This window comes from Talpa occidentalis, unplaced genomic scaffold, assembly GCF_014898055.3.
Source record: "Talpa occidentalis isolate TD23 unplaced genomic scaffold, MPIMG_talOcc4v2.1 talOcc4.7, whole genome shotgun sequence".
Classification (NCBI taxonomy): domain Eukaryota; kingdom Metazoa; phylum Chordata; class Mammalia; order Eulipotyphla; family Talpidae; genus Talpa; species Talpa occidentalis.
The window spans coordinates 115,136,115-115,272,728 of record NW_023605083.1 but is presented as its reverse complement, the minus strand read 5'-3'; the positions used below and the strand labels follow the sequence as shown (position 1 = coordinate 115,272,728).

At 50.9% G+C, this 136,614-nt stretch overlaps 8 protein-coding genes and 1 pseudogene across 20 annotated transcripts; 6 read left to right on the top strand and 3 right to left on the bottom strand.

Moving 5' to 3' along the window:
* Positions 1–9,305: 9,305 nt before the first annotated feature.
* MRPL27 (mitochondrial ribosomal protein L27) lies at positions 9,306–19,410 on the bottom strand. The gene is made up of 4 exons (XM_037495145.2): positions 19,211–19,410; positions 16,646–16,771; positions 16,180–16,247; positions 9,306–14,471 (listed from the first exon to the last, which is right to left on the bottom strand). Exons 1-4 carry the CDS (start codon positions 19,248–19,250, stop codon positions 14,265–14,267), a joined length of 441 nt encoding a protein of 146 aa, XP_037351042.1. The 5' UTR covers positions 19,251–19,410; the 3' UTR covers positions 9,306–14,264.
* Positions 19,290–33,706, top strand: EME1 (essential meiotic structure-specific endonuclease 1). Of its 2 annotated transcripts, none has more exons than XM_054689812.1 (9): positions 19,290–19,356; positions 20,598–21,387; positions 21,473–21,600; positions 23,369–23,458; positions 23,556–23,677; positions 23,858–23,984; positions 24,159–24,274; positions 24,617–24,806; positions 26,728–33,706. In XM_054689812.1, exons 2-9 carry the CDS (start codon positions 20,610–20,612, stop codon positions 26,806–26,808), a joined length of 1,632 nt encoding a protein of 543 aa, XP_054545787.1. In that variant the 5' UTR covers positions 19,290–19,356; positions 20,598–20,609; the 3' UTR covers positions 26,809–33,706. The 2 variants fall into 2 exon arrangements, with proteins under 2 accessions (XP_054545787.1, XP_037351040.1); XM_037495143.2 differs by having other exon boundaries at positions 25,034–26,770.
* LRRC59 (leucine rich repeat containing 59) lies at positions 26,604–37,970 on the bottom strand. Its single transcript, XM_037495144.2, has 7 exons — positions 37,652–37,970; positions 35,895–35,954; positions 34,016–34,174; positions 33,684–33,788; positions 30,475–30,547; positions 28,515–28,688; positions 26,604–27,148 (listed from the first exon to the last, which is right to left on the bottom strand). The coding sequence occupies exons 1-7, from the start codon at positions 37,754–37,756 to the stop codon at positions 26,904–26,906; spliced, it is 921 nt and encodes a 306-aa protein (XP_037351041.1). The 5' UTR covers positions 37,757–37,970; the 3' UTR covers positions 26,604–26,903.
* Positions 37,971–44,933: 6,963 nt separating this feature from the next.
* LOC119233228 (U2 spliceosomal RNA) lies at positions 44,934–45,057 on the top strand (annotated as a pseudogene).
* Positions 45,058–48,021: 2,964 nt separating this feature from the next.
* On the top strand, positions 48,022–80,854 carry ACSF2 (acyl-CoA synthetase family member 2). 2 transcript variants are annotated; one of them, XM_037492560.2, is made up of 16 exons: positions 48,022–48,185; positions 68,468–68,663; positions 69,034–69,162; positions 69,416–69,469; positions 69,873–69,991; positions 70,135–70,300; positions 70,769–70,864; positions 71,007–71,164; positions 71,383–71,474; positions 71,748–71,824; positions 78,032–78,139; positions 79,257–79,408; positions 79,606–79,747; positions 79,841–79,951; positions 80,080–80,148; positions 80,701–80,854. In XM_037492560.2, the coding sequence occupies exons 1-16, from the start codon at positions 48,058–48,060 to the stop codon at positions 80,749–80,751; spliced, it is 1,848 nt and encodes a 615-aa protein (XP_037348457.1). In that variant the 5' UTR covers positions 48,022–48,057; the 3' UTR covers positions 80,752–80,854. The 2 variants fall into 2 exon arrangements, with proteins under 2 accessions (XP_037348457.1, XP_037348458.1); XM_037492561.2 differs by lacking the exon at positions 79,841–79,951.
* On the bottom strand, positions 72,038–75,972 carry CHAD (chondroadherin). The gene is made up of 4 exons (XM_037492562.2): positions 75,120–75,972; positions 73,142–73,305; positions 72,722–72,867; positions 72,038–72,546 (listed from the first exon to the last, which is right to left on the bottom strand). The coding sequence occupies exons 1-3, from the start codon at positions 75,891–75,893 to the stop codon at positions 72,726–72,728; spliced, it is 1,080 nt and encodes a 359-aa protein (XP_037348459.1). The 5' UTR covers positions 75,894–75,972; the 3' UTR covers positions 72,038–72,546; positions 72,722–72,725.
* A 1,797-nt stretch (positions 80,855–82,651) lies between the features above and the next one.
* On the top strand, positions 82,652–99,047 carry RSAD1 (radical S-adenosyl methionine domain containing 1). 7 transcript variants are annotated; one of them, XR_008549630.1, is made up of 11 exons: positions 82,652–82,786; positions 83,166–83,299; positions 83,397–83,601; positions 84,605–84,970; positions 85,144–85,207; positions 85,622–85,769; positions 85,986–86,040; positions 86,646–86,749; positions 86,918–87,067; positions 92,084–92,318; positions 92,971–93,115. XR_008549630.1 is itself a non-coding variant. In XM_037493896.1 (10 exons), the coding sequence occupies exons 1-9, from the start codon at positions 82,652–82,654 to the stop codon at positions 87,033–87,035; spliced, it is 1,329 nt and encodes a 442-aa protein (XP_037349793.1). In that variant the 3' UTR covers positions 87,036–87,067; positions 98,755–99,047. The 7 variants fall into 7 exon arrangements, 6 of the variants coding, with proteins under 6 accessions (XP_037349793.1, XP_037349791.1, XP_037349794.1 ...); XM_037493896.1 differs by lacking the exons at positions 92,084–92,318; positions 92,971–93,115 and adding an exon at positions 98,755–99,047; XM_037493894.2 differs by lacking the exons at positions 92,084–92,318; positions 92,971–93,115 and adding an exon at positions 91,225–91,630.
* Positions 99,048–105,324: 6,277 nt separating this feature from the next.
* MYCBPAP (MYCBP associated protein) lies at positions 105,325–123,963 on the top strand. The gene is made up of 19 exons (XM_037493765.2): positions 105,325–105,456; positions 111,605–111,732; positions 112,271–112,424; positions 112,586–112,689; positions 113,506–113,689; positions 113,913–114,028; positions 114,494–114,644; positions 115,748–115,863; positions 115,954–116,069; positions 116,547–116,658; positions 117,159–117,348; positions 118,066–118,253; positions 119,250–119,396; positions 119,876–120,301; positions 120,664–120,785; positions 121,466–121,581; positions 122,021–122,166; positions 122,336–122,506; positions 123,798–123,963. The coding sequence occupies exons 1-19, from the start codon at positions 105,381–105,383 to the stop codon at positions 123,897–123,899; spliced, it is 2,865 nt and encodes a 954-aa protein (XP_037349662.1). The 5' UTR covers positions 105,325–105,380; the 3' UTR covers positions 123,900–123,963.
* A 1,409-nt stretch (positions 123,964–125,372) lies between these two features.
* On the top strand, positions 125,373–135,031 carry EPN3 (epsin 3). 5 transcript variants are annotated; one of them, XM_037493638.2, is made up of 10 exons: positions 125,373–125,417; positions 129,010–129,710; positions 130,745–130,863; positions 131,518–131,598; positions 131,803–131,928; positions 133,046–133,133; positions 133,579–133,845; positions 134,031–134,147; positions 134,278–134,508; positions 134,697–135,031. In XM_037493638.2, the coding sequence occupies exons 2-10, from the start codon at positions 129,149–129,151 to the stop codon at positions 135,029–135,031; spliced, it is 1,926 nt and encodes a 641-aa protein (XP_037349535.1). In that variant the 5' UTR covers positions 125,373–125,417; positions 129,010–129,148. The 5 variants fall into 5 exon arrangements, with proteins under 5 accessions (XP_037349535.1, XP_037349532.1, XP_037349531.1 ...); XM_037493635.2 differs by lacking the exon at positions 125,373–125,417 and adding an exon at positions 125,575–125,924; XM_037493634.2 differs by lacking the exon at positions 125,373–125,417 and adding an exon at positions 127,111–127,460.
* The last annotated feature ends 1,583 nt before the right edge of the window (positions 135,032–136,614 follow it).

Genomic DNA, 136,614 nt, shown 5'->3' with positions numbered 1-136,614 from the left:
GAGGGGAGAGGGTGAGCGTGGCTGGGAGGCTGTCCTGCCAGGGAGGCCAAGGGGCAGGCGGGGCTGGGCCTGGAGAGAGGCCCCTTCCCAGCCTTCTGCTTCTACGTGGCTGTGGCTTCTGGGCCCAGGGTGGACGTCCTGGGAGCCTGAGGTGGAGGGGCTGGGCTGGAAGGAGGCGAACAGTGGGTTTGGGTTAGCCTCAGGCCGCCAGCACCCTCTCTCCAGGTTGTCCCCAGAACAGTCTGCAGAGGGTGGGGCGTCTAAAGTTCCTTGGGGTCTTAGCAGGAGCCGCGGGAAAGCCGCAGCAGGTGGTCGGAGTCAGGCAGGAGCCCCTGTCCCCACACAGGGCTATTTCCTAGGGGGAGGCAAGCCCCGTGCTTGGGTTCCGCAGCACCCCAGGACAGTGCCCTGTGTCCTCCATGTCACCTCCAGGAGGTAAGCTCTGCACTGGCCGCCCATCTGTCAGGTGAGGGCCTGGGCTCCAGGGACCAGCACCCACTCAGCGCTGCAGTCTCCAAGTGGCAGGGCCAGGATTTGAACCCCGAGGTCTGGCTCTCTCCCCAACACCAGAATCACCCGATAGCCTCCCTCCAGGGTCTGGAGCCCACACAGCAGCTTCCGGGTGGGCTGCCCATCAGGGGGCAAGCCTTGCCAGAACCCAGGAGCGGCTGGGCTGCCCTGCCCTGAGGGCTCGCCCTCTGTCCGCAGTTCCTCATTGAGCAGTGGGGTCTTCGGGAGATCTCCCCTCCACGCACCTCTTCTTGTGGACCTCACGCCACCCCCACTGCAACTTTCCAGCCACCCCCAGTCCCTCGCGCTGGCCCCCACTCAGCCTGATGGAAAGAGGAGCCCAGAGAGGAGCCCAACCACTTTCCTTCTGGAATCTGCTGCCTCGGCTTTCGGATGGAGAAACCATCTGGAGCGTATTATGGGCAATGGAGAAAGCGGAGCGCAGGAAAATGTGAGTTGGCCCTGGTGGCTCCCCTCCGCAGGAAGAGGGGGCGCAGTGCTCTTTCGGGGATGGGCTGTAACTGTCCCGGCCACCCCAGTCCCTGGCTAGGCAGAGAAGGGGCGTGCCCAAGAGACAGCGGCCTTGGGAAGGCAGGGCCCAGGCCCAGACACCTGCAGAGCCCAGTCTGAAATGCTCACCTTACCACCCCTCCCGTTTCACAGATGGCCCCGAGGCCCAGAGAGGGAAAGGGGCTTCTCCAGGGTCACACAGCAAGTCATGAGGTACGAGAGCAGGGTGGGTGGGAATGCTTCCAGATACATGCTCTTGCCATCGGACAGTGGAGGTCTCCAGAGACGACCAGAACAAAGAAAGGGGGAGCTGGAGGTGGATGTTTTGAGACCATGGACTTAGGCCAGGCACTGCCCTGCACAAAGCCACCTTCCACTCTGGGAACCTGGCTCCAGACAGTGCATTTGTTCCCCTCAACAAAAAAATATAGGGGGGACAGTGAAAGACGAGAGTGAGGAAGGTGGGAGACAGATACGCACAGAAACAGACGGACACACAGACAAAACAGACCCAATGCAGGGGGCACTTCGGGAGCCCCAGGCCTGGGGCAAGCCTGTCCCTACCTCATGGCCCTGAGGCTCTGGACGCCTGGCCTCTGGCAGGAGGTGCTGCCCCAGGACAGGGACGCTCAGCTTCAGCCTCCTCCTTCCAGAACCTCCTCCACTCCCCAAGGTCCAGACAGCCCCAAAGAGGTGTCTTGGGGCCAAGATGCCCCCCACCTCATGAGTCCAGAGGGAGGGCAGAGAATTAGACTCAGCCCCAGGGGAGGGGAGGGGGCAGGCGCTGAGAAAAGGGGGAGAAGTGGAGGCTGCAAAAGCCTGAGGAGGCGCTGGACACCGGGACCTGGAGCCTGACAAGGGGGACAGGACAGTGCGAGCCAAGACAAGAAGATGGGGGCCAGCCTCCCTCCATTGAGGGGAGCAGCCTGGTGTGTGTGCACGTGTGCATGTGTGTGTGTGTGTGTGTGTGAGAGAGAGAGAGAGAGAGAGAGAGAGAGAGAGAGAGAGATTCCCCAGCACTGCCTGAGGGGCAGGGACCCCTCAGCACTGGGGAGGGACACGAGCCCCCACAGCCCCCACGGCCCCGCAGGTGGTGTCTCCCAGTGGCCCTGATTATCCGTCTGCTCACCAGGTCTCTGCGGCCCCCACCTGCCCAGAAAACACTGTTTATGGGCCTGGGCCATCAGACCTGTCATTTAGCGGGAGCAGGAGGCCCCGCCTCATGCAGAAAACTGCCCAGCTCCAGGCAGCCTCCAGCCCAGACACTTAGTGCCTGTTTACCCTGGCACAGGCGGCTGGCACAGGTGGGGCTCTCCCGGGAGCGGCCAGAAGGCGGCCAGCACACCCACCTGCGGGCAGAGGTGGCCAGGACGGTGGCTCGGGGAGCTGGGCAGGGCGGGGACATCTGGCCCAGCTGCCCACCTGTGCTCCGCTGCGGGGCGCGGGGACTAGCCCCCCAGAGCCCCGCACTCTCAGCCGCCCCGCGAGAGGCGATCACACGGGACCGAGGGAGAAACTGCCACGGAGGGTGCTGGATGCCCCCTTAGGAACGGGGGTGGCTGGAGGAGGTGGAGGACCCCCGAGTCTTTGGAGCCCTGCTTTGGTGTGCCGGATGCCGCTGCTCCCCAGGTCGAGGGACTCGCTCTCAGCACCCACAGGCACCTGGACTTGGAGTCCACGTCACCATCACGCCCCACTGTGAGACAGTTGCTGCTCAGATGTGCCCCCACCTCTTATCCCACAGACACAGAGACCCCCCCACAGCACATGACCTGCTAATACTGGCTCCCAAACACAGTCTGTATGGGTAGGACACCCCACGATACCCTCACTTCCCCATGTATAATCTGGACTCCAGCAGTGAGGTCACACACACACACACACACACACACGTCCTTGGCACCCGTACACGCCCCTCCCAGGAACACACCCCCACAGGAGCCCAAGGGGGTCGATGTTTCAGTCCTGAGCTTCTCCTGTCCCTCCCCCCCCACCCCCGGCTGCTGCTCTCCCTCTCTGCACCCCCACCTCTGCTTCTCTCTAGTCTCTGGGGGAATCCAAGCCGCGCCCTTGCCCTGGGACCTCGTTGTCTCCTCTCTGCGCACCCCGGGGAAACTCCAGGGCTTCAGGGCTGCACAGGTCCGGCAGCCGCCCCTCCACCAGGCCCGCGCCAGGGGCTGGGGGCCACAGAGGAAGGGGAACAGCAGCTGGCAGTAGTTCAGGCCTCACTTTCCCCTGCTCGCCGCCTCTTCCCATGGACCCACCACCCTTCCTCATTCCAGGCTGAGTCATTCCCACATCTGGAGCCTCTGCACATCTGGAAGAGCTGAATGAAGCCTGTGCAGGGAGCTCCACGTGGACACCCGCCCCCACCTCCATCTCACCCCACTCCTGACTAGCCAGGGTTCGGCTCCTCAGCCCCCGCCAGGATCGGCCCCCTGTCACCTAGCAGCAGGTGGGCGTCCCAGGACACCCGTCACCCCTGGGGCTCTCCCGGGCAGTGGCTGCCACTCAGTGCCCACCTAGAGGGTGGCAGGACAGCACGGGCCATGGGGGAGGCCGGGCCAGGCCGGGGAGGTAGGAGAGCCAGGCGGGAGGAGGCCGTGGTTTGGCCCGCAGGCACAGAGAGTTTATGCTGGCGCCAGGCCCTGAAGCCAAACATCCTCCACTAACCTGCAGACATCAAAGCCGCAAGGGAAGGGGCCCTTCCGCAGAGCAAACCTGCGTCCTGGCTCTGGGCACAGGACCACCCTGGCCCACTCGGCGGCCCAGGCTCAGGCAGGCACAGCAGCTCTGGAGGGGCCACTTCCCGCCCCTCAGGCTGCAGAGAGGGTGGACATTACCCCCACGAGGGTGGCACAGTTGGCACAGGACTAAGCTTTGACCCCTACTCAGGGCTCCATCCCACCCTTGCCCCTGCCACCCTCCAGCAGGAGACACTGATGGGGGTTCAGGACACTGACTCCATCCCAGGACCCCTTGTTCAGCACAGGAGCTCTCCAAGTGGGCGAGGGGTGGGGAGGGAGGGGCTTAGGGGGAGGAGAAGAAAGATTCAGGAACTAGAACCTGCAGTCCAGTGGGAAGATGAGATCTGGGCTGCCAGCCATGGGCGTCCCGCGGGACAGCAGGGGCTGGGGCAGGAAGAGGGCCTGTGAGGTGCTAACAGGGAGGGAGGAGGTGCTAACAGGGCCCCTGGGGTGAGGGGGTACTGGAGCCAGCCCTCCAAAGCTCAGCCTGGAGACAAAGAAGCCAGGGATTGGGGCGAGGGGGCTCTGCCACCTTAGCCCGGGAGGCTGGGAGTTGCGCACACACAGGCATCCATGTATGACACACATGCAGACACCCATGGCACACCCCACACGTGTGTGCGTGCACAGCACCGCAGCCAAGTCTGTCCTGGGCCGGCGGCCAGATGATGTGGCTGCTTGGAGAAGCTGCGATTTGCCGAAGAATGTGCTCTCTGCCCGCCTGGCTTCCCCAGCACCGTGGCCCAGCCCCGCCCTCCGCGGGCTCCTTCTCTGCCTCATCCCGGGTCCCTAGGAGCTGGTCAGCCTGGAGAGGCCCCCGCTGTGAAATGCTTGCAACTCAAGTCTGCAGCCCAGCCCCCCAGAGGCCCTCCCGCCACAGTGCCCAGCCCACAGAGGGCTTCCACTGGCTGCCCTCAGCTTCTCTGGGTGGGAAGTGCCTCTGAAGTCTAACCTCAGTCCCTTAGCATTGGGATGTGAGCAGAGGAGCCCACAAGCAGCGGGCAGTGGAGCCCATTTGCAGCAGAAGTGGAGCTGGAAAGTGAGGGCTTGGGGGATCCCGGACCCCACCCTTGTTTTTCCTCTCTGGCTGCAGCGTCCTGTCTCAGAGAGAACTCGAGGATAGGGTGGGAGTGGGCTGCAGAGAGGGCGAGGAAGTCTTGGGGACAGGAGCTCCAGAGGCAGGGGACAGGTGGCAGGGGGACTGTCAAGACCCTTGACCTGGGCTTAGCTCAGCCCTGGCGAGTCAGTGACTCAGCTCCATCTGCTCCCACTGCCCCCTCCCCTCTCCCACAACCTTCCCCCTGACTCTCCCCACCCCTCCTCTTGGAGGTGTCTCCCTCTCTACCTCTGGCTGCACCCCGGAAACCTACACTTTGGAAGGATAATGGCTCCCAAGGGCCGTTTTTGTCTCTGCTAAGCCTTGGAGAAGGGGAGAATTAGCCGACCTGCTCATTAGGATAATAAGCTCGGCCTCCCCCGTGGTGGTGCAGCGGGTTGAGCGCAGTGCTGTGAAGCTGTCCGCAGCCTCTGCAGCGCGGGTTCGATTCCCAGCTGGCCAGGGAGAGACCCACATGGCGCAGGAGAGACCCCTCTCCTGCCTCGCCAGCTGCTACCCTCAGCAGTGTCTTCGGTCCTTCTGCCTGTTCTGCTCTTCACTGTGTCTCTGGTGAATCCTCTCACCCTCCCACGCCTCTGGCCTGTACCCCAGTTCTTGTATAAATAAAAATAAATCTTAAAAAAAAAAGATAAGCTCCCTGCATGGTTAACTGGCAACTTCCCACCTCCTTTTACCCTGGACCACGAGAAATGGCAGCTTAGATCTGGGGTTAACTCCAGAAGCCATCTCCCCCAACCCCTACACCCATCAATCAAGAATAAGTGAGGGGCTTGTGGGCTGGGAAGAAGATTCAGACCCTGGTTCTATGGCCAGGAATTCCTTTTGGGAACCGACCTGCATCCTCCTCCTCTTGGAAGGTGAACTGTAAGCCAAGCACTCCTTGCTGCATGCCTGTAGGAGCTCCCCCATCCCTAGGGAGTCATTTACTCAATGTGTGTGTGTGTGCATGCTTTTGTGGGGCTGAAAGCATAACAGGTGTATTCCCCAAACCACACAGCCAGTGCAGAGGGGGAGCTCAGACAGCTTGCAACAAACCCTCCTGGAATTGTTATAGAGCAGCCCCGATATTAGGGACATCCTTTTCCCCCCTAACAGAATGACCAAGGATTATGAAAATTCACTCCCAACGTCTGGAGAGAAATCTGGCCCCCGACTCCAGGAGGCCCCTGACCAGCTCTGTTCAGTGACAACAGAAGCAGTGTTTAGTTGGATCAGAGCACCCTGGGGGAATGAATGCTGAATCAGAACTAAGGCAGCGCCCCTGTGGCCCGCTGGAACATGAAGACATGTACACATTTCTTCAAGGGACCATGGCCAAGGGCCACTGAGAGGCCCAGAGAAAAGGTCTGATGGGGATGAGCAGCTCAGTTTCCATTCAGTCAAAGTGAAGATGGGGTCAGGTCTGTGTGTGCTTCCACAGATCCTCAGTGCCCGATCCACGAGGGTGTAAAACACACAAACACACACACACCACGATATGGAAGTCTATTCTGAGAAGCTCCTGAGTCTGGAGAGGCACACTTCCTTGCACACACGCACCCCATTAACTTTGGAAACAGCCCACTTACTCCAGCTCTGGGCATGGGATGGTCAGTGGCTCAAAAGTCCTCCCTAGGAGCTTGCTGGTCATCTGGATTACTCCACTCCTGGTGTTTTGCAAGGAGTAAGAATCAGCCTTGGGGAGGTGAATCAAGCTCCCCCACTTTTTTGCTTTTCAAAGGACAGTTTTTTCTGGCCTAGCTGCCATCAAGGTTTTAAAAGGCCTCCAGGCCTCCAGAACACCCCATTACAGCAATGCTCGGGCCTTCCTGTCTGGGAAGTGCTTTTCACCTGCATTATCTCCACACTCACAAACACCCAGGGAGCTTGATTAGCTGGGAATGGCTTTTTTAGGCTCTCTGCTATGATTTTTAAAATGTTAAAAGCACTGAAGATGACTCAAGGTGTTTCCATAATCAGAAATCAAAGCGGAGGAAAAGTCTTTTAAAATCAGAATAGAGTGAGAATGGAACAAAGCCCAACATACTCACACACACTGGAAGGTGGGTAAGTCCAGGGGAGGGTGGGGGCACACGAGGTGGCTTCTGTGTGGAAAGAGGGGAGCAGCCAGCAGTGGGAGAATGGAGAGGGACGTCAAGCTGCATTCAAGGATGAGGTAGTGCTCACCAGCCAACAACTGGCCAGACATTCAGAGGTGATCCAGGCCTGCGTGTCTCCTCCAACAGACACCATTATCAGTACCTTTAATCATCAGAAAATCTTATGACAGTTATTGGGAGCAAAAGGATCCCAAATGCCTAGAATGTAGAATGTTAAGAACAAGGCAAAATGTGTTCACATAGAAATAAGAATGGTTGATTGACTATTCAGAAGACATGAGCACCATTTTCTCAATATCGCCAGTGTTCTTGTCATTGCTTCAAATAAAAGAACCTGTTTTTTTGCTCCCCCACAAGGACATTACAAATAAAATACAGTTTAGAAAGAGAAAAAAAAAAGAACTAAGAATTGTGAATAAGTGAGTCATTCTTGGCTGGGAATGACTGGCAGGAGGGAGGCATAGACAATGCTCCCTGATGGCCTTCCTGGCACCCCCCCATCCTTTCCTAACAGAACACCCTTAAAGTGTAAAGGGGGAAGTAAAGGAGGAAGACTTGGGGCCTCCCTGATGGCTTAAGGATTAAGTCTCAGAGTTACCACCTGAGTTTGATCCCTGGCCAAGGAGCTAACCCATATATGGCAGACCTCCCGTCTTGCCTGCTGCTCCCCTGAACAGTGTATTTTAGTAAAGCCATCTCTCCTGCTCCCCACTCTGTCTCTGGTGAATCTTCTCACCTCTTCCCTCCCCCCCTGCACCTCTGTCCTACACCCCAGCTCTTTTATGCATAAATAAATAAATCTTTGAAAAAAAAGAAAAGGGGGGAAGACTTGCATCAGGAGTGGAAATGAATCATCCCCACCCTGGAAACTGCAGGGCTTTATGCAAGGCTGCCCCTGAGGGGCAAAACAGGAGCCTTGAGAGAAGGTGGGCTGCCACGCCAAGGACAGGGGTCCCCAGTCGGGATAAAGCAGAGAAGGCTCCTGTAAGGTTGGTGCAGGGGGCCTGGTGAGGGCCCCAGGCCACAGGCACAAGGAGGGGCCTTGAAACTGCAGAGAGAATCCCACCTTCGCCTCAGCTCCTGGAACGGGAGGCCTCCACCTGACACAAACAGGACCTGATAGCAATCAACCAGAAAGTGCCAAAAAACAACAACTTCGGTCTGCAACCCAGTTTCCCGCCTAACCATTCCTCACCCTAGAAAAGAAAAGGACATCTCTCCCTGACAATGGGCGAGACTTCTCCCACCCCTGTGGGGGTCACAAACCTCGCCCGAGGGCGCAATAAATTTCCTGCCTGTGAGAAACATAGCCTGGCTCTCCTTTCTTTTCTTTACTGAGCCAATCCTTTCAGCTCCTTAACAGGTCGCTCAGGGGACCCCCAGGAATGTTGGGGCAAGGGTGCACCCTGAAGCTTCCCTGCCTCAGCACACCTGCAACTCCCAGACCACCCACGTGCACTCCTGATCAGCTACCCTGGAACCCTGAGCAGTCCCTGTTCCACGAAGCAGAAAAGCAGGCCTCCCTCCTGCCCGGGAGCCCCCAAACCTGTTATGAACTTTTTCTGCCAAGGTGATGTCTTCCTGAGAATTGAAAAATAATAGATCTTGGGCCTCCCCGGTGGCGCAGCGGTTGAGTGCTGGGTTGCGAAGCCGCCTGCGGCCTCAGCGGCGCCGGTTCGATCCCCGGCTGCTCCCCGGCCACCAGAGGAGGGTCCCACATGGCGCGCAGACCTCTCCTGCCGCCCGCTGCTCCCCTCAGCAGTGTACTTCGGTCCTTCTGCCTGCTCTGCTCCCAGCTCTGGCTCTGGTGAATTCTCTCACCCTCCCGCGCTTCTGACTGTACCCAGTGCATGTATGAACAAAAAAACAAACAAACAAACAAATAAATAAATAAAACATGCCTCTATAAAATTAAAAAAAAAAAAAACACAATAAAAAAAAAAAAAAGAAAAATAATAGATCTCCTTTTCTTTTTTTTTTTTTATTTATTTATTTATTTTTTTTATAGAGGCATGCTTTATTTATTTGTTTGCTGGTTGGTTTGTTTGTTTGTTTTTTTTGTTTATACATGCACTGGGCACAGTCAGAAGCGCGGGAGGGTGAGAGAATTCACCAGAGCCAGAGCGGGGAGCAGAGCAGGCAGAAGGACCGAAGTACACTGCTGAGGGGAGCAGCGGGCGGCAGGAGAGGTCTGCACGCCATGTGGGACCCTCCTCCGGTGGCCAGGGAGCAGCCGGGGATCGAACCGGCGCCGCAGAGGCCGCGCAGTTTCGCAACCCAGCGCTCAACCGCTGCGCCACCAGGGAGGCCCTAGATCTCCTTTTCTAAAAATTCACCACGGAGGTGGCACTGAGTGTCCCAGCCGTGGCTGCTCGGCTCCCGCTGTCTCCCCTGGGCCGTGACTTCTGAGGAGATCATCCCCTGCCGCGGGCTCTGCCAATTTTCTTCAGTCCTTTGGTTAGAACCTGAATGACTTAGTGTTGTGAAATGGGCCAAAAATCACAGCTACAAAGTGGTGGCAGCAGGCTCCAGGCCACTAGGTCACTGCAGTGACCATCCCCGGGAAATAGTGTTTGGGTTCCAGGATGAAGATAATCCTTTTTCTGGCTTCTATTGTGGGGAATACCTGAAATTCATTCTGCTTCTTTAGAATTTTTTCTCTAACAACTCTTAGGTTAAAAAAAAAAAAAAAATATTAGTTAACAGTGTCGGAGAGATTAAGCACAATCAGTATCCGAGCAAGGTCTGCTGGTGAACAGCTCACCCCAGCAGTGCTGCGCCATGGAGAGGCTGGCAGCTCTCCATACAGTCCTACGGGAACTTTGTTGTTGTTTTTAATATTTTATTTATTTTTGCAAAGACCTGAGGTGTAGACCAGAGGTTCGGGGGTTGCTGGTGGCGGTGAGAAGATTCACCAGAGACAGAGTGGGGAGCAACAGGCAGATCTACTGAAATACACTGCTGAGAGGAGCAGTGGGTGAGACAGAAGAGGTCTGTTGTGCCACCTGTGGGTCAGCTCCCTGGTGGGGATCTAACTCAGTTGGTAGGGTTGCGGTGTGAGGTCCCGGCAGTAGCTCTGAGACTTAAGCCCTGGGTCACCAGGGAGGGCCTGGAACTTGTTTTGAAGTTAGGGAGGACATTGGCTCAGTTTCAGCCCTGCCTCCTCTGTCACACCTGGACCTAGTTACTGGTTTGTTACACACTGCCCAGTGAGAAGGGGTCTGGGCTGAAGGTTCTGAGCTCACTGGTGTGAGGTGCAGCCTAGCACTGGCTTATGTTCAAAGATCCCAGAAGCTCTCTAATTTATAGAGCCCAGCCCACCCCACTGCTCTGGGGGAACTGTCTTGGCCCCAGAGTTAACAGCACTGCAAGACAGCCAGTGGCAGGCTCCTGGGCTTCTGACATGTTCAAAGGGCAGGCTTGGGGGTACAGGCCCTTCTCTCCCAACTGCTCTCCTGTCCAGCTTATAAGGCGAACATGAGTGCAGCTTTTCTGCCTGGCCACCTTGTTCCTCAACCCCGTTTTCAGCTGGGAAGCTTAGCCCGGAGGTTTGGGGTTCTTGAGCCTTCTTTGAAATCCTCCAGGGGTGGGGAACTGGCCAGGCCTTTAGAGCCCAATAATTACTTTAGAGAGAGGGAGAGCCTGGGCAAAGACCTATTTTTTTTTTTAAATGGCCCTCATGCCCAGTTTCCAGGGAAGCTTGGACACCTCAGTTCCTTTAGAAGTGGTGGCGCAGGCGGTTGACCGCTGCGCTGTGAAGCTGTTCACAGCCTCTGCAGTGCTGGCTCGATCCCAGCCGGCCGGCGAGAATCCCACATGGTGCAGCAGACCTCTCCTGCCTCGCCCGCTGCTCCCCTCAACAGTGTATTTCAGTCAGTCTGCCTATTCTGTTCCCCACTCTGTCTCTGGTGAATCCTCTCACCCTCCCGCACATCTGGCCTGTACCCCGGTTCTTGTATAAATAAATCTTTAAAAAAAAAAAAACAGTGGGAGCCCAGACCAGGAGCAGCTGGTTGACATCTGGAGCCCAGTGAGATGGGGCAGTGGGGGTAAGGGAGCAGAGTCTGCTGGGAGGGGACCAGGGACTGAGAAGTGCAGGGCTCTGGACAAGTGGAGTTCCCCTGGCTGTAGGGCTTAGCAGAAGCTGAGCCTGTTGCACCCCTTCTCCTGAGGTTGAGGGGGATTCTGGAGGATGGAGGAGCGCCATCTATGGGTGGTGGCAAGGCATTAACCAGAAAACCTGAGAATTGACAGCTGCTCAGTTCCCCTGGCTATGAATGAAGGTGCTCCCTTGGAGCAGGGGTCCTGGGTGAGTGTGTAGCATGGGAGAGGGGTGTTCTGTGACCTGCAGGCTGTCCTCAATGGAGACAGTACCCTTTCCTGGCACCCCTCTGCCTCTGCCGCGTCATGTGCACAGCTTACCAGCCGCTGCCTCCTGGCTGTGGCCATTAGTGAGTACTGGTGCTCTCCCAAGGTGAGGGTTGAAGGCAGTGCTGTCCTGGTCCCTCTTCACCTATGGGGTCATTAGAGCAAGCCACGGTGCAGACTGCAGATGGACATGGGGTCATCTGTGCTGCCTGAGGTCACTTCCCCGCGGTGCTGAGCTCTAGGACGCCATGCCTGCAACAGAGGGCTGGCACCAGGAGTCTGAGTTCAGTTCATGGGCCCTTCCCAACCCAGTTTCTAGGGTGTCTGTCATCCACAATCTCCCTGCATCTGTCCCTCTGTAAACTCCCCTTCCCCACATCACTCCTTCCTTCGGCAGGAGACACGTGGTAAAGCTATTCTGCTCTCCCTCACCTTATCTGCCACATGCATGTGATGCAGTAGCGAAAAGGGGGCCGCCTACACCTCTGTTTCCCCAGTATGCCCAGCTGACCCTATCCCAGCCAAGTGGGAGCCAACCTCTGGACTGAAATTCCGATCTGGGGAGGTAACATGGGCTGGGGGCGCTGGGGGCAGTTTCATCACTGGTGTTCACCACGGCCACTCTGCTGCTGCTGCACCAGCACCAAGGCTGCCAGGACCTCTGCTCCTGCCACCTGTGCCAGAGTCCCAGCTAATTAAAGCATCTCTGCCCAACAGCCCTTACCCTCATGTGCTCTCACTTCATCCCAGCAAAAGGGAACCTGAGTGCTGGCCAAGCAGAAGCAGCTATCTAGCGTGAAGGGGCCTTGGGAGTCTGCTCCATGGATGCAGCCTGGGTGTGCTTGGGGCCAGGACAGCACGTGCAAAGGGCCAATAACATCCTGGCCAGCCTCACCCCTGGCCACTGCTAACAGGACCCAGAGCAGGAAGCTGCTCAGTGAAGATGGTGGTCTTTTCCCAGTTCTCCAAGCATCTGGAGGCCCACCCTCTCCCCAGCTCCCCAGGGAAGCCCAAAGCCCTGGCAGTTGGGGGGTGAAGGCCATAAGCAGCAACCACAGCACTGTCAGTCTCCTCCCCGGGGACAGGGTGCCATATGGGATCCTGGGCACAGAAGGCATAACACATCTCTGACCTCAGCCTCTCCAGGCTCTGCCGCCCCATCTCTGGGTCCTGGACAGCATAAAGAGAGGACAGGAGGTTTTCCCTGACTTCCCAGGACATCAGAGCTGGCTGCCAGACTTGAGAAATGAGCCAGTGGCCAAAAGGAGGGGAAGCTCTTCATACCTGAGCACATTTCAGAAGTGTGGAGGGTCTAAGCTTCGTGCCCTGGGCTTGGGGGAGAAAACTAGAGGGCCGAGCAGAGGGTTGTGGGCAACTGAAAAGGGATGGAGTCTTTTGTCCGGTTCCCTGAACTTCATCCTGAGCCTCACTTTGAGTCCTCATCCCTCAGGACCCCCAGGATTGCCCACTCCCTGTCAGCACCAGGGGATGCCCAGCTGAGGCCCAGGTAGCAGAGAGGTTAATGGTGTCCAGGAAGGACCACCAGTGGGGAGAGGAGCAGCAGAAGGGCAGCCCAAAGGCAGGGAGTACATGTATGGGTGGCTGGGCCCCAGGGAATTACTAATGCCTCCAGCCACCACCAAGCTGAGGAGGCTCTGAGGCCACAGCGGGGACCACCTGGGCTCTGCCCACCCATCCAAGGACAGTCACCTGTCCTGGCCCGGGAAGCACCACCCTGCAGCGGGGAGTAACCTCCTCCAGCCTGCCCCTTCCTGATTTTGCAGGGCACAGGAGGCCACAGCACTGACCCTGTGAGACACCCCCACCCACCAACCAGCTTGGGACACGAGACCCTGTGAGAAGCTCGCCAAGGTGAACCTTGACAAGCCCAGTACCTCTACCAAGGAGGTGGAGCCTGGGGTCATAGCCCCAGTTAACAAGGTGAGGGGTTCACAGCAGACTCCTGGAATGGGAAGCTTCTCTGCCCTGGTCTCTGAGCTCCTGCCCTCAGGCGAGGAGTCCATGGAGGAAGCCACTGGATCCTACACGACCCTCCTTGGGGCTGTGCTGACACCACCTACCTCCAGCCCCAACCTCGGAGCCAGCTGACATTTTCTTCCTCGCTCTTCTACCTGAAGTCAAGCCTCAGGTTGGGTGGCGATGAAGGCCTGATGCCAGCCCACTCTAGGCTTCCACCGAGTATTCCTGAACCCAGACTCTTTGCTGCTGCTTATGATTTGAGATAAATCAGAAAGAATATAAGCTTGGTCTCACTTGGCGGGGATGGATACCCATTTGTTCATATTCTGCCTTGGCACTGGAGGGACCTATGTCTTTCCAGGATAGATGCGGTCTCTCTGTCCTGGCCCAATAGAGGTAGGCAGGGAGGGGGCTGCCATGTGGTCATTTCCAGGGCTCCTGACCAGCTCCATGTGACTATGCCTCCAGGAAAGGAGTATGACATACTGTTTCCTCTCCCAATCTCAAGGAAGCAACTTTCCCAGGGCCTGACTATGTGGGATTCAAGAGAAGCAGCAATGCCTCCCTGACTCAATATGCTCCTCCTCCTTCCCCAATCCCCCCCCAAAACAAAGTTCCCTCTTCTTATTTTCTCGCTAAGAGTCCTGCCTGCTGTGAGGTTCCCCTGGGTGTGCACTAGGGAACAAGGATAAGGACCAACGAATTAGGTAGCAGCTCCCTCTAGGTCTGACCCCCAAGTACCACAGACTGATGAGCCCAGCTAACTTTATTTTTGGCCCCAAGTCAGGTCTCCCAAAGGGTTCATAGCCAGTCACATCAGTCTTCCCATCAGATTTCTTCTGTGGGAGAAGCTGGCACCCCAGTACTTGACTTCTAGTGCCACCGTCTCTTGTCAACTGGGTTCCAATCTGTCCAATGGCCTCAGCCAAGAGCTCAAAGCATAGCCACCAGCTTGAAGACGCCCTCAGGCTTGGCAGGAACCACGTGGACAAAGGTCTTGTAGAGCACTGCACCCTTCGGCAGTCTGGTAACCAGATCCACAGCCTCCACGTTGCTGGGACTGGGCACATAGACCTCCTTGGTGTAGCGGACTACCCCCTCCTCCAAGGCGTACAGGCACTTCCTCTTCCCCAGCCCGACCTGCAACACACAAACCTCGTCAGCTTGAGGATAGCTGTCTCACAAAGATCCAGGTCTGTGGCTGAAGGACAGGGTTCAAAAGCATCAACTGGGGTTCCCCTCCCCACTTACTGGCACTTCCTTGGCTGTACTTCCAGGCTGACTTTGACAGAAGGTGGGAAGTACTCTAACAGCCAAACCTGGTAGAGGTTCAGCCCCTCAGGACTGACAAGGTGGCCTAGTCTGTGGAGCAGGCCAGAAGCGCCACCAGACAAATCCTCTCATCACTAAGCAAAATGCCCTCATCAATGCCCTGGCAACTTGTTTTCATTTAGAATTAAAAAACCCTGAAATTCACAGATTTAGCTCTAGTTTAATTTTCATTTTCATCTACAAAGCGGTCTATGAAGTTTAGGCTCCATGGAAAGCACATAACAATGCTGTATGGATGATGTGTCATAAGAAAGTAACAATACCAGCTAGTACTTATTGAATATAGTGTGCCTTGCATATCTAGTAACTTATTTAATTCTTACCATGCAAAGCAGGTACCATTTCTAAACCTCTGTTTTTCAGACAAGAAATATGAGCAATGTGATTAAATAAACTATGCATTGTATAGACAGTCTTTTAACTGTATTATAGCAATTCTTATTTAGAATTTGAGATTGCATGTGTAATAATTTTCATCCAGGCAGTCCAGCATTATTCAACATTTTCCTGATTAAAAAAGTGGGCTCTGGTGACAGGATGTCTGGCTCAAGTCCCAGCACTACTACTTACTATTATATGATAGGGAGAAAATAATGAACTTTGAAGCATCTCAGTTTTTTCATCTGCAAAAGGAACAATATTAACTACTTTAATAGGTCATCCTGAGGATCATACAAGTAATGATCACAAAGAGCCTAGATTATTGCCTAAGTCCAAACAAATTAGCTTTTATTCATACTATTTTAGCAAGTCCAGACTGTTGACATAGCCGCTAAAAGATAAAGTTATTACATATGCAATCAACTCACATACGATGAGTATTCTGAAAGAATCATAGTCACTATCAGTCGTTCTGTACCTATTAAGGTTTCCAAAACCAGAGTGGAGGGGGAACTGATTACAAAACAAACTAAACCAACATTTAAATAGTGTGAGCACAGTATAGATCAATGTTAACAGAGAACTTCCCTACCTCAGAGAGTAATTCCAACCAGCTGAAACTGAAATCCCCGCCTGGTATGGACTTCATTTTGGGGAATTCCATTTTATAAGGATTTAAGCTTTCTTTCACCCATCTAATACTTGATGCAAAGGACTTTTTAGAAACAAGGAAAATGGAATAAACTGAAATTTGTTTCCAAGACTGAGAAAATATCTTGAATCACTAGTCATCTCCTCCTCCAGACACTGAGGGTTGTAAAGAACCAAGAGATCAGGTTAATGCCTTTCCAGGCTAACCAGGAATCAGGCAGGACTGGTTCAAATCCCAGCACCGGCACACAGACTGCTCTGCTCTCCAAGGCTCAGGCATCTTATCTGTAAAACGGAGATGGTACCTGCCCACCTACATGGATGGGTGCAGGAGGAAATGGGAGGGAGGCCCGGGAACCAGCACGATGCCTGGCACGTGGCAAGCACCCAATAAAGGCAACCGGTACTGTTGTTACTGTGCTTAGGTGTGTGGAGAGGAGGTCCTAGAAAAGGAAAACTGGGGGAGGGTCCCAAAACAACTCACATGGGCTCCTGGGTGCCAGCGGAAGTGGCGCTGAGTCGCAAGGATGTTACCAGCATGAACATAGTGACCTAGAAGAGAGTCCACAGGAGTGCGGGCGCTGAGTCCCAAGGGGTGGCACAGCAAACGGCTGAGAAAACACCACGGCCTGCATGATCCTGGCCCAGAGGCTGCACACCAGCCCCTAAGCCTGCCCCTGATAAAACCAAGCCCCAGAGGGTCTTCCCAGCACCCTCACCCCACCCCGCACCCCTTCTCTTCAGTCCCATGGAGAGAAGATTCACATCTATCTGATCTTCTCCAGGCCCCCCACCAGCCTCTGTCCCTTTAAGCCAGAGCCAGATTTTCTGGGGATCTAAGCAGAGAGGCCAGGATCAGGCACTGGCGTGATTTTCCTGCTTCTCAAAGGGACACAGGGGTCAGCAGAGCAGCATGCAGCTGGGAGCCGGAAATCAAGGCACAGCCTCACCCTCCATTTTCTTGATGCCATAGCGTTTGCCTCGTGACTTTCCACCAAGGTTTTTGGAGCTGCCCCCTGTCTTCTTGGATGCATATCTGACAGCCAGAGCTGCGGCCTGAGGGGGGTTCAGCAGGGCTGCAACAGCAGAAACAACAAAAATGTTCAGGCAGAGATGCTCCCAATCCCAAGCATCTGCCCCACTGAGAGTGACAGGGGAGGGGAGGAAAATGTAGGCACAGAAATGCCACTGACTGTGTTCGTCATCAGGGGTGTCTGGAAGTCACTGGCCTTTTCCAGGGCAGTGGACAAGTCATTCGTTGTATTGCCCGTGGTGTAAGCACAGCATGAAGTGCGTGTGTGGCCCTGAGGTGGGGGTAGGGTGAGGGAAGTGAATACTAATGGAAAAATGATAGACACCATGTACCCCAGGCCCTGACACAGTCAGTGTTGTCAAGAAACACACACCACAGACACAGAAGCCAGCAGAGGACACCACACACTGGCTGTGTGAGCCTCACTCACAACCATGCCCGCAAGGCTCCATGGCCGTGCAGGGCCCAGACCACAGCAGCCAGCAACAGAACACCCAGAGAAGCCTTGCTTCAGCCACACCCACCACTTTCTCAGCTTCCCACCCCTCCACTGCACCCCAGATACTTGTAAACAAAGGCGACAGCTTCTCTGGGGGTGGCTCCCACAGGCTCCTGGCCATTTCAGAAGGTTGGGCCTTTTCCAGCAAACAGAGGTGCAGCCAAGGAGACCTACACCCTGCGCTTGTCAAGCTGTTCTGCATGCTCGGCCCAAAGTGCTCAGTGGTGATCAGGTTATAAAGAAAAGTGAATTAAACGCACAGGAAACAAGAGAAAAGCCCACTGCTACAGGACAAGCCCAGGGCTGGGCAGCTCCCCTCTTTGGCTCATCAGGGCCTTAGAAAGCCCGTAGGTCTCTGGACACTATAACCCCAGAGAGCCCAAAGCCTAGCTTCCTGAATTTCTAATGTGAACAGAGACTGGATGGGGAAAGGACCAGCGATAATGACTCACAGAGAAATATAAAGCCCAGGACTAGGATCTTCCTACCTTTAAACACCCATTCACTTACCCAGGCTCTCACTCCCTCTGCGCAGGAACTGCACTTTAGCTTTACCAAAATTATTTGCAAATCTTTGTCCTTCACCTTACTTCCCCTCCTCTTCCTCCAAGGAGACAGTGCTACCCCCCAGGCAGTTGCTCAAGCAGAAACCAGGGAGTCACTGCAGATCCCTGCCCTTTGCTTACCTCACGGACCCAGCTCACCAGCAAACTCTGGAGTCAGCCTCCAGAACAGCTCTCAGATGCATCCATTTTCCTCCCAAGTTCACGGTCACTGCTAACCTGCTGGCTAAATCTCTCCTCAGGGCTATCACAGCTTCCCCTCGGGTTTCCTCATTTTCACGCCTGCCCTCTTTCAATTCACATAAGACCAACAGTCACTTTCTCAGAATGTGAAATTGGGTGAAGTCACACCTTGCTGTCTCCTCCTGGGCAGGAGAGGCCTCCTGTCAGCCCTTGGGTCTCAACTTCCACGTGGCCTCCTCAGAGGCCTCTCCTAACCACCCAACATTAAAAAAGACACATCACATTTTTTTACTATTATGTATGTGCTTATTTATGGCCTTATCCAATAGAAAGAATCATCCAGCTGGTAGAAACCGTCTTTTGGGATCCCCATCCCCCACCACTGTCTGGCACAAAGACAGAGGTCAATTTGTGGAACCAAAGGGTGAACTTTTGCTCCAATGTGCCAATATCAGTAACCCATTTTTAGATGTAAAGGGATCTAAACACACCCAGAGGGGGAGAAGTGGGAGCTTATTCTGAAAACACAGAACAGTGCCTGAGCCAGCCACTGCTTTAACCTTCGTGGAGAACAGTTACAGTTCTCAACTGCTAACCTGTTAGCTCCCTAAAACCGCCTCGACGAAACTCCCAGCACTGACCTCACTCCTTCCCAGTTGCTTCTGTCGACAGATGAACTGATAAAGTATGAACCGTCACAGAACCACCACGACTCTGGTCACGCCGTCTCTGGACAGGCTGACACAACGGCCACCAGCCTCACAGGTGACGGAAAAGCAACTTTGAAAGGTCCATGCAGGAGGGACTTCCCGCAACAGGAGCAGCTGAGATCGAAAACCCATCTATCTCCTCCTGCCCCGCGCTCCGCTACAAAAACCCGAGCACACTGCCCAGAAAACTGAGTCGGTGTCTTGAGGACCTAAGTCCCCGTCTCTCCAGCTTCCCTGTTTCGGGACAAACCTCGCTTTCCCACCCCGCCAAGAGTGGCAGAGCTTCCCAGCCATCAATTTCACCAATTCTAGGGCAACCTCCTGGCCTTCAAGCAGGGGAGGGGCACGTGCTCCCCGAACTACCACGCTCAGGCCGCCTAGACGGGTCACGTGATCCGCTCCAGCTGTCCCACCAACCCCAGCAGGTCTTCGAAGAGAACATCCCCATCCCCCGCGTTCCCACGGGCCTCCACGCGCCTTCACGCGCCTCCACCCCTCCCCCCGCAATGGCCCGGGCGTCTGCTTACCAGCTGTGCTCGTCCTCAGGGCCAGTAGCGCCGCCGCCATGTTTGCCGTGCGCCTGCTTCCGGCGTCGGCAAACGTCACTTCCGTTTCCTGAGATTCACTTCCGGGTCCTGCGTAGCGGTTGAAGGCGCGGCGGGAGAAGCTGCAGGTGAGTCTCGGGGTGCCGGCGCGGCGCGGCGGGCTGTCGGGCTTTCCTTCTGGGGTGGCGTTCGGCCGGGGCTCGGTGCCGGGGAGCCGGGGTCTGGCGCCGAGGGTGGACGAGCCGCCCCGCCCTGGTGCGGCCTTGGCAGGCGCGGAGCCGGCCGCGGGGCTGGGTAGTCCCGCTGCCTCGTTTTGCACTGAAGCAACCGAGGCCCTGGCGGGGACAAGGATGGGCTCCCTCCCTGGCCGCCCATTATATATTATTACTCAGCGTTTGTGATGTGCCAGAGACTCCGCTCAGCGCTGTAAAAGACGCGTCGTTTCTTTTATTTCTCACAACAGTAACTGTCCTGTTTTTACTGAAAAAGAAACCGAAGCCCAGAAATGTTACCCGGCTTATGCCGGGACACACCAACAGTGTTTGGTTAAAGAATGACTCTTGCACACGACCCAGCAACAGCACCCCTTGGTATATATGCAAAAGAAATGAAGACGTGTCCACACAAAATCTTGTGCATGAATGTTCAAAGCAGAACTATTATTCAGAATAGCCCCACAATGTAAACAAATTCTCATCAAGTGATAATGTGGTATATTTATACAGTGGAATATTTTTCAGCCATAAAACCCAAATAGTGAAACATGCTACGACATAAATGAAACTTGTAAGCATGTTACTGTGTATTCCATTAATGTGGCATATCCAGAAGGGAAATCCATATTAGACAAGTAGATTCGAGGTTGAAGTGGGTTGGCGGGAGAGGGGGATGGGTAGTGACTGCTTGATAGCTACGGGATTTCCTTTCAGGGTCATCAAATATTATGAAATTAGGTAGTAGTGATGGTTGCACAACCGTGTGAACAAACTAAAAACCACTATTTAAAGTGAATTTTGTGGTATTCAGGTTGCTTCTCACTTAAGGATGACTTTTGGCATCTCCATTTCAAATTCAGAGATCAACAAATGAGTAGTGTTGAGTGTTGTTACTACCCATTGAAAAGTTTGCAGTGGTAACCTCCACTTTGTTTATAGCTCATCTTTACCTAGAAAGGACTTGAGGAGGGCTTCTGTTAGAATACAGGGCATGACTGTTCTAAGTTCTAGATCGAATATGCTGGAACCTTGCCCTTTTCCTGTTTTTCTGTTTCTCTTTATCGCAATTTTTTCTCTGTAAAGCTTGTCTCTAGAACATGTCCAGGGGACTGAATTCAATGTTACAGTCTTTGTATCATCTCTTTTTCTTTTAGGAAATTAATTTGATGGCTCTGAAGAAGTCACCACTCTCGCTGGAATCCAGTGATAGTGACTCTGAGGAGTTGCCAGTATTTACCTTTCTAAAGAAGGAACCAGCTTCAACAAAGAGAAGCCAACCTCAGAAGGAAGAGAAGATTGTAGTAGTAGATACCTCAGATTCTGAGGCCTCTTGTCCTCTATCACCAAGGTTGAAAAACCCACCATCTGTCCTAGACGTATCTCAAACTGTCACACAAAGAGAGCCAGTCAGGGTGCTAAGCAGTGGAAGTGAGAGTGAGGAGGAATTTATTCCCCTGGCTGAGAGGCTTACTTGTAAGTTTTTGACCCATAAGCAACTGAGTCCTGATGATTCTGACTCCCCGGTTAAAAGTGTCTGGGGTCATCAAAATAATGAAGGAGCAGCATGTGACTGGAAAAAACAGCCTTTTCCAAAGAGCCCTGATGTTCCCCTCCATGCCACCTCAGAGAGACTTGCATTCAATAACAAGCTCTCTTTAGTAGCTGATCCATGCCACCAGCTTCCAGCCTGCCAAACCACCTGCCCTGTCCAGTGCCAAAGCTTGACAGTGACCAACACAAATGCCCCAACTCAGAAAAGAACCAAGCCCCGTCAGAAGGCGCAGAGGAGAATCACACAGGGAAACCAGCCCCAGGAACAAGCAAGCCTGAAGAAAGGCGCCCTGAGACGAGAGGAAGGGAAGAAGGAGGCAGCACTGGTTCACAGGCTAAAAGCCCAGAGGCCAGAGGAGTGCTTAAAGCACATCGTTGTGGTGCTTGATCCAGGTTCTACCGGCATCTCTCTTTACCTGGGGCTGTGTTACCTGCTTTCTGGGCCACCCACTGACAGCCCCTTCCCCATCTGTTGCAGTGCTTTTGCAGATGGAAGGTGGGGGCCAGCTCCTGGGAGCGCTGCAGTCCATGGGGTGCTGCTGTGCCATTGAGGCGCAGGAAGTGCCTCGCAGTGTCACCTGGAGGAGAAGGGCCGGGCCGGCTGAGGTAGGAGCTGGCCTTTCTCCTCCTCCCTCTTAGAGTTACAGAAGAAATACGCTTTTACTCAAAAGGATGTGTATCAGTCATGGCCCCAGCAGGAAAACAGATGGCACACTCAGGATATTTGGAGGAGGATTTAATAAGGGGACTGCTTTCCAAGGTGTGGGCAGGGTACAGAAAACTGTAAGGGTCAGCTCAATACTTGAGGGTAATAACAGCATAACTCCAGTTCGCCTCTGGTACTGTTGCTGTTTTGTATCAGATAGTTCTTTGTCATGGGGACTGTCTGCTGATGGTAGAGTGTTTATCCCTGGCATCTGCTCACTAAATGCCAGTAGCACCCTTCCCAGTCGTGACAATTAAAGATGTCTCCAGATATTGCCAGTCATCCCTCGTGGGAAAAATCATCCCTGGTTGAGAACCACGGCTTAGCTGTAGCCATGTGTAGGCCTGAAGGGATGATGGGAGGAAGTAGTTGCAAAACGCAGGAGAAAGAAGCCAATGTGGAGAGGACCACCTTGAAAGGGGCTTAATCTCCAGCAGTGGAGTGTGGCAACCATAGGGGGCCCCATTGGGAGGGAGCCAGGGAAGGCAATACCCTGCCTTTACTCCCGTTCCTTCTCCCTCCAGTCTCTTGCTGGGCTCCCCACAGGCCACGCCCAGCCAGAGGGAAGACAGTGCCCAGGATCCTAGCCCTCGCTCACCGAGCTTTGGGAATGAGCGGGCTGTGTTTGAATCCCACCTGGCCTCCCAGTTGCTGCGGCCTCCCGTGCCTGCTACTCCTCTTGCCTGAGAGTCCAAACACTCCACCCGTCATCTGCAGGAACCCAGAGATGAAACGTGAAGGCTTTTCCCCTCTCTTGTTAGGTCTCCTTATTTTCAGGGCAATTAAACACCTTCCTAATCTGGAGTATTGGCAGACCTTTGTATCCACATGGCAGGTTAGCCTTTTAGGGCACTTTTACATTCTCTTTCATGTTTCAGTAGCAGTTATCCTATAAGGAGGGAATTGTGAGCCACATGTTATAGGTGGGGAAACCGAGGCTCAGAGAAGTGGAAAGCCTAGTTAAGGATCGTGGCTAGTCAGTACTGGGCCGGAAGTAGAACCCAGAGCTCCTCCCACTCCCTCTTCATTGTGTCATGCGCCTGGGATTTTTTTCTGTGTCTGCTGTGTGCTCTGTGGCTGCTCATCTTATTCAGTCCCCACAACCAACAACTTCCTGTAAAAGTTCAGTTCCCCAGTCACTCCATGATACTCTCCTGCTGCGAGATAATTGACCTTGAGGCAGCCTTGGCTGTGTTTACATCCCAGCTGTGGTGAAGAGGGGGTGCCCGCATAGACTGAAGTTTCCCTTAGGATTCTTACCCTTAGCTCACAAATGCTTGTTCGTAAGGGCCCCCTAGCTCATAGTGAGCATCTGCTCTCACAACCGGAGTGAGTGTTTGTGCCAGTCCTTTGGAGGAACTGCCTTTCCTTCCAGTCCCCCCCTTTTTTGTTTTTTTCCCATTCCCTGTTTCAAACTGTGGGGAAATTGGCAGTTATTTCTCAGCCCATTTCAGCTTGCTGTGTTCCTTTCCTACTGCCTCTGAGCTGTGATGTGGTTTCTTGCCACCATGATTTCATTCTGAAGAAAAAGGAGACCATTAAATGGGCCAGGCTGACTGTTGGTGGGGGTTATGGGGGGTTCATTCACCCAGAAGGCCTGGGTCTCTCTCACAGGTGCTGAGCACCTGCTGACCTGCCTCCCTCTGCTGGTTTCGGGTTCTTTGGCAGGATGGAGAGGAGGCCTGGGTGGAAGAGCCGGCGGTCCTGGTGCTGCTCCTGGTAGAGGCATTTGTGTCCATGATCTACTACTTCAAGCAGGTGGGCAGAGCCTGAGGGGTGAGTGCCGAGACCCAGGACAGAGACCAGCTCTGGCTAGGGAGCAAAGCATTAATGCAAATTCTGCTCCTTCATGCAGGGAAGTCTGAGCAGCACCGAGAAAGGGAAGGAAACACTTCGGAGCTTTGTAGCTGACATCACAGCAAGGACAGCAGGGAAAGCGCTGTCATTGGTGATTGTGGACCAGGAGAAGTACTTCAGGTTTGCATGTGTCATGGAGACTTTAGCATTAAAGGAGGCAGCTCTTGGATCAATAGGGGTGGATTAATTAAGATCTGGGTCCCTGACAAACCCCGTGGGATGCTCTGGGCCTGTCTTCTTTCTCTTCTGCCTCAGCTCAGCCTGGAGCTGCTGCTCTTGACTCTCTCTCCCCTGCTTCAGTGCTCCACAGCTTCCAAAGAGAAGGAAACAGGGAATGGCAGATAGAGAACAGGCCAAGGAGAAGAAGCAGCAGCGTCGGCCAGAGGCCAACACAGGGCCCGTGGTGTCCAGGGTGGATATGGAAGAGGTAAGAACTGTTGCCAGAGTTGGATCTCCTACTGAGAAAGTAAAATGCCTGCTGGATTGGGGAGAGAAGGGCCTAAACAGGGAGCCCAGGGGCTGGGGTGCAGCTCAATGAACAGTGAGAGGAGACCCTCAGACTGGTTTCTCCACCCAGTCCATCCTGCTTCGGGGTCTCTAGGCATTGGTGGATCTGCAGCTATACACAGAAACCCAGGCTCGAATTGTGCAGAGTTGGAAAGAGATGGCCGACTTGGTATGTGCATTCACGAAGGCTGTGGCTGAGACACCCTTCAAGTGAGTACCCCCAGCGAGTCCCAGCTCCACTGCCTAACCCTGTCTGTATGGTGGCTCTGGTACCCAGAGATGTCCTTTCCCCCTGTACCCTGCTGCCAGTCCTTTTGTCTCATGCTTGCGGCAGAAGGCACTGACCTCACACTGGGAATGGCACACCAGTCCCTTTGAGATACTCTGCCTTAGCAACAAGCACTGCTTGGGAACGAAGCGAGCACTCAAATAGGTTAGAAACAGTGCCCCCATACCCAAGGTCAGTGTTGGGGAGCGTTTTTAAGTTCCCAGTTAGGGACAGGTGCAGGAGAGTAACGAGTATCTGCAGTTTTTCAACTGTGCTATTTGCAGGAAGCTCCGAGACCAGACCAGCTTCTCCTTCTGCCTGGAGAGTGACTGGGCTGGAGGGGCAAAAGTGGACCGCGCCGGCAGGGGACTTGCAGTAGTATGGAAGAGACAGATTCAGCAGTTGAACCGTGTCAGCCTGGAGATGGCCAGTGCAGTTGTGGATGCCTATCCCTCCCCACAGCTCCTGCTCCAGGTATGCGGCCCCAAAGGTCACAGCCCTGTGTCTTGTGGCCTGACTCCAGGTTTCCATGGATGGCTCTGGGAGGGCTCCGGGCAGGTCTGCTGAGATCAGTGGTTAACACTGACCCAGGGAAGGAGGACAGGTTCTCATCCCCCAACCCAAGCTTATGGCCCCCTGCTGTCCTCGTTCATGGACAAGGGGTGACTGGATGGTGTTAACAGGTCATTTGCCACTTTCAGGCTTATAGGCGGTGTTTTTCGGAGCAAGAGCGCCAGAATCTGCTTGCAGACATAAAGGTGCGTCGCGGGGAAGGTGTGACATCCACCTCCCGCCGCATTGGACCAGAGCTGTCCAGGCGTATCTACCTTCAGCTGACCACTCTGCAGCCAGATCTCTCTTTAGACAGTGCGGACTGACGCTAGCCCCCAGGGCCAAGATTGAAGTTACTTCCGAATTGGCCCCGCGAGGCTTTCTTGGGCATCATTATTTATGCAAGTCTCCTTAATGTCAACATGAGGCAGAACTTCCTTACCTTCACAGCATTTAATGTTCCTCCTCTAGTAGCAAAAATCAGCTGCCATGTAGGAGCCACCCTTCCCCAGTCAGCCCCCCAAACACAAAGGAACAAAGCCAGACCACTCAGACACATATTTAATAATGTAGAAATGCTAAAGAACCTCAGCATCCAATCTGGAGAGCACAAGTGAACGGCCTTCGGCATGTCGGCAGGAACCGGACCTGATCACTGCCGGCTTCTGTGTTCTCTCAATCTCATCTCATGTACTGTCTGTTTAGTTTCAATAAAGCATTTGTACCAATGGCTCTGGAGTTTAGAGGAAGACTAAAGGGATGTGTAGTGACTCTGAGAAAGGTGTGGGCCTATGCAGCAGAGCTATCTTCAGGGAGAGGAGAACATATTTCTTCTAGGATCAGGACAGTCACGCGTGGCAGTCCTGTCCAGGTGGGCCACTCAGGAGATGCTGGACCCACCCTCTCTGCCTCTGAACAGGTTCATCTAGCTGTTGTGAAAAGATGAGGCAAAGGAGGCCACAAAGCAGGAAAATGCTGAAGCTGGCAGATACGAGAACAGCCACCTGCCCCTCCCTGCTAGTCATGAGAGTTAGTGCACCACTTATAAACTGCATGGTGCCACTGGCTTGCCTTGAGCAGATGTAGTTAGAGGTCTAGAAAATGATTTGAATCTTAATCTCTATGACGCTTGAGTTTTTAGGCTGCCTTTGAGGTATGTATTCACACCAGCTACTAAGCGCTGTCACCCAGTGTGGCCTGGCCAGGTGGAAGTGCCTCCTTATTTATTGGCAATCGGAGTGAATGCTCTAAGACAGGCAGAACTCCACAGAAGCTGCCCAAGACTCATGACTGAGAGATTCAATCTGGTCTGAGTTCTGTTCTCTCAGGATGTGGTAAAAGAAAAAATGATGTTACGAGGATTCCACAGTGGGTGTCCAGTTGTGCCTCAAACTAACTGGGAGACCACAGGCAAGTCCTGGAAGGCCTTAGTTTCCTTGTCTCAAGTGTCAGATTGGAATGAATGGTTCTGGAGTCCCTTTGATGGGCTGAGATTTTGTATAGTCATTAATAGCTTTGAATGTCTGAGGTCCTTAAGAAAATAGATATGCCCCTCCCTCCCAAATTATGCCAGATTTGCTGAGTGTGGAAATCCCCTGGTCCCCAATAACACGCTGCCTCCTGATCTGCCCTGGCCGCCCAGGGAGGAATGAAAGGAAGGGTTGGTGACATACAAAAGTATAAATGTAGTGACAGCTGACCGTTTAGTAGAAACGAGCCTTGCCTTTACACAGCTTTGTAGAACAACTAGAAAAGGCTGTTTTTTCCTCTCCCCACCCCCAAGCCTATTCCTTTAGGCATGCAGGTAACTGTCCCCACCTCCCATTTCACCTTATTCCACCAGGGAACCCTGACTAAGGAACAAAGAAGTCCTACAGAGGAGGTCTCAAGTACCAATCAGCAGCCATTTGATGATGGCAGGTAGGTCTGACGCTAAAAAGAGGTTGTGTCCAGCAGAACCCAATTCCATAGGAATCCAAGCTCCAAGGCTGGGAGGCAGCAGGTGTGTTGAGGACGAGCTCACTGCTGAGAATCGGTCTGCAGGACCCACCGGAGGATGTCGTGGCTGCGCAGGCCCCGGACCGCGTTGTCGTAGATGGTGTTCACGCTGGTGCAGAGGGGCTGCCGCTGCAGCTCTGTCACCCGACAAGCCACCAGCCCACCAGCCACACACAGCAGCAGCAGCAGCAGCAGCTTCAGCACAGCCCATGACCGGGTGTGTTTCCGGGGTGGCGGCTTGCGGGGGCGAGAGCCAGATTTAGATTCTGGAGGGACAGATTCGCAGTAGACAAAAAAGTTCAGTCAGGTTGGGGAGACCCATAGCATTCTACCAATCAGTGCTGGTCTCAACATAGAGCCACTTGTACCCCTCTTCTCAAATGCAAACTCCCAGGCTCTAAAGAGAAAACTTTTAAGAACACCCAAACTCTTAAAAATACCTCACTGTGCAGACTGAAACATAAACCTCCCTTGGATCTTAAGGGGGTACATTCAAGACGGGGACTCATTCTGGGTGTCTCAGGTAGCTCCCACAGGCCCTAACACTTAAATTCTCCGTTGCGTGGTAATAATCCAGGCCCCTTGGGATCAAGGGGAGGAGTTTATCAGGAGGCACCACGCATGGTACACATGGCTAGAATGCTCCCCATTTGGGGGGAAACAGGTTTGAGATTTATTAATAGTATTGTTGATATTATGGTAAGATTTATCTTGTTAACAGGAATTAACCTGGGGTGGGGGTTACAGATGACTGCCATATTCTGATACATAGAACTTTTCTAAATCTCTACAGTGATAATATTACATCTATAATAAGGGGGGAAAACTGGCTTTGAGATTTTTAGGCACTTCACTGAGCACCCACAAGCCAAGAACTGCATGATCCTGTCACTGAGACTTTCTTACTCAGCTCAATCTCATCGCTACCCTGGGTAATGGGGTGTGAGCCTCATTTTACACAAGAAAACAAAAAGGAGAGGTTAAGCAACTTGCTCACAGCAACCGAGGGTAAGCGGGGACAGGCAAGCTGACCTCCAGCCTCCCTACAGAATCCTGCCCTCTCGGGCCCTTCTGGCCAGAGGGAACGCAACCCTCCTGTGCCCATGCAGCCGCATCAACACAGAAATTCAACTGGACAGAGTCAGGCAAAACGCTAACGTGTCTTTATAACATGGCTCCTGGAACACAGGCCATGTGATTCCTTTGGTACTTAAGCAAAAACAGTGACGTGTTCCAACTTGGAAAGAAAACCACAGGCAGGGCCGGCCTTGTTGAAACTGCCATGCGCTCAACACGTGCAGTGCCCTTCATGGATGACGCAAGGGGCCTTTAAGGGGAACCTGACCATACGCAGTCTTTGTCCCTCTCAGGCCAGCACTCTAACCCTTACAAGAGTGCAACTCCCTGCTCCGGGTATGCGCTCACCTGAAAACACCTGCACATAAACGTGTGGTGCTGGGGCCCTCAGTCCCTAGGGGAGCCCCCATTATCTGTCACCCTCCAAGAGCTACTACCACTCCCTAGAGGATACCGTACTACCTAAGGTTTGCCAGCTCGTTCACCCTCGTCTGCGCCTGCAGACGTGACTCTCCCACAACAGCCCCTCTGGAACCTGCAAAGGAGAAAACATACTCGGAGCCTGATTTGTTTCCTTCTTAGGTTTCTTCTCCTGTTCCCGCTTGGCTGCTTTGAGGGCATCATACTCCTTTCTGCGGCGCTCCTTCTCTTCTGCCTTCTCCCGCTTCCGCAGTTCCCGCTCCTGCGCCTCCTTAGCTCGCTGCTTGGCTTCCCGCTTCTTCTCAGCTTCTACAAAAAATAGATCCCCAAATGACTTACCTTCCATAGACCCACCAGTGTGCTCCCCCAGGTGATTAGAAATAGGGCTCCCGCCTTCTCTTTCTATGCCACGAGGCACATGAGAGACTTTCTTTCTGCTTTCCAGGAAGTGAAGCTGCTCTCAGGGTTTGCTGAGTTGATGCTTAGTAAGGAGCCTCTAGCCACAGCAGCAGAGACATGAGAGTAACATAGCAAGGGGGAATGAGAAAGGTGCAGGTGATAAGTCCGGTGCTGCTCTAGAATTAGGTACAAATTCACAAGGCACAGCAATTGACAGCCCTGTACAACCCATCATGAAGAGAAGGAACAACAGGTGTTGATTCTATGGGATTCCTATCTTCCCAAGCTTTAGAAAGGAATGTGATGTGGGGAGGCAAGCAAGACAGTGAACACTCAAGTTCAGGGTTAGAGATGATAGAAATTTCTGGAAAACAACAGTTTATCAGAGGGCTAATCTCTATAGATATCAATTTGGGAATCTATGTGACACATTCAGACTGACTTCAGAGCTCAAGTATGTTTACGTGGAGTACCCAACTTACAAATTATTTGCTCTAAATTGCATTTCCAAATTAGTTATTGGAAGCTTGAAGTATATTTTTCCAAAGCCAGAATGCCACAAATGGTGGTTAAATGGCCTCTTGCGGCTTAAAAGCCTCTTTAGCTCCTTATGTAGCTGAATAGTAGAGCTAAAAGCACTGTAGCTTTCCACTGCTTCTCTGTGGACAAACTCCATGTTCCAGCTGGGTGCTAAGAATGCCAAGAACATGCCACACCCAGCCTCCAGAGAGCGCGTGCCACCGAGAAGCGACAGCAGCAGTGGCCAGAGTCAGCAGGGAACCGGGTAGCTATGCGTGTGGCGAGGGACAGTCCAAAGGCAGGAGCTCTGATTTGGGACTGCAATCAGCACGTCGGTCCCGCCCCTCCACTCGCCCCCCGCCCCCCAGGCATCCCCAGCAAGGGGGCTCCAAAGTCAGCCAGGCAATCCAGTCTACTGTGTGCCAGGTCTTATGCTAATTCCTAGATAGAGCAGTGAGAACCATTCAGGTTCTAGGGCCCAAGTCACCTACTTTCCAGAGAAGACAGACAATAAAAAAGTGAGCAAACAGTAAAAACAACAGTGGTATGTGCCAGGGGGAAAACAGAGGCTTGGCCCGTGGCAGGCCACGCTAGCCATGTTATGGAGTTTGAATTTCATTCTAAGTACAATTAGAACCCACAAGAAGCTTCTAGTAGACAGTGACATAATTGTTGTAGTTTAAGAAGATCTCCCTGGCTGCTGTGTGGAGAAGGCACATGCATGGAGATGGGACATCATGTCAGAAGGTCTGTGGAGGCTTGATATGGGGGTGGCGCTGGAGATGGAGAAATAGTCACATGCTCAACTTGCTGGCAGACTGGATATGGGAGTAGCAGAAGAAAGGAATGTGGACATCTTTCCAGTGCCAGGCTTGAATAACTGCAGGGATGGTGACGACCACTGGGAAACACTGGGATGTGCAAAGGGGCTGTTTCAACTAGGTGTCATTCGAGATGCCTGGTAACCCTCCCGGCAGACAAAAAATAAGAGGCCGAATCCGACATGGTAGCCTGGTAGAAAAGCCAGGACTGGAAGGAGATTTGTCAGGGAAAGATGATACCAGCAGACTGCTCCCCACGCTCTTCACGACTCCTCTCAATTCTAACTCCTGAAACATGAGGATTACCGGCAGGGACGAGTACCTGGAAGACGTCTGGAGGAGGGACAGCCACCCACCTCGTTCTACTTCCAGCCGCCGCTGCTTCTCTCTCTCCTGATCCGCCTGCACTGCCTTCATGTGCTGTAACACCTGCAAAGAGAGGGGACACTGGTAAGTCTGACAGCGCACAGGTTTACTCAGGGGAATCTCAAGAGACAGCGCTCTTTGGGATTCCTGATCACCGCCCAGAGGCCTGCAAAGCTAATGCAGTTAATGTGACCTTTGGATCTTAACTTACTACACCAACCTCAGTTGCAGAAAAGTTCTGAACCCAGCTCACTACAGTTGTTTGGAAGTCTGTGAAACACAACGCCAACTGCAGTCTGTAAAAAGTCCTGCTGTGTACATTCTCTCCTGCATGATGTCATAGAACTCTCCCAGTACCTTTTTTTTTTTTTTTAAAGATTTATGCATACAAGTGGGGTACAGGCCAGAGGTGCAAGGGGTGAGAGGATTCACCAGAGACAGAGTAGGTAGCAGAACAGGCAGACTGACTGAAATACACTGCTGAGGGGAACAGTGGGCAAGCCAGGAGAGGTCTGCTGCGCCATGTGGGTAGCTCCCTAGCCAGGGATCTAACTCGTGCTGCAGTGGCTGCAGATAGCTTCATAGAGCTACGACTTAACCCCTTGTGCCACCTGGGAGGCCCTCCCAGTACCTTTTTCTAATGAGCAGGGACAGCATCTCCAAGATGCTTTGCTGACCTCCTTGATTTCCCTCGGGTCCCCCAGCTTCCCCTGTCCCCAGTCCTCAGACTCCTAAGTTTCCGAAGGGTATGGACTATTGTCCTGTCTGCAGGTAAGCTCAGAGCTTCACTAATTATAAGCACTCAGTACTTATAGTGATGGATTGATTCCCATTTCAAAAGGAAGAAAACCAAGATTCTGATAAGGTGACCTGTCCACTTCACAAGGTTAGAGAGCAGCACAGCTGGGAGGGCAAGTTTTCTGAGTTCCCAGACCAGAGCTGGCTCCACTCGCTTTCAGTGCAGAGGAAGGAGAGCTCTAAGAGAATGGGAAAGAGCCAGCTGGCCCAAATACCACAATTTGGCACCAAGCTCCTCAAATCTTTGTCCAACTATGATGACCTCTGTACCATTCACACAGATTCTTGCCATAAGCATGGTTAGGGGAGGAGGTAAAAGACTTGTGACCTTAGCAGGTGACCTAGCCTAAGCCAATTTTCTCATGTGGAAAACAGAGATAAGGTTTTCTCCGGCCTGTTGTGAAAAGTAACATAATCCCTGCCATTATATGGGCTCAGTAATACTGTTGCTTTTTAACTTTATCTTCTTTTCTGCATTAGTGTAAGAGAAGAAACCCAAACTGTTCTAAATTAATAGTTCAAACTGTGCTCACTACCATCCTAGATGACCTGCAGGACAGATGTGTATTCAGATGTAATGAATTTATTGGGTGGAAACTTCAGACATGCCTTCAGACATCATAAGAGCAGCAAAAGCATATCCCTCTAAGAACCTGGTTTAAAGTCACTAGAAACCCTGTCCTAACTAAGCCAGGCCTTAAATCTATGGGCACCTCTCTGGAAGGAGCTGGCCTTGCTCAAACAGATGGCTGCTCAATGAGCCGTGGCAGGATCGGGAAAGTCATGTACAATGGAGAGAGGTAGCTCAAGATCGAAGTCTCTTTCTCTCTCTGAACTCTGAATTCTAAATAAGCACCATTGGTTGGTGGTAGGGGGCACATAGCTGCCCAAATAAAGAGCTGGGAGGTATGAGAGCCGCCCCTTTTACCTTGGTTAGCACACCAGTGTTAGTTACTGAAAACCCAGCAAGTTCAGAAATGGGAGAGACTCCCATCTAATTTAGACCATGAGTCCCTGGAGGGGAGATTTTTTCTGCCTATCCCTATCTACCACATATAATAAGTATTTGATGAATACTGTGGACTAAAAAGCGACTTTTAATAGGTGCTTTTACTATGTGCCATGCTGACTGGGTACTCTGACTAACCCAGGCCTGCACAAAGTCAGAATGGTGAGATCTCAACTAACTCCCAGAGACAAGTGACCGCATTCTGGATGGCCAGGGCTCTCTGCTTCAACACCTTAAGCATGCTGGGGGCCAGCTGAAGTCGGCAGGGCACAGTGCCCCCTGAGGCTTTGGAATATACTTGTGATCACTAAAGACCTTTACACTCAATAAAAATTATTTTTGTGGGTAAAAACTGGGATATCAGCAATTTCATATGGTTCAACATATTTGTTGGGTGAATAAATGCCAGATGTCTGAGAAACGGAAGTGAAGCCTGCTTCCCAGGGTTATGAGGACGATGAGGCGAAACACACAGAGCGTGCAGGACAGAAGAAGAGTGCGTGGTGCTACTGTCCGTCTTCAGAACAGACGTCACTCCTAAAGCACCGAGTTTACAAAACAAGATTTCACCGGTCACTTGCACAGTTCCCAGATAAGGGGAAACTGCTGCCCTGGTGATGTGCCCTCACTGACTTTGTGCTTGGTTCCATCTAACAATGGGTGGCATGGATGGTAAGGCCATGTGAGAAGCTCTGGGATAATGACAGGAAAAGGCCATTACTCTCGAGGTTTACATGGAGACCCGTTGCACGCACATTTCATTCACACTCATTTTAGTATTCAGAGGGAAGTCTTTTTTTTTTTGTTTGTCATGTCCCCTAGACATAGTCATCTGGTGCCCTGCAGAAAAAGTAGCAACATGTTCTAAAGCTGGAGGGGAAAATGACTACAGTGGAGTTTTTGAGGGATGGATGCAGTGCTGTTTTCAAGAAGGAACCTGAGGTGTCTCAAGGATTTAGCAACGTTTGCAAGGTGTGCCTTCCACACTGGACTGAAACCAAAAGCTACATCTGCCCAGAGGAGGTGACTAGTGCTATAAACCTACAAATACTGACACCTTTCTCATCAAATTCCTACAATAACTCTGACTCAGGCCACAGCCCCTGACTTTCCTGTCCCACTGAAACAGGTGTTGGCAGCGTGCCTGATGGATCACGTGGCTGTGGTTTAAGACTGGAGGTACCTCAGCAGAGCAGGGACCGGATTGTTTTACAACTTGCCAGGTAAACATAGAAACAAAGGTCTCTTTGCTTGACAGGTTCATCAAAGACAGATCACTGGGACCTTAGTGCTTTCATAAACACAAAGCTACAGGTGCCCTGGGGGTGGGGAAAACAAGAGGAGGCTGAGACAAGTCCCAGGGGGTGTGCAAAGGAAACATTTCATGCTTACCTTGTTGGCGCACTGCTTACACTGCTTCTCGTCTAAGCAGTCACCTGCCACCTTGGCCAGGATTGGATCCAGGGGGTTGTCCTTCAGGTCCAGCCACTTCAGGTTCTAGAGATGGGCAGAGACTGGCTAAGACTCTAGTGGACAGAGAAGTCCCTCCAGGGGGACAAATGAGCAGGAAGCAACAAAGGCCCTCTGTGTGACAGCTGCAAGAAAAGTCATCTGAGGCAGTGCCAACGATGTGGCATTTCTGTCAGCCTTTCCCACAAACATGTCCCATCAGCCCCTGAGTGCTTGCCACAATGACCACGATACGCTGGTTTGTGAGTTGTTACCTTGAGTTGAGCAAAGCTGACAGGCAGGGTGACCAGCCTGTTGTTGAGGAGATCCAAGTGCTGGAGGTTGACCAGACGGCCAAAGTCAGCTGGCAGCTGCTGCAGCTTGTTCTTGCTCAGGTCCAGCTTTACCAGGTGTGTGAGGCCACAGAAATCCGACTAGGACCCAAAGGGAGAACACCTGAGCCTCGGGCTCACACACTTTGGTTAACAGACCAAGGAGCCCCACTCCTATGTGTAAATCTGGACTTGACCTTTTATACCAGCTATTCCAAGAGGAGTTCCAAGAACGAAGATGGAGCAAATGCTCACTGCTCCTAGTGTTAAGTAGTGAGGTGTGCATGTAAAGGAGCTGAATGCAAAAGGGGCACAACAGAAGAGTCTTCCTTCATCCTCAGATCTCCAACCAATCCATCCTCCACATTGCTACTGAGTGGTTAAGGACCTGCCTACCCCCCTCAAGTACCCTATGTTTACTTTTCATAGCAGCTGTCAAAACACAGCATGAGCACCCGTTCCCGTTAATCTCCACTCCCCTCCACGCCAGCACATGTTCACCGTCAGGCCTGTTGGTTGTCTTGCTGCCTTTCCCGCCCACTGTTCTGGCCACCTCATGCCTTGCCGTATCTATTGGACTCTTATGCTTTGTTCTTTGTGACCCCGGCACAGTGCTTAGCACAGGTGCTCATAAGTGTTCTCTGAGTGACTAACTGGCTGGCTAAGCGGGGTCTGTCCCACCCATGTCCTGGCTCTTCAGCACAGTTCAAAACATCCTTCTTGTCAATAAGTTTCTGCTCAGCACCATCTGAAGGGATGCTCAGCCTTAGCTAATGAGGCACTGCTGGTGCTATCAGGGGACTCTTTGGGGACTCCCTGGGGGACTTGCAAACACCAGTGGAGCTGCACTGCGGGGATAACAAACTGAGATTGGAAAGTGCACTTGGGGGTGCTGAGAAAGTGGACAGCAGGTGTCAGGTGCAAAGAAGTGCTACCCTTCTGTAATTAGACACAAAATACTCCCTGGAAGAAATGGGCTCTCAGATGCATTTTCAATGTTAGAAACTGTTCTTGATGAGCTGCAGGAAGAGGCTATAAACAATGAGTAAGGCCCAGGAGAATATTGAGAGGGGAAAGGACTAATGATCCAGAGAAGAAACTGTCAACTTCTGAGACTCAATCCCTGAGCTAGAGTCCAACAGAGTATGGCAAGGCATGAGGGCGACCAGACCAGAGGGTGGAAAAGGCAGAGATGACAACAAATTTAGGTCTGATACTGCTGTGGAGGAGAGACTAGCTATTACCCACAAGAAGTTAAAGGGCTAAATGACTTTAATGTCTAAGGTGGAGCAAAGGGAGAACTGGGGAGAAGCAGTGCAAGAAAAAAATCAAAAGAATTTAAACAGACTGGATGTGATGAGCAAAAAAAGCATCTCAAGTAATTCAAAGATTGGGAGGCTAATGATATGGTAATTCCATAAAGCCCTATTTTTTTCTTTTCCCCATCAAAAGATGCACAAACAGCTTTTACCTTGGAATGCAGAGCAACTTACAAAATGGTCCTTACTCTCTTTTATGCAAGAGGGAGGGAAACTATTTTTCAAAAGAACAAAATAGAGCAAGAAAAAACAGATGAACCCAGTAAATAACTCAGTCCGAATCCTGTTGATTTTGTTTTATGTGACCTGACTCTCCCACTGCTCTAAAGAATGAGGCCTGTACCTTGCTGCCCTTCCCACTGAGAATTGCCCCAACCCCAATACTCAGGTTTAGTTATAATCCATCTACAGCCTATCATGAAATACTGCCTATTACACAACTCTCACAAACAGGAAAAGCATGCAGGGTTCTAGATGGAATCCTACTTGCTTGCCAATCTTACCGGTAGAGTACTCAGTTTATTGCAGGACAAATCCAGCACGGTGGCCTTTGGGAGGGCAGCCTAGGAAAAGAATGAGAACAAAATGTCAAACCAACACATGGAACAGTTCAGTGATATATCCTAATGAAGCATTTTCCAAAGAAAGGTCCCACGATTAGGAAAGGCCTAATAAATAAATAAATAAATAAATAAAGGGACTAACGAATAATATTCCTGGGGAGGAAAAAATAAGCCAGTCAACCAGGAATCCCAGGAGAATACAAAGACAAGGGGTTTGGCTGTGGAACACACAAGAAAGAAAAACTCAGATTCTTAGAAATTCTCCACAGCATTTAACATTTTCCTAGCACCCCTCCTTATTGGGGCAGGGACCATGCCTGACAGAGTTTTCCGATATCCACATTGGCTGAACTGTGGCTCAGTGAATGAGTGAATGAATGAATGAATGAGTGATAGCTTGAGTGCAAATAGGCCCTCACAGTCCATCTCCACTTTCCCTGGTATTCTCCTTGGGGCAGTGCTGCACTGAGCAGATGCCTGGAGTGAACGGCTTTGGGCAGCAGTCCTAGGGTCAGGCTGAAATGAGGCCAGTCACCTTCCTTGGGTCAGGAAGGAGGCAACTCTTTAGTTAAGGAACCTGGGTCAACCTGCACTTTCCAATGGTCAGAAAGTCTGAAGAATGAAATTTGACACCTAAAAAAGTTTTAGATATTACAGTGGAAAGAACGCTACAATAGTAGCTATGCACGCATTAGCATTTGCTAACTACAAAGTATTAAATATTACAGTCTTATTTAATCATCATGACAACCTTATGAGATGGGCACCATCTCATCATTTTACAAGAGAGCAAGTCTAGGGATAAAGGTTAACTAGCCTGCCAAGGGCACTCAGCTGTAAGAGCTGGGATATGAACTGCGAAGGCCGCGCTAGCTTCCACACTGTACCGCCAAGGCTGGGGGAAGACTGGGCCAAGTGCCAAAGGCAAGTGTAATTGGTTAAAGGCAGTGATGAAAGTGCAGGGCATCCAAAAGGAGGCTAGTCTGTGGGTAGGAACCCGATAGGAAAAGAAGGGCTGTAAGATCCATCGCCACTTTGGCAACAAACTAGTTGTGGAATCTTGCCGGGCTCTCAGATCTCGGCTTTCTGGGGTGGGAGGGGGGGGTGGGAGTTGGGCAGAGGGGTTGGCTGCAGCCTCAGGGAGATTCCTACTGGTTTCAGATGACTTGGGAAGAAACCTTGCCAACCAAGCGGACTTCTCCCATTCAGGGAAGGACGCCTCAGGCCAGAGCAACCACTAAAAAGATTGCCGACTTCCTAGAATAGCCGGCTCTGGGCCACACCCAGGTCTACCCGAAGGCCTACTTTTCCACCAAGTCATTCATTCATTCGTTCATTCATTCTCTAAGGACAACTCTCAACCGCTCCAAAGGGTTCGGGCAAGGAGCTGAGCGCTGTGAAAGCTTCCTCAAATTGGGCTGGGGAGTCGGACGGATTCACTCCAGACCAGTAAAAAGCCCCAGGCCGGACAATCAGTTTCTCCCCATCTTCTGGAACCGCGCCAAAGTGACACGTGTACATCCAGGAAGAACACGGGGGCAGGACACCGCCTCCCTGGAGATTAAGCCCCACTCCCTCCCCCACCCGCACCCCCTTGGGATAAGACGTGGAAACTGAGGCATGGGAAAGGGGGCAGCCCCCGCGGGGGCCCGCGCCCGTCGTGGGCGGGCGCCCGGGCCTCGCGGGACAGCACTGACCAGCTCCCTGACGGGGACCTCATTCAGGTCGCTGAGGCTCAGGTCCAGCTCGTTGCCGTCCAGCTTGTCGCGGAGGCTCCCGCCCTTGCTACCGGCCTTGGTCATGGTGACGCCGGCAGAACGGATCCCGGCTCTGAGGCACCGACGGGCAGGGAACGGGCTGAAAACCTGCTCGTCGGTTCAGCTGACTCGCACCCAACCGACGACGCCTGTTTCCTCCGCCGCCGAAGGTGCGAGACCGCGGCTGCCCGTCCTCCTTCCCGCAGCACTCTGAGCCCCGCGCCCTGCTCCCACCGGTGCCGCCGCGACGACGACCACTTCCGTGTCCACGTCACCTTCCGCGACCACTGAGAAGGACTGGGCCAGAGCGGCCCGCACACGTCCGGGCGCGCCCTCTGGCGCCCACAGCGGCACACTGCACCCGCCGCCACAGCCGGAGAGGGCGGCTCAAGACTAGGAGCTCAGCTGTCCACCCAGCAAACCCCGGTGACCACCGCGGCTCGTCTACGGTCATCGGTCATCGGCTCTGGCAGCGCCAGGAGGCGAAAGCGCACGGGCCTAGGGCCAGAAGGCCTCAATTCGCATCCAAAACTGACCTCATCAGAACACTCCCGTTCTCCTGGAATAGGAGCAGAAATTGAGTAAGTTTCGAATTTGTTCCCTGTCCTTCCTTTATTAACAAGTCCCAAATCATCATCATCTGGAAAAATCAGTCTCTGAATCTCTCTTATCTCCTCCGCACTGGCGCAGCCATTGTCCAAGCCGCAGTCAGCGCTTGTCTGGATTACTCTGAGTCCCTCTCCTATCCATCCAACTCCACCCAGCTGCTCTGATGATTTTTGTTTAAATCTAGCAAAGTCTCTTCTCTGCCTAAAACTCTTCAAACCTCCAGCTGCCTCTAGGAAATGAACCATATTTCTTTCTACATTGGGCCCTGCTGAGTCTGTAGCCTCCTCACAAGCTCCAGTCACTCCCCCGCTGCCTAGGATGCTATATAGACTTCAAGCCTCCCTACCTTTCCCTTTTCTGGAGCCGTGCTGACGGATGGATGGATGGATGGATGGATGAATGAAACACTTTATCCACTCCAGACCCCTCAGTTTGTTCATCTTTGAAATGAGTATGTTACAGCTGATTTTAGACAATTGTAAAGACAAATAAAGTCAGTTCAATGGCCTACCCATTTAACAAACCACTGTGCACACCCCTCCCTGCAGCCCCCACATCTAGGCACTGTCTCCCCTTCTGGGAAATAGACAAGGGTAACTTGGTAGTAATACATTAGCGCTTGACAATCTCTAAAGCCCTTGGGCATCCATTTATTTTGATAAAATGCAGCAGGTCCTCAAATAACATTGTTTCCTTCAAAGTAATTTCCTTATCATGTTGATGCGGGGAGGGGGGGAAGGAGGGAGAAGAAAGTCCATTCTCAGCCAGGGCTGCTGTGTGTGGAGTTTACACATTTTTTTGGTGTCTGTGTGGATTTTCTCCTGATACTCTGGTTTACTCCCACAACCCAGAGATGTGCACTTGTACGTTAGGTCATTGGTGAGTCTGAATTGTCCCAGTCAGAGTGGGTGTGGGTGTGAGTGTGCCCTGCAATGAAACACAGGTGTCCTGTCCAAGTTTCCTGAGCTGCCCGCCATCAGCCACCCTGGACTGGAAGAGCTGGGTTGGAAAAATGAATGAATGAATAAACACAAAGGGGTGTTTAATATTAGAAGAGTTTGGGGGGAGTCATTATTTAGTGGTTAATGATGTTTTTGTGTCCAGAACTTAATTCTTGTTTATATCAATTACCTTATGGTAAAACTGGTTTTGCTTAAAGATCTATCAATAACATTAAGCAAGGACATACTATACATAGAGAGACTAGGAGGCACCTTCTATTACTAGCACCCCTTTGGAAAGAAAGAAACTTTAAAAAGGAGAAGTAACTTGTCCTTAGTCACATAGCTGGGGTTGGGGGAGCAGACCTGAATCTTTTGATTCCAGATCCTATTTCTTTTTCACTACATCCTATTTTCTCTACCACCAAGGAGCCTAAAGTCAAGGCTGATATTATATAAGGTACAAAGGATAGTGTCCTAATACATATAGATAAAATTTGTGTGGACGAGCAAAGCTGTGTGGGTGTACATTTGAGTGTGACTAACATGGGGGAGGTCATTCATTTTCTGTGTCTAGGGCTGTGATTTATTATATTATTTCTTTTTACTCACAACAGCCTTATAAGACAGATATTTTTTCAGTTTTATGGAGGAAATAATTAAGGCACAGAGAGGTCGACTGTTAATCTACTTAGCAGCAGCCTGGAAACAAGTGAAAGTATTCCAAACAAGGAGGGTCCTACCCAACAAGGCAGGGAAATGGAGCTTGGGAGGAAGAGAGAAATCAGAGAAGGCTTCACAGAGGAAGTAGCATTTAAATTGGGCTTTGAAGAATGAGTCCTTTTCAGACCGGCAGAGATATAGTCCAGGAGGACTGCAGAAAGAGAAATGAACTATTTAACTATAAACTATTTAACTGGAAACCCATAGCTTTGTGAGAAAGTGAAGTCTATCATCTGTTGAAAACTTTTTCCTTGGGAACAATAGACTGGAACACCCCCTGAACCAAATGCCACCTTGTGCCTTGATGTCTGAGGTTCTGTGAATTGCTGCCAAAGAGAACACAAGTATCAGAAATCCTAATGAAGCCAATGATCAAGACCAGGAGAGGATGGAAAAGCTTCCTGGAAAAACCTTGGCTCTTAGACCAGCATTGTCACTGCCCAATCTCATGCCACCCAGGCGTCTGTTTTTCCTTCTGCAGAATGGGAATCATTAAATGGGAAAGTGTGTCAAGGGCCCAGAGAGACTCTTATGAGAAAGGGCCAAGAAGCACCTTGTGGTCCAGGTTAGCCTTTCTAAGCATAGCAGAGGTTTGTCCCCATAACCGGAGGCAAATTTAAAATGCACTCCTCAGAGGAGCCCTTGAAGACTGGATCTCCCAGCGTAAGTCTCAGTGCAAATGATCTCTGTTAAAATAGTTGATTTATTTACATAGATTTACTTAAATACTTCTCATGAAGACAGATTTGTTCTTGTCAGTCAGTCCATCCCAATACAATCATTGGTATTTATTAACTAGCAATACAAATGTAAAGTGACTACAACTAGAAATCCCAATAGGGTTTTTGTTTTTTAGAGTGCCATGACCAGAAAATGGACCTTTGAGGGAAAAAAGGACCATTGCACAAAAATTGCCAAGAAAACATCATGAAATTAAAAAATAATATCAAAGGCCTGCTGAACCAGATATTAGACTTCATAATAAAGTCCAGAACAACAGGATAGCATCATCATAAGCAGATATCAGTGGAACCACAGAGAGTCTGAAAGCAGATCCAAATGTATATACAAATCCTTAATATATTATTAAGACTGCATTTAAAGACAAATCTATCAAAAGGAGAGTGGTAGAATAAATTAGAATGCATTTATACAATGGCAACTTCTGTGGAACATTATGCAGCCATTAAAAGAATAAGTAGAACTATATGTATTGACCTGGAAAAAATGTTTGTTGTATATGATCAAGTTAAAAGTGCAAGTCACTGAATAAGATGCATAGTGTGATCTCTCTTTCCAATATGAAATTTTTGACATAGGGCCTCCCTGGTCATGCAGGGGTTAAAGTCTCAGCACTATCAAGCTATGGGCAGCCACTGTAGCATGAGTTTGATCCTGGCCAGGATGCTGACCCACATGGCACAGCAGACCTCTCCTAGCTCCACTTCTGCTCCCCTCAGGAATGTATTTCAGTAGATCTGCCTGTTCTGCTCCCCACTCTGTCTCTGGTGAATCCTCTCATTCCCCCAACCCTGGCACCTCTGGCCTACACCCCACTTCTTGTATGCGTAAATAAATAAAATAAATCTTTATTAAAAAAAGAATTTTCATTAAAAAATTTTTGACATATATTCAGACATACAGAAAAAGTGCAAGCATAGAAGTAAGAATTCCCAGATTTTCCAACTACAGAAATCTATACAGATTTCTGAATTATTTTAGAGTATTCTGCAGACACAATGCCCCTTTATCTAAGTACATTGGTGTGTATCTCCCGAGTACATGGAAGTCTTTTATAAACCACAATACAATTATAAAAAAATCAACACAGTAACACTGATCAATGCTATCTAATTTATGGACTTATTCAGATTTCATCAATTGTCCAGCATGATCTCATTTTTTTGGGAAAAAGCATATAAAGGGTGGATGGAGAAACACATTTATTTATTTACATGTTTGTATGAGCCTTGGAGAGGTTTGGAAGCATAGCCACACTTTTAACCTTGCTTACCCTGAATCTTTTTTTTTTTTTTTTAAGATTTATTTATTTATACAAGCACTGGGTACAGTCAGAAACGTGGGAGGGTGAGAGAATTCACCAGAACCAGAGCGGGGAGCAGAGCAGGCAGGAGGACCGAAGTACACTGCTGAGGGGAGCAGCGGGTGGCAGGAGAGGTCTGCGCGCCTCCCCTGGTGGCCGGGGAGCAGCCGGGGATCGAACCGGCGCTGCAGAGGCTGCGGGCAGCTTCGCAACCCAGCGCTCAACCGCTGCGCCACCGGGGAGGCCCTTACCCTGAATCTTTGTTACAAGGTGTATGTATTATTTGTGATTAATTCCAGTCCTATCCATGGTGGGCTGCATACCGGCTCCCAAACATGTCTGTATCTTACTCCCTGGAATCTGCATGTTACCTTATATAGCAAGAGGAAATTTTTAGATGTGATTCAATTAAGGGTCTTGAGGTGGGAATATAGCCCAGGATTATCTGGGTGGACTTAAATATTGTCCCAAGAGCCTTTGTATGAATAGCAGAGTGATTGAGTGCAGAAGGGAAGGAGGCATTGTGCCCACGGAGGTGGAGATAGGGATGTGGCCACAAGCCAAGGAGCAAACATCTGGAGCCAACAGAAGCAAGAGAAGTCCAGCAACAACTCTCCCCAGGAGCCTCTAGAAAGAACCAGCTCTGCCAACACCTTGATATTAGTCCCATAAGACTCACCTCCAATTGCTGGCCTCCTGAACTGTCAAGGAATACATTTCTATTGTTTTTAAATCATTAAATTTGTGTCATTTATTCCAGCAGTAATAAGAAACTAACACACTGAAATAAACACGTAAATAAATACATAAAAATTTAAAGATTTTTAAAAGTAAGAAAGCAAAAAAAAAAAACCCAAAAAACCAACACATAGAGAAATGTCTCAGGACTCAGCACAGAACACCAGGAGAACTTTGGGACATGCCTAGGGTAGGCACCTGCCCCCTGATCCCTCTCTCCCACAGCAGCAGCCACACTGCATGCCAACGTCAGTTTCAGGGACAGCCTTCTCGACTGGACAGTGAGCATCCCGAGGACATGGCCTATGTCATTCATATGGTGGCCACTCAATAAAGGTCTGTTGAATCAAGGAATGAGTAAAACAAGGGCAATGGCATTTGTCCAATTCACCAAGACAATGGTGCTTTATCTGAGACTTGACAGTTTAGCTTTTTTAAAAAAAGATTTATTTATTTATGCATACCAGAGCTGGGGTACAGGCCAGAGATGTGGGGGGTGAGTGGATCCACCAGAAACAGAGTGGGGAACAGAACAGGCAGACTGACTGAAATATACTGCTGAGGGGAGCAGCGGGCAAGTCAGGAGAGGTCTGCTGCGCTATGTGGGTAGCTCCCTGGCCGGCCGGGGATGGAACTCATGCTGCAGAGGCTGCAGATAGCTTCAGAGTGTGGTGCTTAACCACTTGAGCCACCAGGGAGGCCCTCGACAGTTTAGCTTTTGACTTGGACCAAAGAAAAGCTAAAATTTGTTATCATCCAAAGAAAGATTTTTGTTCTAAACTCTATGAAAGCAAGGCTTTCACAACTTTTAGGAGTTGCTAGGATAGTGGCTTACGTAGTTTTTCAATTTTGGGCTGTCAGCCAGAAAATACTGGTTGTTTATAGTATTTCTACATCTGCCTGTGTCTGCCATTAATTATTAGTTGTGATGAAAATAATTTTACTTTATAAAGCAGCTCAGAACAAGTTCCTTATTTTTATTTTCAGTTTGAAAATCAGAAACATCTGTTTTTAAAAACAGTTCTTGTCAGCCTTTTTTTTTTTTTTTTTTTTTTTTTTTGATATTGCTTACTGGCTCTGACTAGCAGAGTATTAAGCATTATGCTCCAAATCACTGTCATCTCTTCTTAACTCCTCCCACTGCCCTCTTCTTGATGTGATTGCAGCCATTTCTCCTATTTCTCTACCCTTCCTCCATGACTCACACTCCTTACTAAATAACTCCCATCTCAGACATAGAAAGCAGGCAATTCTTCAAAAGGAACATCCTCACATACTATTTGGAAACAGTCAATTACGATAGAGAGCTATGAAAATTACAAAAGACCAAAAAAAAAATTTGTACAAGGTCATTGAGAGAAAAAATAACAGAGCTAGAATCTTCCAGCTCTGACTCTGAGGCTGACCAGAGGCTTAAATAACCCCTCTGCACTCATTAACTTACAGTCTCACAAATTTATAATCTTATAAAACATGCTATCTCTGTAAATGATCGATGTACACTGTTTTAGAAAAATAAGATAAGAAAAAGGCTTTTTGACAAAAGGCATCAGTTCTCTGTCCCACCCCTGCCTCCCAGTCCCATGCTCCAAATAGAAATTCTTTTTATTATTGTGATAAAACAAAATAATATTTACCATTTTAACCATTTTTAGGTGTACAGTTCAGTGGTAGAGATACCAGCAGCAGGAGCTGGCAGCAGCAGTGGTTATCTCTCAACCCTGCTGCTCCACCACAAGCCATTTCTGGTTGTGACTCCTTGGAGCCCAGCAACCTCCATTTTATAGGTGGTGCTGGAATCATAGAATGGATCAATCAGATGCAAGCTATGAGCTGATTGGTGATAAATGGTCCAATCAGCCATAGGATTAAAAAAAATAGTCCAATCAGACTTGTAGGTGGGGCACCCCGAAAGACCATAAAAGGCAGGGATGGAGGGAGCTGAAAAAACACTGTTCCAGCTTCCGAAGAGAGAAGGGGACACTGTTGCAGTCTCCAAAGAAAAGAGAAGACTCTGTTCCTGGCCTCTGAAGAAAGAAGAAGGATCAGGTGCTGACTTATAAAGAAGAGAGAAGCATTATCCAGCACTCAACCTCCAAGGAAGGAAGAGAAGCTGAAGACCCTTGCCAGAGACTGGGCCTCCTATCCTGTCTCTGATATTTCCTGAATTGCTTCTTGGCCTTTTGGCTAAGATCAAGTGTAATATCTGATATTTCCTGAAAGGTACACCAAAGGCCCTGGACCTGGTGTTTCAAAGAGCTGTTTGTTGGTGGTGTAGCCCAACAACTTACAAAGAGCTGTTAACACTTGGTGTCTCTGTCATGGCCTCTGGGTGACTAGTAGTGATCATCACTGCTGACCATTGCTGTGCAGCACTCCTGGTGACTAGTGGTGACCACCAGTACTGGCTTTGTCTTGTCCAGTTCTGTTGACAGGTGACTGGCACATTTGTACTTCTGGTGGACACTATTTGGGTGAGACAGCCAGCCACTTGTGGCTATAGTAAGCTCTTTGTTTCCTCTGTTGCCAAATAAACCCCATTGCTGTTGCTCCTTGAGCCTGAGGTATCTTGCAATTGAGTGCACATGAGGGAACCCATAGATGGTGACCTGTCCTCTGTTGGGCACTGACCTTTGAATGGTTATAATTCCCTATTGTATAGGTATTGCTGTAGCCCTTGGTTTGGCTTTTGGGCTTTTGGCTGCCCTCTTGTCTGGCAACCCCACCTTGTTTCAGCATTAAATACATTTACCTCGGGCCTCCCTGGTGGTGCAAGGGGTTAAGACGCAACCTATGAAGCTATCCACAGCCTCTGCAGCATGAGTTTGATTCCCAGCCAGCAAGGGAGCAACCCACATGGTGCAGCAGACCTCTCCTGACTCGCCCGCTGCTTCCCTTGGCAGTGTACTTCAGTCAATCTGCCTGTTCTGTTCCCCACTCTGTCTCTGGTGAATCCTCTCATCCCCCACACCTCTGGCCTGTACCCCAGCTCTTGTATGCATAAATAAATATATCTTTAAAAAAATAAATATATCTACCTCATTGTGAAGCTATCACTTCTATGCATCTACAGAATGTTTGCATTTTCCCAAACTAAAACTCTCGGTCACAATGACTCCCCACACCCCTAGGAAGCAACCTCCTTTCTGCCTCTATGAAGCTGACCACCACACAGTGTCCCATCTCATTCATACCTCCAACCTGAAAGTCCAACATTGGGCCTGGTACCAGCTTCTGGGTCTCCATACCCAAGCCTTTCCACACACCTCTGCATCAGGCTGTTGTTTTATCCCCAATTTAAAGCTGACCACAGAGGTAAGAAAAACCCTGTGACTTGCTCAAAGTCACAAAGTGAGCATGGATAGAACCTTGACCCGTGTTCACTGTGCCTACCTTGACCTTGGGTAAGTAACCAAACCTCTCTAGGTCTCAGTTTCATCCAGAAACACAAAGACAGTCCATGACATGCCTGTTCCTTGCAGGGGAATGCAAGGGCCCAACAGAACACCCTCGGAGCTGGGCTTGTGGGAGAGATGTGACTCCACAGCTGTGGTTCCAGGGTATCTGTGCTGGGAGGTCAGGAAGGAGGAACTTACCCCTCTCTTCCCCCAAGGACTGCCCCTCAGAGCTGTAAATGCCTGTGAGAGCAGTTTCAACTTCTCACTTACTGTGGAGGTTCAGAGAAGAGAACGACTTTCTAGGGTCACACAGCAAGCTGGTGGCAGAGGCTGCCATTCAGGGCTGGCACCTAGGACTGGGACGCTCCACAGCGCCCCACTTCCCTGGACCTGGCTATCAGGGTCAGTGAGTTAGTCTCATTAGGAAAGATATCCTTGCAAATCCAGCTGGTCAGAAGCTTTCTTTTCTCCTTCCTTCCCTCCCTCCCTCCCTCCCTCCCTCCCTCCCTCCCTCCCTCCTCCCTCCCTCCCTCCCTTCCTTCCTTCCTTCCTTCCTTCCTTCCTTCCTTCCTTCCTTCCTTCCTTCTTTCCTTCCTTGAAGCTCTTGCTCCCCCCTCCCTTTTTTTTCTCTCTTATTCTTGCTTCTCTGTCTCCCTGCATTATCCCCACACAATCTGAAGTGTGGAGACCCGCCCCAGGAGCCAGGGTTTCAGGAGGATGCAGAGATCACTCAGAACATAAAGAAGGGCTCCTAGTCTTCTCAAGACCTCAGTGGAGTCAAAGTCCACAGATGAGGGTAAAGGTCTTCTCAGGCCGGGCCCAGCGAGTCTCTGCCTCTTCTGTCTGCCCCAGCTTACATCATGGGCTGTACATCAGGAGACACGCCTTGTCCTGCCAAGGCCTTTCTCCCATTGCTCTCCCCTTCTCTGGAGAAAGGGTCAGGGCCAGACCAGACAGGACCTGGCACATCCGCCACTGGTTCCCAGCACCACCTTTCCCAGCAAGAACCAGAGAGGGCAGTCACCTTCAGTCCTTCAGGCTGCTCTGCTCTGCTCTGCTCTTAGCACCCCACCCACACCTGGCTTGGGGGGACCCAGGAGGAAGGGCAGGAAAGAGTGAGTGATAAGGGCAGTGGGCTGAGCAGGGTCCCATTCTTTCCATACATGCACGGGGGCAGCGTCCAGGTATTGCCCTGGACTCCCTGAACTAGCTGGGCAGACACGGCTTGAGGAACAGGTTCCAGTCCCTGATGCCCTAAACCCTGGATGGCAGGCCGAGGCGAAAGGTCAGAGGGAGGCTGCTGCACGGGACAGGAGTATCAACCGCGTCTCTCCTGCAACTGCAGAGCTGCGGGTCTCAGCCAGCTGCATCTCGGTGGTGTGGCGAAGCGGGTCACCCTCCGCACGCTTTGTCTCCGACCCTTTGTCTCGGCTGTCTCCCCACCCCCACACGCCCTCTGCTCCAGTTGGCACACCTGGGAAGGGGGGCAGGCCCCCCCCAGGCTCCCTGGGCCGCTGACTCGCCGCCGCGGGGGGTGGGGCGCGCGACGCGAGCAGTAAGTGCCGCCCACCGCGGTCAGGGCCGGCGGCTCCTCCTCTAGGAAATCTACGCCCGCTCGCTCAGGCCCTCCTGGGGGGTGGGGGACCTGCCTTGGGCTGCGAGGCCGGGCAAACAGGGCGATTCTTGGAGGGTGAGAGGGAGAGGGCCGGGTCTGAAGGGAAAGTGGCCAGGAGCCGAGTCGCTTCCTTCGCGGCTCGCCCCGCCCCGTGGGTTCGAGTCCTCTGCACCCATAGGCAGAGGCGACCCTCCCCGCCTCTCTGCTAGCTCCGTGCTCGCCCCGCCTCGGCTCTCTTTAAAAGTTGACTCGCGCCGGGAAGCGGGGTGTAGCGAGCCATGGCTGTCTACATGGGGATGCTCCGCCTGGGGAGGCTGTGCGCCGCGAGCCCGGGGGTGCTGGGCGCCCGGGCCAGCCTCACTCGGGGTTGGCAGAAAGCGAGGTTGCAGGGCGTCCGTCTGCTGAGGTACCCGGAGGGGGAAGAAAGGGGGCGGGTCAGCCCCCGAGGGGGGACTTTGGTGACCCTGTAAAGTTTTCTAAGGGGCCCCGATCCCACTCCGACAGGGAGTGAGTGGGGAGCACCTCTGGACGCTCTGGAGAGTAGGTGACCCACACTTAGCACCCAGGCAACAGGAAAAGCTGGCCTGGCGGGCTCAGACCGGGGGCTGCTGCTGCTGGCGGACAGCGACCCTGTGCTCCTTGTGGCCCCGGATTCTTTTCCTTCTTGGGCACACAGAGGGTAGGGACTTTGGGCCTTTAGAGCCTGGCCTGAGGGGAGGTGCGGGGGCCAGGGGAGATAGGGCTCTCTCTCCAGGATGTTGCCTCCCAGCTGGACTCTCTTAAGAGATAAACTTGGGGATTTTCTGCCCGTTGTTCCCCACACGGGGCAACTAAGTGCAACAGCCTTCCCTTCTCCTGCTCACTGCTGACAAATACTAAGCTGCTCCTTGTTACCTACTTACCCTGGTCTGTTCTGATCTCAGGGCCACCACTGGGATGGGGCTGGCAGGAGGACGACATGAGTCCCCATAGCTGCTGCCTCTACAGCAGTATCTTAAATAATGCTGCCTTCCTATGAGACTGTGAATGTGAAAGTGTGTTGCTTAAGCAGAGTTGTGTTCCCATGGACATTATCAGTGTGATTATTTTGGGGTTGGGGGCAGCCTGGGTACCACTGAACCTCCTCTTTTGCCCCCCAGTTTGGGTTTGGTGAGTGGGGTTCCTGGGTTCCCTCTGAGAATGAATAGAGCAGAATCTCTGGTTCAATGGCACAGGACAAATTTATAAAGGATGAGGAGACTTAGAAGAAATGCCTGTGTAGACCCAGGTCGGCAGAGACCTGCAAGGCACATGGTGGTGTGATGGGTGTGTATGCTCTTTGATAGAATTTAGTCCTTTTGGAATTCTTTTGTGGATAATTCCTTTGGGGTTGGGTTGGTTTTCTGTAACCCACCTGATTTTCCTTTCTGTCACCCAACTGATTTTCCTTTCTGTCTCCCCTCTGTCTCCATGAAAATTCCATCCTAAATTTCTCTACTCTAAGCTTCCATCACAGCCAAGTCAGGTACTCAGTCTGTGGTCAGGAGATGATTTGGTACATCAAATGGGGTGTGGGCTTTGGGAGTGGAAAGGGAGACTTCTGAGCTGAATTTTTATCTTAGGAAACTCAGTTGGTTTTTTCAAAAAGTTGGAGAGGGAAGTAAACGCCTCTTTTGGCAGGAACACTAAGAGCACAACATTTTTAATTTGTTGGTTCTCAAAAGCTAGGAAGCCTGCAGTGCTTTCACATCACATGCCTCCTTTTCAAGGAAATCCCAGTGGCTCAGGGTGGATCCGAGGATGGGATTGTGGTGAAGAGAGTTACATCTTTTCTAGCTAGTTCCCTCACTACCTTCCAGTGCCTCTATGAACAAACATCTTCATCCCACTCCCCTGGCCTCCAAGCCCCACCTCTATATTCCTGGGTGCTCCCTTAGACTGAGGGCTCCAAGGCAGTTACCCCCAAATGTACCATGTTTCTTGATGCTACATCAGGTCACAGTCCTGACCTTTGACTTTTTTGTATGTTATCAAAGCAGATTCCTTACCTACTATAGGCCTGTGATCTCTGGGGGGTAGGGCCCCAGTCTCAGAAGAATTCTGTCCCTGTGTCCAATTGTTCAGAGATAAGATTTCCCAAGTATTTGGCCTAATTCTTTTCAACCCTTACTTTCTTTTGTGCTTGTGTTATGGCAGAATTCCATCAGGGAAGCAGGCATCACTCAGAGAGGAGGAGGGAAGTTCCTTATTTATGCCATTGGGCTTTGCAGCTTTATACCAGCAGGCCCAGAGGAGATCTCTCTCCAAATTCTGAGCCCCGAGCAAGTAGGTTACAGAGTATTGACTAAAACTAGGGGTACAGTCATCTGGAAATGCATGACTCAGTGCATGTGGCCTTGAGGGTGCTATCAGTTGTTTCCTAAAACTTTCAATCTACAAGCTATATCCCAACTTCAGCTAATCAACAGGTCAGCCTGACGTTTTCCACTTCACTTGAATCCTTACCTGTTGGCTATGGTGATTTGGCCTGATTCTTTCCTACTTTTCCCTTCAGAAACCCTCAAGAATTTTAAGCATTCAGCAAGCATTCCTGAGAACATATATCAAGTACCTGGTGGGTGCTGTGGATAGAGGAGCCATAGAACCCAGGCCTCCAGGAACTTGCAGTCTGGTGGAGAGGACAGATAAGTCAAAGTGATCACTACTCATTCTAAGTGTCCTAAGAGAAATTTCCTGGATTTCTTTCTTTCTTTTTTTAAAAAAATATTTATTTATGCATACAAGAGCTGGGGTACAGGCCAGAGGTACGGGGGGGTGAGAGGATTCACCAGAGACAGAGTGGGGAACAGAACAGTGTATTTCATCAGTCTGCCTGTTCTGTTCCCTACTCTGTCTCTGGTGAATCCTCTCACCCTCCTGCGCCTTTGGCCTATACCCCGGCTCTTGTATACATAAAATAAAACCTTAAAAAAAAAAAAAAAAGAACAGGCAGACTGACTGAAATACACTGCTGAGGGGAGCAGCGGGTGCGTCAGGAGAGGTCTGCTGCACCATGTGGGTCAGCTCCCTGGCCGGGGATTGAACTTGTGCTGCAGTGGCTGCAGATAGCTTCATAGTGCTGAGACTTACGCCCTTGTGCCACCAGGGAGGCCCAAGTTTCTGAATTTCTATTCCCTTCTTTTTCTAATCTGTGACATATAGCCTGCTTTCTTGCTGTCCAATACCTTAGGCCTATTATTTTTCAGCTCACCAGTTTTGCCTGTTAGGAAAGAACAAGTAATTTAAAGCCAAAGTGTCATGGATTGAAGCCCTGGAGCCTGCACCTAATCAAGGTGGGCATATTGCTGTGAGCGTATTTCATAACCTCTGAGTCTGTTGAGTATTTGTTGATACTGCCACCTGTTCACTGCATGGACAAAGTCTTGCTCTTCTCCTCAGCCATTCTCTTGGAGCCTGCTCACCTCTGAGAACCTTCAAATGGTGTCTGGGCAGGAATTTCAACTGATTTGAAAGTAGGAGAGGATCTTCTCCTCAGTGGCCTCTTTCTTATACCTAGTTTTCTCTCCTGGATAGTTGTCAAGGTGGTAGCCTCTGCCTGGCCACAAGCCAGCCCTTGGTTCTGCTGGACACTCCCCTCCCCATTAGGACTGTCCAGGGCCTTTTTCCCAGAAGGAAAGAAGAATCTGACCATCGCTTTCCAGATCTCCCTAACCACCAACTCCTTTATTTTTGTCCACATACCTCCTTCCCTGAGGAAGGGGGATGGGCTAGTCTGGGGCTTTAGGTAGTCTTTTTTTTTTTTTTTTTTAAAGATTTATTTATTCATTTATACAAGCACTGGGTACAGTCAGAAGCACGGGAGGGTGAGAACATTCACCAGAGCCAGAGCGGGGAACAGAACAGACAGACTGACGAAGTACACTGCTGAGGGGAGCAGCGGGCAGCAGGAGAGGTCTGTGCGCCATGTGGGACCCTCGCCCAGCGGCCGGGGATCAAACTGGCGCTGCAAGGCTACCTACGGGCAGCAGCCCAGCGCTCAACCACTGTGCCACCGGGGAGGCCCACTTTAGATAGTCTTGGAAGGAGGAATTCAATGCAGTTTGCTTGATGAACTTGAGATGGGCAGGCTTTCTCCAGATTGCCTCTAAAGTTGGCCAGGGACTACATTCCAGGCAGCTGTATGTGGGATGTTGGGGGCACTCAGAGATTGGAAAGATGGAGAGCGGCTTAAGTCTCTCAGAATTGGGTCGTGATGCTCAGATCTGGGGTTCTTGTAATTTGATGCAGTTGGTTGGGGTAGAGGAGTGAGCTGGCTTCATGGATCACCATCTAGGGGGATGACTGTAATCAGGTGGGACCAGCATCAGAAACTATTAGATGCTGTCCCTATATGGGGGACAGCATGTATGAAGCCAGGAAATGTTTTTTGTGTTTTTTTTTTAAAGATTTATTTATATATGCATACAAAAATTGGGGTACAGGCCAGAGGTGTAGGGATGAGAGGATTCACCAGAGACAGAGTGGGGAGCAGAACAGGCAGATCAACTGAAATACACTGCTGAGGGGAGCAGCGGGCAAGACAGGAGAGGTCTGCTGCGCCATATGGGTTGCTCCCCAGCCGAAGATCAAACTGGTGCTGCGGCAGCTGCGGACAGCTTTATAGGTTGCGTCTTAACCCCTTGTGCCACCAGGGAGGCCCGCCAGGAAATGTTTTGGGTAGAAGCCATCATAGTTAACAAAAAGCACTTTTCATATTATCCTAAAAAGATGAGTAACAAATGATTTGGTAATGACATCCCTCTGCATTCCACCAGGGAGCCTCCCATCTAAATGTAACAATAGAAAAAAATAGATAAACCGTGACCATAGATAGCTACAGAATTGGACTTTGTAATCAGCAAATGACACATTGATTTTCCTGTCTTGGATACAGTAGGTCTCCCGTATATTGGGGAAATATAAAGATGGTTGAATTTATTTTCACTGTTTCGTCGCCAAAAGGGTCTCCAGCGGAAGCCCATAGGCCCCTTGATTCAAGGCAGAGAGGGTGCTGTGCCATTTAGGGATGTCAGTCAAATCAGGGAAGAGTCTGATGGGTAGGAGTGGAATTTGGGAAGACTTCTTAAGGAGGTTGGGATTTGAACCTGAGTCCTCCAACCATGCAGTTTGAAGTGTGGTCTACACACTTGTATGCGAACTTTCTTGTGCTTAAACTTTATGAGTCCTGGGTATGAAGCCCTCTTCACATCCCCCACATTATTTTATTTATTCAATCCACAGACAGAAACTTTGGAGCCAGACAGAGATGGGTTGGAATGAACCACTTTCTAGCTGGTAGCTTTGGAACTTCTATTGAAATTGACTTTTCTCATGAGAAGATAGTGTGGTGAGGATTAAATGAGGTCACATAAGAAACTGCTTCACCCACAGCTTGAAACCAAGGAGAACTTCAACCCCTCACAGTGATGAGCTCTTCTACAAATAGTGCTTATGCAATACTGGCCTTCTTTGCACATTCCAGAGCTGATCCCAAAACCCACAGTTCACAGTTTAAGGATCCTGTTTGGAGAGTAAAAAGTAGATAGTTTTGTCAGGGGAAACTAAACAGGTCCAGCTTGACAAACTGGCATTGGGATACAGGGCATCTTTAAAAAAAAAAAAAAGATTTATTTATTTATGCATACAAGAACCGGGGTGCAGGCCAAAGGTGTGGGGGGTGAGAGGATTCATCAGAACAGAACAGCCAGAGCTACTGAAATATACTACTGAGGGGAGCAGTGGGTGAGACGGAAGAGGTTTGCTGTGCCATGTGGGTGACCTACCTGGCCAGGGATCAAACTCATGCTGCAGTGGCTACCGATAGGTTCATAGTAAAGAGACTTAACCCCAGGGAGACCCAGCTTTTTTATTTTCTGATCATAGATTGACTAAACCAAAGTAGAGTATGCAGTCTCAGCTCTTGAGTGGTTCTTGCTTGTAGGGGATAAATAATAGGTAGCAACAATTCTGCCAGATACCTGTCACTTCAGCTAGAAACACAAAATGTTTCTAGCTGACAAATCATGCTTTGTCAACCTTGTTGGCATTCCTGTTTTTCAGTTTGAGAATCAGGTGGCAGGGAAGCCTCACCTGACTACTTCTACCTGGGTATGGCTGAGGCAAGTCACTCCACCTTGAGTTCTTGGTCAAAAAGGCCACATGGGCAGGAAGCACTCATGTCTGCTGATGTAATTGCTAAGGAAGCTGATCTTTGAGCCTGCCAGAGGGCTGTCATCAAGTGGGAGCCTTCATGTTTACCCCAAGTCCTGCTTTGCTGGAACCATAATGAACTCCTCCTAACCTCCCGACACTCTGATCCTCTCTAGTCTTCTGTGAGAACAGAGAGAGTATGGACCCTAGAAAGCTAAGAACTGATCCCACCAAGGGGCAAGTGTCCTGAATCAGCCTCTGCCCCTGACTCCCACATGCTTGTACAAATGTCCCAAGGGAAAAACCCTCAGCATGGGTGCCTCCCATCCCATTATTTCAGGTTTTCAGAATTATCCTCATCTTAATGAGAGTTGCTACACACAATTTCCTGTGCACTTTCTGTACCTACCCACAAGCACATATGAAAATGGAAGCTTCCGCCAATACAGAGTACCTGGCTAAATCTTTATGTAGCTCTTACCACTCAGGAATTCCTTGTAAGCTATGTTCTCTATACGCTGTGAATTCCTTCAGGGAGGTTAGGTTGGGTGTGGAAGGGCCATGGAACTTTATGGTATAATTGCATACAGTAAAATGCATAAATCTTCAGTGTACAGTTTCATGGATTTAATAAAGGTATACACCCATTATTAGTCAACAACCCAAGATAAAGAATTTGTTGATCGCTCTATTACAGTGCTATTCATCCGTCTATCTGGAACTGATATCATCTAGTAAATTGACATAATGACCAACACAAAGGCAAAGAGATGGGGTAGACTCTGTGGGTTTTCTAGAAACACAGAGTTGTTTCTTTGCCTACAAACATGGGAATCTACCAAAAATGTAATGTAGACTTCAAGGGAATGGGCACTGTTCAAAAGAAATGCCCCAACATAGCAAAACTGGGCTACGGAGTTAACCAGCATGCAGTTGGCATCATTGTAAATAAAGGGCAAGGTTCTTGCCAAGAGAATGTATTAAGCATATTAAGCACTCTAAGAGCTGAGATAAATTCCTAAACTATTTTAAGGAAAATTATCAGAGAAAAAAAGGAAGCCAAAGAGAAAGAGAATTGGGTTCAGCTGAAGTGCCAGTCTGCCTCACTCAGGGAAGCACACCTTGTGAGAGCCCTGGGAAGGTCCTGAGCCACTAGAACCACTCCCTATGGATTCGTGGCATGATCTATACTGGGGGCAGGGCAGGGGGGCAACCTCTGAACTATCAAGGAAAAAAAGTGCTGATCAATTGAAAAAGAATGTAAGCCAATAAGTAATTTTAAGTTTTCTAGTAGCCATTTTTTAAAAAAGTAACAAGAAATAGCCATCTTGGGCTACCCAAGTCATGTGGCAGAACTCTCCTGTCTCGCCCACTGCTCCCCTCAGCAGTGTATTTCAGTCTGCCTGTTCCCCATTCTGTCTCTGGTGAATCCTCTCACCCCCCCACATACACCTTTGGCCTGTACCCCAGTTCTTGTATGCATAAATAAATAAATCTTTTTTAAAAAAGAAATAATACAAAGACAGATTCCATATACCCTTTCTTCAGTTTCTCCCAGTGATGAGAGTCTGTAAAACTGTAGTTCAGTATCACAAGCAGATGTTGACGTTGAGGCAATGGAGATACAGTATATTTCCATCACAAGGATCCTTCATGTTGCCCTTTGACAGCCCTCTCTGCTTCCCTCCTGCCCCACCTGCTTCTTAATCTCCAGCCATGTGTTATCTATTTACATGATTTTGTGATTTCAAGATGTTATATAAATGGAGTCATGTAGTGTGTAGCTTTTAGGATTTTTTTCACCCAGTATAGTTCACTGGAGATTCATCCAGGTTGTTTGTGTATCAATAGTTCCTTTTTCATTGCTAAATAGTACTCCTCATTTGGAGGGATGGCTGGCTTAACCATTGACCAAAGGAAGGACATTTGGCTTGTGAGTGCTGCAAGTAGGTTTTTGGGTGAACACAAGTCTTAATTTCCTTGGGATACTTGCCCAGATGTGCAACTGCTGGTTATTAGAAAACAAAATTCACAGATCTGGAGCTTTATTGACTTTATTAAACTGTTCATGAATGGGGCAGATTATGTGTAGGTTTACACAGGCTCACACAGAATGGAAGGAATTTTAGGCAGAAAGCAGGCTTAACAAGGTTATTAGCCAAAAAAAAAAAAAAAAAAAAAAAAGTAGCTTTCCTCCAGGGAAGGAGAGAGGCTCTGAGGCGTATTATCTCACTGGTGAGAATTAGAAAACTCCTGATGGAGTGGTTTAGGATTACATTTTGGGGACAGGTCGAAACTGCCATAGGCATTCAGTCTGGGTGGGGGCGGCATGGAGGACTCCGTGTTGAGTCTGTTTTACTCCATTTTTTTTTTAATTTTATATATTTTTACATCAGTTTTCATTTTTGCACAATGTATGTATTTTCATCTTGGTTATAGTCTCCCCATACAATTCCCACCCCCCTTGTTTTGATCCTACTCCCTTCTCCCCCCCTATAGTGTGTCTCTGGTTTAGAGTTGCTTGTTGATTTTGATTTTTATTGTATTGTAGTTAGTCTTTTTCCTGATCCCTTATTTAGGTTTTCTAAATTCCTGCTATGAATGAGGCCATCTGGTATTTTTCAGTTTCTTTCTGGCTTATTTCACTGAGCATTTTTAACCTGATTCATGTTGTAGTTTCAGTTTTTACAGAAATGGACAAACACTTCCAAACTGACTATTCCCTATTTCATTCCCACCAAAAGGTCTGAGTGAACAGCTTTCTTGCCTGCATGTGGCACTGTCCCTATTTTTTATTTTTGCCACCTGATAGGTGTAGAGTGATAACTTCTGCTGATCAGATATGCCTTTCTCAAGCAGCTCGTGGTGTGGACTGGTTCTTTGTGGCGTGTTCATTTACCCTCTGAATATCCTCGTCTGGGTAATGCCAAGTCATAAAGTCTTGCCCATTCTCCACGTGGTTGATTTATCTTTTCACTATTGAGTTTTCAGAGTTTTCTTTCTTTCTTTCTTTCTTTCTTTCTTTCTTTCTTTCTTTCTTTCTTTCTTTCTTTCTTTCTTTCTTTCTTGCTTTCTTGCTTTCTTGCTTTCTTGCTTTCTTGCTTTCTTGCTTTCTTGCTTTCTTGCTTTCTTGCTTTCTTGCTTTCTTGCTTTCTTTTCCTTCTTTTCCTTCTTTCCTTCTTTCTTTCTTTCTTGACCGAGGACTGAGGCTTGCCTGTCAGTATAGCACATGAAATTCAGGGACAGGCTGGGGCTCTTCTTTATTAGAGAAAGTTAGTCTTGGCTCTGATCCTTCACATAACAGGTTGTCTTAGTCTGCCCGTACCAGCAAGTCATGCTATCTTTTGAGGATTTTCGGTTCCTATCTTGGGAGATCATCAAACCATTTGAAATTTTCCTCTTTAAAATTTCATCTGGAAAAAATTTTCAATACAATCCCATGATAAAATAGCAAACCTGTGTACCTACCACTCCAAAATAAAATAGAAATAGAAATCAGAGAAATATAAATCAAAGAAATAAAATGTCATGTTCAAGTCCCCTTGATAACTATCCCCAATCCATCCCTCACCAGAGCCACCATCAGAAATTTAATGCATGTCATATCAGAACAGGCATTTTGCTTTTAATAAATCCATCTAATATATAATATTGTCTCGAATCCATTTAAAGTATTATATTGTATCATTTGTAAAGTGCTTAGGATCATGTTGTACAAGCAATAAGTGCTAGTAGTTTCCCATATTTTATATCCATAAAGAACTCTTAAGATGCTTTTATAATTTTAGCAAAAATTATACCAGCAATATGCTTTTAACATCTGTTTATGTTGACACCTACAGATCTAGGGTTTTTGTTTTACCTACTGTAGAGTAGTCCATGGTATGATTATGCCTCTAGCAGTGCCATTGCTGTGTTAAAAGAGTTTCATTTTCAGCTTTTTCTAGAAGTTTCCCTGAAATGGCTGTGCTACAGTATTGCTGGATTTGCTGAAAGTTAAAATTTTACTACTTTGGTGGGCAAATGGTGTCTTGTGCTTTAAATTTACATTTCCCTGATGACAGTGAAATTGAGCATTTTTTGAAATGTCTTCTGTGACTATCCTGTTCATGTTCTTTGCTTTGTATCATGTTAGATTATTTGTCCTTATTGATTTGTTTTTTTTAAATACAGGCAAAATACTATTCCCTTGTCCATTATATATAAAATCAAATCTATCAATTTCATTTGGCTGCTTGTCTTCTAGCTTTGTTGATGGTTTATGTTTTCCTTAGGGCTTAACAGTCAGCCTGGAATCAAACGCCTGTGGGGGAAGGGCAGAGCCTGTACACCACTTGGAACAAAAAGCAAGCTATTGCTTTCAATTTCTTTTCTAAAGCTGCCTTGCTGGTGCCTGGCATGGCAACTTGCCCAGGGGAGCAGTGGTCAGTTGCAGCATGGGGGTGTTCCTGCACTTCCACTGACCATGGCATCTCGTCATCTCCCTTCCTGGTGGCTTTTGAAAGGAGTAAGAGGACTTGCCCAGGACCTGGGATAATCTCAGCCTCCAGCAAGGGCAGGGTCCACCTATATGATTTTGGCTCAGATCCTGAGTGCCTCTACCCAGGAGGAAAAACAAACAATTTTTCCCAAAGTAGATTCTGCAGACCTGTTTGCTGTGGTGTCTCCATCATCCCTGCCTTCCATGGCTCCTCCAGAGCACAGCTCTGCAATGGTCTCCGCCTGACCCTGTGAGAACAGTGTGATCTTTGGTGCCCATAGCAGCCCCGACTTTTGTTGCTGGTTCTGGAATGTCACAGAATGCCACAGCTGTTGCACTTGGAGTTGCCCAGAGAAGCCAGTCCATACTTTCTGTCCAGGTCCTGCTGACAGGTCAGGCACAAGGCTTTCCAGGTTGGGGTAACCATGGGGCCAGGCAGACTAATGCATGTTGTATTGTGCCAGGAGAAATGAGCAGCAGCCATGAGAACAGGCCGGCAAGGTCAGAGGCAGCAAAGAAATGAATCCAATAACACAAGAAAATCACCAAAAAGGACTAGCATGTTTGCGGGCTGAGAGGTGGGGGCCCAGTAGAGGTGGCTACTGATACGACCCTTCCAGGAGGTACGCTCTGTGGGCCTGTAACACTCAGAGGGCCCCATCACCCTCAGGTTTGCTGCTCCAGACCCCACAGTACATACAGAGAGGGATCCAGGGCTGCCACCCACCAGAGTTGTGATCTTAAGAAGATGAATCTCTCGCTTCCTCATCCATAGAAAGGAATGATCCTTCTTATAGATGATCCAAGGCCAATGTGAGGCTCATAGAAGACGAACATGGAAGCCCATTGCAAACCATAAACTGCTATGTAGATTCATTCTGTATTGGATGGAAGCCTTGGAAGCCAGGCTGTGCAGGGTTTGAATCCCAGCTTGGCCACTGGGCTCACTGAACTTCATTCCTGCATGTGTACAGTGGCTGTGTTTCTTGGACTTGGAGGGTGATGCAAATCACAGATCTTGTGTGTGGATTATTTAGAAGAGAGCTGGCATGGGATTTACCAGAACATATTACTCTGCAGTGTACTTTTTAACCCAATATATATTAGATGTTTTCCATATTATTAAATATATAGTTTTTTTTTTATTTTTTAATGACATAGTGTTCCATTGTATAGATGCCCCATAATTTAATTACTTAGTTCCTTACTAATAGTAATAATTTTTCCCACCAATTCTTTGCTAAGCAGCAATTAATGTTCTTATTTATACCTTTAAGCATTCATTAAGTTTTTTAAATTAAAGAGTCCTAAAAGTAGAATCACCAATCAAAGAATATGTATATTCAAACATTAATAGGTATTAAATCTGAAGGGATCCAGATTTGGAACATCCTCTATAAAAAAGAATATAAAATTACAGATACCAAACCCAATGAGAATTGAATATTGGTATAGGATTAGAAAAGAATTTGCTATAAATTGTTGGTGACTTGAAGATTTAGTTGCTTTTCTCATAAGATTTTTTAGGCAATTTACCAGAATTGCTGACATATAAATGCTTCTTGATCTGCAATCAGCCTCCTTTCTCCCATTTCCAGAACTCCAGCATGAGGGTGAGTTGAGGAATCCTGAAGCATGATATTCATACATTTCATGGCTTATATATATGTATTTTTTAAGATTTATTTTTATTTATGCATACAAGAACTAGGGTACAGGCCAGAGGTGCAGGGGGTGAGAGGATCACCAGAGAAAGAGTGGGGAACAGAGCAGGCAGATCCACTGAAACACACTGCTGAGGGAGCAGCGGGCGAGACAGGAGAGGTCTGCTGCGCCATGTGGATCACCTCCCTGGCCAGGGATCGAACTCATGCTGCAGTGACTGGGGATATCTCAATAGCACTGAGACTTTAACCCCTGCACCACCCCCCCCACACACACACAGGGAGGCCCCAGCTTCTATACTTATTACCTTAAGAAAAAATCCTGGACCCATTCATACTCTGGTTCATTTCTCCACATTCTTGCCAACATTTTTGTTTTTATGTTGAAATTAATAGCCATTTTATTAACAGAGAGCTTTATTTAGGCATATCCAGGGGAGCCTTATAATCCACGTGCTCTCTTCTAAGTATCCCCCTTTTCTCAGGATAAGCTCTCTTACTGAGTGCATGGAGTTAAGAGTACAGCGTGCTGGCTCCAGTGGCAAAGACAATCTCTCATTTAGCTGAAACTAAGTGAGGCATAACCACCATGCCTTTGAGTACTCCTTAGCAAGAGTACGCTTGGAATTTTAATATTGACGGCAGCAATCTTTGGTTTTGGCAGATGATTACTGATTTGCTGTATTTTCCTCTCTTGTGGCTGTTCATTTATGACAGTGTTGGGAAGATTGAATGAATTTTTTGAAATCATAACTTTTTGGACTTGGTGACTTAATAATCTAGATGAATGAGCAAAAAAGACTATTTTAAATACTAGCTACTAACAGGTCAGAGAGTAGGGCTCTTTCTTTGTCCCTGCCCTTTGTCTGCAAATATGCGCATGCACGCACATATACACACATGTACACATTTTTTTTGGCTGCCTTTGAAAATAAGTTATAGACATCATAATATAAATGTTTACATCTTTGTCAATCTCTAGGGGAACAAATACCTTAAGGCAGTTTTGCTTTGGTTTGTGACGTGGACCTCTCCTGTCCTTACTAGCCATTTGTCTTCCTTCTAATGTTACTTTGAGGCAGATTTATTCACTATTAGGTTTTGTGTGTCACTTGGTCTGTTTTAGTGGAAAGCTGTTTGTGATCCAATTGATGAAACTGCTTTAATCAACTTTTATTCCAGCGTCTTGGACAAGGTGCTTAACTTCTCTTTTTTTTTTTTTTTTTTTTTTAAAGATTTATTTATTTATTTATACAAGCACTGGGTACAGTCAGAATCGCGGGAGGGTGAGAGAATTCACCAGAGCCAGAGCGGGGAGCAGAGCAGGCAGAAGGACCGAAGTACACTGCCGAGGGGAGCAGCGGGCGGCAGGAGAGGTCTGCGCGCCATGTGGGACCCTCCTCCGGTGGCCGGGGAGCAGCCGGGGATCGAACCGGCGCCGCAGAGGCCGCGGGCAGCTTCGCAACCCAGTGCTCAACCGCTGCGCAACCGGGGAAGCCCTGCTTAACTTCTCTTATCTCCATTTGCAAAACCTAGATAAAAGCACCCAGGATGATCTGCCTGCAAAACCGGCAAGGCAGCTTTGCATTAGAAGGTGCTCAGTGTTCCCCACTTCAGCCCACACTCGCTGCAGGGGAATGACTCCTGCCTGCCTTCTCCACTGAGAGTGCCCATCTTTTTCACAAAACAGAATCATTACCCTCCAGACTTGTCATTAAGTCTCTATAGACAGATCTGGAAGTTACTTTGTAAAGCAGATCCTTCCTAGGTGGGTTCTAGTTTCCCACTGATGCAGTATCCTCATGGGGGGGGAGGGGGGCGGTGGTGTGTGTTGGGGGGTGCTGCCTTTTAGCCCAAAGCCTCAGGCGCAGTGAACCATATTGTAAAGAATAGGCAAGAGTCATAAGCTGCTGTGTGCTCCCCTCCTGGAGAACATGACTGTATGAAATTGGGTGGCTGGGGCCAATCATCTCAGTTTACTATGGGGTGGTGCACGAGAGTGGGGAGTGGGTGGGAATGGGGGGTGGAGGGGTATGGAGGATGGAAGGGGGGGACAGGAGGGTGGGGGGAGGAGGACAAGTCTCCTCTCCAGCATCTGTCAGCCCTCTCTGAAGGAAACTCCTGTCACATTCAAAACTGACTATTTCTTTTCTTGAGTAATTTCTGAAAGCGAGAACACAAACAGATGTGTCTGCTTGCCTTTCCCAGTGTTATTTATTAATGTGTGTAGGTATTTTGCACCAAAGTGATACAATCACTTTTATTTTTATGACAGAATAGTAACTAAATGTCCCAGTCCACCACTAAATTGAGTTTATGAATTATGACTATATAAACTCTAGCTTAGGCCCTAGGAGCGTTTTCTTTTAAATTCTGTATTAAAGATACCACCAATTTAGAAAAAGTACACAGATTTTAAGTGCTGGCTTGCTGAATTTTTGAGAAACTGAACACCCTATGTAACCATTGGCCACAGGCCACATGTCTATTCTGTACATATAAATGGAATTAGACCATATGCACAACTTTCTTTCTGACTCCCTTTATTTAACACTTAAAAAATTAGTTTCTTTCATATCCTTGGGAGTAGTCATTGCTCATTTGCTCTTATTACCATGCAACATTGCATATAGTAAATTTCCATTCATTATCTTCTCCACTGTTGATGACTATCAGAGTAGTTTCTCTATTGGAGATAATACAAATATTCCTGTCCCTGTCTTTTGGTGAGCACATATATGATTTCTGTTAGATATAGATGAAGGAAAGGAATTATGTATAATTCACTCAAGTTTAGTAAATTAATGGATGTGTGCACCCATTATCACAGTCAAATTTAGAACATTTTGATTACCTTAAAGAGAATACCTAGGCCCTAGTTCTAACCTCCCTATTCCCCATCTGCTCCCCCCAACCCCAGCCCTACACAACTACTTTATTTACTTTCTGTCTCTACAGATTTGCCTGTTTCCAACATTTCATCTATTTGAAATGATACACTGTGTGATTTTCTGTGAGTGGCCTCATTTTTTTTACTTAGCATAATTTTGCAAGGTCCATCCATGGTGTAACCGGTATCAGTACTTCATTCCTTTTTATGGCCAAGTAATATTCCATATTTCATCAAACTATTCATCCATTGCTGACATTTGGTTTTCTGCACCTTTTGGCTGTTGTGAATAGTTCTGCTATGAACATGAAGACATCTTTTGGGTATGTACTTAGGAGTGGAATTGTTGTGCCATATGGCAATTGTTTAACTTTTGGAGACCTGCCAAACCGTTTTCCATAGTAGTTGCACTGTTTTACTTTCCTACTAGCAGTGCACAAGGGTTTCAATTTCTCCCCAAGCTCACTAAACCTTGCTGCTTGGCTTTTTTGATTATAGTCTTCCTAGTGGGTGTGAAGTGGCATCTCATTATAGCTTTAATTTGCATTTCACATGCTTATTGGACTTTCATGTATCTCCTTTGGAAAAATGTCTAATCCAGTCCTTCACCCATCTTTTTTAATTAGGTCGTTATTTGTGTTATGTATAATTCACCCATTTGGTCATTTAGTCAAGCATGTCTAACATTCCAACTATAGTGAACAGAGTAGTTTCCAACAATGAAAAGTGAATTCTTAAAAAAAAATCCTGTTTTCTGACTTCTTTTGTGAAATCAGATTTGCAGCATATCTTGACCTGAATTCTCACCTGCCAAATCTCTGCATGTTCCTCAGATGGGTCTGAGCTGGGTCTCCCACTCCTTCTTGGCTGATTTCCTTAGCTTTGCTCCTACCTGCCTTTCACAATTCTCACTTCAAGTAGCTGAAGGCCTCACTAAATATTTACTTTGGTTCTTTGAATTGGGAGCAACTGAGACTCCAGCTCCTTAAGTTTCCCACCCGCATTAAAAAAACCCAAAAACAACCCCCCCACAACTTTTCCTAAAAATTTTCCTAAAATTTAAAAGGAATGGCTGTCACTTTGTTTAAAAATAGAAAAAGAAATGGTGCCCCTTTTGTCCCAGGCATTTGGAGAATATTCTGGAAAGGAAGAAAGTAGAATCAGTACTCTTTTAATACCTGGGCTTTCAAAATGATGGTGGTCCTTATGTTTATGAGTAAACTGCACTACTATGGGTTCAATTAGTAAAACATTGTAGACAAAGTCAAACTGAGATTATACAATTTTTATGATTTTTATAAGGTATACACCCAAAGCCTAAAGAACAGAATTACCCATCCTACTCAAGGTGGGGTGTCAAGAGATACAACTGTAAATGCCAGAGCATTTACTTTTGTTTTTTTTTTAAGGATTTATTTATTTATTCATACAAAAACTGGGGTATAGGCCAAAGGTGTGTGGGGGTGAAAGGATTCACCGGAGACAGAGTGGGGAGTAGAACAGGTGGATTGACTGAACTACACTGCTGAGGGGAGCAGCAGGTGAGACAGGAGAGGTCTGCTGTGCCATGTGGGTCTCCTCCCTGGCGGGGGAGCAAACTCATGCTTCAGTGGCTGCAGAGAGCTTCATAGGCTGTGTCTTAACCCCTTGTGCCACCAGGGAGGCCCAGAGCATTTACTTTTGATTCTCTGCTTCAGGCTCAGCTGAAGTACCAGCTGAATGGACCTCTTGGCCTCTTTGCACTTTAGCTTCCTTACCTGGAGACTGCAAGTCCAGAATTGCCACCTGTTAGAGATGCCCACTCTTGCCATGGCTTAAAGGAGAGGGGAGTTTCTTTTTCTGGGAGACAGCCAGTTTGTGGCTGGCATGGACGACACTGCTGTGAGGCTCCAGGCCCCTGCCTTGTTACTCAGGCCCACCATGTGGTCCTGGATGCTGCATTCTTTTCCTGCCATCGGCAAAATTCTAACCAGTAGGAAGAAGAAAGAGAAGAATGAGGAGATGCCCCTTTAAGTATTCTTCTCAGAAACCATACACACAACCTTAAATCCCTTGGCTACAACTTCACCTCTGAGCCAGACCATATGCTGGAGGAGTTTGGAAATGTGGTATCTATTCCATGGGGCTGTGGCCAGATAAATATCTGAGGATCTGTTAGGGGCAAGTAGACCATTGAGTGTCTCTATCACTGCACTTATCAGAGAAAACACAGGTGACAATTGAAGTGGATTTTTTCCCCCTCTGTAAATCAGCCTGTTGATTTGCCAGATGGATCCAGAAGGCCACTGTATAGCCCAAGGACCATGATAAATTAGTGTAAAACTAGGTTCCAAAGTCAATAAAAGCCTTGGTCAATATGAGAACAGAAGAGGCCTGTTGGGAGGCTGAACCCCCTGCCTTTTATTGACAGCACAACCATTTTGGGGACTGAGATCTGCACTCTGCTGTCTCCTAATCCAGATGTTGACTTGTAGAAGGTGACCTGCTGGGCCTTCAAGTCTCTTTGTACATAAAATTTTTTTTTAACTTCAAAAATAGGGCCACCCTGGTGGCCTAAGTGTTAAGTCTCAGCACTACCTTCCAGACATGCACCCCCCAACCCCCCTAGCAAAGCAGCCTGAGTTCCATCCCTGGCCAGGGAGCTGACCCATATGGCACAGCAGACCTCTCCTGTCTGTCCCGCTGCTCCCCTCAGCAGTGTATTTCAGTCGATCTGCCTGTTCTGCTCCCCACTCTCTCTGGTGCATCCTCTCTCATCCACACTTCTAGCCTACACCCCAGTTCTTGTATGCATAAATAAATAAAAGAAATAAAAATATTACATTAAATGAATAATTCTTTTAAAAAAAACAAACTTCAAAAATAATAAATAGGTACAGTATGGGATTAACAAGTGGTAGAAAATTCAGCCAGGGATTTCTCTCTTACCTCCTCTGCTCAAGCGGCCTCAGTCTAGCCTGGAAACACAGCCTCAACATGTGCTGCCAGTGTTTTCCATCAGCACGAGAAGGACAGAAACTTCATTAAGTTGCACTGAATGTACTTCCTTGAATCAGTTGTCCAAGACGACTACCTCATAGCAGAAGCAACGTACAAAGTACAAAGTTCTTTGTACATAAAATTTAAAAGAAAAATTCAAAAATAGTAAATAGGCACATGATGAGATTAACAACTAGTAGAATAATTTTAGCAGTATACTATAATGAAAGTTTCGTGAATGTGATCTTTCTCAAACTGGCTTCCTATTCACCATCTTTTTGGACTGCCTTTGGCCACAGTAGCTGAAACTGTGAAACATGAAGTCCTGATTAGGGGAGAGGGTGGAATTCACCATTTATCCCCAGAAACCCAGCTGCAACTGTTTTAAATTTTATTTATCTGTATTTGAGATTCCACAAGTGAGATCAAGCAGTATTTGTTTTCCTGTGCTGGTTTATTTCACTTAGCATAATGTGGTTCAGCTTCTTCCATGTTGTTACAAATGGACTTAGGCTTTCCCCCCCAAGCTGTCTTAAAGTTAAAGAGGAAATGTATTGGCTTCTGAGAGTACAAAGTCTAGAGGTGGGTAGACTTCTCTGGGGGCCGGGCCTAGGGATTCGGCAGCCTCAGGATGAAATCTGTCACCATGTCTCCCTGTTTCTGAATCCATCACCCTCTCTTCGTCTCTCCTGACTTTCTCCTGTGTTGGCTTCTTCTTAAGCAAGTTGTGTCCACAGCCCTGCTCTTTCACTGGAAAATAACCACTGATCCAACCCCCAAATTTTATTTGTGGGAAGCTGAAGCCTAGAGAGAAGAGATCCTGTATTTTAATTTATTTTTTTATTATTTTTTTTAAGATTTATTTATTTATGCATACAAGACCAGGGTATAGGCCAGAGGTGCAGGGGGTGAGAGGATTCACCAGAAACAGAGTGGGGAGCAGAACAGGCAGATCTATTGAAATACACTGCTGAAGGGAGCAGCAGGAGTGTCAGAAGAGGTCTGCTGGGCCATGTGGGTAGCTCCCTGACCAGGGATCTAACTCATGCTGCAGTGGCTGTGTATAGCTTCATAGGTTGCGTCTTAACCCCTTGCACCAGCAGGGAGGACCTATTTTAATTTAGATTCTCCTAAGAACAAGGACTTGAGGAGCAGGACAGGAAGAGAAGCCTATATGGGGTGATTTATTAAAGTCTTCATCCCAGCCCACACGGGATTACCCATCGAGACCTCTGAGAAGGCACAGATGCTCCAAATGCAGAAGGGGAAGCCTGAGAAAGTTCCTGAGCAGACAGCACCCCCAGGGAACATGCATTCTGTTGGGTTCTGAAGCTAGCAGTGCACTGCAGAGATGTGACCTGGGACACTGAGGTGTCTGCCTAGGTGTCCTGACATTTGACAGCCCCCGGGGGTGAGACCTGAGACAGATGCTACCCCAGCCTGTGCTGCAGAGGTGTCCTCACCCCAGGCACTCAGACTCACCTCCCCAGTGCTCGAGCCTCCCTGCCAGTCCACACTGGCACTCACCCTCCTCTTCCATGTATAGAGAAACCCCGTTTTGTTGCCCTGGTCCCCACCACATATCTGTATGTTCTAGAAATTCTCTCCCACAAGCCATATGTGGTCAATTAACAAAAGATAGGCCTGGTCTTTTTAGCACAACTGCAGAATTGAGATATTGGGTTGGCCCTGAAGCTATTTGTGCACTGCAGAGATGGGAACCACCAGGGCACACCCACCCTCTCTGACAGGAACAGACCTGTCGCACTCCCACAGAGGCAGGATGGGAGTCAGCAGCTGAGGGCAAATGAGTACACACAGTCTAAGCTGGCAGGTGATAGTTGGAATTTTTGTTTTTGTTTTTGTTAATCAGTAGACTTTTTTTTAAGTACGGTTTTTGAGCTATAGACTAACTCCGATGATAGTCCATATAATAGATACACCTACCAGAGGCAGGCGATTCTTCCAGTTATTAATATAGTGTGTGGCACTGTTTTAGTGTGGTGCTGTTAGTTAATGGATTGATACCATCTGTTATTATTGACTATTTCCATGGTTTGATGTAAGGTTTAGTCCTTATGTTGGACAATCCCATGCGTTTTGTCAAATACCCAGGGGCCTTTTTATCAGGAGGGAGCAGTGTCTAGCGTGAGTCTCTTCTTGGCCCACAGGTCAACTTTCTGCTTGGTCAAAGCAGCAAGATTTAACTCAGTTTCCTTTCAAGAGGTTTCGGTATCAAGACTTCAGGTGGCTCTTCTAGGTAGAAACTGTTTGGGGAAAAGAATCTTCTCTCTGATAAAGAACAGGAAATCAGCTCAGGGTTTGGCTTTTCCAAGGATGAAGCAGCCTCTAAATATAATGGTGATGGTTCCTGGGGGTGGGGTAAGGTCAGTTTCTGGAGTGGTCCCTAACATGTGAGCAGCCAACCTCCCAGCTGGGTGTGCTAAGCCCTGGTGTCAGAGGTGTCCAGCTTGATACAAGCAAGTCCATACCTCTGTCCCCAACAGTTCCAGGGAGGAGGATCACACTGCAACCCTGCCCATCGGAGGCCTCAGCTACGTCCAGGGCCGAACCAGTTTGCGACTAATCAACAAGACGGTGGGACAGTGCCTCGAGGACACAACACAGAAGTTCCCTGACCAAGAGGCCTTAATCGTCTCCCACGAAAACGTCAGGTTGAACTTCACTCAGCTCTTGGAGGAGGTAGGTCCTGATCTTGAATCCTCAAAACAAACAGGTGCTAACTCTCAGGTAGAATGGCCAGAGCCTCAAGGTGGCACCTGGCTTTGGGGACAGGGTGCTGGAGCTGCCTGAGATGCCCAGGGATGTCAGGAGAAGGGGAAGGGCTGAGGCAGAGGTAGTCAGGATGCCGCCTGTGTCAGTCGCTACTGAGGCACTGCTTATGATATATATTCCCAGGCTCCATTCCAGAGGTGCCAAGGCCTTGGAATTGTCTGTGCCTTCTTCCCAGGCGGTATTGATGCGAACCCCTGGGCCAAAGGCTGGCGTGAGAGGTTGGGTCCCTTGCTACTTTGCTTGCATCTCCCCTGTCCATCCTGTCTGTTTACACCAGGTGAACAAAGCTGCTTCTGGACTCCTAAGTATCGGCCTCCGCAAGGGCGACCGCCTGGGCATGTGGGGCCCCAACTCCTACGCATGGGTGCTCATACAGTTGGCCACTGCCAAGGCGGGCATCATTCTGGTGAGGAGGGGCAGCCTGGCACAGTTGGGGGGTCTTATTCAGGGAGAGCCCGCAGGCTGTTGGCCCCAGAACCAAACCAGTGCCTGGCTGGTTTCAGACCAGATAGTACTTTCTCCTGAAGTCTTCCCAGGAGGCCCTGGGGTGGAGGCAATGCCTCTGTCTACACAGTGCATCTGAACCTCCAGATGTGGAGGCACATCAAGGGGGACAGGGGCTGCAGAGGACACTGGCACTCTTTTGCTATCTCCTCCAGGTGTCTGTGAACCCAGCCTACCAGTCTTTAGAGCTTGAGTATGCTCTCAAGAAGGTAGGTCCCATTGCTGGGAGAGGCGCCTGGCCACTGCCTGGCACAGGGGGCTTCCGATTGTCATAGAGGGCTGAGGGCATGGGGAGGGCATGTACAGGTGGGTGACACCCAGTGCGTCTTTGGGCTGTGTGTGGGAGGATAGGGCACACCAGCTGGTGCATGTGCTTAGGGTGACACACGTCTGTGGGGGTAGTTATGGGCTTTGTCTATACATGTTAAATGGTAGTGCATGCGCATGTGTGTAGGGGGTAGTATGTGTGAGTTGGGGTGTGTGACCAGAAGTGATGTGCATGTATCAGGGTAGTGGTGATATGTATGAGAGACAGCAACTCTTCCTGAGGACCCCCCAAAGACCAGTCTGGGGCTTCCTGCTGACTAGAAGTGGGGGCTTCTGCTTCCACAGGTGGGCTGCAAAGCCCTCGTGTTCCCCAAGCAGTTCAAGACTCAGCAGTACTACGACATCTTGAAGCAGATCTGTCCAGAGCTGGAGACATCCCAGCCCGGGGCCTTGAAGAGTCAGAGGTGGGAGTGTTCCAGTTTGGGAGGAGAGTGTTGTGCAGTATCCCGGCCCCTCATTTCCTATCCAACCCCAGGGATGAAGCTGGGATCTCGCAGAACCCTCTCACCCTCCCTCAGCCTCTACTCTCACCATCTCCCTGCCCCAGGCTCCCAGACCTGACCACCGTCATCTCAGTGGATGCCCCTCTGCCAGGGACCTTGCTCCTGGACGACGTGTTAGCAGCTGGCAGTGCCGAGCAGCATCTGGCCCAGTTCCGGCACGCCCAGAAGTTCCTGTCCTGCCATGACCCCATCAACATCCAGTTCACCTCGGTAGGGCTGAGTGCTCAGGCCCCGAGCCCACGCTGGCATGCTGACCCTTGGCCCCGTGACCCTTCCTCAAGTGTAGGGGGGTAGCGGAGGTGGTCAGGAGTATAGGCACCCTTCCCCATGGTGTAGCCTTAGCTGTCCTCTCTGCCCTGGAAAACATCAGCACTGGGTGCTTGTCACTTGCTGCACCCCCTAGGCCCTTCGTCCCTAGCATCTGCCCTGGGGGGCAGATGTCCTGGGCAAACATGTCAGAGCTGGTCCCGCCTGTCCCCTCATTTGGCAGATGGGGGAACTGAGCCGAGAGGGACTCTGCCGGTGGGCCACAGAGTTCCCTGAGTCGCCTTATGCATGAGGACAGAGACCTTATCTTCCACATTTCTGGATCCTAGCGGCTAGCGTCAGGCAGGCACACGGGAGACCTGTGTGCAGGACAAAGAAGGAGACCAATCTGTCACTTTCTTCTCTTGTCAGGGGACAACAGGCAGACCCAAGGGGGCCACCCTCTCCCACTACAATATTGTCAACAACGCCAGCCTACTAGGGGAGCGAATGAAACTGCACCTGAAGGTAAAGGGGTGCTGACCCAGGCCAAGGCTGACGGGCACCCTGCAGGGGTGGGGACTTGCTGGGCTCCCCCTGCAGAGTGGAAGAAATGGCTTCCTGGGCTTCTGGCTCCAGTATAGACTCAGCCTCCCGTCTTCATCTCCAGCCGCCGGAGGAGTTGCGGGCAGTCCTGCCTGCTCCCCTGTACCACTGCCTGGGTTCTGTGGGCGGCACAATGGTGAGCGTGATCTATGGCCTCACCCTCATCCTGTCCTCTCCAGCCTTTGACGGCAAGAAGGTGCTGGAGGCCATCAGCAAAGAGAGGTGGGCATCAATGGGCAGCTACCCACAGGTTTATGGGAACCTTCTGTTCTCGTTCCTGGGCCCCATCCCTTTCCAAGATGTCTCCTCCCTCTCTGCTCTTTGTCTGCTCCCCAAGGTTGCAGACTTGTCCTTTCTGCAGATTCCGGGTGGTGGGTGAGGAGCTCCCTTCTACTTCCGAGACTGATTTTGAGATGCATTCTCCCCTCCCCCCAATACAGAGGCTCCCACCTCTATGGCACCCCCACAATGTACTTGGACATTCTGAACCAGCCAGACTTCTCCAGTTATGACATCTCAACCATGTGTGGAGGTGGGATGGGGTGGCCAGGCCAGCACTGGCCGGGGTGAGCTTGATTTGGACCCACTCTTATTTAGGGGGCAAGAGGGTTATTGCTGAAAGGTGGGGTGGGTGGGGGAGGAGGCAAATCCCCAGTGTTCCCAGTTCAAGGTCTGCTGCCAAGTGTAGGAACAGATCCAGGGTCAGGGAGAGAAGGGAATTTCTTCCCTAGAAAGAGCTGTAGGTGAAGGGGGTCTCCTGTGCCTGGAGAAGGGGGGAGCTGTGTCAGCCTGCTCTCTGATTCAGGTGTGATTGGTGGGTCTTCGGTACCCCCACAGCTGATCCGAGCCATGAGCAACAAGTTGAACATGAAGGAGCTGGTGGTAAGTGGCCTCTGGGACAGGGGCTGGGCCCAGGTTGGGAGTGGGAGGCAGGCTAGGCCTGGGTGAGGACAGACTGACAAGTGAAGGCTGAGCTATCATCTGCTGTCTCCAAGGAAGACCCTCTCCTCCCCCTCCTTCCAGTAAGCAGATGTAAGAAAATAGTCTGACCTCAGCAGTTGGTGAATCATGGAGGTAGGGGCCGGGGGGGTAAATATACATACATACATTTATATTTATAGAAATCTGGGGAGGAAATGCAGCGCAGGGTATGTAGCAAAGCACCAGTGTCCTGCTGGCGTGTCCTGGCAGGTGGGGCTGGCAGAGTTGGGCTATGGGCTTCAGACCCTTTCTGGAAGGAAAGGGTGGGGCAAGGGGTTGATGTTTGTTTCCAAATGGCAGGGCAAGGGGAGCAGAGGGGAGGATTCTGGAAGGTGGCCATCCTGATGACCACTCTGTTCTGGTTCTGAGGGCCTTGGGGGGTCTCAGTAACAGCTTTTTTCAGAAGAGCCTGGGAGGTGGGGGCAGGTGTGATGGCGCTCTCACTGCTGGGTAGAGCTGGGTTTCTGCTGGAGTGCCTGAGCCCCCTGCCAGGACGCGGCTAGGTGTGGACAGCTCTGTGCATCAGCAGAGGCTGTGGGGAGAAGGCCGGGTCAGAGTGGGAAGGTCAGTAGTCTCTCCGGCGGAAGGCAGAGGCCAGTCACCAGGACCAGCTGGGTCGGGACCTGTGGAGAGGCAAGGAGCCATGTCAGGACATGATGGGAGTCCCAGGCATGTGTCCCCTGGGAGAGGCATCCTAGTCCTCCCCTCTCAAAATGGGGGGTCTCCCCACCCCTCCCCATGGGCCACCCCTCCTCATGTGCCGAGAGAGCATGGGGGACCTGTCCACCCTGCCCCCACCTGTTTAATGGCGGCCGGCTTTCTTGGACCTCTTAGTGGGGGACTTGCAGCTTCGGAAGGCATCTGTGTCACGGATGTGCTGGCCCCTGAACTTGGCGGGAGAGGCACAGGTGGCATCGGGGCGGGAAGTCTTGGCTTCCAGCCACCTGGAGAGACAGAGAGTTGCTGGGGTTGGAGGAGGGATGTGGGAGTACTGGGGAAGGGACGGTGAGCCATGGGGCCAGGATCGGCTTGGCTTCAGGTTAGTGGGGAACTGTCATCTTCATTTCAAAAATGGGGAACCACACCCCCACCCCAAGCAGGGAACCTACTCGGGAGCAGATCTAGCACATATGCTTGGAGGTCTTAGTGCAGGGCCTGATGTGTCTCCACTCCATCACATGAGGGTGGCTTCTGGGGAGCACACGGGGGTGTTCTCACCTCCTGAGGCCCCGGAGTTGGCAAGTACATTTCCAGGGGTTGCTGGTGAGGTTGAGGGTCTCTAGGCTGTCGAAGGGGAAATTGGAAGGCAGCTGGCTCAGGCGGTTGTTCTCCAGATGGATGTGTTTCAGCGTGGTCACACCCAGGAAGGCACCGTCTGAGAACTGGGGGGTAAAGTGGTCATGAGTGTGCACCTCAGAACCAGGGTCCAGACTTTTCCAGCTCCATGGTGCCTAGGGGCAGGGTCCTTCCCTGGACAAAAGCGTTGGCACCTCGAGGCATTTCACGGGGACTGGGGACTGAATTGTCTCAGATGATCTAATCACACCGCCACCTTTTGAGATGCAGGCAGGCAGCGTTATTTCCAGAGAGTGGGTGGGGGAATAGAAACAAAGCCCCTTGCCCAGGGACACATTAGCGAGGCTGCAGCACCACACCAGCCTCCTCTTCCCTGGCTCCACCCTCCCTGCACAAATACTGGGATGGGGAGGCAGCCTGAGTTTGGCCCAAGCTGGCACACAGTGAAGTCAGTCAGTGTTTGGTGGGGTGGGCTGTGGGCCCGGGCTCCCGACACCCCCAGGGTCCTGGGATTTAACCCAGCTCTGTCCTCACTGCTCCCTCACTGCCTGACAAAAGCTATTTGTGGAGCCACCTTGGTGGGGCGTTTGGCCAGATTGGAAGCCTCCAGAGGAAACGTTCTATTGATGCCCACATCTTGGCCTAGGACTGACAGTTCCTGCCTGGACTCCCCTGCCCCAGATCAGCCCCTGATGCCCTGCTCTGCTTCCCATTGAAAGGCCACAGGGTCTCCGATTTCAGCTGGGGAGAAGCTGGGGCTGGAGATGGGCTGGGGCGCGGGGGGGGGGGGGGGGGGGGGGGGGGGGGCAGATTCCATCTGCCCAAACAAAGGCTGGCTGCTGTCTGGGCTGATCCTGCATCTTCAGGCCTGTGACCAGGGACTGCTGTGACATGGTCTTTGTAACCAGACCATGCAGATGGCCATCTTGCCTTTACCTTGCCATGATCCCTGCCCAAACTGCCTGGCCAAAGCCCCTGTACCAGAATGATTTTCCAGTCCCAAGGAGGATTCTGTCCTCAGCCCAACAGCTCCAGCTGGCCAGGCTGGGTACTGTGGGGGAGGCAGGACTAAGCGAGGCTGCAGCCAGGAGAGGGTCTGGTGGCTCTGGTGAGCAAAAGGCAGCTAGTGGTCTGGGCACAGTGATGCACAGCGTGTCTTCCCTGTGGGGAGACCCTCGGTCCAGTGTTGAAGGTTGACAATGGTGCACGGCACTTGCTTTTTCCTTTTCAAGGAGCCCATTGGTGCCATGCCTACAGCCCCGGGGAGCCCCTGGTTCCTGGCCCCCACTCAGTTGAAATGGACCCGAGAATGCAGTGGAGTGTGTGTGGGTGGGGGGTGGAGGAGCATCCGCTAGGGCCTCTGGGGGGCATGGAGGAGGTCTTCCCCAGGTATATGCTCCCCGCTCACTCCCTAGCTCCCCATCAGGAACAGGGTCTCTTTGTGGGCCTGATTCACCCGCTCCTCTAGAAGGCTCCTCAATAAACAAACCTTCCTTTATGGGGTAGTAGGTTTACTGGAGACAGGAAAAAACAGCAGAGGAGGGGCAGAAGGCCCAACAGGAAGAGGTGGCTGCTGCCCACAGCAGGGGTTGGGGTGGGGGTGGGCACGCTGGAGATGCCTTTTAGGGGCCAGGCCATCTGTTGGATCAGGGCAGACCCAGCCCTGTTTATAAGTAGGAATCCTAGGGTGCAGTGGCTGAGACTGGGGACCGGGCAGCAGGGCAGGGTTTAGGGTGTGGATGTGAGAAGACAAGGGACAGAGTTTGGTAATGCCCTCGCTTTGGAGATAGCCAGAGGAAAAACAACTTTAGGGGAGAGGAGATAGTGCCCAGTTGTGGCCCTGCGCCTCTAGGCCTCCAGGCAGAGGAGCCAGGGCACAGGTCTGGAGCTGGGAGCTCACCTTTTCCAGGTTAGTGTTGTCTAGCCAGAGGGTCTCCAGGTATCTGCCAAAAGACTGGAAGGCATTGTCTGGAATGCTTTTCAGGGGGTTGTGGGACAGTTTCAGCTCCTCCACCACCCGCAGCTTGCTCAGAGCAGCCAAGGGATAGCTGGACAACTGGTTCCTGTCCAGGTGGAACTTGGCGAGGTTCTCCACATCATCCAAAGCACCGGGCTGCAGGGAAGTGAGCGCATTTTCCGACAGGTAGAGCCAGCGCAGGTCCTTGGCGCCCTGGAAGGCCCCTGCACGCAGCTCGCGGATCTTGTTGTTGTTGAGCTGCAGGATGAAGAGGTTGACCAACGGGGAGAGCAGCCCCCGGGGCAGCTCAGTCACCTTGTTGTGGTCCAGGTAGAGGTAGGTGAGCTCACTCAGGTCGTCGAAGGCGCCTGGGCGCAGCACGCGGATGTCATTGTGGGACAGGTACAGGTAGATGAGCTGCTTGAGGCCGCGGAAGGCCCCGGCCGCCACCTCGCGGATCTGGCAGTGCTGCAGATGCAGCGACACGAGGTTCGGCATGGCCCGGAACGAGTTGGCAGCCAGCACTGGGAAATTGTTGCGCTGTAGGTTGAGCAGCTTGGTCTTCTCCGACACCTTGGGGATCTTCTGCAGCCCCACCTTGTCGCAGATGACGTGCTGCAGGTCGCCGTGGCAGTGGCAGTTCTGGGGGCAGGCGGTGAGCACCGGCAGGAGGCCGGCCAGGAGGCCGAGGCTGAGCAGTAGGATCGGGCGGGCCATGGCCAGGACGCCTGGGGCCGGGGCTGGGGGCAGCGGCGGCAGCAGCGACGACGGCGGGGTGCGGGCAGCGGCAAGTCCTCGGAGCTCCTCGGGGCTCCTGGCCTATTTATACGGTGGCCCTGACCGCAGCCGGCAGCCGAGCCAGCTCCTACGTGGAGCATCGAGGCACCAGCTTAACTCCCTCGCGCCCAGAGATGCGCCCCCGCCCTCGGTGGGGAGGGGGCCCCCAGACGGCGGCGACTGTGTGGGGCCAGGACGGCGGCCGGACCTCGTCCCCCATCCTTCGCCCCCTTTCTCTGCGCTCTCAGACCCTGCTTCTCCCCCTGCCCCCTACCTTCTTTCCCTCAGACTTTTCGGGGAGGGGAAGGATGGGTGTGTGGAGAGCCCCGAGTTTACACCGAAGAGAGGGAGGCGTTCCCTGAACTTATTTGTTTGCTCAAGCATGAGCCGCCAGCCGCCACCCCCTTCCCCAACCCGCCCCCCCCCCCCAGACGCTCGGCTGGGTGCCTGGACCCGGCGAGAGGAAGCGGAGCAGGACAGCCGGACACGAGTCTCGCCGCGGTCCGCCAGCCGCGGCGCTTTAATGGGGCTCTTGTGCGCCGCCGGCGGAGCGTGCGAGCAGCTCTGGCGTCGGGCTCCCGCTTCCGGCTCGACGCCCCGAGCCAGGCCTGACGAGAAGTGCGCGCCCGCCGGCCCTGCGGGGCTCCTCTCTCCCGGCTCCGGGCTTGGGTTCCTGTCCCCTGCGCCCCAGCCCCCTTTTCCAGGGCCGAACGCTAACCAGAAAATTGGGACCTGGGGCGGCGAGGGGGTGGGGCCACCCACAGGACTCGTAAACACACCTGAAGACCGCAGGCAGGGCCAGGGCAACTGCGCGAGGACAGCGAGGACAGCGGCGACAGCTTCCCTTTCTCCCCCTTACTTAATCTTCCTAAAATAGCCCCATCTCCTCATCCCCACCTCCAGTGGTCAGGGCGCGCCTCCGAGGGGGCTCTCAGGGTGGCGGCCAGAGTGGCGCCAAGGTGTACTTGGCAGAGGCCACACCTGGGCAGTGGCCCCAGGGCTGTGAGGGAGGGGGAGGGGGGCAGGTCTCCTAGCTACACGGAGCTGGCCCCGGACAGCTTGCTAGCCAGGCTCCAGGTCCTGTGGGCAACCCTGCCTCTGTCGACCAGGCCTCTGCGTCTACTTACCAACCAAGGTGTCCCCATTTCTGCGGGAAGTGGAGGGTGGGCAGATAGGATCTCAGCTCTGGGGTGCCTGGTAGGGGTTGTTGTCTGTATTGGGGGGGTGGGGGGGAAAGAACCAGACCCTTCTGTGCTTGACTCACCCCAGCTAACATAGAGAAATGAGGTGGGGGGGCTTAATGAGGGGGGGACCAGAAGGAACCTAGAATAGAGGGTAGCTAGCCCCTCACCCTTCTTCCAGTACCCAGGTATGGGGGCCCCTTTCCTAAGCTCCTTTAGCCCCTTGCCTCTAGATGGAGGTCATGGTTGCCCAGAACATTCCCTGATGGTATTTAGCCTCCTCCAAGGCTGGCTTCTGGTTTTCTGTTGCTCAGGATGTTCCAACCACTGGAAGGGGCGGGGGTGCCACTGGCTTTTTAAATCCTTGCTTTGGCTGTCTCTTTATTTTGATGGAAATAAACTTACAAGAAATTCTCCAGAGCTTGGGGACACCCACCCAAAGATAGACTCTTGTTCTGAGTTTCAGAAGGGTGAGGTGGGGTAGGGCCGGGTGGGTGGGTTGTGTCTGTGCCCCAGCTGGGCCAGGCCAGGCTGGCTTTCTCATCACGTTCATGGGGGAAGGGCTTCGAAGGGAGGGGCAGTGGAGGTTGTGGGGGCTTTGATAACACTGGAGCATGTGGATGGGCCAGAAGCTGGGCGACCCTGTCTGGAAGGGAATGGCTTCCCTGCTTGAATTTTATTTCAGGCCTGGGGTTCCTGCTCATTGAGCTAGTCTGCCAGTCTACTCAAAGTCCCAGCACCTCTGACCCCTGACCTGTCGAGTGCAAGTCTCTTCCCACCATCTAGCTCCCTTCCACTTATCCCCAAGCTCCTTCCCAGGGTGTTCCCTCAGGGTAGCTCACCCCATCTCTACACAGTCCTCGAGCTCCCTCCAAACACCCTTTCTGGACTCCCTAGGTGGCTTATGGAACCACAGAGAACAGTCCTGTGACCTTCATGAACTTTGCTCAGGACACTCTGGAGCATAAGGCAGAAACTGTGGGCAGAATTATGCCTCACACAGAGGTGAGCCCAGCCCAGCCCTCCAGACCCCACCTCCCACCATCACCTGGGGTGCCCCCGCCCCAGAACATTTATTGCTTTCAATGAGAGACCCGAACAGCTCCCTCCAGACACTGCGGGGTCAAGGGCCTGGCCGAGACTCTCTGGGTGGAGGCCTGAGGGGAAGAGCTGGAGCAGTGGCCCTGAGCAGCGGCCAGCTGAACTTCTCCACAGCCTCCCTTCCTGTCTGAGGTCTGTTTTTGCCAAGCCCACTGTCTGTTTCGGGGCAGCCAGGACAGCCTCAAAGAGGAGCCAGGGCACAGAGATTTTTTCCTACACAGCTCTTTTTCTCCTGTATTCTCCTACCCCCCCGCCACCCCCCCTCGTTTTGCAGCGCTCCTCTTTGCTTAAAGCTGTGATTCCTTTCCTGGTGCTTTATGCCACCCCACCCCCCCACCCCCGGATCCTCTGCCTCCTGTATCCTCGCCCCTCTGGAGTTACTGCCAATGCCAATGTGCCCGATAATTCGCTTTCCCTAGGGCTGACGGCCACCATGCTGAGATCTCTTTGGGCCTCCTCCTGGCAGCGAGTGTGCACTGCAGTGTACCCCTTCATGTACCCAACAACCCGCTGCTGCTCACAGGGGTGCCCACTTGTAGGGTAGATGGGGCGAGGGTAGTTCTCCCCATCTCACAGATGCAGTCACTGAGGGACACAAGTAAACTCTTCTTGCATGTGTGCCGTGGCTCATCTTTCTGCTGGGCTTTCATCTCTGCCTCTTCTCTACTCCCATTCACGTGGCCCTGCCACACCACCCTATTTGGCTTCTTTATTTGCTCCTTTATTTCTGCACAGTTTATAATTCTTCAGTTGGCCTGGCCCTCCACAGGCCTCCTCTGCAGCAGCCTCTGCCCGCTCAGTTTCCTTCGCCCCTCCTGGCCTGGGCTTCCTCCATCCTTTCCTGTCCAGGCTGCTGGTGGATCTACTCCAGCCTGTCCCTCTGCCCTGAATTGGGATGGACAGGTCCAAGGGGTCTCATTATTGGGGAGAGGGAAGGCAAAGCTCCCCCCCGCTTCCTGAGGCCCTCCCCATCCTGAAATGAGAGGGTGGGAGGTTGCATCCTGAAGTTGTCTGGTCCCAGGCCCAGATCCTGAACACGCAGAATGGAGCCCTGGTAGAGCTGAACACACCCGGAGAGCTGTTCATCCGAGGATACTGCGTCATGCTGGGCTATTGGGGTGAGCCCCAGAAGACGCAGGAAGCAATTGGACAGGACAAGTGGTATCGGACTGGGTGAGAAGGAAGGGCAGGTTTTGGCTTATTTGTTTTTGTCTGTCTGCTCCACATGACATGTGGATGCTGTGCCTCCCCAAGTCTAGAACAGTGCCAGGCACATTGTAGGTGCTTGATAAATGTTTGATGAGTGAGTGAGTGAGTGAGCTAGCCCGATGAGGTGGAGGTGAGAGGCCATTCCTGGACTTTCCCTATAGAGACATCGCCATGCTGGATCAGCAAGGCTTCTGTAAGATTGTGGGCCGCTCCAATGATATGATCATCCGAGGTGGTGAGAACATCTACCCCGCGGAGCTGGAGGACTTCTTTCACAACCACCCACAGGTGCAGGAAGTACAGGTGAGGCACCAGTCCTGGTGAGCCCCCAGGAGCAGGAAACATGGGGTACGGCTGGGGATGGGGATGTCTGACATCAGCCTTTGACCCTGGAAGGTGGTGGGAGTGAAGGATGACCGGATGGGGGAGGAGATCTGTGCCTGCATTCGATTGAAGCAGGGGGAGAAGACCACAGCGGAGGAGATCAAGGCTTTCTGCAAAGGGAAGGTGGGAAGCTTAATCCACCCCCAGCCGATGTTACTTGGTTCTCCCTGCCAACCTGCAGCCCGCTGTACCCTCCCCTCCCCTTATGACCCCCCACCCATCCACACATGTTATCTCCTTCTGGTCTGCAGATCTCACACTTCAAGATTCCCCGGTACATCGTGTTTGTCACAGACTACCCCCTCACTGGCTCCGGAAAGGTATGCCAGGTGGAGGAGGCCAGGGAGGGCTGAGCGGTCTGGGGCCCCAGGTGCAGAAAGCCAAGATGTCCCAAGCATGCTTTCTTCACAGTGGACCCAAGAGTCTATCCAGGGCCTCCCTGGTTGCACAAGGGGTTGAGATGCAACCTATGAAGCTATCTGCAGCCACTGCAGCACGAGTTCGATCCCCAGCCAGGGAGCTGCCCACATGGCGCAGCAGACCTCTCCTGACTCTCCCGCTGCTCCCCTCAGCAGTGTGTTTCAGTCAACCTGCCTATTCTGTTCCCTACTCTGTCTCTGGTGAATCCCCTCACCCCCCACACCTCTGACCTGTACCCAGCTGTTGTATACATAAATAAATAAATCTTCTATTAAAAAAAAGAAGAGTCTAGCCAGTGGCTGGCAGCTGGGTGACCAACTAGTCAGCTCATCCTGGTTTGCCCTAAGAAAATTAGCCTAAGAAACAGCTCAGTCCCAGCAAACTGAAGGGGTTGGTCACCCTTAATGGCAGAGGCACCAAGCCTGGCTCTCAATCCCTTCTCTTTCCTCTAGATCCAGAAATACAAGCTTCGAGAACAGATGGAACAACACCTAAACCTGTAAATAAAGAGGGGAGGGGTGTCCTCCCGGGTCCTCTCTGCCCTCCCCTGACACTGCCCTGTCTGTACTTGTGATTTGGCATAAAGAGCTTCTTCATGTTTTCTTTGACTGGACTTTTGTTGGGTGCTCTCTTGGCAACTACTGTGGGGTGGAGAAAGGGAAAGACAGAAGGGGAACTAGCACTTTCCGACCTCCTATTCCTTGTCAGTGAGGATGTGGAGCACTTTGGCATGCATTATTTACTTAATGTAACCCTCACTCAAGCACTCTGAGATCCCAACCCAATTTTTCTTAGGCTAGTCTCATTTCTTTTTCTACATTGTTGTCAGATTAGCCCAGCAAGGAGTATTCTTTTAAACAGCTCTAATGATATATAATTCACATACCATTCAATTCACCCATTTAAAGTGCTCATATTCACAGATATGCACAACACTCACTAAATTTAAAATATTTTCATTCTCTTAAAAAGAAACTCCATGCCCTTTAGCTATCTAAAGGGTTGGGGGAGTCACCCCTTCTTTTTTTTTTTTTTTTTAAATCCATGGACCCCTGATGGGCAGGGCCAGATTCAAGCAGGCTATAGCTTGACCCAAGAAATTAAAAAACAAAAACCAAAAAAACAAAAAACCCTGGGTTCCAGAAAGCACACAGATTTCCAGTTCATGGAGACAGAGACCTCCTTCCTGTCCACAGTGTGTCTGCCCCTGGCAGCAGTGCCCTCCTCTTTACTTGTTTAAAAAAAAGGGGGGGGGGCATAAGCTTAGGAAACTCGAGTGCCAAGCACTATGCAACCTTTTCTCTTGAAATCTTCCCCACTATCCTAGCACAAGTGGTGAAGTAAACTCAGAGAGGTTCTGAAGTGGAAAATGTCAGGCTGACCTGTTGATGAGCTGAAGTTGGGGCACAGCCTGTAGACTGAAAGTTTTAGGGAACAACTGATAAATAAGTGCCCTCAAGGCTACAGGCACCCTGAGTCATGCATTTCCAGATGACAGTACCCCTTGCTTTAGTCAATAAATACTCCGTAACTTAGTTGCTCTGGGCTCAGACTTTGGCGAGAGATCTCCTCTGAGGCCACCAGAGTAAATAAAGAGCTACCCTCCTCCTCTCTGAGTGCTGTCTGCTTCCCTAGTGAAAAATCTGCCCAAACAGTTCAGCATCCTGCCCCAAGCCACTCAGCCGGAATAAAGGCAGGCTGCCTGACTCTAAAGCCCCTGCCTTTCCACCTGTGTGACAGGTCCTCACCGGCCTGCCTTCCCAGGCCTTCACCTGCATCTTGCCTCTCCCACAGACACGCTCTCTGACTCTCCTCCCAGAGGGCATCCAGGATGACCTGCCCAGGAGATGGCAGATTGCTCGCTTTCCTGGCCAGCCAGTTACCCCTGGGATTTTATGCTCCTTCACCATCCAGCCCCAGCGCGCTCTCCTCCGTCACTGGCTCCACGCCGTCCTATCAGACCGGCCTCAGGTGCTGACTAATACCTGTGGCCGTCTGTCTCTTCCGGCTCTGCCTCTCCCCTGTCTCGTGCATCTGTACTGGGGTCTGGACTTAAGCATCTAGGTGTCCCCAGCGCCCAGTTCTGAGCCAGGCTGCTTATAAGATGGGAAGGAACTGACAGGATGAAGCCAGTCCTGCAAGGGTGGGGAACTCGCCCCCGGCAGCCCGGGAAGGCACCGAGCCGCGGCTGCGGTGGGCCCAGCGGCGTCCGGCAGGTGGCGCTGCAGACCCGAGGCTCCAGGCCTCCGGGCGCGGAGGACGCGGCACGCGGTCACGCAGCCCCGCTTCCTTCCGCCGGGGTGACCCACCCAGCCGGCCCTGCGCGCGCCGGAGCGTCTCGGGCGCGTCTCGAGTTCGGATCCTGCTCGGCGCCCCAGGCCGCGCGCCGCCGCGTAACGCGCCATGGCGCTTCCCGGGGCCCGGGCTCGCGGCTGCGCGGCTGCGCTCACAGCGGCCCAGACGCGCCGCCGCGTGGAGGGCGCGAGCGAGGCCTGCGGCTCCGAGCCCCCGGGCCGGCGCGCGGCGCTTTACGTGCACGTGAGTGGGTGGGGGGGGGGCGCGCGGCCCGGACCCACGTGGCCGCTGTCAGGCTGCGAACCCGCCTTCCCTGCCCGCAGCCGAGATGGGTGGGTCGCGGTGCCCAGGCAGGGAATGCCTTGGTTCAGAGATCTGAAGTCTCACCGGTTCCGTGATCCTGACCTAGTGATTTCCCTTCTGCACGTCGTTTTCCCAAATTGCAGTGGATTTAGTAATCCCATTCCGACTTGCCCTGGGGGGTGGGGGTTAGATTGCATAGCCTCGGTGGATGGACCTTGGAAGAGCGCCGGGAGGTGTGTGACTGAACTCTGGACGTAGCTAGGGCCACCTGGAGTCACCCCCTGTCCCACTCAGAGACCCCTGCCCCACTCCCCACTAGTGGCCGTACTGTGAGAAGCGCTGCAGTTACTGCAACTTTAACAAGTACATCCTCCGGGGAGTGGATGAGGCAGCCATGCGGAGCTGTCTGGTGACTGAAGCTCAGACACTGCTGCGGCTCAGTGGGGTGCAGCGGTGGGTATGGAGGCTGGAAGCAGGGTCTTGGGAATTATTGGGGGGGCGGTGTGGATGTTGGATAAGCACAAGACTCACCTCCGTCCTCTTTTCCCAGGGTGGAGTCTGTGTTCTTTGGTGGGGGCACTCCCAGCCTGGCCAGTCCTCACACTGTGGCTGCTGTCCTGGAGGCGGTGGCCCAGGCAGTCCACCTGCCTGCAGACACGGAAGTCACATTGGAGGCCAACCCCACTTCAGCCTCAGGCTCCAGGCTGGCAGCTTTTGGGGCAGCAGGGGTCAACAGGTTGTCCATTGGCCTCCAGGTAACCCAACTTACCCACCCACTCCCAGAGCACTGAGCCCTTCAGTGCTGTCTCTCCTCTGATCAGATTCAGTCATTCATTGAACAAACATTTATTGATTCCTTTTGGGTGCCAGATCCTAGGAGGTACTGAAAAATGTGTCTTGACACTTTTGTCACTATGTAGTTGTCTGCTGCTGGGCTAGACCACTTGCTCCATGAGGCAGGGATCCTGTGCCTTTATTCATCACTGCATTCCAAGCACCCACCGTAGTGCCTAGCACATAGTAGGTACTCAAAAAAGATTTGTTATGTGATTGGAGACACAGGAGGAGGCAGACAGGTGATCAACATGGTAAAGGCTGCCTATAAAGGGCTTTCAGAGTACAGACGGAAGGACACCTTCATCTGATGAAATCATGGAAACCCTCCTAAAATGGAGTTATTTAAATTTAATTAACTTAACAGTTAGACAGCTCTGTGTGGCCAGTGCTTACTGTGTTGGGCAGTGCAGACAGAGAATATTCCATTACCAGAAAAAGTTCTTTCAAATAGTTCTTGTCTATAAGTTGCTCTCATATGAGTCAGCATAATATTTGGAAGCAAAAGTGACAAATGTCAGTTGATGAATCCAGATGAAGTGTTTATTGTGACTACCCCCCCCAACTTTTCTGTAGATTTGAAATATTCAAAATTACAAGTAAAATTTTAAGGCTGGTGGCTTTGAAATCCATCCTAAATTCTTAATCTATCTTGGCAATTGTATAACCTTGGGTGAGCTACCTAAGATTTCTAAACCTCGTTTTTCTCATCTATAACATGGAGCTAATACTGGACAGTTTGAAGAATGAATTGGATGTTGCAGGAAAACATTTGGACATGTGACTCTTCAGCCCTTAGATCCGGCTTGATCACCTGCCTTCCAGCTCCCTGCTGTTCACGACTTTTCCCGTGTGTGTGTCCATGACACTAAAGTCAGTTGACTGTGCTGACCTGCGTGCTTACACTTGACCCTCTCTCCTCAGTCCCTGGACGATGCTGAGCTGCAGTTGCTAGGGCGGACGCACTCGGCTGGCGATGCTCTGCGGACGCTGGCAGAGGCCGGGCGCCTCTTCCCCGGCCGTGTGTCTGTGGACCTGATGCTGGGGCTGCCCACACAGCAGGTTGCACCCTGGCTGTGGCAGCTGCGGGAGCTGCTTCGCCACTGTGACGACCACCTCTCCCTCTACCAGCTGACCCTGGAGCGGGGCACCACGCTCTTCACCCAAGTGCAGCAGGGCTCCCTTCCTGCCCCTGCCCCTGACCTGGCTGCCGAGATGTACCAGGAGGGACGGGCAGTTCTGCAGGAGGCCGGCTTCCGCCAGTATGAGGTCTCCAACTTCGCCCGGAATGTGAGTCCTGGGCTGAAGGGTGAAATGGGCAGTGGCAAACCGAGTTGTGACTGGGGAGTTAGGGCCTTTTGGGGAGAAGGGTCTCGCTTGGTGCTTTCAAGGACTGTGTTGGTGGGTCATTCTAACCGGCCCACTCCTTCACTCTGCACTGACTATTCCCTCCCTCTCCACAGGGGGCGCTTAGTACCCACAATTGGAATTACTGGCAGTGTGGTCAGTACCTTGGCATTGGGCCTGGTGAGTACCCCTGGGGTGACTCAGGACAGTGATGTCACTGCTCTCTTGGGTCACTTACTTGGACTCTTATTTTCACGTTTTCTGATAGATAAAGTGAGACAAAAAATAAATACCTACTTCATAGCGCTGTTGGATATGTATTTTGAGGTGTTTAATATAGTGTCTGGCTCTGGCACTGTGGTTCTTGATCTTCAGTGTGCACCAGAATTATGTGGAAGATATGTTAAAACCCCAATTTCTGGGTCACCCGCAGAATTTCCAACTGGACAAGGCTGGAGTAGAGCCCAAGAATTCACATTTCTAGCATATTAGATGTTGGTAGACCAGGGGTCACACTCTGAGAACTGCTGATTTAATACCTGGCAAGCGTACAGTGTTGGCTGCTAGTAAAGTGGGCATGGTTGTTGTTGTCAGGGGCCCATGGGCGATTTATACCCCAGGGGGCCGGGGGCCACACCCGCGAGGCTCGGATCCAGACCCTGGAGCCTGACAACTGGATGAAAGAGGTGAAGCTCTTTGGTCATGGCACCCGGAAGCGTGTCCCTCTGGGCGAGCTGGAGCTGTGAGCATCTAGGGGCACAGGGGTCTTCATCTGGGGTTTCCCTGCATTCCCCAAAATACCTCCACATGCACACCTTTGTTTCTTGCCATACCCTACCTCTACCCTACCTCGTGCTGCATGCTCCTCATGAGCCCCCCAGTGCATATCCCTGTCTCGGAGCTGAGCAGTGGGACAGGCACAGATCTCTCCAAGAGCCCTTGCTGCATTTCCTTTCAGGCTGGAGGAAGTGTTGGCCATGGGGCTACGCACAGACATGGGAATCACTCACCAGGTAAGAGGTCAAGGGCTTCTACACACACACACACACACACACACACACACACACACACACACACACACACACACACACACACACCACCCCTCCTGTTTCTCTGGGGCTTTGCTCCAACTGGAGTCTGATGGGCAGAAGCGCTGGACAATGTGGTGCAATGGTGAGAACCCTGGGCCAGGGCTGCAAACACTGGGGCTCTAGTCTCTTTCTTACTGTATCCTTAGGCACACATCTCTCTGAACCTCAATTTTCCCAGCTATGGGGGAGGACAGACTAGATTAAGGGATTTCAAATGTTTTTAAGCTGCAGGAAATATAATAGATAATGATCAACTAAACTCAGAGCTGTTCTGGGAGTAGTCAGGCCATAAAACCCTGGCTGGGGCTGGCCATACTCTGACCAGAGGATCAGGGGGAGACCTGGCTTGGTTGGGAGCTGGGTTTCTTCCTGATTATGGAGTAGGGAAAGGTGCCTGCCTCCCTGCTGGCCCATTGGCCCTGCAACCTTTATGCTGGGCTGTCCCTCCTGCACCCCTTTGCCTAGAGTAGCCCTACCAACTAACCACCTTGTGGCCCTTGCACCCCTAAGCCTTCTGGTTTCCCCAGCACTGGAAGCAGTTTGAGCCCCAGCTGACCCTTTGGGACATATTTGGAGCAAGCAAGGAGGTGGAGGAGCTGCTGGAGCAGGGCCTATTGCTGCTGGATCATAGGTATATTGGGGTGGTTTAGGGGCCCCAGGGAACCCTGGCCACAGATCCACAAACCCAAGAGAGATGAAACGAAGGGACCTGTGGGTGTGGGGGGCTTGACAATGGTGGAGAGTGGGGACTGAAATTGGTACGATGAGGCCATCACATCCACTCATCTTGGTTTTCCAGGGGTCTTCGATGTTCCTGGGAGGGTCTAGCTGTGCTGGACTCTCTGTTGCTCACCCTCCTGCCTCAACTCCAAGACACCTGGCAGCAGAGATATCCCTCCCCAGTGCCAGGAGGATGACCACCTTTTCCGGTGTCCCAGGACAGTGCCAGGTGGGCTTTGGGGGATGGGCTGACACTGCCGACATCAGCTCTGGTCATTGGCTGGCTCCAGCATGCCCAGGGACCTGGTGGAGTCAGGTGGATAGAGGGCCTTTCTGATTGAGAATTGGCCTTAAGTCTGCCCACCGCTTCCATAGGAGTATGGTTTCTGTGAGTGCCTGTTATTACTGGACTCTAAAGAAGATCCTGGCTGGCAAACAGTTCTGAACAATACATCTGTATTGTCTGAACAATACATCTTCCACTCTCTACAATAAAGGACAGGACATAGAAGGGACTGAGCTATGCTGGTGGACCCGTGTGCATATCCAGCACGGAGACCTGCTCGAACAAGCCTTGTTTACAAACAGGATATGTCTGGGGTGGCAGGAGCCACAGGCCCGCCTGAGTCCCCTCCTGCATCATAGCCTTTCCACTGTGAGAGTGATGGTGGTGGGAACTAAGCAGAGAGAGGGAAAGGAGGGGAACTCAGGAGTGACCGAGAGCCTAGTAATCCTCCCCTGGCATTCTTGCAGAAATGGTTTTAGGGTTGTATTCGAAGAGCCTGACAAGCCTTCTGGAACCTGCCTTGACTGGGGCCCTCTCCATTATCCTGGCTCCTTCCTGGGTGTGGAATCCTGATTTGTGGTTCGGCTTAGTTACCGGCCAGAGATTGCTAACCTCCTCCCTGCATTTCATTTGGAAGATTTTAAATTTTTAACCTTCAGAAAAGTTGAAAGAATAGTTCACTGTGAACCATAGAGCCTTCATTGCAGGGTGTCTGCAAAGTCTGGCAGTAGGCAGGTATTTATAATGTTATCAAGGATACCTGTGACCTGCAATAAAATGAAAGTATGTTTCCCGTGCTCACCAATGGTTGCGTTTTAACTACATTTACTTTATCTTTGATAGCTAGCTGCCTCGATTCTTTCCTTCCTCCCTTTCTCCTTTTGCTGCACCATTTGAAAGAGTTGTAGACATCAAGCATTTTAACTTGTGTCTCCTTGGAAAAAGAACATTCTCCATATAGCCTCAACACCGTGATCAGTGTAAGAACATTGACATCATGCAGTAGGGTGCAGTCTGTTTTCAGATTTCACAGATGTTTCCCAAACACCTGAAAGCTCTTTGGGGGACACAGACCCCAGTGCAACTGTCTGCTTTACTCTTGGCTATTGTGTCTCTTCTGTGTCTTTGTCTAAACCCCCCTTCCTTTTTCATTTGTTTTCTATGCCACTTAATTTCTTGGCCACTTGCCTTGTACGAAGCCTCCCTTTCTGGCTGTGTCTGATTCTTTCCTAATCATTAGATTTAAGTTGAGTGCTCCTATACATATTATGTAGATATTGTGCAGCTCAAGGTATGGAATGTCAGGCCGATCAACTACCAATAACACTAATTCTGAGCACTTGATGAAGGTGGTAAGTGCCCAATTGCTCCATTGTGCTGGTGCAGTTTTCTCCTTGAAGTTACTAGATTAGGGCCTCCCCTGGTGGCAGTTGAGCACTGGGCTACAAAGCTGCCCGCAGCCTCTGCAGCGCTGGTTACATCCCCGGCCGCCAGCAAGGGTCCCACATGGCACGCAGATCTCTCCTGCCACGCCCGCTGCTCTCCTCAGCAGTGTACTTCATTGTCGGTCTGCCTGTTCTGTTCCCCGCTCTGGCTCTGGTGAATTCTCTCACCCTCCTGCACTTCTGACTGTATCCAGTGCTTGTATAAATAAATAAATAAATCCTTAAAAAAAAAAATTACTAGATTATCTAGAGTGAGAACCTCAAGACCAAATCAGTGTCCTGGTCCTTGACAATCATCTTGTGCAATGATTTTTTGTATCCATTGATACTTCTTCCTAAACCAATGATTAGATTGGGGATAGCAGAGTGGTCAGTTATGACTGTCTTTATTCCATTCACTAACAGACATTCACCCATAGAAAAAGAATTTTCCCTTTTTTTTTTTTTTGAAGGGCTGATATAAACCACAATTTCTAGGTTAAGAGTATGTGTGCGAGAGACAGAGAGAGAGAGAAAGACATTTTCCTATGAAGAGGCTCCATAACTTTCATGCCTTATCATATCAAAGTAATTTAGTACTGCTGCAAATCGGGGCATGCGAAGCTTAGTCTCCAGCTGGGTGACTAAGGATGGGGGTCCCCTGCACCCCTCAGAGTGAGCACATGCATCCCAGGTGCCCAGTGGGTGTGAGTATCAGGCCTTTTCTGACCCTGTGGTAACCTGGTAAGTGTTACCACCTCTCCTTTACTCATGAAATATTCAGCAGGCACTAATGGTGTGCCGGAGACTGTGCCAGCACACACAGAGGAATAAGACCTGTCTCAGCCCTCGAGGAACTCACAGTGTTCATAGATTCGTAAAGAGATAAGTTTCCAGGTTATCAGTCAAGAGCTGCAGGCAGGCTGTGGAAGCCTGCACATCTGGTCCTGAGGGCGGGAGCTGGAGGAGGAAGACATTAGTCTTACTCCCTCTTCTGACCCTGGGGCAGCTTGTCCGATGACCTGTGCTACCCCCCAGAATCTCTTCCTGAGCCTTCCTCTGCTCGTGATATTCAAGAAGCGAGCCAAGAAGCGAGCTGTGGAGCCGGCATGCCATCAGATAACCTGAGTCTGCTCGGGTTTCTCCCCGCTCCAGGGCTCTTGCCACTTGAGATGCCTGGGCCCTCCCTGCTAAACTGCCTTATGAGGCCTGTGCAGAGGGGCTGGTTGGGAGCCAGGACCAGGTGGAGGTGGCACAGATCACCTTTTGTGACTCAGCCTGGCCCCACCCTTGCCAGGTGAATCAGAATCCCAGGGAGGTGGAGCCCAGGAATCTAGTTTTTAAATGCTTCCTTAATGACTGTACTTTGGGAAGCCCTGTCATCTCCTGCCTTCTAGCCTGAGAGGCCAGTGCCAGGAGCACATGGCTACTTCCAGACCTGACAAAGTGGAGTGGGGTCCTTCCCTGTGCATCCTGCGCTTTCTGGGGTTAGGCAAAGGGAGGTTTAGTGTCAAGGTTCCACTGACATTGGATGTAGTCCTTTCCCCACCCTACTGTAAAGCACACGGACACCATTAAAAGGGTCAATAAGCTACACTGGTGACAGGAGATAAGAGGAGTTGGGGACATGTAATTCATGTGAGTGTATGGTTACAACTTGTGTGCAAGAGCTCTGACAATTTTAAAGCCCTGTGATTAAATACCCATCCCCCCACCCAATCAGTGTGACGTAGGCCGGCAGTTTTTTATATATATAAAATAGTTTCCATTTTATATATGGGGACATTCAACCATTCTTGACTCAAGTCATCTATGTAGTAAGTTGCAGACTTGACACTCTGGATACCCAGAACATTCTGTTACAGCATTTTATACTTAATTTACCAGGAATCCAGGTCAGGTAACCTGTCTCTTAGATTAGGCCAATTCCTGACCTCTTTCTGTCCTCTCTGGCTCAGGCTTGAAGCCACCATCACCACCTGATGCTGGGTGGCTTGTGTATCTTCCCTCCTGAAGAGACTAACGAGGAGAAGCCACATGTGCTGTCTCCATGAGGCCACCCACTTCCTGGGGCAGGCCTGTGTACTGCAAAGGAAATGGAAGGCTATAGACTAGATGTTGTGGCCCTCCCCTCCAGCCCAGCATTCTTAGGTGAGAAGGTAATCCCCAAGGTGGTGGTATTAGAAGGTGGGTTCCAAGGGTGACTAAGTCATGAGGGCTCCACCCTCATGAATGGGATTAGTGCCCTCATAAAAGAAACCCCAGAAAGCCCCCTGTCCCTTCATCATGGGAGGAGATGGAGAGGAAGCATGTCTCTGGCCCCGAAGTGGATCCTTGTCAGATACCGAATCTACTGGGACCTTGTCAGACTTGTTAGTTCTAGAACTGTGAGAAATAAATCTTTATTGTTTAAGCCATCCAGTCAATGGTATTTTTGTTGTAGCAGCTTGAATGGACTAAAACAAGGAAGAAATAAGTTGTGTGGTGGATTATATATTGTTAAGGATACATTGTTCTATGTATTGTTCAATATATATTATTGTTTTCTAGCCCTCCTGAGTGTCCCTCTCTGAGGGCCTGAGGGGGATTTTGTAGAGAGAGACATATTACCTGGGACGGGCTGTGACTTGCGCAGCCCTGATTGTAAGAGCCAGTGACTTCTCCCTCTGCTTCCAGGACTCACAATGTTCAGATAGAAACCTTCAGCCTGGGTCCCAGAGCAAAGAAGATCTTAGGCAGAGAAACATGTGACCACAACAGATGTGAACACAAGTGAGAAATTCACATGTTGTAAGCTGGTAGATTTGGGGGCTGTTACTGCAAAGTAATTGAGATTAAATTGGCTGAGGGGCCTCCCTGGTGGCGCAAGAAGTTAAGATGCAACCTATGAAGCAATCCGCAGCCTGTGCAGCACGAGTTCGATCCCCAGCCGGCCAGGGAGCAACCCACATGGTGCATCAGACCTCTCCTGACTCGCCCACTGCTCCCCTCAGCAGTGTGCTCCAGTCAGTCTGCCTGTTCTGTTCCCCACTCTGTCTCTGGTGAATCCTCTCACCCCCGCCCCCGCACCTCTGGCCTATACCCCTGGTCTTATATGAATAAATAAATAAATCTTTAAATAAATAAATAAATTGGCTGATACTATTTATAATCCTACCATTCAAAGCTAACTGCTATTAGGATTCTGATATATGTCTTACTAGACATTCTTACATGCAAATGAAGATTGACAGTCTTAAAAAATGGGCTAATATGCATCTTGCTTTGGAGCTTTCTCATTCTACCTCATCTGCTCTCCTAAAGGGAGCATCTTTCCATGTCAAATATGTACCACTACACGGTTATGCCAAAATTTATTTACCAATTCCTTTTTGGTGAATCAGGTTTTAATTTTTTATTTTTATAAACTCTGTGATAAACCTCTTATGTAAATAGTTTCATGCAGTAGCTTGATCGTTTTCTTAGGTTTGGGATAAATTGCAAGAAGTGGGATTGCTGACTGAGAGTCCACATATCCTTTGTTTGGATTCACCAGGCTAAACTAGCTTCCAGGAAGCCCACCTGGGACACACACCTGCCATATATGGAGCGCGTTGCATGTCTTCACAATTGCGTCAATGGCACACTTGATCAGTTTTCCAAATGATTCCAATCTGAAGAGCACTCTGAGCCCCAGCTCTGTTTTCAGCTAAACTTCTGGCTTCCTAATTTTGTCCATCTGATGATGCTCAAGTTAGAGGACAAAGGACGCCCCCTCTGGGGCCACTGAGGTAGGAACTGTTTGTGCATTTTAGATTACATCTGAATGTCTCTCTTCCAGACCCCCCATCTGGAGAATACCTCTTATCTTCCTCTCTCTGCTTGCCTCCTTTCCCAGAGGGGATTTTAAAAAACCAATTCTTTTTTTATTACACAAACAACATTATAGAAACATTAGACTTCTAAATGAAAAAGAAAAAAATCACCCTCCATCAGTGGCCCCAACAAATTCAACTGTTTTTATGTGCCCATTTCTTCCAGTCCTGGCTTGAATGCGCGGGAGATCATGCCGGATGGTGGTCCTGGCAGAGATGTCCTTTTTCTCCTCCTGCCCCTTTGCTTCTCCTTCGTCACTGGCATTTCCCCCTGTTGTTCACGGTCATCGCTCTCATTTTAATTGTTGCACAATATTCCAACGAATGAATAATTTAATAATTTCTGCCCTGACGTAAGTCACTTAGGTGGTTACCTGTTTTCCTCCTTTGTAAGTAATGCTGCAGTACCTGCTTTCACAGCCACAGTCTCTTCCTTCATTGGAATGACTTCCTCAGGTCAGTTTCCAAGAGGGAGACAGCCAGGTCAAAGGGCATGACTAATGATTCTTGGTGCAATTTGTTATATTGTTTTACAAAGGCTTTTTTTTTTTCCTTTTTGTGCTCCCAGGATAATAATGCTCTTTCTCAGCTGTATAGAAGAAAGCAAAAATTCTACTATCCAGAAATTACCACTACTAACATTTGGACCATCCCTTTAGACACCTGGTACATGGATATATACATCTAGATGGAGAAATAAAAATAATTTTTCACAAAAGGGATCATACTAGTGCCAATTTTTTTTTTTTTTTACTCAACAACATGTTCTAGGTTTTTCTAATTGGGTCTGCCACTACCAGTGCCTGTGAGGCAGCATAATATAGGGCAGTGACACCTGTAAGGCAGACACGGGGCCAAGGATTTTATCTGCATTAGCTCATGTAAGCTCCACAATAACCCGCTGAGGTAAGTTTTATTATTATTGTGCCCATTTACAGAAAGAAACAGCCTCAGAAAAATTGACAGCCCAAGGTCACGTAGCTAGGAAGTGGTGGAGCTGTCACTCAAGTTGAGTTCTCTGGGGCTCCAGAAACAGATGTGTATATAAACAAGACATGAATATATTTCTATTATAAAAAACAATCATAACGAATGAAAGCACTATCGTATCACAGCATAGAAGGTAAAGTGTGAAAATGCCCTTTAAGTTCCCACAGAGATTTGAAGTGCCCATGAATTAAATTTAGGTTCAGCTGCATATGACAGAAAACCAAAGTAGCACAAACAAATGCATTTATTTTTCTTTCTCATAAAAGACATCTGGACACAGCATTTTGAGGTTGTAAAGGGGAACCCATGGTCATTGGTCAGGAAGGACCTAGGATGTGGCTGTGTGCTCTGTATTCTCAGTTTATAATGTCAAACCCTACAGTCTCTACATGTTCTCATACATGTCTTTGGAGCTGCAGTCATCCCATCTGCACTCAGGCAAGGGAAAAGGCTGCAGGGGCAGCACCCTGCTTTGCTCAGCTGAATCAGTCTCTCCCAAAGCGTCTCCCCAAAAGTCCCCCTACCCTATGCCTCAGTTTAGTTCTCATGGCCACCCTTAGCCACAAGGGAGGCTGACAAGTGTAGTTAAAAACAATTTAAACTGTAGGCACTGAGTCATGCTTCCCAGGACACCCTCTCCTTTTTTTTTTTTTTTTTTTAAAGGAGAAAACAGACATTAAGAGGCAATCAGGGCCTCTCCTGGTGGCGCAGGTGGTTTTGAGCTCAGATCTGTGAAGCTGTCCTCAGCTTCTGCAGCGCTTGTTTGATCCTGGCGGGCTGGCGAGGGTCCCACATGGCGCGGCAGACCTCTCCTGTCTTGCCCGCTGCTCCCCTCAGCAGTGTATTTCAGTCAATCTGCCTGTTCTGTTCCCCGCTCTGTCTCTGGTGAATCCTCTCCTTCCCTCCACCCCCCACCCCGCACCTCTGGCCTACATCCCAGCTCTTGTATGCATTTTAAAGTTTACCAACCAATTAAGCATTTTCCATTAAATATTTGTTTACTAATTACTGTGTTGTATATAAGCTCTTCGCTTATTTAGCCAAGGAAAGCCTTGATGACTTCCTGATCTATCTGTCTGTCTATCATCTACCACCTAGATGAATGGATGACTAGATGAGATAGATACTCCAAGTATAATTCTGTCTTCTTTGCTGCAAATATTTCTTCCAGTAGGCTATACTTTTTGTCTTTCATGGCTTTTTACTTTTTTGGAAGTTTTCTAGAAATTTCAAATATTTATCAAGTTCCTCTTTGAATTTTTTTCAGTTTTTATTGAAAAATCATTGATATATATCCCTCTAGATGTCAGCATGATGGTTTGATTTACACATATAGTGAAAAGATGATCACAGTGAGTTCTTCTAACATCCATCATCTCACATAGACACAATAAAAAGAAAGAAGAAGAAAAGGACAAGCCTTCTTGTTGTGATGGGAACTCATAAGGCCTATTCTTTTTTTTTTTTTAAGATTTATATATGCATTCAAGAACTGGGGTACAGGCCAGAGGTGTGGGGAGTGAGAGGATTCACCAGAGACAGAGTGAGGAACAGAACAGGCAGATTGACAGAAATACACTGCTGAGGGGAGCAGGGGGCTAATCAGGAGAAGTCTGTTGCAACATGTGGGTCACCTCCCTGACTGGGCTTGAACTCTCCTGCAGTGGCTGATGATAGCTTGACAGCACTGTCTTTAACCCCTGCGCCACCAGGGAGGTTCCTAGGGCTTATTCTTAACAGCTTTTCTATGTGGCAAACAGCAGTGTTGGCTAAGGCCATAATGTTTTGCATTTTTGCCTTGAGACTTTTTCTCTCAGTTCTAGAGAGATGGTTAACTTTCAAGTTGGCTTTCTCCTCCCAGGAGACAGGGTCTAATGCTGGAAGCTAGGCCCATCCAGCTGCGAATCTCCATTCTGTTCTGCTGCTTCCTACTTGCCCACAGGCTGGACACTTCCTCATCTGGGTTCTAGTTTCCTTGACTATTTATTTATTTATTTATTTATTTATTTATTAAGATTTATTTATTTATGCATACAAAAGCTGGGGTACAGGCCAGAGATGCGGGGGATGAGAGGATTCACCAGAGATAGAGTGGGGAACAGAACAGGCAGAATGACTGAAATACACTGCCAAGGGGAGCTGCGGGAGAGACAGGAGAGGTCCACTGCGCCACGTGGGTTGCTTCCTGGCCGGCCAGGGATTGAACTGCGCTTCAGAGGCTGCGGGTTACTTCATAGTGTGTTGTTTAACACCTTGCGCCACCAGGGAAGCCCCTCCTTGATTATTTAGAGAAGGGGTTGGGCCAGCCCCAGGTCCTCAACTTAGCTTTATATTAGAACCATTGAACTATATCAGAACCACCAGAGGCTCCATAAAATGCCATTCCTGTGGGCCTCCTCAGATCTATAGAATCCACAGTTCGGTACCCAGGAATCTGTATTTTAAATGCTCTCCCATGAATCTGATGTTCACACGAGATTCAGAGCCATTATTCCAGCATGTCTGAGTCGTGAGAGGTGGCTGGCAACCCTTGGGCTCTGTGTGTCCCCAAGCCAGGTGGCCTTGCCTCTTCCTCTTAGGAAACAGCCTCCATTTCACAGGTGGCACGAGCAGTGGCTCCCCCACCCTCTCCACTTCCTCAGGGGTGGACATGGGGTGAGGCAATCATCAGTCTCCTGGGGGGTGGCAGTGCCCATGGGAGGGGGCCAGTGTCACTAGGTGGGTGATCTTAATTAAGTCATTGACTCTAAGAATCTCCATTCCCTCACCTCTCAAAGCCGGGACCCTGCCTTGCTCAAGTTTCTTATAAGGTTGGTGATGGTGATGGATGGATAGAGAGGAAAAGTCCAGTTGAGTTTCCGGCATAAAATGCACCTTTGAGGGCCTCCCCGGTGGCGCAGAGGTTGAGCACTGGGTTGCAAAGCTGCCCGCAGCCTCTGCAACGCTGGTTCAATCCCCGGCTGCTCCCCGGCCACCTGAGGAGGGTCCCACATGGCGCGCAGACCTCTCCTGCCGCCCGCTGCTCCCCTCAGCAGTGTACTTCGGTCCTTCTGCCTGCTCTGCTCCCTGCTCTGGCTCTGGTGAATTCTCTCACCCTCCCGCACTTCTGACTGTACCCAGTGCTTGTACAATAAATAAATAAATAAACAAACAAACAAATAAATAAATAAATCTTTTAAAATAAAAAATAAAAAAATAAAATGCACCTTTGACAGATGTGGTGGTTACTACTATTTGTGTTTCCACTGTTATTTAAACTGCCCCGGGCATAACAGCTCCAAGGAAGACAGTACCCAAACAGGAATTCCTGTTGTTGACAAGACAGGAATAGACCTGTCATTTTTCTATGATGCTGAAACTCATCACAGATAGCCTTGGACTTCCAGCAAAAACTCCCTCTGGCCCAGGGTAGAACTTGCCACCTTCCAGATAGCTGGGCGGGTGTTAGCCCAGGGCAGATGACGGCCTCCAGGCAGCAGCACCCACAGTGGAAGGAAGCACCCCTTACTAGGTGACTCCTTACCCCAGGGCTCTTTGCTGTATCCCAGCAGGTCAGACAGGAGTGGCTCCATTCCTCAGGTGGCTGACCTAACAGGCAGAGACCTGCCTCCCAGACCCCTGACACCTGAAACACAGGTGTCCTCTGCCCCCACCTCTGGACTAGGTGTTTCCTGGTACCCACTGTCTCCATCCTTCCCCAGACTTGGGACCTCCTCATCTGCTGCCCCCTGACTCAACCAAGGGCACCCCGCCCCCACCCTTAAACCTAACCAACTTACACAGGCCTCACTTTCTTGTTAACTTTCTTATTGTGATTAGACCCCCAGTGAGAGGTCAGAACCCCTTTCTGAGAGCTCTGAATGGAGAGCAAGGTGGGTAGGGCCTCAGCTCATGGAGGCTGCTTTAGGTCACTGAGGAAATGCCCCTCCTCAGTGCCTGCCCCTCACAGGCCCTGCATTGCTGTCAGAGAACAAAAAAAAAAATGAGCTATGAAAACTGTCAAGCAGGCAGTCCTAATCTTGAACAATTTTGGGACAATTTACAGACCCCACTCAGGCACATAGCATGGGTGCAGGATGCAGGCCCAGTTCTTAATCGGGCGCTGGACTGTGAACGCTTACCTTCAGGCCCTAGGGTCAGCTGCTTAATTTCTGGCGAGGTACTTGACCCTCTGTACCTCAGTTTCCTCATCTGTACAATGGGGATGCTAATGATATTGCCTGCCTCATGTGATGCTGTTCTACCTTCAAGAAGTTAGCATACATGGCTAAACCAACCAAAGAAAAAGGCATAAATTGGATTTCACCAAAATTAAAAGCTTTTGTATGTCAAAGGGCACTGTCAAGAAAGTAAAACATACCAAACAGGAGAAAATATTTGCAAAGCATCTGTTTGCTAAGAGTTTACTTAATATGTAGCATATACAAATAACTCCTTTAAGTCAACAACAAAAAAGACAGGCAACCTAATTGAAAAATGGACAAAGGTTCTGAACAGACATTTCAACAAAAAATATATACAAGCAGACCATTAGTACATGGAAAGATACTTACCATACTTAGAGCCATAGAGAAAATGCAAATCAAAACCACAAAGAGTGAGAACGTCACACCCACTAGGATAGTTATCATTTGTTTTAGAAGGAAAATAACAAGTGTTGGTGAACATGTGGAGCAATTGGAAGGAATCCGTATACACTGTTGGTGAGAATGTGAAATGTGCAGCTGCCTTGGAAAATGATCTGGCAGTTCCTCAAAAAAGTTAAACTCAGAGTTACCATATGACCAAGCAATTCCACTCCTAAGTATATATCGGAAAGAACTGAAAACGTGTTCACACAAAAACTTGAACACAAATGTTCCTGGCAGCACTATCCACAATAATCAGAGTGGAAACAACCCAAATGCCCAACTGTGGAATGGATAAATGTGAGATAGTCATACAGTAAAATATTATTCAGAGATAAAAAGAAGTGAAGTGCTGATAATGTGCTCCATGGGTGAACCTTGAAAGTGTTTATGCTAAGTGAAGGAGAAACCTTGGTTTCTCCTACATGTCAGGTAGCATGTGGCATGATTTTCAATATAGGAAACATCCAGAAAAGGCAAATCCGTAGACAGGAGCTAGGCGAGTGTTGCCAGAGACGGGAGGGCCAGGGTAGTGGGGAGTGACAGCTGGTGAATGCAAGGCCTCTTTGAGGGATGATAGAAATCTTCTGGAGCTAGATAGTGAAAAGGCTTGCATAACCTTGTGAATATAGTAAAAATCACTGAATTGTATACTTAAAAGTGGTGACTTTTATGTTATATAAATTTATGTTTTGTGAGTTATATCTCAATTTTTAAAAAAGACATCTTTTCAGGCTGGAAACATGGAGGGTACAGAAGAGCAGAAAAAGGTTCCTGCTGTGCTAGAAATCCTTGAGAAAACTGAAAGAATTTTGTGGAGCTGAAGATCAAGTGCCTGAGAAAGAAGCCTACCCAAAGGATGCTTCAAAGGGCAAGGAGGCAGCTTGTCTGTGAAAAAGTTAAACCCAGTCAAGTGTATGGCAGATGTCCTGTCCAGAACCAAAATTCAAATGGCAAGAAGACCTGGCAACATCTGTCTACCTGTGGAACCCAAAGTGACATCAGGGTCCTGTCATCAGGACCAGAGGTATCGATGGTATGATCCAATGGTCTGAAAGGCGTTGCCACTTCTTCGCCCTCGCCAGATCCTCAGAGCACCTTTGTTAAGCTCAGCAGGGCTTCAGTTAGAGCACAAGGATGGTGGCACCATCCACCTCATGGGGCTACCCAAACTGGAAGTCAGTACATGAAATGATTGACAGTGTGTTCATGGCAAAATTAAAAGAGGTGATTTCTTTAACAGATAGCACAGTGACTGCTCACTCTCTTGTAAACATGGCGTCATTGGCATAGAGGATCTGATCCATGAGATTTATGCTGTTGGAAAATGCTTCAAAGAAGCCAGCAATTTCTACTAGCCCTTCAGATGATCTTCTCCACAAGGTGGGATGATGACAAGATCTTCCTTTTGTACAGGATGGAGATTCTGGCAACAGGGAAGGCTAACCAGGACATCAGGCTTATTAGAAGGATGAAGTGAGGTTCGTTGCCAGTTTGAACTGTACTGGACCTGTAGATTGGCCCAGATCAGGCAGAAGATTACAAAGTCCTAAAAGGCAATTTTAAGGACTGAATTCAGTATAAGTGAAAACATTTCTTTATACGCAGTTTCTTCTTTCACTCATTTTAATACTTGGCTTTGAAATCAGTTTTGATTTTACATACTTTATATATATGACAATTGATTTTTATTGTTTTAAATGTTTATTTTCATGAATCATTTTAGATGTTATAAATATATGAAATGTGTTTCCAAAGCTCAAATTACATTTGTTTTTGAAGCCTCAGTCGAGTTGTGAGTTCAGGGCTGCCATGTGGCTCTCCTACTTAAGGTCAGGCTTGTGATAGGACAGGATGCTCAGTGACCTTGGGATTGAAAGTTCTGATTGCGGCTTAGCTCTGTTGCTTGCAAGCTATATGACCTCGGGCAACAAATTTCTGTGCAGGAAGAGTTTTTGGTGGAATCATATTTAATTGCCACAATTTCCTACTTTTGCCATAGAAGAGACTGACTCAGAAAGGCAAAGGACTTAGCCCAAGGTCACCCAGGTTGGCAATTATTAAGCTGGAATTTGAACTACCATTGTGTCGAGCTTGGGATGCTCTGTTAAAATGCAATTTGAGACAGATTAGCAGTGATCTGCTGGTTCTAGTAGGCTAACCCGAGAGTGACAGAAGCTTTTATTGACTGAGAAACCATACTGAAAAAGAGAGTTGGAGAATCAGATTTGAAACTGTGTTTGCATGGCCCTGATTTAATTTCTTATTGCTGCCTTAACAAATTATACAAATTCAGTGGCTTATAACAACACAAATTTACCTTACAGATCCAGAGATCAGAAGTCTAAAAGGGCTAAAATCAAGGTGTGGGCAGACTGTGTTCCTCCTGGGGGCGCTGGCAAAGGAGCCATTCCTTGCCTTTTCCAGTTTCTAAAGGCAACGGCATTTCTGGGTTCCTGGCCATAGCACTCTGGCTTTGCTTCCATCATCAAGTCTTCTCTGACTCTGACTGCCTGCTTCCCTTTTATAAGCACCCTGAGATGACATTGAGCCCATATGGGTAATTCAGGATAATCTCCCATCTCAAAATCCTTAATCACATCTGCAAAATCCTCTTCACCACATAACGTAACAAATTCACAGCTTCTGGCAATGCGGATATGGATGTCTTTGGGGAGCCATAGCTCTGCCTCCCACACTCTAAGAGAGAAATTCTCCTCTAGATTGGAGTGTTCCAGGCCTTAACTATAATCCCTTTCATCTTTACAGTTTTCAGAGTGCTTACACTTTATCTTCTTTTTTTTGCTCCTTGCTTTGAACCTGTCGATGTAGGCAGCACTGAGTCCATTCTGTTAGGGAAGAAGCTGAGACTCAGAGGGGAGTGTTGGTGCTGGGGTCACACAGCTGAGATGTAGGCCCATGGTTCTTCATTTAGCATCATCCCACCCCACTCCTGCTTAACAGTTCCAAGCTATGAGTTAACAAGAATTCCAGTGTCCTCACTGGCAGATGGGGGGCAATTCCTCTGGTACCCCATCATCTAGAGGAAGGAGCCCTCAGGGTGAGCCTTAGCCCTAATTCTGTCCTCTGCAAAACAGCCTTCTCTTGACTGGGACAAGAAGAGAGAGAAAGTGAGGTTGGTAAGGGCACAAAACCTTCGTTTTGGTTCCAGGCCCCAAAACTTGTTGTCCATCCACCCCTGACATGTCCTCAACAGCCACTCAGGCAGATGACCCAGGGCCTGTGTTTGAACTCTTGACCTTGGAGCAAGACCTGACTCTTAAAAGAGTCTTATAGCAAACCTCCTAGGAATGTGTCACAGTGCTTTATGGTTTTGCCTTCCAGAGCTGCTGCTCAGGAGGGGCCAGGCTCTTTCTCCACCGGAGAAGGCAGCTACCCTGAGACTACTGAGGCTTCTCGAGGCTCCCTCCACCCCAGTTCACTGTGGATGTGAACATGTGTCAGATACTGTTATAGGAACAGGGGTGCAGCCTGGAATCTAACAGGCAAGTCTCCTGTTCTCCTCTTATGCTTTAAGGGGTCAGACCATAGTACCCTACAAAAAAGTAAGGGGTAAGGATTCTTAGGAGAGCAAAACAGGAGGTGCCAAGAGAGGGTGGATAACTCAGTGAGACAAAGAGGAGGAAGATGGTCTAGGAAGAGGAAACATTGACATGCCATCCCATTGTCTCCCTTGCTCCTAATCCTAGACTATGTGGTCTCTGAAAAATCTCCCCTTGTGTCCTTCTCCAGAAGGGAACAAGAGCAATTTGAGCTTGGGGCTGGTGCCCAGATTCTGCACATCATGCACCAGGCTGAAGTCAGTGCATTCTGGGAACATTGTCCAGCTGTGGCTGGCCTTCGGGGCCAAGAAGGTAAGATTCCTGCTCCATGTTAGCTATCCAAGCTTCTAGAAAGGAGGGCAGTAATAGAATTTGCCATCTAAGGGGGTGGGGTCCAGACTTGAGGGGATGAGAGGTATGTATGTGGAGGTGTAAGTCAAGTGGTGGGCTGAACTAGGAGGAGCGAGCAGGGATGAAGGGCGTGAGCAAGAGTGAGGGGCTTGAGGACAGAGTGCCCAGCCTCGGGCTTTGGGCTTTGGGAGTCTGTCTAGAAAGGAATGATGCAGCCTATGGAGGAAACGCACTTTCTATTTAGGGAGACTATTCCACCTCTGCAGAGTGGCTGACAACATCCCAGCACCTGGTTGGGTGGAAAAAAACGGAGACACCATGTAATAATTGATGCCATGCCCTCTGTCAACCCAGCCATTGCCTCTTCTGTGGGCCAGTGGAGGTTGCTTGAGTGGAAAGGACACTACTAGATCTGTGTGGCTAAGTGATGCAGTGCCCCGAACTTCTCCTGCAGTCCCCACATGGAGTTCCTGCCTCTGAACTGCCTCCTCTGACAATACTCCCTTAACATCTTAACATCCATGCTCCTGGTTAATCACTACCCCTGAGTACATAGATTAGTTGGAAATCCACATCTGGATGACCCAACTCTGTGTCTAAGCCACCCTGACTTCAGCCCACTCCACTCCAAGAGCTTGTGAATAAATGCTCAATCCCTGGAATAGAATGCAAAATCATGGCAAAATCAAATGCACAGACAAATGGATAAGTAGGAGGTGTTGTGTCCATCCTATGGGACATTATTCAGCCATAAAAAAGGTTAAAGTACTGATACATGGTACATGTCTGAACCTTGGAAATATTATGCTAAGTGGAAGAAGGTAGACAAAAAGACCACATGTTGTAGGATTCTGTTTATAGAAGATACCAGAATAGGCAAACCAGTAAAGAAAAAGTAGGGAAAAAAATAAAGTAAAAAAAATATTTTTTTAAATAAAGAGAAAGTAGATTAGTGGTGCCAGGAGCTAAAGGGAAGAGGAGACTGGGATTGCACAGTGCCCACAGGGTTTCTTTGGGGGTAATGAAAAAGTTCTGGAACTAGAAAAGAGTTGATGGGTGCTCAACACTGTCAATATACTAAATGATGCTGAATTGCATGCATTAAAATGGTGAGTTTTAGGTCATGTGTATTATACCGTGATAAAAAAAAAATGAACATTTTTGGGGAGAAGTTTCCCAACTTTGATCAGATTCTCAACAGGTCAAGGCAGCTCTGACCTTGTCTCTGGTCTGATACTTTTGCAAAGCAGATGATGAAACTGAGGCACAGCTGGAATGAGACCTGTCCAGGTTTTGTATCTGCCTGGCCATGTGCCTCTCCCACCCCTTCTCTTGTCCTTTAACCTTCTCTGAACCCTTCCTGAACACCTCCCTCCCCCACATCTGCCTGCTGCCAGCCAAATTACCCACAAGCAGTATAACCTCCCAAAGTTAAAAGACCTTCCGGAAACTGGGTGCACAGATTAGTTTCATGAGTGTTTGTCTTTTCCTCTGGAGTGGACTCTGAGCTCCTAGAGTGCGAGGAAGTGGTTCTTATTTTCCTCCATATATTACAGAGCTCCTGTGGCGCAGTGGAGGTGAACTGTGTCTCACTCCCTACACTGTTTACCTATAAGGAGGACAGTTAGCTGATAGCCTCCAAGGAACAAACTTTGACTCAGAGATCCAGATCAGGTTGGCCAAGATTTTGTCAGATCTGCAACCCAGTCTGAGGCTCTCCCAACCTTGTCCTGGGCCTAACCATTACCACTATTTTCCAACTCCTCCCCACAGTAAACCTCTTGCACTCATATCTTCATCCCAGTGCCTGCTTTCAGACAGCCCAGCTGACACAGTGTCCACTCTGCAGTATCAGAAGTGCTCAGTAAGTGTTCACTGAATGAAAAGAACTGGAGACTCCCTAGAAAGAAGCAGGTTGGTGTCCAGGCCTCAGAGAGCAGGAGAGGAGGGGCTGCCCATGGAGGATGTCTCAAGAAGTGAGAAGGGTCTAGAGGGGCAGAGAGAAGGGGCCATGTCCTTGGGAGAGGCCCCTAGTGGGGAACACACAAGAGAATCCAGGTGTGGACCAGCTCTGCAGGCATCCTCCCTAGCTCCTTCCTTCTGGGGACCACTGCAGCACCTATCAGAAATGGCTCAGGAGGCACTTTCCAAAGCACCTTGGCTTTGGACTTGGGAGAACCAGGTTCAAATTGTGCCCTTTGCTAGTCTGGTGATTTTATATTCAGTTTTCCCATTTGTGAAGTCCAATTGGGTTGTAAAGCCCAGTTTTCCATCTGTACAATGGGTACAGCAGACACTGGCTCTCCCTAGGTCTAGCATGGTTTTGAGAATTGACTGACGAGACACCAGTTTATGGAGGGCACTGTAGAGGACAGCTTAAATGCACACTCTCAGTCTTTACAGTGGCCCTGTATGGGAAGCATTATGACCCCTTATTTCAGAAATAAGAAAGCCATGCCTCAGAGAGATCAAGGGACAGGCCCATGAAACAGTTAGCAAGCAAGGCAGAATTGGGATTGGAACCCAGTTCCCTCTGGCTCTGAAATGTCTTTATTTCTCCACACACAATTTCTGAGTGACCACTATGTATTAAACTTCACGTTGGAGTGGGGACAAAGAACAGGCGCCCCACTTTCGTGGAGTTCACATTCTCCCACTGAGACTGACAACAGGCAACCACAGTCACAAAATCATTCCAGAAAGCTTTAGGGCTCCGGAAAAAACAATAAACCGAACGCATTTATAAGCCTGAGATAACAGAGAGGGGCCACTTTACACTGGGAGGTCCAGACAGCAGCTCCAAGAACCGCAAATGCGGTGTGAGAAGGCCCCAAGTGCCAGGTGGGGGTACAGCCTGGCTTGTTTGGAAACTGACCTAAGGGACCAACGCGCCCGCGGCAAGCCTGTTAGGGGAAGGTCAGCAGCCGCGAGTAGGGAACAGGCAGGGGCCACGGGACAAACGAAACCAGGGACGCCATCCAGGGGCTCCAGCGAGCTGTGAAAGGAACGCTCCTGTGGCGGCCGCGAAGGGGGACAGAGGGACAGCAGAGGGGCCCGGAGGCCGGGCCGGGGTCGCGGGCCGTCGGGGAAGAAGCAGGCGCCCCGGACGAGCCGCCTCCTGGGCTCGCGGCCTCCCGCGCGGCCGTCCGGCCGCTGACGTCACGGCGCTCGCTGGCGTCTCCTGTGACGTCACGGCCCGGGCCCGGGCGTTCTCAGGGTCAGGCGCGTGGGCGCGGCCTGATGAGGAAGCTGGCTTCCAAGCAGTCTCCGCCCAGGTTGCTCTGGGGGTGCGCGCAGGGCGCTGGTTGCTACGGACGCAGCGGCGGCCGCTGGCGGGAGGGCGCGTGCGCGGGGTCGCGGAGGGGAGGGGGCGGGGGGGCGTGTCGCACGGCCTAGTTCCCCCGGGTCCCCGAGGCGCGGGCCACGCTCACAGCCTCGGCGGCACAATGAAGTCCCTAAAGAAGGAATCCCGCTTCAAAATACCTCCAAACAGATTCTTGGAGCCCGCAGATAACTTGAAAGGTTGGCGCTGGCTGCCCTGGGCGCTCAGGAGACCCCTACAGGGCCAGGGGTTTTTGGATGGGAGTCCCCACACAGGGCCTGGAGGATGGGGGTGACATGGAGGATGGGGGTGACACCCAGGATGGAGGTAAAGACACGAGGGAATGGGGTGATGGACAAGGCGGAGACCCCCAAGGGGGTGACACAGTGCACTGGGGCACTGGTGCCTTGGGGGTGGGGATGGGATGTAGGAAGTGAGGGACTGACAGAGGCCTCAGGGGTAAGTTATTGGGGAAATGGCTTTGAGCAGGAAAGCATAGGAGACCTTGGCTTCTAACCATATCTTTGGGATGAAGAAGGCAGGAACCGTGCGTAGCCTGGAAAGGGAGCAAAAGGGCCAGAAAACGGTTTAAGATTAGAAGGGCCAGGAATTGGGGTCCTTCGGAAAAGAAAATAAGAGAGGATGCAAGAAACATGTAGAGGTGGTGAAACCAGCAACCTTGATGGGGTTCACTTAAGAGTTCTGCTGGAAAAGCCCAGAAGAAACGCCTAACTCTTAGGTTGTCGGAAAAGTCATGAAACATCTTTGCTTGAAAAACAGAAAAAAAGCATCATGACTTTTCCAACAACCTGTTAGTTCTGCTTTTTGACTACCTTTCCCATCACACACTCTTTCAGCCAGATGACACCTGTCCAGGTTATTTATTTATTTATTTATTTATTTTTTTAAATCTTTTATTTATTTATTTTTTTTTTAAGATTTATTTATTTATTTATACAAGCACTGGGTACAGTCAGAAGTGCGGGAGGGTGAGAGAATTCACCAGAGCCAGAGCCGGGAGCAGAGCAGGCAGAAGGACCGAAGTACACTGCTGAGGGGAGCAGTGGGCGGCAGGAGAGGTCTGCGCGCCATGTGGGACCCTCCTCCGGTGGCCGGGGAGCAGCCGGGGATCGAACCGGCACTGCAGAGGCTGCGAGCAGCCTTGCAACCCAGCGCTCAACCGCTGCGCCACCGGGGAGGCCCCTGTCCAGGTTATTTAACTTGGAGACATTACTAGACATGATTGCTTCCTGTTCTCTGCAGTTACACTCTGTTCGCAGGTGGGAAAGCCTCAGGGTGTCTGACAGCAGCATGGACATGTTGTCATTTGCAAAATACCCCTTCTTCTATCTTTTCTTGTGTTTTCCATTTATTGAAGATCTGCTGGTGTGTGGGCACATGGTGTCTGTATTAACTCTGCAACCCTAGCCCTTAAGAAACTCAAAAGTCTGATGAAGATATGGAGGAACCAGACAAGTAGAAATTGTGATATAGTGCCGTTAGGCGTTAAGGAGGACTCAGAGCACCTGATCCAAGCCTTAGATGGTAGAATTAGGGAGGAAAGTTTTCTGAAGAAGGTGACTTTCATGACTGATCAAAAAAAAAAAAAAAAAAAAAGAGTTCTAATCTCCAGTTCTGGGGATAGCATAAACTGAAACATGGAACCGTGAGTGTCTGTGGTATTGGTGCCCAGGCCCCAGGTGGAGAATGTGGAGGAACGGGGAGGAACCAGAGGGGGCTGCACAGGTAAAACCACCAAAGGGCTAGGTCAGAAAGTCTGGGTGTATCCTTGCAGACCCTGGGGAGATCTAACTTACCAGTCAGGGACAAAGCTCAGTGTGTGAAGAGGCTGGGCCTAGAGTCGGCAGGGGCTCTGGGAGACGTGGGCTGGGTCACTCTTGAGCATTGCTTCCTTTAATGCTTCTTCACAGTCTAAAAGTCCAATTTAAGCTGCATTGAGATGCTGTTTCATATACCTTTTAATATTTTTAGTAAAAAGAAAGAAATATCGCTGGTCTCCTTTCCCAAGGGCAGTCAAGGGCTTTCCTGGCTACTTCCTCCTGGTCATCTAGTTTCTGGAGATCTTATCAGATTTAAACTTTATGTTGTAAACAAATCAAGGAAAGAGCTTTCATTGAATATTTTTAATAAGGGGAAATTTCATTTGTTAAATAGCGATTGAGTTAAGAACATGTGCCAAGGTAAGGAGGGAAAACAAAGTGTTTAGCATGCAAGATACCTTTCCCCCCCTAAATGTCTAGGGAAAGCCTCTAAAGTAACCCCTTTCCATATAATGCAGCTAATCCACAGATATAATCTTGTATTGTGTTTCAACTCAGCCTCTGAATTGTAAGCAAAAAGGCAAGCAAATATTGTGACTGTAAACCTCTGTAGGGACCTGAGCCCTTTGACCCCCAGGTTTCTCCCTGCTCTTGCTGCTAGGGACCCCAGGATACTCCTGGCAGTACTAGTGTTGTAGAGCAACCCCGATACAAAACGGGGTGCCTGACTGTGGGTCCTCACCTGCGCGCTTAAAAGGACTTATCAATGCTCTACTGCAGGCACACGCGAAAGGTTAGTAAAAGGTTTATTTACAAGGGAAGGGGAAATAAGGAAATGTACAGCTCAGGGAGAAAAGTGGGAGACAAAGTTTTAAACGATGAGTCCTACCCAATCCGCTGATCAGGAATCCCAAAATGGCTCTCTGAGAGCTGGCCGCCAGCCAGGAGCCGTGAAGCCAAGGCCCACGTGTTTGGTTTTTATATCCAACCTGGCTGTCCAACTCCACCCTCAGGTCCCAGCCACCCTCCCTTTGGTGGTGATGGGATTTGTCTTTCCCAATGTCTTGATGGCTTTAGTCTGGAGTGGGGGTGGGGTCCACAAAGCCTGTATGGGATTAGTTTAGGACATCATTTCCCCCTAACACTAGGTCCCCCTCCCCCATCAGTGAAAGCTCAGCCTCAATAGGGACAGCCCTTCCCTTGGCTCCTAGGCACAACCCTGAGATTGGAATTTCCCAAGGAACTTTGTCAATACTAAAAAAAGAACATTTAAGTAAAACAATAAGCAGAAAACTAGAGTCCAAGTTCTTCTCTCTCCATAGCTCCCCCTTCTCCCTCTTCCAAACCCTTCCTTCCACCCTACCTGAAATCCTTTCTTCCAGCTGCCTGGCCTAACTCCATCAGGTGTCACCTGACTGCCCTGGGCAAGGGAGCTGGTTGCTTTGACCTCACAGTTGTCAGGATCAAGGAGAAATGCCAGCTGTGTGGTTACCAGGAGCCACGCTCAGCCTGGGTTTCCAGGCCAAGGAACCGGAAACCTCTGCAGGATCGGTAGTGAGGCAGGAGTGGAGTTTTCCTGAAGGCCCTGCAATGACAACCACAGATTACCCTTCCTCCCTGGTCTCCCCAACTTGCCTCTGTGGCACCCCCTTCCCCAGTCCACCTGGCTCACCCTCGTGGGATGAATCACTCTGTAATACTGCTTTCATCTATTTACTCTTTCTGGACCAAACCTACCCCTGCCGACAGAGGAACATCAGACACCTCAACCTTATTTTACAAAGCCATCACTCTCTGTTTTCTCTTTTGTCCCCAGCATCACTCCCTAGCTCTCCATCAAGCCTCTATCCCATGCTCACACACGCTCAGCCCTGCTGCTGCCTTTGTGGACACCTTTGTTTGGGGCTCCGCCTCTGCAAGGTCTTCCTGTCCTTTCAGGCCTAACAATCTTCAAAGCTGCTCTTCTGAACCTTTCCTTCGAGCCCTAACTCTGATGCCATCATCTGTTCCTCTTTGATCTGTAGCCAAACCTATTGCATGTGCCCCTAACTTAGGCCTTATGTTGTGATGGGTGTGTGTTACTGTCTGCTGCATTTTTAAGTTCCTCAAGAGAAGGAGCCATGTCTTAACTTTTTATACCATCATCTCTAGTTAATAGCACATAGAAGGGGCTTGTAAATATTCTCTGGAGTGAATTGAAGTATAAAACATATAGCTGACCCTTGAACATGGCTCGGACTAGGGGCTCCAGCCCCTTCACAGTTGAAAATCTATATGTGACTTTTGATTTCCCCAAAGCTTAACTACCAGTTGTTCCCAGGTACTTGCATGAGGATTGGTTTGAGGACCTCCCCCACAGATAACAAAACCCTTGGATGCTCAAGTTCCTTAAAGTTGACCCTCTGTATTTGAGGGTTCAGTGTCTTTGGGTTCAACCAGCATTAGAAGTTGGTTGAATTCATGAATGTAGGATCCATGGATGTGAAGGGCCAGTTGTATTTATTGAAATGAACCCACTTATAAGTGGACCTGCACAATTTAAACCCAGGTTGTTTAAAGGGAAACTATCATTTTAATGGATATTGTATTAATTAAAACATACATAAAAGCAGACCTTCAACAGGTTCCAGTTGTCTCTTGTGCTGCTGCCATCTTCAGTGACACTGTAGAAGGGATAGGAGAGCAGAAATGAAAACCTAAAGCCACAACTCTATACATGATGTTGGTGGGACCAGACCCCAGGGTCAAGCTGCCCAAATCCCGTGCTCGTGTGTCTGCAGAGGCTGCGGCTTAACCCACAGATAATCTGAGTTTCTGCTGACTGGGTTGCTGAAGGGATGGACACTGGCCGACAGGCTAACATTAACTATGTTTGGAATGACTCTGGCTTAGGTTTTCTTGCCACAGACTATGTGGGCATTTCCTGAAAGATAGTTTGGATTTGGTAACAAAAAAACCCCCTTGATGTTTGTGCCTAATAAAAATTAGGATATTGTGAGAAGCAGCAGATAAGAACAGGTTCTTTTTTAAACTCCCTGAAAGCAGGACTTGGGTTTTATTTTGGTTATTCTGTTAGGACCTGACATCAAACAATTTTGAACCAGGAGCAGCAGACAGGATGAGACCAGCCAGAGAGACCAGATGCATTTGAAACTGTTAGCCCACCTCTGTGGCAGGAAGGCGGGTGGGAGAATATTCTACTCTGCCACTCTGAGGCCTGAGCGCCAGCAAGCACGTGAGAGAAACAGACTGGGCTCTCTGCACTTTTCTCCAGTTCCACGAACCACTGTCAACTGTCATTACTGCAACAGACCCCTAAATAATGGTTCTCAGTCACGCAGCCCCAATCCTACCCTGCCCACGGGGTGAAGCTTGAAGTCCTTTCCACGGCTCACTAAGCTCTTCTTAAACTCAAGTCCCTCCCTCCCGCTTCCCTCCCCAGGTGCTGCGGCCTCCCTCCCATCTCGCTGCACTCCAGCTATTTAAAACATGTTTTGAATTCCAGGAGCACGCTCCTTTTTCTTGCCTCTAGGCCTCTTCATGTATTCCTCCTTAGAATTCCTGATCCAAAGTGCCCTTTCCCTTGAATAAGATCTCGTCACCTTTCAGCTCTCACTTTAAACATCACTTTCTTAGGAAACTCTCCTGGGCCACTCCACACACTGAGCCGTGGCCCCCAATGCTCCTGTTGTAAAATCCTGGTTCATTCTGATAGTCTTGTCTCCCATGGCATGCGATCTTTGAAGCCAGAAGCTCTAGAGACTTATAGCCCCAGAACCTAGCACATAGGAGATGCTGGAACAGTATTTAAGTGAAATAAATGGCCAGTGAGGAATGGTCTTCCCCCCTCCCCCAACAATGCATCTACATTTTAACCAGTGTCTTTTTTTTTTTTTTTAAAGATTTATTTACTTATGTATACAAGAGCTGGGGTGCCGGGTGGGGGTGAGAGGGTTCATCCCATGGCTGGCGGATAGCTTGGTAGTGCTGTCTTTAACCCCTGCGCCATAAGGGAGGGCCCATTAACCCGTGTCTTAAGAAGCCCAATACCATCACCTCGGTTGGATAAATACCAGCAATGGTGGAGACTAAGAAAGCTTCCAGTCCAGTTGTCCTGAGCACTGTGCAGCAAATCACCTAAGGAGTTAAAAAAAAAAAAAAAAAAATAGAGCTCCCAGGCTATGGCTCCATGCAGCAACCAGAAAGCTTGATTTGTACAACTCCCCCAGAAGGTTCTGAGACGACATCTAACTACTATTTGGGAACCACTGCTTTAGTTTGGCTTCCTCTTTTTACAAATGGCAAGATCAAGGCCAAGTTTGGTTAAGTGAGGTACCCAAGGTTGCCCAGTGTCGAAACCGCACAGCCTAGAACAGTGCATCTTCTGATCGCAATTCCAGCTATAAAAGCCTTAGTCACTGTGGTCAGGAGGAGTGGGTAGGGCGACTTTCAAGAGAAAACTTGTCACCCTGGCAAAGTGCTACCCAGATCACCTTGGCAACCTCCACTGTCCATTTGGTGGTCAACTCTGCCTCTTACCCTGTAGTGACTTTCTGTTTCTCTTCAGAAAAGAAACGTGCAAAGGTTCCTGAACAGGTCACACCTCCCATTCAGGAAGAACCTGAACCTGTAAGCAATGTCCTACAAGGAGATGACATTCTTGCCTTAGCCATTAAGAGTGAAGACTTGAAGAAGGTAAGGATGAAGTCCAGGGATTCCTCATGGTGGGACTTTTCCCTGCCATCCTGGGTGGTCTAGAGCTTACACCAGGCGCACAGTCTCCAGCACCTGCTTACTCGTAGGGAGGGTCTCATTCCATGGATAAATCCGTTGGACATGATTTCCTTTGCAGCTAAAGGAATTTACTATGTTCTTTTAACATTTCCCTGGAACTACAGGGAAATGAGACGGTGGTATCCTGCTTCCCATGTAGGAAAGTGCCATCTTCCCCATTTCACAGAAGGGACATGAGTTTAAGAAGCAAAATTACAGACGTGGCTGAAGCTGCTAAACGCCCCTTCTCAGTTGATTGTCTAGTGGCATAAGATGGTCTTGTTTTTTTTTCTCTGGGGCACCACCAAGTCTCATTTTTGTTACACGGGCATTTCCTCAAGGGAACATGGACGGAAGCAGGGAAACAGATCTGTCCACTTTAGGAATTCCACCAAAGAATTAGAACAAAAGAGCTGGTGGTTTTCCTCAAGTGCAATGCTCCTGTTTTGTTTCTTTTTAGCAACACATTCCTCGTCTTAAAGAAGATAAACCTGTCATTACACATAAATTTATCATCCGTAAATTCAAACCCAAGGATCCTAGGAGGACAGTCTGCCACTTAGTAGCACATCCTGCTACTCCAGATGCAGCCACAAAGCCCCTGGACTACTCTGGTATGTCTTGTCTCCACCTGGGCCTCGCTGGGCTCTGAAGTCATGGGTTAGCTGTGAGAGTTAGAAAGTAACCCCCTTGACTCATTTCCATCAGTAGCTTCAGATGGTCTTGCCCCTTTCTTTCCAACGACCACCCCCCCGCCCCGCCCTCCTGCTCCTAGGTGCTGATGACAGATTCCATGGCACTGACCAGATCCTGCCTCATCACATCTTGGGGAGTCTCCAGGACTTTAAGAGAATTGCAGTTGCTCGAGGGAACACCCAGGTTTGTTTGTACAGAGCTGCCTGGATGACAGAAGTCACTGAAATCATTTCAGGGAGTCCTTTCACTCCAGAGTCCTTTAACTCCAGGGCTGGGGTTAAAGAGGTAGTCCAGTCTCTGGAACCTGGAGTCTGAGCTGACAAGTGACCCTCCCCCCAAAATAGTCAAGCCAACCTAAGCTGGCTTCAGCCGAAGTCAGGAATCTGTTATAAGGACACAGAGATGCCTCGAGGGGGAAAGGCATGAGCTATCTGGCTCTCATTAGCCTGAACCCAGAAAGTCTCAGGCTTAAGACCCATGCTGCCTCATCGCCTCTGCCCTCTGCACACCGGCTCCCTATTCCCTTCGTCCAACCCCACCACTCTGTGGGTCCACGTCTCTCTAGGACGGTGGTTTCTTATAGCTCGAGGGCCACGTGAGGAGTCTGTCTGCTCCACTTTTCCTATAATACAGTGCTTCTCTCGCTCAGTGTCTTCACTTCCCTGGTTCCAGAAAAGACTGATGGCGCTCAGAGACCTTGGTCATAGAACAATGGCCCCATCTCTTTGCAGGGGAAGATGTCAATTAGCATCACTGTGAGGACAGACACACTGAAAGATGCTGACTCTGATCTTAGAATAAAGGTCCATTCTGGGGATTCGGACTAACAGCAGTTTCCAAGACCCCTGCGCTCTGTGATTTGTTTTCTGTCACTCGCCACCTTAGAGTCCCGACAAGGAGGGATTCATAGCAGAGTGGGAGGATTTAAGTCTTGAGAAATCTCAAGCCTGGTTCAGCCCCTTCTCACTGCCCTCCACGTACTTACCTTGTCCTTTTCAGCTGGCTGAGCTGATACACACCCCGCCCAGCCTGATGACCCTCATCTCAGCCAAAGAAGAACCAAAGCAGAAAGCACCAAAAGGAGAGAAGACACATCCCCAGGCCCCGTCTCCACAGCATAACTTTCTGAGAAACTGGCAGCACAACATAGCCCTGCGGAAGAGGCAGCAGGAGGCGCTCAGTGGTGAGTGGCGGTGGCTCTGCCGCCTCATCTGCACCAAAGCTCCGTGTCCAGAGCCTGGACTCAGGCTGATCACATTTGCACAGCCCACTCCCAAGCGCTTTGGCTCTCAAGCCTTTGCGGGTCCTGAACTCTGCCCTGTGACTTGGGCACATGGGTGCTGAGTGTCAGGGCCCCTGTTAGTTCCTATTCGATGGAGGGGCTGCATTCCTGGCTCTCTCTCTAGAACGCCTGAAGAAGCCGGTCAGCGACCTGCTCATGCACACTGGGGATACCTACAGGCAGATCCAAGAGGAGCGAGAGCTCATTGACCGAGCGCTTCCAACACAGCATGATGGGAAGGCAAGGACTGGGCTCCCAAGTGCCCTGTGAGGAGGGGTCTGGACACAGGGGTGACACAGATGGGGGACAAAAAGAGCTATCCATTGGAGAGCATTGCTGAGGCCTCAAGGCCTTCACTAGAGTATTGATCCTAGTACTGGGCCTCTGGGAACAGGCAGGTAAGCGAGTGAGCCAGTGGCATCACTGGTGGTCATTCTGAGGAGAAAGACAGCACAGGTCCTCAGTCATCAGAACAGTCTTAGTGTTGTCTCCTAAAAGCTGAGGATCCAGCTTTCTGACAACCCAGGGCACCATGTTGTGTGCTAGTATGTCAGTGTAGTACCTGCATCTTCCCTTCTTTCACGGCAGCAGTGAACCCCCCAGAGGGAGCACATGTAGTCTGTGGTACTCTTGTCTCCCAGGCTCCCAACAAGTACTGCCTAAGTTGTCCACGTGATCTGACTCACCTGTTTTTTTTCTTGCCAGGTGATTAATGAGACTATTGGGTTCTGGAGTCCACTGGAGTGTTTGGGAGATGAAATGACAGGCCTGGTCATGACAAAGACCAAAACTCAGCGCGGCCTCAGGGAACCCATCACTCACATCAGAAAGCCCAGCTCCATCCAGGAGGAGATGGGTGAGGAGTGGCTGTAATGACTTGGCAGCTTGTGATTGTCCTAAGAAACTTGGTTCTGGGGTGAGACCTATTTTTGAGGGCCATCCCACCGGCCGGTCCCTGGTCAGTAAGCTCATGACAATATGGTAGGAGGAGAGAGTGGGAGCCTAGGCCAGCTGACTCACCATCCGTTGGGCAGCCAGGGGTCTCTGGCTGTTGAGGCCCTGGAACATGGCCCATCTGATGGAGGTGTGCTGGGGGTGTAAACCCTACACTGACTTTCAAAGACAAAGAATGAAAAAAAATCTGTATTTTCATATTGCTGATGTTTCATAGTGCTTATATATTAATACAATTCCACCTGTTTCTACCTTCTTAAAGGTGCAGAACATTTAAACTATTAATACATATGCAACTTGTGTCTGGTTTGCTTGCTATTTTTTTTTTAAGATTTATTTATTTATTTATACAAGCACTGGGTACAGTCAGAAGTGCAGGAGGGTGAGAGGATTCACCAGAGACAGAGCGGGGAACAGAACAGGCAGACTGACAAAATACACTGCTGAGGGGAGCAGCGGGAGCAGCAGGAGAGGTCTGTCACACCATGTGGGACCCTCTCAGGCAGTTGGGGATCAAACCAGCACTGCAGAGGCTGCGGGTAGCTTCGCAGCCCAGTGCTCAACTGCTGTGCCACCAAGGGAGGCCCTGCTTGCTCGCTATTTCTTTTGGGCAGTATTGCTTTAAAGGCTGCCAGATCCCCTGGGTTTAGATACCAGCTATATTGGGTTTATGAACACCAGCAAGTTATTTAATCTCTCTGGGCCCTCACTTTGCCCATCTGTAAAATACTCATGGAGTAGTGAGTGGGTTGAATGAGATACCATGTGTGGTAAGAGGTTACACAATTAAAGAGCGGCTGTTGTTATTTTTATTCTAATCCAAAAATGTAATGGCTTGTAGGCTAATTCCAGACTGAGGCAATAGGGACAGGGAGGACTGGGGTCTGTAGTATTTTCACCTTTCCCAGGAATGGTGCTGGGATGGGTGTTCTCTGAGTCCTGGAGAGGAGGTGGGGAAGGGGGAGCAGCAGCTACCTGTGCTGAGGTCCCTGGCCCCGGCTCTAGGATTGCTGGCCCAGAGTGACTCCTGGTATCGCTACACCTGGGATCGGAGTCTGTTTCTCATCCACCGACGCAAGGAGCTACAGAGCATCATGGCAGAGCTGGACTTCAGCCAGCAGGTTGGCAGTGCCTCCATCTCCCAATCCAAAGCCCCTTGCAATAGCACCTGTCTCCAGCTAGCTAATCATTCCTTTCTCGGTCTCTCTGAGGATATTGATGGCTTGGAGGTGGTGGGCAAAGGACAGCCTTTCTCAACTATAGCAGTGGAAGACTATTCAGTATCCGAGAGGAACCAGGAAAACTCCCCTGAAGACTCACTGTGCCTGTGAGTCGGATCTGGGCCCTAGAGAAGGTTGGGAAGTGGGGCTTCCCCCAGCACCCACGTGATTCAAAGGCAGACTCCCTCCCTGAGATTGGGCTGCCTCCACCCCAGCATCTCTCTAGTGGCTGCCACCCCTTCCTCTAGTCCATTCTAGAACCTGTGCCAGCTTTTCTATTGCCATCTGCTCCTTTCCAGCAAACAACTCCTAATGGGGATTTCCTAGACGTTCCTTTGCTGGTAAATGACTAGCCTCACCCACTGCTGTGCACACTGAATGGCTTTGCTCATGAGTCTCTGTATTTCTAAGAACCTCCTACCTGCAGGAGTGGAGCAAGGTGGAGCTGAGCTGGACTGAGCCGATGATACTCCATTGTGGGGGGAGAGCTTGTCACCCCTCTAAAGTCCTGGCAGCCATTCCAGGACTCTGTGGGGCAAAACTCTGGCTGCCTCTGGGAAAATAGTCACTCTTTTTGCTTACAGAGACTTAATGGCCAATTATCCTGATGTGGTTCCCATGCCTATTCTTGGCCCGTCTCTGCTGTTCTGTGGGAAGCCAGCTTGCTGGATCAGAGGCAGTAATCCACAGGACAAGGTACCAGTGCCTTCACCCTCACCAACCTGCTGGAAGGGCTTCCCTCGTGGTGCAGTCACAAGAGGCTTACGTGGTCTCCTGTTTGCATTTTTATCTGGTCATGCATTTAGCATGTCTTTGAGAATGAGAACAGCAGTGCTAACTTAAGCCAAAATAAATCACAAGACAGAAAAGAGATGTCACAAGCCACCCAGTATGTTTCTACCTCACCCCTCCCCCAGCATCAAATAAGCAAAGCTTCTCAAATGGGTACTGCTTTAAGAAGGTTCTAAAATATTCTTCAGATGCAAAGGAACAGAAATGTCTGCTAGATATTAGCTTGCTGCAGTTTCTTCTTCCTGTGGATGGCAACCTCAGAGGCAGCCACTCGGGATAGTCACTACTGTTGTCTGACAGTGGCCTGGCGGGAGGCTGCTAAGCCCAGAAAAGTCCCCAGCAAATCAGGATGACTTGATCTAGGGCCTTCCTCAGAGACATTTCTGATATCCCCCCCTTCTTAGAAACATGTCGGAATTGCTGTCCGCTTGACCTTTGAAACTCTAGAAGGAGAGAAAACATCTTCGGAACTGACTGTGGTCAATAATGGCACAGTGGCCATTTGGTATGACTGGCGGCGGCAGGCCCAGCTGGACTCTTTCCAAGACATGAAGACAAACAGGATGCAGAGGTTTTATTTCGATAACCGGGGAGGTACCTACCTACTGCCTGACTTCTGCCTAGATGTCAGTGAGAAGCCAAAGTCAAGTTAATGCCCAGTTCCCGCAAGTCTGAGTCCCTCTCCCCTGCCTGGTCCTCCCATTTCTTCTGTGAAGTGTGGCATCACTTAACTGTTCATGTCTGGAACTCTTTTTTTTCTTTTTGAATTTTTAAAAAGATTTATTTATTTATGCATACAAGAGCTGGGATGTAGGCCAGAGGTGCGGGGTGGGGGGTAGGAGAGGATTCACCAGAGACAGAGTGGGGAGCAGAACAGGCAGACTGACTGAAGTACATTGCTGAGGGGAGCAGCGGGTGAGGCAGGAGAGGTCTGCTGCACCATGCGGGCAGCTCCCTGGCCGGCAGGGGATCGAACTCATGCTGCAGTCTCTGGCGATAACTTGATAGCGCTGTCTTTAACTCCTGTGCCACCAGGAAGGCTCCCATGTCTGGAACTCTTGAGAACACTGGGGTTCAGCCACCTAGAAGCACAGGTTTGGGCTAGGGAACCCAGCTATCCCTGTTTGTCTGGGACTTTCCCAGTTTTAGCCCTAAAAGTCCCATGACCCCAGTCCTGGGCAAACCAAGACAGTTTGTCGCTCTCCCTGGGACTCAGTTAACCATATATGCACTGGCGCAGGGCTCAGTTACACCTGCAGACTTGGGGCTCAGCAAGTTCCTGCTTCTTGACAACTTCTGTCTCTCCCTCAGGTGTGATTCTACCTGGAGAAACTAAAACCTTTACCTTCTTCTTCAAGTCTTTGGATGTTGGAATCTTCAGGGAGTCTTGGGAGTTTGGAACCCACCCCACCCTATTGGGAGGTGCTGTCCTGCAGGTCAACCTCCATGCAGTCTCCCTGACCCAGAATATATTCAGGGATGAAAAGAAGTCACTGAGGGTAAGGGCCCGGGCTGTTGGCCCCTATGGAGACGAGATGTTGTCCTGGCAATTCCTATTTAGCACTGCCTGCAGGGATCTTGTTTCTCCCCAAGGATTTTTCACAATCTGGCAGCTATTCCTCTTCAACAGTCACTCCCAGGGCTCTGTGATATAAAGATGGGTGGGTAGGCAAAAGAAGGGACAGCTTTCAGTTTGCCCCCGTGGCCTCCACAGCCTCACGTGCAGACCAGGTGACATTATTTATTCAAGCACAGACATAGCGCACAGCCCAGCCACCAGTCTTGTGTCCACTGCTGTCAGGTTCTATCCGCCCGAGTGGCATTTTCTTTGCAAGACTTCAGAACCAGAAAGAAGGGTCTTTCTAGTGGGTCTAGTACCCTGGAGTGAGTGTTGCGGGGGGAAGTGGGAATCTGCTGGCTCCTGGTCTGTTTCGTGCAGGGGCTGGCTGTGCCATACTTCCTGGGATTCTGAGCAGTGCTGTCCTTTATTCATTGTGACCCCCAAACACAAGCCAGCTACTTCACCTACCAGGGCTCAGCCTGTGGGGATCAGAGGTTATTTTGACGAATGTCATGTCTGGTGACTGCTGACTGAGGGACTGGCCTCCACTGTGTCTGTGACACTGACCTTATAGCCAAGACAAGTCTCAGAAGGTTCCAAGCTATGTGGCCCTGCCCCTTTCCTGTCTCCCTAACCTGAGAAATGCTGACAGTGTGGCCTCCCTGATCAATGCAGGAACAACTTCACTGGCCCCTTACAGCCTCTTGTAGGGAACAGGATAGGATGTTTGGAAAGACTCAGGGGGGATTGAGTGTGGACATCGGATGTATGTGTGTGTGTGTGTGTGTGTGTCAGAGAGAGAGAGAGAGAGAGAGTAGGAGAGCTAGGTTGGGGGTCAGAACTTGACCCATAGAAGTCACAAGTTCCCCAGGGATCTGGCTCCCCTCAGGATGCAATGCAGGTTTGAAAGCTTGGGCTGCCTTCCCTTCTCTAGAAGAAACTGGCCGCCCATGAAGCAGTCACTGTTGTGAAGAGCATGCTGCAGGAGCTGCTGCGGGGCATCCTGACCCCGGAGCGTGCACAGTCACCTGTGGATGCTTACCTGACTGAGGAGGACTTGTTCCACCACAGGAACCCACAGGTACAGGCCCAGGGCCCCTCCTGCATACCCTGCATAAGGGTAATGGCCAGCCCTCCTATGTGCCAGGACCTGCTCCTATGTGCCAGGTCCCTGACTAACTCACTTTCTCCTCACGGCAGCCCTGTGAGGTGGCTACTATTTATAGCCTCATTTTACAATGAGGGAACTGAGGCCCAGAGAGGCTAAGTAATTTGCCCAAGATCCCTTAACTAGTACATGGATGCTTGGGGCTTCACAGAACTCCTTCACTGAAACCCACTCTTACTCAGAAGCCCAAATGTGCACCAAAAAAAAAAATTTTTTTTTAAGTTAGAAATGCTCAGGTTGAAAGGGAAATGAGGATGACCTCTCTGGCCACAGCCATTCCTGCTGGCATCCTCCCTGTCTCCTCTGCCAGTGCTCTCAAGGGAACGGGAGCTGGAGCAGGCTGGCTCGGCTCTGGGTGCCCCCTGACATGTCTTCCCTTGCCTCTGCTGCAGCTGCATTACCAGCACCAAGTGGTGCAAAACCTGCACAGATTGTGGAGCCAGTACATGGTCCTGCCCCCCAAGACCGAGGAGGCCAGGCCGGGCGAAGAAGAGCATTTTGGCCCTGGGTCCTGGAGTACCAACCTCCAGCGAGCCTTTTCAGGGAAGTCCTCAATAAATGTGGAAAATTTGGGGCACTCCAGAAGCCCAGGCTTGGATTTCCAACTGCCCCGGCAGGAGACTGAGGGTCCCAGGAGCGCCCAAAATCCCTTCGTGTCCCAGAAGCCCTCCCTGGCAACCAAGGTTTCTCAACGGAAGAGCATCATGGAGGAGATCCTGGTGGAGGCGAGCCCAGATGCAGAGAGCGTCAAGAGCTCCTGGGAGCTGGATGGCCTGCCCCCTGCCCAGTGGAACCTCTGTCTGGGGGACTTCAGAAAGGTGCTTCCTCAACCCTGAAGGTCTGGAGAATGGCCTCGCTGGCCTATCCAAACCCAGGGAGGGCCCCAGCAGCCCCTCTCACCCCCATGGACAAAGAAACAAACGTTTTGCAGGCCTGGAGAAAAGAGTCTGGTGGGCTATCTCTTTTTTTCTTGGTGCCCAGGCCACTATGGAGTAGGAGGGGGTCTCCATATGTATTTCTGAGGGAGGCCCCAGGCTCCCATAGAAACACCCCAGACAGCCTTCCTGGCTGCACCCCCTTCTGGTCACCCATCTTTACCTCACCATGCCCATCCCCAGAGGACTTAGCAACTCTTGGTGTCCTGGGCAGAATAGTGCCATAGTACCCATGGCCCTTCCAGGCAGTGATGTCACTTCCTGAGGAGAGCCAGAGAGAAGACACCCTGATCAGGCTCAACAAAGCAGCCCTGGAGCTGTGCCAGGACCAGAGGCCGCTGCAGTCTGACTTCCTGTACCAGATGTGGTAGGCGGCCCCCCAACCACCCGCCTGGAGAGCTGGCCAGCCCCCCTCTGTGACTCCCCTTATGTTCAGGTTGCTGAAAGATGATGCAAAGACCCCATGCACCGGCAGCTTCTGGAGCTACCCTGTAGTCACTGGCTGGCTACTCTTTGGCAAAAAGTCACAGCTAAATAAGCACCATGTCTTTTTGTTCCCCTTTTTCTTTCCTTGTCCCTTCTCAATGAGCAGAGAAATGAAGAGAAACCAGAGGGTGGTGGGAAGAGGGCATATTCCATGAAAAGCTTCATTTCTAGGTTGTTAGCCTTCCTATAACCTGTTTAGAATTTGCTTGGATAGGCTTAGAGGGCCTTTGGTGAAGCCCTCAGGCCACATCAGGGGAGCCCCATGCTGGAAATCTTACGCAAAGTCCTGCTGTCCAGTGGGGTTGGGCCCACGGCTAGCCCTATCTTCAAGCTGGAGTTTAGACTCTCCTAGCCTTAGTTCCAGGCCACTTTTTCTTGTCTGCCACCCAAGGGGAGCTCACTCCACATATGATGCTTTCAGGGGTGCCGATGAGGGTGCTGGCTGAACAGGGGCTCAGTGGTTCCTGGCATCAGTGTCTTTGAAGGGAAGGTCTTGAGGCTCTGCAGTTTCAAGGGCAAATGAAGAGTGATGGCTTTTCTCCAATGTGTCTGGCCATCTAGTTTGCCACTGTGGTGGGATGTGATTGACAGCCTGGTGAGCCATTCCCTATGGCTGAGGGCTCTGTTGGGCCTGCCTGAGAAGGAGACCGTCTACTTGGACATGCCAGATGAACAAGGTCAGACATTGTACAGCCACATCTCCGCATGGTCTCCCTAACCCCTCAGCCATTCCTACCCCAGTGGTGGAATCTCTGTTAGGCTGGGCCCTCAGAGTAGGCCCCCTGCTGCCCTTTATTTGCTGCTAGGATTCAGGACCCACACATAACCTCAGTGATCATCTTAGTTCAGCCCCCTAGATTGTAGGGGGAGCCCTAGAGAGGTAAAATGACTTAGACAAGTCATGCTATGCGTTGGGGCGTGGCAGAGCTGGGGCTAGAACCAGGCGTCTTCCCCTGTTCCACAAGGCCACGTGCCAGAGTAGGGTTCTACACTCTCAAGTTCTCCTGAGAATGCTCTGTGGGAATTCTGTCAAAGCTGCTGGGGCTGTTGGCCCTCAGCTCAGGACCTTCTACTTTCCCGACTCTTGCCACCTTGTCGTCTGTTCACCTCTCTCAGATCACAAATCACCTCCTGTCATAGAAGTGAAGGTGACTTCTGGTAGAGTTGGGAAGGAGGACCGGAAAGGGGCAACCCAGGAAAAGAGACAACTGGGCATCAGAGACAAAGAAGATAAAAAAGGATCCAAGTTGCTAGGGAAAGAGGCATGTCAGGGTGTGGGCTGGGCCTGGGTAGGGCTGGGAGGGTAGTGGAGGGACTGCAGAAGGGGGGTGGTCACTTCAGCATCATGGCCAGCTTTCCAAGTAGCCACTCTTGAGAGAGCCCTGGACCTCCCTCCGGAGCTGCCGTGTGTGTCTTTGTGTCTCTAAGCAGGATCGTTTAAATAGCAAGAAGCACAAGGCAAAGGATGATAAGAAACCGCTGAAATCTTCAAGTCGGGACAGACTTTCCATGGACGACCCTGCCCCTGACAGCACCACCCCTTCTCAGGAGCCCATAGATCCCCTGGTCATGGAGAAATACATCCAGAGGCTGCACACTGAGGTGAGGCCAAGAGCCCAGTGCTCACACCTGCCCCGTGTGCCTTCCTCCACCCTCTCATTCATTTCATCTGTCCCTTTAGCCATTCGAACCTACCACATCTAGGATGGAAGCACAGCTGTCCTAGTGTGCAAGGCAGAACTCACAAGCCGGGCATCTAGTGTGTTAAGTGACGAGCGCCATGGAAAAGAGGGCCCAGGGGAGGGGAAGGCCTGGTGGGGCTGGGTGGACCTCATCAAGAAGGTGACTTTAAATAGAGACTTGAAGGTAGGTCAGGGTGGCCACATGCACATCTGGGGAAGAGTGCCCAAGTCTGAGGGAGCAACTGTGCAAGGAGGGGCATGGCTGAGGGCAGAAGGGTCACTGAGAGGGAGCAGGTCGCGTGGGGCTCTGTAGGGGTTATTTCTGAGAGAGGAGTATATAGGTGATGACTTAGGCTTCAGATCACTCTGGCTGTTGTTTGGAAAATAGACTTCACGGGGAACAGCAGAAGCCGCTCCCACGGCCTCTCTGCTAGGTGTGTCTTGGCAGATAGATGTGTTTCTTGGGGAGACACCAAGGAGAGTGAACCTCCAGTAAGTGAAGGGGTTTCGAAACACCAGTGAGGATGTATTCTTAAGCAGAAGTTTTGTTCTTTGTTATTTTGTGGCTTGTTTTAGAGAGAAGGTGCTCACAGACTGTGAGCCACGGTCTCCCACCCACTTGGTTTTGCACATTTGACATGTCAGGATGCCTGATGGTGATGCTGAGCCTCCGTGTGGCCAGCCAGGTAGCTGGGGTTGCATCGTGCACCGCGAATGCTCCGAATCTCATTTGATCAGAACTCCACTGGCTGCTTGGGACGTCTCTGAAATGCCTGAAGGTTGGCGGTGTCTAGGAAGTAAACTATGGCTTTTTGAATTAAGAATCAGCTTGCCAAGGCTTGTGTGTTCCAGCCCCTGGAAGACACAGTCTCAGAGACATGTCAGGATGTGGCTCTGTGATCCCGCAGGAAGGAGAGCTGTCCTCCAGGCAGCCTACGTAGAGTTGGCCCTAAAACAGCGCTGCTCCCTGGCCTCCCTGGAATCGCCTTTATCCACTCTGGACTCTAAAATGCAACCTATGGCCATTGCACACTGGTTTGAAAAATAAAACTATTTACCAGAGCAAAAGTTCTACAGAAACTCTCACCACTTTGGAGTGTCCCCTCTCCAGCTGTTCTCTCTTGGCGTCTTGGGGCCCCTTCCCAGCACAGCTGATGCAGGTACCTTTCCCAGAGGGAAACTTTGCCATGATGTTCATCCCATTCTTGCAGGTCTACGGGCTGCTGGACACACTGGTGACCGACCTGATGGTCCTGGCTGATGAACTCAGCCCCATTACAAATGTGGAAGAGCCTTTGGGTCTTTGCACCTGACTTGTGCACAAGCAGCCTTGTGGGAAACAAGTTAACAAATAGATCAATAAAGAATGTTTATGTTGCTACCACTTCTGTTATGTCTCTGTGTCTTGCATGTTGGATCTCAAAGAGGGCATTCATGGTCCTCCCATGTCCCACCTGCCCTCCCGATTCCTCTCCTCCCAGCCCCTAGAGCCATCCAACAGGACAGATACCTGGGGAGGTGACGGATGGGATGATGAGCAGAGCAAGTGGGTAACAGGGCAAGGAATGAAGCAGATGACAGTACAGAGTGCCACCCCTCTCTGTCCCTGCCTCTAGCCTTCCTTGGCCCACACTTTTGGGGTCACACTTCCTGGAGCCAGGTCTTCCTTGTGTCATCACCAAGTATGACAAAGTGTGAGACTAGGAGCACTAGATGCCATGAGGCCTGGCTCCCCCAAATCCTCCCACTTAAGATGGGTCTGTTAGGGGGACAAGGATGTCCTAAAGCTAATTCCATACAGGCTTTGTGGACTCCACCCCCACCCCAGGCCAAAGCCAAAGACACTGGGAATTCCAAATCCCATCACCACCAAAGGGAAGGTGGCTGGGACCTGAGGGTGGGATTAAGCAGCCAGGTGGATATAAAAGCCAGACACGTGGGCTTTGGGGGTCCCCCATTTTGGCTCTCCGCCAGCTCACAGCATCCGGCCAGCCCTGAGAGTGCCTTTGGGTTTCCAGGTCAGCGGATCAGGTAGGATGCATTAAAGACTTTATTTCCCTATTTTCTCCCTGAGTTGTACATTTTCCTTATTTCCATTTCCCTTGTAAATAAACCTTTTATTAACCTTTTGTGTGTGCCTGCAGTGGAGTATTCATAAGTCCCTTGTAAGCGTGTGGGTGAGGACCCAAAGCCAGGCAACCCATTCAATATTGGGGCTGCTCTATAACAGGTCCAAGCCCCTCAGAGTGGTGCTCACCACACTCTTAGACCCTAGCAGCTAGATCCTGTTGTTCTGGCCAGAGATGATTAGACTGGAGTCTAGTGGCTCTTACTCCCTCCCTTGTCAAGCCAGCTGACTTCCTTGAGCCATTTTTCTGCCTTCAAAACAGCCTCTGGTCTTTATGCTCCCTCCCTGGCCCTGAGGAACACCAAGTGGGCAAGGGATGGCTCTTGGAAAGAAAAGTGCTGTCAGCTCAAACTCGGCACCATCACTGCTTCCCATCAGGAATCATGATTCCAGGCCACGCTGTTAGAAGAACTGCTTTGCAAACATTGGTGGGCTCATGCCTTAAGCGCTGACGGAGCAGAGGTGTGGGCGGGGGTGGGGGGTGAGCACAGTCTCTCACCCATTTGGCTTTACACTTGGTGTATTGATAGGAACCCCTGGGGCCCCAAGCATCCTCCAATTGTGATCTGGAAGGAGGCTTGGAGGAGGTGGGGGAGGGGCAGAGAGTTCTGGGCCAGGAGCCCCTGGCTCAGGGGGCCTGACAGGGTAGTAACCACCTAAGCGCCAGCCCCAGGGAATAGTCCTCCTGGCCCCCGGAGGAAGGGTAGGTGAGGTGGGTGTTGGTGCCCCCCTTCCCTGATTCTCTTTGAGGAGGCCGGGGGCAGTTAACTCACTGTAGGGTGGGGGTGGGCTGCCAGTCCTGGCTCTAGGGCACGCCTCCTGGGGACAGCGAGCCCTCCCACCTCTGAAGGTGCGCGGCCGGCCAGCAGGAAGGGGTTAATGTGCTGAGCGTCCTCCTGTGTCCTGTTACTGCTGAGGCAGACCTGCCCGGCCAGCTGAACAACTTTCCTCTGGAGTGCTGCCTGCCGGCTGGGCGTCTAGAAGCAAGCGGGCCAAAGGCAGAGCTGCAGTCCATTGGGGGACCCTGCTGCCACCCTTCCGAGGGGTCTGCACCTCCTGGGAGAGGGTGGGTCTCCGGGACGAGGGTCGGCGGTGGATGGCTCTGGGGCCACTCCCGAGGCGGTGCTGTCCCCCCAGCTGGCAGGTCCGAGGGTCACTGCAGAGGCTGCTCGCGGTCCCAGGGCTGGGACCAGGGGAGCCTGCACCAGAGGTAAGCCGGCCCCTCCCTGGCAGCAGTGCTACCCTGCAGGGAAGGCTTGGGGCTGGGGCTGTGTCTCCCTCTGCGGCTCTTAGGAGAAGGGCGAGGAGAGCAGGGCTAAGAGGAGCCCAGAGGCTTTTTGCCAGCCCTGCCTCCCTCCCCACTGCCCCCTGGGAGGGGAAGAGGGTCGGGGGACTCACTCCCCAAGCTGAGACTAGCATCTCTGCTTGTAACAGAGTGGTCCCCAGGAAAGGGAGAGGTTCCTGGGGACCACCCTGTTACATGCTGACCTTCCCCAGACGGGCTCCTTACCCCTCCTCCTCTGCCCCTGGGGCACCGCTAACCTGGGGGCAGCCCCCACCCCACTCCGGGACCCTCAGGACATAGCAGCTAAGAGCCAGAGCTTACTCTCCCCTCTCCATCCGGGCAAGTGTTGGGTCACCTCCACCCTCCACCGCAGGACGTGATGGGGGCCAGGGGCTGGAGCCCACCGGAGCAGAGGGTGGGAAGAGGTGAGGGCTGGTGGGGACGGATGCAGACTTTCAGGCTGACTCTGGCACATGACTTGACATCAGGGTTCTTTCAGTCTCCCTGAACCTTCGTCCAGACGGTTCTCCCGCTTTGCAGCCCCTCCCCCTGTAAAGTTCTCCGGGAGCGCTAGGTAAGCCCGAGTGCTAACCGGAGCCCCCAGGCGGTCCCACCCCCTGCTGGCCCTGCTCCCAACCTCGCCCCCAGCCGGCCCCTCCCTTCTCAGCCCTCCCCTCCAGCCTCTGCCACCCTCCCCCATCTCTGACTTGGCCCCGGGGCCCTGCCCCCTCTGTGTCCTTCCCTCCACCTGACAGGGTCTGGCTCAAGGTCACTGCAGTAATTCCATACCCGGCTGCCTGGGCCGCCACCGCCGCCGCTACCGCCTTATCGGCTGCTGGGTTTCTGTTTCACTCCCTTTTATTTCTGGGCATATTGTGTTCGATAAAACCCTTTGCTTGTAACACTGCTGGCAGCGCTCCCAGCCGCTCCCTCCTGCGTTCCTTCCTTCCCTCCTCCCACCCCTGTGATCCCTCGTCTCACCCTGCCCCCTTCCTCCCTACCTTGTCCCCTCAAACTTCACGGAGGGAGGGCCCAGCACCTCCCTGGTGCTTCTGAATCCTCCCTTCCCACTCCGCAAAGTGTGCTGAGAAGGTTCCCCAGGCCCACCCTAGGGGGCCGCGGCGGGGCCCACTCTGAGGCCCCTCCCACTACCCCAGGCCTGGCCAGGGCCGGAGGGCTGGGGCTGCCAGGCCCAGGTAGGGCTCCAGGTGGAGCCGGGATGCTGGACTGGTTCTGCTGGTTTAGTGGCCAGCACTGGGAGGGGTGTGCATAGGGGGCGGGCTTCAGCGCACAATTATTTCTCATCTTGACTCCTGCCACCCGCCAGCCCACCAGTTGGGGAGGTAAAGACGGGTCTGAGTCACTGGTGAGGGGGAGGGCAGGCACTAAACAAGGGCTGGTCGTGGCATCCCCACAGAAGGCCTGCCACCGCTGGACAGAGAGGCAGCTGGCAGACAGCAGGTAGGTAGCGCTTTCAGCCAGCACTTCCATCTTCCCGCAGAGCTTTCCCAGGCACCTGGGCTCCATGAAAACTGCCAAAAGGCCTGCAGGCCACTTGGAACTGAGCTCAGGATTGGCAGGGCTGGGGTGGAGGGAGTGTGCGGCTGGGTGTGTATGGAAGGGTGAGGCAGGGCATATTCCTTCTGACTCCTGCAGGGGACAGAGCTGAGAGCTGCAGTCCCCTTGGGTGTGGGTTTCTTGGGGCTCATGGGTAAAGGAGAGGACTGCAGGCCCAGCAGCGTGTGTGTGCACACCCATGTCAGACAAAGGGTAGTGGCAGGGGGCTCTGGTTTTGTTGTCTGTCAGGGTCCTGAGAGGACCTGTCTCTTTTGGACCTGGGTTTGCTTTGAGCACATGGCCTGGCCTGGGTGGGGTGGGGGAGCAATGGGCTGGTCCTAATCCTTCCTCAGCTGAGGCATCAGATCTATTAGGGGTCCAGGGCCTTGCGAGTTTGGGAAACTCAGACTGGTCTTGCCTCCAGGGACCTTACATTCTGAGGAGAAGGTGGGACCAAACAGTAAAGCAATCAGACAAATTAATTACAAAACTGGTGACACTGACAGTAAGTATTCGGTTAGTCTTCTCGAGACTTGGGCGTTAGTACCATTCCCGCCACCTACACGCTGTGTGGCTGTAGGCGGCCGCATCTCCTCTCTGGGCTCAGTGCTCCCCCATGTACAATGGGGTGCTGGTGGTTAGGTCTCCCTGGAGACAGCCTTCCCCTGCTCTGCTTCCTCTCTTGCCTTCTGACCTAGCTGAGAGTATTGCTTCTGAGCTGCCTTTCTCACTCTGCTGGCTCATACTCATCACCCTTCCCTTTAGATCTGGGATCTTAACTCAGACATCACCGCCTCTGGGAGGCTGGCCCCGCCTTTCTTAACCTGGGTATTCCTGCACTCCTCTGCATTCCCAAGCTGGACGGTGACCGTCTGTCCCTTCTCAGTGGGATGTGGGTAGGTCAAGAAATTGTGCTCTGTGCCTGGCATAGTGCCTGCCTCAGAGAAGACCCTGAGAAATGGGTGTTGAATCAGTTAAGTTACAAAAATAACAATATGAGAAGAGAAGAAAGTGAGGACTGAGAAGTTGGAAGGGATAGGTCTGAGCTAGATTCAGACAGAAGAGGAGGAAGCCAAGCAGAAGGGAGGCAAGTAGGTATTCCTGGGGTTCATGTTCATATCCCTTCTTAAGCACAAGGACTGTGGGGTGTGTCTGCCTGGTTAATCCTGGCTCCGCATTTGCCAGCTCTGTGATCCTAATCAAGTCACTTAATCCCCCTTGGAACCTCACTGTCCCCATCCATGAATGGAGGTAGTAATAATTGTGTCTTTGGAGTGTGGTTGTGAAGATAGGGGAGCATGCAAAGCTAGCCCTGCTGGAGAACAAGTAAAATAAGAAAAATATAAACAAGTCCCTGCTGAAGGCTGATCCTGGCAGCGGGACACCTGCCCAGGCCTGGAGTGGCCAGCAAGGTGGACCCTTAGCCCTGAGTTCCAGACCTTCTCTTTCTCAGACCCATGTGGGACCCAAGGACGCAGCCGCCCTGCTGAGAGCACGGCGGCCCATCTTTGGAGACGGTGACCTCTCATCAGCAGCCCTCGGCCCTCCACCTCCAGCTGGGGTGGGGGCCACCCATCTGCGGGTCCCCGGCCATGACGACCTCCGCGCTGCGGCGCCAGGTGAAAAACATCGTACACAACTACTCCGAGGCGGAGATTAAGGTGCGCGAAGCCACCAGCAATGACCCGTGGGGCCCCCCCAGCTCGCTCATGTCAGAGATCGCCGACCTGACCTTCAACACGGTGGCCTTCGCCGAGGTCATGGGCATGCTGTGGCGGCGGCTCAACGACAGCGGCAAGAACTGGAGGCACGTGTACAAGGCGCTCACGCTGCTCGACTACCTGCTCAAGACGGGCTCGGAGCGCGTGGCCCACCAGTGCCGCGAGAACCTCTACACCATCCAGACGCTCAAGGACTTCCAGTACATCGACCGGGACGGCAAGGACCAGGGTGTCAACGTGCGCGAGAAGGTCAAGCAGGTGATGGCCCTGCTCAAGGACGAGGAGCGGCTCCGGCAGGAGCGGACCCACGCCCTCAAGACCAAAGAGCGCATGGCGCTGGAGGGCATGGCCATCAGCAGTGGGCAGCTGGGCTTCAGCCGCCGCCACGGTGACGACTACAGCCGCTCTCGGGGCTCCCCGTCCTCCTTCAACTGTGAGTGAGCCCCCGGGGTGTGTCTGGGGATAGGGAGGGGGCCTGAGCTCCAGTTCTGGCTGCGAGCTTGAGCCTGACCCGACCTCAAGGGAAGTCGTGAGGCTCAGGGAGATAAGGACCACGACACACGGGGCACTGCGCCAGCACACAGTAGGCACATGATACCTTAGCGGACACAGTCAAGGCATTACGCATTCATTACTATCATTAATTAGCTGTTGGGCCCAACGGCTGGGGGGAGAAGAAGCAGGGGCTCTGGGTTCCAGCCCAGTCCTCACTGCACCCGCCCCAGCTGTGTGATCTGAGCGGCCCTCTCTGATCCTCGGTTTCCTCATCTGTCAAGTGGAAGTTGTCTCACGTGTCTCAGCCAGCTGACGTGAGAATTAAATGAGACCAAGTCCAGGACTGCCCCCGGCCCTGCACCCAGGCCCATGGACATGGAGCTCCCTCGTGGGATTCCCCTTAGACCCCCCACTCGAGGGTACATCCCAGGAAAAGGGAGCCAATGACAAGCAGTTCTTGCCTTTCCTCCCCGAAGCAGTGATCTGAGAACTACAGTCACGCATGGCTTAAGGAGGGGTACATTCCAAGAAGTGAGTTGTTGGGTGACTTTGGCTTTGTGCAAACATCATGGAGGGGCGTTACAGTCTCTTGCAACGGTGAGTGAGTGGCCTGCTCACTATTAACCCAGGCCGCACGGTACAATCCTAATGCCATCATCATCATATCCACCCTCCCTTGTTGACAGAAGCGCCACAAAGCCATGTGTGACTGTACTCAGAAAGGGCCTCCTTTCATAAGGCCCTTGGTAGTATGCTGGGGGACTTGTGCAGCGTTAATGGTAGTATGAGGAGAAACTGTACAGAAAGTGCCAAGCACAAGGCCTGGCCCCTAGGGTCTCAACTTCCAGTTGTTCCTTCCCCCAGTTTTCCCCTCTGGGCCTTGGCTTCCTGGTTGTGTGTTGTGGGGTTGGGTGAGGGGGGAATGACCTGTGGGCAGCTGGGTGTTCACAGAAGCCATGATGGTTGTTGCAGCCTCCTCCTCATCCCCACGCTACACCTCTGACCTGGAGCAGGCGCGGCCCCAGACGTCAGGAGAGGAGGAGTTGCAGCTGCAGCTGGCCCTGGCCATGAGCCGGGAGGAGGCTGAGAAGGTGAGGCCCCAGGCTGAGCTGGGCTGGGCTGGACTGGGGAGGGGACTGCAGGAAGAAAGCGATACTGGATGCCCTGGAGCCTTTACTCTTGGGCTCTTCTGCCCCAGGCTCCAAAGCCCCAGTCCTGTGCACTGTGACAAGCTCAGGGCCTGTGCATGTCCATGGCTTGTCCTGGCAGGAACTTCCTCCTGGCCCCTGTCCTTTCTGGGTGAGGCTGGGAAGGCCCGTGAGCATGTAGTCGGTCGAGGGTACATGGCGCGTCTCACAGACCTGCTGCTGCCGTGTGGTGGTGATGGGAGACAGAGATATGTTGTCCCCAGTTCATCAGCTGTCCCTTGGCAGGTGCAGGGACAGCCCCCGATATCATCCTCTCTGCCATCACATCTGTCATCCAGGTAGACTGGGCAGGAAGAAGCTGGGCTTGGAGAGCACTCAGGGAACCTAAAAGAAAAGGATCAGTCTTGATTTTTAAACTGCACCTCGGATGCAGGCAGGGAGGCCACACCCACATTGCTGTCTGGGGGCAGGCTACCCGCACCCACTCAGAATGGGCATATCTCGCTCTCAGCTTCCTTACCCACACAGGGCCGTGTTGCCCCTCGGCCCCGAGTGGAAGCCCTGGGCCAAATTCACCCCTCTCTTCCTCCCTCACAGCCGGTCCCCCCAGCCTCCCACAGGGACGAGGACCTGCAGCTACAGCTGGCTCTGCGCCTGAGCCGGCAGGAGCACGAGAAGGTAGTGGGCTGAGCCTCCCGAGCTGGTGCTGGTGCTGGTGGAGGTGCTACGGGGCACTAACAGGCTCCTCCCGCATCACCTGTGGTCCTGCTGCTCTAACCTCTCGCCACCTCCCCCTACGCCCGCATCTTCTTGATGCCAGTCCAGGTCCCCGCAAGTCCAGGCTGGACTTCTCAGGCTCTCTAAACCCTGTGTCTTCTGCAGGAGGTGAGATCTTGGCGGGGAGATGACTCCCCCGTGGCCAATGGTGCTGGGGCCACAGTCCGCCGGCGGCAGGACAGAGAGTCCGAGAGAGAAGACGCTGAGGAGGAGAAGCTGAAAACCAGCCAGGTAGGAAGCCCACCTCATGGGCTGCATGAGGTGACAGCACTGGGAGGTGAATTGGGTTAGTATTTATAAAAGTGTAGACTAGTGCTTGGTCTAGAGGAAGCACTACCTAACCATTTACTCAATGGAAATGGGAGCAAAGGGTGTGTAGCAGCCCCCAGTCCCATACCACATGGGCTGGTGACTGAGCTGATGGCAGAGTGGGGTGCAAGGAATCTTGATCCCAACCCCCTGAATTTGCTGCCTTTTATTTTATAACTTGGGGCACATCGTTGTTGGGGCCTCAGTTTTCTCCTCTGTACAGTGGTCTTTTTAGACAGTCCCAGCTCTGCCGTTCTAGGGTTATATGATACTGTGGATTCAGGCATTGGGTGCTGAAAACATCATGGGCCCATATAGTCATGCACCCCCTAATGATATTTTGATCAGGGGTGGGCAGCCTATATACAGTGTTCCCTGTGCATAGCCTGGGGGTGTAGTAGGCAGTGGCACCTCGGTTTGTGTAAGTTTACACAACGTGATATTCACACAATGAAATCACCTAAGGGTGGACTCATAGCAATACAAGGGATGTGTGACTACACTTTCCAAGAGGAGGGGAAGGGGTAGCTGCTGGGAGCAAGGCCACCCTCCAAGCTGTCCTTGCTACTTCTGGGGGTTCTCTGCCCCCTTCCTGCCCATGTTCACTGTGGCCAGTTTCTCCTGGACATTGGCAAGGGAGAGACAGGCTCTTTATAAAATCTGACCTTTGTCGCTGATGGGCTGAGGAGCTGGACAGCTGAGGAAAGGCTCAGGCGGGCCTGGGTTCTTATCCCAGGTCTGCCTCTCCCTGACTGCATGATGTCAGGCAAATTGTTTCCCCTTTCTGGGCCTCGTTTGTAAAACGGGCACATCACTACCTGCCCTGCCTACCGCACATGGTTGTTATGAAAATTAGACACGAAACGGATGAGGAAGCATTTTATACACTGGAAAGCACTGTACAGAGGTGAGAGATCATTAATAGATGTTTGTGGAATGAACAGAGAGAACGAGCTGGTGTTTGGATGACAGGTCAGGGCCCACCCTTCCCCCGGGGCCCCACCCACCTCTGAGCCACAGCTATCTCCTCCCTCTACAGTCCTCCATCCTGGACTTGGCTGACATCTTCACACCTGCCCAGGCCCCGCCCTCCACACACTGCTCCGCTGACCCGTGGGACATCCCAGGTGGGCGTGCGGACTGCAAGAGGCCCCCGGGCTGGCCCCAAACAAGTCCCTTTCCCAACTCTTGCTAGTACCCCCTCCCGGTACTGAGGGGCCCTGGGCAAGTCACTCCCTGAGCCCCCTCTGTGACATGGCGACCTAGTGAGAAATTGGGAGCACCTCTGAAGCTCTTGGGAAACGCAGAAATGTTCTTTAGTTGTCTCTGATCATCCTGGCTTTCTTGCTCCAGTCCATCCCTGCCTGGGCCGGTGGTTGGAGTTGCCCATGCAACTGGACCATGGGGGTCCAGGTTCCTGGGGTAACTTGTTGAATGTAGGCTCCGGCTTACAGGGTGGTCCTGAGGCAGCATCCCATCTGTGAGAGGGGTCCCTTGGTGTCTAGGTAACTGGGAAGGGTGCTGGACTTGGGTGATGGTGGGCCTGCAGTGACTGTGCTGTCCCCATTTCAGGTCTCAAGCAGAACACAGAGCCCAGTGGCTCCTCCTGGGGGCCTTCTGCAGATCCCTGGTCTCCTGCTCCCTCAGGGAGTGCCTTGTCCCGAAGTCAGCCCTGGGACTTGCCTCCTACACTTTCTTCCTCTGAGCCCTGGGGCCGGACCCCAGTGTTGCCTGTTGGACTCCCTGTCACAGACCCCTGGGCACAGAACTCCCCCCACCATAAACTCAATGTTGGGGCGGACCCTTGGGGGCCCTCCATGGAGACCTCTAACACACCCGGTAAGTGGATGGCCAGAGAGTGTGGGTGAAGTACTGGAGGACCTCAGGGTCCCCCTCCCTCTAATGCCAAGGGGAGGGGGGGGCGGCATGTTCTGTATATTAAGAGGGGGTGCTTGCCTGGAAAGGGGTCAGACCAGTGTCTGACCTTTTTGTCAACCCATCTCATTTCCCTCTTCCTTGGCTAGCTCTAGGTGGTACCTCGGCCTTTGACCCATTTGTCAAACCTCCAGTATCCACAGAGAACAAGGAGGGGCTGGAGTGTGCACAGGCTCTGCCCTCTAAGAAGCCCAGCAGCCCTGTGGGTAAGCAGGAGGCAGAGATGATGCAACTCTGGGGAATGAGGGGCCACCCAGAGCTGGCCTCTGCCCTGTTCCTCCCACAGCTGTGACCAACTCCTCTCCCCACCAATGAACTCTATCGTGTCTATTGCAGAACTGGACTTGTTTGGAGACCCCGTCCCCAGCTCCAAACAGAATGGCACGAAGGAGCCAGATACCTTTGACCTGGGTGTAATAGGGGAAGTGCTACCCCAGCCCAGCAAGGAGGCCAGAGCTTGCCCGACTCCTGAGTCCTTCTTGGGTCCCTCAGCCTCTTCTCTGGTCAACCTTGATTCATTGGTCAAGGCCCCCCAAGCGGCAAAGACCCGGAACCCCTTCCTAACAGGTAGGCCAAACCCTCCTCGCTGCCACGTCTCAACACTGGGGAACCCGCTGGCTCGGCTCTTCCTCTCCGAGCCCAGCCTGCCCTGGACTCTTACTTCTTTATTCCTAAGACCCCAGAACTCGCTCCCTGGTCATGAAGGGCTATGTACCCCAGCCCGCTTCAAACCCTCCACACCTCTCATTCCACAGGCCTCAGCGCTCCATCTCCCACCAACCCGTTCGGCGGGGCCGAGCAGGGCAGGCCGACCCTCAACCAGATGCGCACGGGGTCGCCCGCGCTGGGCCTGGCGGCCAGCGGGCTGGTCGGCGCGCCTTTGGGCTCCATGACCTACAGCGCCTCCCTGCCGCTCCCGCTCAGCAGCGTGCCGGTCGGCGTGACCCTCCCCGCCTCGGTTAGCGTCTTCCCGCAGGCCGGGGCCTTCGCACCCGCGCCCGCGAGCCTGCCGCAGCCGCTGCTGCCCACGTCGGGCTCGGCCGGGGCCCCGAACCCGCCCCCGCAGGCCGGTACCAACCCCTTCCTCTGAGCCCCGCCCCTGGCCGGCCGGCGCACGCGCACGACGCCCCGCCCCGGCGCGCGCGGCCGCGGGGCCCCGCCCCCGGGAGACTCCGCCCCCGGGAGACTCCGCCCCCGAGACTCCGCCCCGCGGCCGGCGCGGTGCGCGTCCCTGGTCTCCGCAGACGCTTTGCAGCTCTTGGATTTAGAGACTGGCGACTTCTCAGGGGGCCGAGACCACGCCCCGGTAATAAAGACTGGAACCCACGTCCTCAGCTCTTAGCAAGTGGACTTTTTGCTGGACATGACGGCCGGGCCTCGACCACAGGCCAAACTACTGCTCCACAATGTGGGGCACCAAAGTGTTAGCATTTCCTGTGCAGCCTCCTCGGCCCGGCCCTTTCTCGCTTCCAGAAGTTGCCCAGGCTCTCGCTCCTCATTCCATCATGTCATTCATCACACATCTGCACTGGGGATGAGCTAATAGCAAGGAGCTACATGCAGTTAGTTGTTTCCGTTTACTGTGCACTCCTTATGTGCTGAGCACTAAGGCAGAGTTTGTTTAATCCTTGCGGCAGCCCTGTAAGGTAGATAATGTTAGTCCTGTTCAGGATGGGCTGCGTAATTTGTGGGGTCAAGTGCAAAATGAAAATGTAGTGCCCCTAGTTCAAAGTTGGGTTAAGGATTTTTAAGTGGGAGCAACAGAGCATGAAACCAAGTGCACAGTCCTTGGCCCCACTCCCTTACAGGTGAGGAAACAGGCTTAGGAGACAGTGGCATGTTCCAAGTCACAAAGCTGGCAGGAAGCAGGGCTGGAATTCAGACAGTCTGGCTCCGTTGCCCTGAGCTCCCAAGCTGGGCCTCAGATTTAATTGGCAAATATTGACTGACTGCTATGGATAAAGAACTGGGCTGGCCTGGGAGGGTTGCAGGAATTGCTAAGCCCACAGCTTTCAGGAGCTCAGAACTCAGTGCTGCAGGCAAGCCAGATGCAGTAGGCCCATGCACCTTTGTTTTTACTGAGTCACCTTAGATCTGGTCACCAGGGTCAGCAAGAAACTCAATTTCAGCCCTGCAGAGGGAGCCAGACCCCTCCTGGGGGCTTATTCAGGGTCTGAAAAACCAAGGGCAGAGTCAGGACCTGGTACCTCACCCAGGGGCCACAAATGGGTCACCTTCACTCAATGCTCTGGGATCACTGGACCCCAGGGCAGTGGTGTGTCCTCAGTACTCAGGGTCTGGCCCTGCAGACAGCCTGCTGCTGAGCGCCCCCCCCCCCTCTTTGGGGGCCCTGGGAGGAAACAGCCATAGGCCAGAAACACCAAAGCTGGGGGAAAAGACACACCACTGCTCTTTCCTAAAGTAGGGGTGGAGAAAGCTGCTCTGTTCTGGAGGCGAGAATCCCACCCATGTTGGTTGTTACCAGGCAAAATGGACAAGAGAACCTACCTAGGAGTCGGACCAACAGGGTCAAAACGCTGCTCCAAGGTTTGCACTTAATGATAATAATAATCACTTAGTAATAAGTGGTTATGCTTCCTGACCTCGAGTAAATTACTTAACCTCTCTTTGACTCTGTGCTTCTGTTTCCTTGTCAGATAGGAACAAGAATTC

Coding starts and splice junctions, on each gene's coding strand:
- MRPL27 (XM_037495145.2), bottom strand. CDS start 19,250: ATGGCGGCGGCGCTACTGGCCCTGAGGACGAGCACAGCTG. Junction 16,248..16,645: donor TGGCATCAAGAAAATGGAGG/GTGAGGCTGTGC, acceptor ACTCTCTTCTAG/GTCACTATGTTCATGCTGGT. Junction 14,472..16,179: donor GCTGGCACCCAGGAGCCCAT/GTGAGTTGTTTT, acceptor TGTGTGTTGCAG/GTCGGGCTGGGGAAGAGGAA.
- EME1 (XM_037495143.2), top strand. CDS start 20,610: ATGGCTCTGAAGAAGTCACCACTCTCGCTGGAATCCAGTGATAGTGAC. Junction 21,388..21,472: donor CGTTGTGGTGCTTGATCCAG/GTTCTACCGGCA, acceptor CATCTGTTGCAG/TGCTTTTGCAGATGGAAGGT. Junction 24,807..25,033: donor CCCCACAGCTCCTGCTCCAG/GTATGCGGCCCC, acceptor TGCCACTTTCAG/GCTTATAGGCGGTGTTTTTC.
- LRRC59 (XM_037495144.2), bottom strand. CDS start 37,756: ATGACCAAGGCCGGTAGCAAGGGCGGGAGCCTCCGCGACAAGCTGGAC. Junction 35,955..37,651: donor AGGTCCCCGTCAGGGAGCTG/GTCAGTGCTGTC, acceptor TTCTTTTCCTAG/GCTGCCCTCCCAAAGGCCAC. Junction 28,689..30,474: donor GCGGCTGGAAGTAGAACGAG/GTGGGTGGCTGT, acceptor TATTTTTTGTAG/AAGCTGAGAAGAAGCGGGAA.
- ACSF2 (XM_037492560.2), top strand. CDS start 48,058: ATGGCTGTCTACATGGGGATGCTCCGCCTGGGGAGGCTGTGCGCCGCG. Junction 70,865..71,006: donor GAATGAAACTGCACCTGAAG/GTAAAGGGGTGC, acceptor CTTCATCTCCAG/CCGCCGGAGGAGTTGCGGGC. Junction 78,140..79,256: donor GAATTATGCCTCACACAGAG/GTGAGCCCAGCC, acceptor GTCTGGTCCCAG/GCCCAGATCCTGAACACGCA.
- CHAD (XM_037492562.2), bottom strand. CDS start 75,893: ATGGCCCGCCCGATCCTACTGCTCAGCCTCGGCCTCCTGGCCGGCCTC. Junction 73,306..75,119: donor ACAACACTAACCTGGAAAAG/GTGAGCTCCCAG, acceptor TTTACCCCCCAG/TTCTCAGACGGTGCCTTCCT. Junction 72,868..73,141: donor CAACTCCGGGGCCTCAGGAG/GTGAGAACACCC, acceptor CTGTCTCTCCAG/GTGGCTGGAAGCCAAGACTT.
- RSAD1 (XM_037493896.1), top strand. CDS start 82,652: ATGGCGCTTCCCGGGGCCCGGGCTCGCGGCTGCGCGGCTGCGCTCACA. Junction 85,208..85,621: donor GTACCTTGGCATTGGGCCTG/GTGAGTACCCCT, acceptor TGTTGTTGTCAG/GGGCCCATGGGCGATTTATA. Junction 86,041..86,645: donor ACATGGGAATCACTCACCAG/GTAAGAGGTCAA, acceptor TGGTTTCCCCAG/CACTGGAAGCAGTTTGAGCC.
- MYCBPAP (XM_037493765.2), top strand. CDS start 105,381: ATGAAGTCCCTAAAGAAGGAATCCCGCTTCAAAATACCTCCAAACAGA. Junction 114,645..115,747: donor CTCCATCCAGGAGGAGATGG/GTGAGGAGTGGC, acceptor CCCCGGCTCTAG/GATTGCTGGCCCAGAGTGAC. Junction 122,167..122,335: donor CCAAGTTGCTAGGGAAAGAG/GCATGTCAGGGT, acceptor GTCTCTAAGCAG/GATCGTTTAAATAGCAAGAA.
- EPN3 (XM_037493638.2), top strand. CDS start 129,149: ATGACGACCTCCGCGCTGCGGCGCCAGGTGAAAAACATCGTACACAAC. Junction 131,929..133,045: donor AGAAGCTGAAAACCAGCCAG/GTAGGAAGCCCA, acceptor CTCCCTCTACAG/TCCTCCATCCTGGACTTGGC. Junction 133,134..133,578: donor TGACCCGTGGGACATCCCAG/GTGGGCGTGCGG, acceptor TCCCCATTTCAG/GTCTCAAGCAGAACACAGAG.